At 47.7% G+C, this 122,500-nt stretch overlaps 2 protein-coding genes across 3 annotated transcripts in view; both read right to left on the bottom strand.

Annotated features, from left to right (window-relative positions):
• Positions 1-23,184: 23,184 nt before the first annotated feature.
• On the bottom strand, positions 23,185-82,801 carry LOC116974651 (arylsulfatase H-like). The gene is made up of 11 exons (XM_033023354.1): positions 82,572-82,801; positions 68,340-68,404; positions 67,339-67,488; positions 61,503-61,624; positions 59,089-59,211; positions 55,821-56,247; positions 50,421-50,557; positions 43,901-44,038; positions 38,701-38,863; positions 27,451-27,572; positions 23,185-23,922 (listed from the first exon to the last, which is right to left on the bottom strand). The coding sequence occupies exons 2-11, from the start codon at positions 68,360-68,362 to the stop codon at positions 23,558-23,560; spliced, it is 1,770 nt and encodes a 589-aa protein (XP_032879245.1). The 5' UTR covers positions 68,363-68,404; positions 82,572-82,801; the 3' UTR covers positions 23,185-23,557.
• An 8,295-nt stretch (positions 82,802-91,096) lies between these two features.
• The window catches only part of gyg2 (glycogenin 2), a 117,194-nt gene continuing 85,790 nt past the window's right edge, over positions 91,097-122,500 (bottom strand). The window contains exons 9-15 of one of the 2 annotated variants that reach the window (XM_033023352.1): positions 118,679-118,732; positions 116,125-116,211; positions 112,294-112,335; positions 108,666-108,704; positions 106,375-106,419; positions 94,023-94,061; positions 91,097-91,465 (exon numbers count right to left, since the gene is read on the bottom strand). In XM_033023352.1, the coding sequence (XP_032879243.1) occupies positions 91,307-91,465; positions 94,023-94,061; positions 106,375-106,419; positions 108,666-108,704; positions 112,294-112,335; positions 116,125-116,211; positions 118,679-118,732 (465 nt within the window). In that variant the 3' untranslated portion in view covers positions 91,097-91,306. Of the gene's footprint in view, positions 91,466-94,022; positions 94,062-106,374; positions 106,420-108,665; positions 108,705-112,293; positions 112,336-116,118; positions 116,212-118,678; positions 118,733-122,500 lie in introns of both variants that reach the window. The other variant, XM_033023353.1, reaches the window with a different exon arrangement.

Below are 122,500 nucleotides of genomic sequence, written 5' to 3'. Positions count from 1 at the left end.
CTCTGTCAAGGTCAAAGTTATTCCAAGTTGACAAACTTCTTCCAAGATGCAGGGCTGAACGCCACAGGAGTTCCTTCCACCCCGCGGCTATCAAACGATACACCCCCTCCCCCTTCTGTCGTGGGGTAGACTGAGGCTGACTCTACTCCCTCCCCCACCCCCCCCCCACACCCGCCCCCCACCCCCAACATTTACACATCCCCAATCCTTTGCACTCGTCACTTTTATCTTATGTTCCATATGCTTTGTGTTTTTATCACTGTTGCCAGATCAATTTCCCTCCTGGGATGAATAAAGTTCTATTGTATCGTATCGTATTGTATGAGCAACTGCATGCGCGGATATTTTCGGTTTATTACATCTGACTTTATCGGACAGATATTCTAACATTTGAAAGAATGACATGTGGTATTCAGTAGTTTGGTTTAGAGAGACAGCACGGAAACAGGCCCTTCGGCCCACCGACCAGCGATCTCCGCACATCAACACTACCCTGCACCCACTTGGGACATCTTTACATTCATACCCAGCCAATGAACCGACAAACGTGCACGTCTCTGGAGTGTGGGAGGAAGCCGAAGATCTCGGAGAAAACCCACGCAGGTCAAGGGGAGGACGTGCAAACTCCGTACAGACAGCACCCGTAGTCAGGATCGAACCCGGGTCTCCGGTGCTGTGAGGCAGCAACTCTACCGCTGTGCCACCGTGCCACACTTGAGAACGAACCTGTTCACAACTAAAGGAAGGAAGGCAGATTTGATTTAACGGGTGAGGCAGCATCGATGGAGAGAGGGAATTGGGTCGTGACCCTTCTTCATTACATTTTTTTTAAATTAAATTTCTTTATTTATATAGCACATTTTTAGTCAACTTGCATTGACCCCAAAGTGCTTCACATTATTACATCCACACACACAGGCAAAGGTGGGTGAAGTGTCTTGCCCAAGGACACAACGACAGTATGCACTCCAAGCGGGATTCGAACCAGCTACCTTCCGGTTGCCAGCCGAACACTTAGCCCATTGTGCCATCTGTCATCCTTAATGATGTCAGTCCCCTGGCATCAGTCTGAAGAAGGATCTCGACCCGAAACATCGTCAATTCCTTCTCTCCTCAGATGCTGCCTCACCCGCTGAGTTACTCCAGCATTTTGTGTTCACCTTCGATGTTACCAGCATCTGCAGTTCTTTCTTAGGCAAATTTGATTGCAACAAAACATTAAAGCTGGATGATCAAGTCACCGAAAAATGTGCAACCTCCATCGCGTGAGATATAAGGTCTGTATTGAATCTTAGCTTGTTGGGGATACAAGCCAACTGCTCTCACTGCAGTATGCCACGTCCCATTGGCTCTTGTTCCCTTTCCATTCAATAATAGCTCAATGGTGGGAGAGTCTAGGACCAGAGGTCATAGCCTCAGAATAAAAGGACGTACCTTCAGAAAGGACACCTAGAAGGAATTTCTTTAATCAGAGGGTGGTAAATACATCGCAGAGATGGCTGTGGAGGCCATCAATGGGTATTTTTAAGGTGGAGATTGGCAGTTTCTTGATTAGTAGGTATGTCAGGGGTTATGGGGAGAAGGCGGGAGAAAGACTGATAGTCTCGGCTTGTACTCGCTAGAATTTAGAAGATTGAGGGGGGATCTTATAGAAACGTACAAAATTCTTAAGGGGTTGGACAGGCTAGATGCAGGAAGATTATTCCCGATGTTGGGGAAGTCCAGAACAAGGGGTCACAGTTTAAGGATAAGGGGGAAAATCTTTTAGGACCAAGATGAAAAAAAAAAAAATTCACACAGAGAGTGGTGAATCTGTGGAATTCTCTGCCACAGAAGGTAGTTGAGGCCAGTTCATTGGCTATATTTAAGAATGAGTTAGATGTGGCCCTTGTGGCTAAAGGGATCAGGGGGTATGGAGAGAAGGCAGGTACAGGATACTGAGTTGGATGATCAGCCATGATCATATCGAAGGGCCGAATGGCCTACTCCTGCACCTATTTTCTATGTTTCTATATTTCTAATGGGGTTGAGAGGGACAGATAGATCAGCCAGGATTGAATGGCGGAGTAGACTTGATGGGTTCGAATGGCCTAATTCTGCTCCTAGAACGTATGAATATGAACTTTTTGAACCATGAGCAAAGTGTTAACACAGTGAAATTATTTGTCATACAAGCAGTCCAGTAGAGTATTAATGTACCCCTGAATCTTGATTAGCAAGTGTACAGTAATAGTCTACTGAGCCCGCATGCAAGAGGCACCATGTTTTAGCCATTTTAAAAGTCCGCACTCTGGTTCTTACGAGCTGTGCTTGTTCCAGGCAAGTCCCAGGCTGCTTCAGGCCTCCAGCCATCTCCACCCTTGGACTCCACATCCCTCTCCTCACCCGTCCACCCACCTTTGTCCCCAGATACAATAACACCAAGAATATCATTTAAAAAGACATTTGTACAGCTGTACAGATAGAGGAATACTAGACTAAGTGGGGCCACACGGGAGGCCATTCCCCAATGCAATATTCCACCACTCACCTGTTCCCCCAACACAATGGCAGGAGCGTTCTGTAGCCGGGGGAGGGGGACGGATTCAGATGTGGCCTGTCGGGGGCTGGTGAGGGGGTGCGTGGGGATGTGTGGGGGATGGGGGTGTGGAGGAGAGGGATGAGGAATGTGTGGGGGAGGAGGGTGTAGGTGAGGGGGGTGTGTGGGAGGGGGAATGTCTGGGGGCATTGGGGGGGCATGTGGGGAGGGGGGGCGTGTGGGGGAGTGGGGCATGTGGGGGAGGAGTTCTGTTTGGGGGAGGGAGCATGTGGTGGGGGGGGGGGGGGGGGGATGGGGAAGGATGTGTGTGGGCTCACCAGTTCCCGGCCCCAGCTCCGACCGCACTCACCAATCCAGGACCGGCTCTGGACTCACTCAGCGGCACCCATCCCCACGTGCTCACAGCCCCCACCCGTGAACACAGCCAGCCCCCGCCAGCGGAACACAGCCCACCCTCCGCTTCTTCAGCTTTATTCTCCAGTGGACGGGCGGCTTCTGGACGGGCGGCTTCTGGACGTGCTCACGGGTTCTGCCCGGCCTCCGGGGCTTTATTCTCCTCGCCCCGATGATTGACAGCGAGTGCCGGAAGGGGCGTCACCATCCCGGAGAATAACAGACCAATAACCTTTCTAATATTTCACCGATCGGAAAAACAAAACTTGTTGCGCTTGGAGCAGAGGAGAACGGTGAGTAAGGTGGCGAAACATCCTAGCGATATAGGGTACCGTTTTTGCGCAAATTTAAAAAAAACACAAACCGGAAGAGGACAAGATGAGAGTTTTAGTAATAGAATATAGAAGAGATATAGATAGAAGATGTAGATAGATGGGACAAGTGTGGGAAATTGGGACTCATTTAGAAAAAGCGTGGACGAGTCCATCTGTTCCTGTAAAGAAAAAATACACAAATTGCTGGAGTAATTCAGCGGGTCAGACAGCATTTCTGGAGAACACGAATAGGTGACGTTTCAGGCTGGGACCCTTCTTCAGACAGCTTCTGTGCTGTGTGATTCTACAACTGTGGAATTAGTCACTGAGAAGTAATCGGGGTGAATCCAAAACATAAGGGAAATAAAATGAGTGAAAGAATAGAATAGAATAGAATGCCATTTATTGTCATTTAAACATACAAGGTTCAAACAAAATTCCGTACCTGCAGTCATAACAACAACAAAACAAAACACACAATGAACACAATTCCACACAAACATCCATCACAGTGAATCTCCAAACACCTCCTCACTGTGATGGAAGGCAAAAGTCTTATCTCTTCCCTGTTCTCTGTTCTTTATTCTTCCCCCGCAGTAAAACTGCTGCATCGAGCTGATCGAGGCTCTTAATGTTAGAGCCCCTGGCGGGCAATGAGAAGTCCCGCGGTTGTTTAAGCCACACGGGGCGATGTTAGGCCCCACTCCGGGCCAATTTAAACCCCTCGATTCGGGCGGACAAAGTTGCCGTTGCGGGAGCTCCAAAAAGCGGTCTCCCACCAGGGACCTGCGAGCTCCCGATGTTACCGTCCACAGAAGCCTCCAAAGCTCCGAAGTTGGGACGCAGCCGCGCGCCACCACAGCGCTCCGAAGTCAGACAGCTCCGCGATGGTGAGTCCGCAGGCTCTGCGACTGGAGCCCTCAGGTCGATTCCAGTGGGAGGCCACTGGCTCCACGATGTTAGGCGCCAACGACAACGGAGACTCGACAGGGAAAAGGTCGCGTCCCCGTTCAGAGGAGAGATTAAAATGTTTAAATGAAAGCTTAGATTAATGAATACGTTTATTGGCCAAGTATTCACATACAAGGAATTTGCCTTGGTGCTCTGCCCACAAGTGACCACATGACATATAGTGACAGTTAGGAAAGACACATAAAATATTAAACATTAATAATAAAACATTGTTGATTAAACATGTGAATTAAATAAAATATCGGATTAAGAAGAGAAGCTGGTATTTTATGGTACAACCCTTAAAATATCCAACAATTATCAGTTAAGGTGTTGCAAATCCATGTTGGGAACAGTTAATTTTCAGTGCCAGAGTTGGCAACACTTAATTTGCTATCTTCCTTTGCTATCTTTAGTGCAGCCCCCTGGATATCATTCAGACCAGGAGTACGAGTTGAAAAAATCTGCTCAGGTTGTTTAGAGATACAGCGCGGAAACAGGCCCTTCGGCCCACCGAGTTCACACCGACCAGCGATCCCCGCACACTATCGCTGTCCAACACACATTAGGGACAATTTACACTGAAAACAAGACAATTTATCTTTCCATCTCCTCCATTGATGCTGACTGACCTGCTGAGTTAGTCCAGCACTTTGGGTTTCTCTTTCCCCTGACTCTCAGTCTGAAGAAGGGTCTCGAACCGAAACATCACCTATTCTTATTCTCCAGAGATGCTGCCTGGCCCTCTGGGTTAATCTAGCTTGTTGCGTCTATCTTGAAAGCGAATGGTATGTTAGCATTCATAGCAAAAGGATTTGAGTATAGGAGCAGGGAGGTTCAACTGCAGTTGTACAGGGTCTAGGTGAGACCACACCTGGAGTATTGTGTACAGTTTTGGTCTCCTAATCTGAGGAAAGACATTCTTGCCATAGAGGGAGTACAGAGAAGGTTCACCAGACTGATTCCTGGGATGTCAGGACTTTCATATGAAGAAAGACTGGATAGACTCGGTTTGTACTCGCTAGAATTTAGAAGATTGAGGGGGGATCTTATAGAAACTTACAAAATTCTTAAGGGGTTGGACAGTCTAGATGCAGGAAGATTGTTCCTGATGTTGGGGAAGTCCAGGACAAGGAGTCACAGTTAAAGGATAAGGGGGAAGTCTTTTAGGACCGAGATGAGAAAAACATTTTTCACACAGAGAGTGGTGAATCTCTGGAATTCTCTGCCACAGAAGGTAGTTAAGGCCAGTTCATTGGCTATATTTAAGAGGGAGTTAGATGTGGCCCTTGTGGCTGAAGGGATCAGGGGGTATGGAGAGAAGGCAGGTACAGGATACTGAGTTGGATGATCAGCCATGATCATATTGAATGGCGGTGCAGGCTCGAAGGGCCGAATGGCCTACTCCTGTACCTATTTTCTATGTTTCTATGTTTCTATCTTCGATTTAAACCAGCACCTGGAGTTCCTTCCTACACTTTGTGCTTTGCTTAAGATTCCAACATCTGTAGTTCCTCATGTTTCTCGTGGTTTCTGGTGCAAGGGTTTTCTCACTCTGGTGGGTCAATATGGCACCAATCCATTAACGCTGAGATCATAGTCCCTTGAGAACTATCTAAGCCAATGATGTTCTCACTATGGCTCAGACAGACTTTTGACTTGGCAGATTGAAGGTGGTGCTGGGAAACCAAGTCTATCATAAGGTCATAAGTGATAGGAGCAGAATTAGGCCATTCGGCCCATTAAGTCTACTCTGCCATTCAATCGGACATGTGGGTTGGGAGGTTAAATGGATGGGCGGTTGGAGGTTGGGCGGTCTCGATGCCTCCCGGATCAGCGCATAGAAGCCCGGGTCGACTCGCGGTCAACGGTCGATGAGAGGGTGGAGGAACACCGTGAGGGAGGGAGAAGGACAACGGAGGACCCTGCATGGGGGAACTGTTGTGGGGGAGCATGCAGGACAAAAGGGGGAGCCGGCGTGCTTTGTAACTTTATCAGCGCCGTAGGTGGCTGCTATTTGTATACATTGTGTAGGTAAGCAAAGAATCTCACTGTACCTAGTCACATGTGACAATAAAGTATGCCTATTCCTAATCATGGATGATCGATCCATCCATCCATCCATCCATCCATCCATCCATCCATCCATCCATCCATCCATCCATCCATCCATCCATCCATCCATCCATCCATCCATCCATCCATCCAGCCATCCATCTATCTCCCTATCTATTCTCCCCCTCCCAACTCCGTTCTCCCCATAACATCTGACATCCATACTAATCAAGAATCTATCTATCTCTGCCTTATAAATATCCATTGACTTGGCCTCCAAAGCCATCTGTAGCAAAGAATTCCACAGATTCACCACCCTCTAACTAAGTAAATTCCTTCTCATCTCCTTCCTAAAAGAATGTCCTTTAATTCTGAGGCTGTGTCCTCTGGTCCTAGACTCTCCCACTAGTGGAAACATTCTCTCCACATCCACTCTATCCAGGCCTTTCAATCAAGCCTTTCTCTTTCTTTCAATCAATTTTAGTTTAGTTTAGTTTATTGATACAGAATGGAAACAGGCCATTCGGCCCACCGGATCCGCGCTGACCAGCGATCCCTGCACATTAACACTATCCTACACCCACTAGGGACAATTTTTACATTTACCAAGCCAATTAACCTACAAACCTGCGCGTCTTTGGAGTGTGGGAGGAAACCAAAAATCCCGGAGAAAACCCACGCAGGTCACGGGGAGAACGTACAAACTCCGTACAGACAGCACCCGCAGTCAAAGTCAAAGTCAATTTTATTTGTTACATGCACACTGAAGGTGCAGTGAAATGAATTTGCCAGCAGCGATACAATTAAAAAGAACACACAATACATAATAAGATTTAACACAAACATCCACCACAGCATTCTTTACTGGGTTGGAAGGCAACAAAGTTCAGTCACTCCTCCTCCTTTGTTCACCCGTGGTCGGGGCCATAAACCCTCCGTAGGCGCCGCTAAGGACAGCCCGATGTACAGGCCCTCACGTCAGGATGATTGACACCCCGACGTCGGGACGGTCGAACACACTCCATGGCTTGGAGGTCCCGAATCAGCGCTGTCTTACCGGAGACCGCGGCTTCAGGATGTTATAGGCCGCAGGCTGGCGGTCGGAGCTCTTCCCTGGCGATCCCCGGCGAGGGATCCCAGGCTCCAGATGGTAAGTCCATGCCTGGGGCTAGAAGCTCCGCAGACCACGGCTACAGGATGTAACAGACCGCGGGCCAGCGATCGGAGCACTTCTCTCTAGCGACTCCCAGCAAGGGTTCACCCGCTCCCACGATGGAAAAGCCCACGCTGCGCCCGCTGCTGAAGCTGTGGTCCCAACTCCGGGAAAGGCCGCTCTAATCCAAGTTGTTAGGCCGCAAGGGAGGTGACATGGAAAAAGTCATCTCTTCTTCGAGGAGGGACCGAAAGCGGTTCCCCCCTTTCGCCCCCCTCACCACCCCCCCCCCCCCCCCCCCCACACAAGACATACCGAGAAACACTAAAACAGACATTTGGACACACTAAAAAAAAAAAAAAAAAAGTCGAACTAACGAACACGCTGCTGGCAGGGCAGCCGACTCGCAGCGCCCGGGTTTCCGACGCCGCATTCGCTGTAAAGCAGCAACTCTGCCGCTGCGCAATCGATCCATCGAGTCATCAACCATCGATCAATCGATCAGTCACTCAATCAATCAACATTTCATTAAATCTGCTAACTTTTGCGGGCTTGAACTTCAGGCGGGGTGGGAGATTGCAACCTTCACGTGGTCCGCCCTGCTTCGACTAATGCAATCAACTTGACGTGCACAAACGGAAGATCAAATATAACAAGTTGTCCAGCAACTTTAGGCTGTGCACGCCACACGAAAGAAGAAGAAGAAGATGAACTTCAGGCATAAGTTGAGCTGCAGAGTTGTTACGTGAGTACACTTTCTTTACCACACGATCTATTTACGTTTCCATCTTTAGGGGGATATGGACCTGGAGCCTTCTGAAACCAGAGGGCAAGGGTTTGTGAGAGGGAGATTTGTGAGATTTAATCCAAACTTGTGGGGCAACTTTTTCACTCAGAGGTGGTGGGTATGGAACGAGCTGCCAGAGGGGAAAGTCGAAGCAGGCACTAAAACGGCATTTAAAAGGCACTTGCGAAAGGTTTAGTGGGATATGGGCCAAATAGGGCTAGATTAGATGAGGCATCTCGGTCTGCATGGACGAGTTGTGCTGAAGGGCCTGCTTCTGTGATTTTTGACTGACTACTGAATGGCCTCCCTCAGGTGGGAGGCACCATCTTTCTACAGAAACTGCTGGCAAAAATAGACAAAATGTGCAGTGATTTCATTCTTCTGAGAAGGAAATGTCTCTGGGGCAATCCCCGCACACGAACACCAGGGACAGTTTTGCATTGATACCAAGCCAATTAACTTAACAAACCCGCACGTCTTTGGAGTGTGGGAGGTTTATCGAAGTTCTCGGAGAAAAACCCACGCAGGTCACGGGGTGAACGTACAAACTCCGTACGGGCAACACCAGCGGTCAGGATCGATCCCGGGTCTCTGGAGCTGTCGGGCAGTAACACTACCACTGCTCCACCACGCCGCTCTGACTACCAATTGTCTAACTACGAGCTCACAGTCGGGAACCTGCAGCTAGCTGCTGTCTGTAACCTCCACCACAATTAACCAGACTAATATCCCAGCAGGGTGACGCAGAGCGGCAAATTAAATTTAACTCGGGTGAGTCATTTAAAACACATATCTGAAAATTACTTTATAATTGCTTATGCAATAAATGTACTTTCGAGGGGTTTTGAACGAAAAGTCAAATGAGAAAATAATTGCATTACTGCTGGGTAATGCACAAAATGTAGGGTAGTGTTCGCGTTCGGGGATCGCTGGTCGGCGCGGGCTCAGTGGGCCATAGGGTCTGTTTCCGCACTATAATTCTAAACTAAACTAAAAAGCACACTGGATAGCCACCATATAACCATATAATAACCACATAACAATTTACAGCACGGAAACAGGCCATCTCGACCCTTCTAGTCCGTGCCGAACACGTATTCTCCCCTAGTCCCATATACCTGCGCTCAGACCATAACCATCCATTCCTTTCCCGTCCATATAACTATCCAATTTATTTTTAAATGATAAAAACGAACCTGCCTCCACCACCTTCACTGGAAGCTCATTCCACACAGCCACCACTCTCTGAGTAAAGAAGTTCCCCATCATGTTACCCCTAAACTTCTGTCCCTTAATTCTCAAGTCATGTCCCCTTGTTTGAATCTTCCCTACTCTCAATGGGAAAAGCTTATCCACGTCAACTCTGTCTATCCCTCTCATCATTTTAAAGACCTCTATCAAGTCCCCCCTTAACCTTCTGCGCTCCAAAGAATAAAGCCCTAACTTGTTCAACCTTTCTCTGTAACTTAGTTGCTGAAACCCAGGCAACATTCTAGTAAATCTCCTCTGTACTCTCTCTACCAAGTGGTCACAGGAATGGAAGGCAACCTCATCTCCATTACACAGCTCCATCTCTTCACCAGATAAAAGCTGTCCAGGGTCTGACCTCCCCAGAGGAGCGTGGATGGGTGAAGCTCAACAGACTTGGTACTGGAGTTGGGCGTTTCAATGCCAGCGTGTGGAGATGGGGGCTCCCTCCGCCAGAGCCCAGCCTGTGAATGCGGAGCAGAACAATAGACAGCCAACCATGTCATCTCTGGGTGCCCGCTCTACCACCCACCACATGGAGCTGTGTCAGGGCCTGGCAGACATTGACGCCAACAGAGACAACAACCAGGCTGCTCAACAACCGGCTTGAGATCGAACTATTCCTTTGGTTTATTTATGTTTCATTCGCAAGAAGAAGAAGAAGATTGCTGGGTGTAAAATTAAAATAAATTTGCATCGTGGAGGCACAGTGGCGCAGTGGTAGATTTGCTGCCTTACAGCGCCTGAGGCCCATGTTCGATCCAGACTACGGGTGCTGTCCATACAGAGCTTATTCGTTCTCCCTGTGACCTGCGTGGGTTTTCTCCGGGTGCTCCGGTTTTCTCCCACACTCCAAAGACATGCAGGGTTGTGGGTTAATTGGCTTGGCATCAATGTAAACATTGTCCCTAGTGTGTGCAGGATAGTGTTAGTATACGGGGATCACTGGTCGGCACGGACTCGGTGGGCTGAAGGGCCTGTTTCCACGCTGTATCTCGAAAACTAAAACTAGAAACAAAACCTGGCTTCTAAAGGAAACGTGCAGGGCTGGATTTTCATAGGCTGGTGGGTGCCTGGAACGCATGCCAGGAGTTTCATAGAGTCATAGAGTGATAGAGTGATACAGTGTGGAAACAGGCCCTTCGGCCCAACTCCCCCACACTGGCCAACAATGTCCCAGCTACCCTAGTCCCACTTGCCCGCGCTTGGTCCATATCCCTCCAAACCTGTCTTATCCATGTACCTGTCTAACTGTTTCTTAAACGTTGGGATAGACCCAGCCTCAACTACCTCCCCTGGCAGCTTGTTCCATACACCCACCACCCTTTGAGTGAAAAAGTTATCGCTCAGATTCCTATTAACTCTTTTCCCCTTCACCTTGAACCTATGTCCTCTGGTCCTCGATTCCCCTACTCTGGGCAAAAGCCTCTGTGTATCCACCCGATCTATTCCTCTCATTATTTTATATCATGGTGATGGTGGTGGAGGCAGATGCAACATGGCATTTAAGATGCTTTTACATAAGCTTGTGAAGCCAAGCATACCATACACTTTCTTTCCCAGGCTATCTATTATGTTGCTATTTTCAGAGAGCAAAGGATCTGGAATCCAAGATCCCTCTGTACATCAATAAGAATCTAATTTGTTTGTACTTTAGATGAGAGCATCACCAACATCTTGCCCTAATTCCTCACACATTTCCATCGTCAAACATCTTGTGGAAGTTTGGCATGTCCCCAATGATTCTTCACAGCTTGCTTTGGGAACAGCTCCATCCAAGATCGCAAGTAAATTGCAGAGGAATGCTGGTTGCAGCCCAGACCATCACTTAAACCAACCTCCCTTCCATTGACTCCATCTACACTTCAAGCTGCCTCGGCAAGGCCAGCAGCATAATCAAGGACCATAGAAACATAGAAACATAGAAAATAGGTGCAAGAGGAGGCCATTCGGCCCCTCGAGCCAGCACCGCCATTCATTGTGATCATGGCTGATCGTCCCCAATCAATAACCCGTGCCTGCCTTCTCCCCATATCCCTTGACTCCACTAGCCCCTAGAGCTCTATCTAACTCTCTCTTAAATCCATGCAGTGACTTGGCCTCCACTGCCCTCTGTGGCAGGGAATTCCATAAATTCACAACTCTCTGGGTGAAAATGTTTTTTTCTCACCTCTTAATGAGGTCTTAAATGACCTCCCCTTTATTCTAAGACCAGTCTCACCCCGGTCACTCCCTCTTCTCCCCTCTCCCGTCAGGCAAGAGGTACACAAGTGTAAAAACGCGCGCACACACATCTCCAGATTCTTCCCAGCTGTCATCAGGCCTCTCACCAACTAGAGGGTGGTCCTGACCTACCATCTACCTCATTGGTGACCTTTGAATTATCTTTAATGGGACTTTACTGGACTTTATCTAACACTAAATGTAATTCCCTTTACCCTGTGTCTGTGCTCTGTGGATGGCTTGGTTGTAAACATGTATAGTCTTTTTGCTGACTGGGTGACACGCTACAAAAAGCTTTTTCACTGTACCTCAGTAAACTGACAAGAATAAACAAAATTAAACTAACTAAACACACCCCTGTAACCTCTACCTAGTATAACCTCTACCTTGGAGTTACTCAGCGAGTCAGGCAGCGTCTCTGGAGCTAAAGGAATAGGTGACATTTCGGATCGACCCGATATGTCACATATTCCTTTTCTCCAGAGATGCTGCCCGACCCGCTGAGTTTCTCCAGCTTTTTGTGTCTATCTTCGGTTAAAACCAGCATCTGCAGTTGAATGAATGAATGAATGAATGAATGAATGAATGAATGAATGAATGAATGAATGAATGAATGAATGAATGAATGAATGACTGAATGAATGAATGAATGACTGAATGAATGAATGAATGAATGAATGAATGAATGAATCTCTTTATTGTCATTGCACATAGTACAACGAAATTTAAAAGTCAATCCCACGGTGTGATTCACAAGAGCAATTTTAAATATATAAGAAAAGGTAAAAATATATACATATTTAAAAAATTACAGATAAATAACAATAGCAGCTGAGGTAGAACCATTCAGTTGAATGTGAGTGTTATTTCTTATTCTGCATTGTTAAGTTCACGTGTGGCTATGGGGTAGAAGCAGTCTCTGAGTCTGTTTGTGCGAGTTTTGAAAGACCTGTACCGTCTGCCAGAGGGCAGCGGGTGGAACAGGTTGTGTCCAGGGTGGGAAGGGTCCTTCAGGATGTTGGCTGCCCTGCCAAGGCAGCGAGAGTTGAAGATGTCCTTCAGGGAGGGCAGTGGGCAGCCAGTGATTTTTTGTGCGGTGTTGATGACCCTTTGAAGGGCTCTCCTGTCCGCTGCAGAGCAGCTGGCATACCATGTGGTTATACAGTACGCCAGCACACTCTCGATGGAGCAGCGGTAGAAGGACACCAGCAGCTTCTCCTCCAGGTTGTTTTCCTGAGGATCCTCAGAAAGTAGAGTCGCTGCTGGGCCTTCTTGACTGCTGTGGTGGTGTTTGTAGTATTGTGTATTGTGTATTGTGGTGGAGGTTGTGTAGTTCCTTCCTACACAACCTCCACCTTGCCTCCAAGCCAGTGTAGTGATCTTACGGGATGACAGAGCAGTTAAGTGACGAATCACAGAGGGGATGTGATTGCCCTTCCCATTAAACACTGTAACTCCCCCTCCCATTCCCTCACTTGTCGGGTCGAGTCCTTTCTTCAGACTGACCTTTCTGTCCTGGGCCTCCTCCACTGTCAGAGTGAGTCCAAACGTAAATTGGAGGAACAGCACCTCATATTTCGCTTGGGCAACTTACAACCCAGCGGTATGAATCTTGATTTCTCTAACTCCAAATAACCCTTGCATTCCCTCTCCCTCCGCCCCTCCCTCACCCTTGTGGTACTAGTTTCAATGTCGTATAAGGGGGTGGTCATTTAAGACTGTGGTGAGAAAAAACTTTTTCACCCAGAGAGTTGTGAATTTGTGGAATTCCCTGCCGCAGAGGGCCGTGGAGGCCAAATCACTGGATGGATTTAAGAGAGAGTTAGATAGAGCTCTAGGGGCTAGTGGAGTCAAGGAATATGGGGAGAAGGCAGGCACGGGTTATTGATAGGGGACGATCAGCCATGATCACAATGAATGGTGGTGCTGGCTCGTAGGGCCGAATGGCCTCCTCCTGCACCTATTCTCTATGTTTCTATGTCATCCTGGTGAGTTTCATTGTCTGTAACTCATTTTCACCTAGTCCACAGCTAACAATGGCCAGTTTCCTTCATCATCATTACTTTTTAGCAAATCTTTCATTCATTTATTCTATATCTCTCTACATCACCATCTATATCTCTCGTTTCCATTTCCCCGACTCTATGTCCGAAGTCAGACTCTCGACCCGAAAAGTCACCTGCTCCTTTTCTCCAGAGATGCTGCCTGGCCCGCTGAGTTACTCCAGCGTTTTGTGTCTATCTTCACTTAAGCGATGACAGCAGCTTCAGAGCATTGACTCCGAGACATAGGTTCAAATCCCATGAGCACAGCGGGAGAGTATTAATTGAGTCTAAATAAGCCTGGAACAAAAATCCAACATCAGTAATGGAAACCATGAAACAAACTAATTGTCATTAAAAATATCCCATCTGGCTCACTGATGTTTACGAATAATGAAAGGCCTGGAGAGAGTGGATGTGGAGAGGATGTTTCCACTAGTGGGAGAATTCAGGACCAGAGGCCGTAGCATCAGAATTAAAGGACGTTCCTTAAAGGGCCTGTCCCATTGTACGAGGTAATTCAAGAGTTCTCCCGAGTTTTCGCCTGATTCGAACTCGGAGAATGTCCGTAGCGGGTCCGTAGGAGATCGTGGATGTCCCGTAGCGGCTCGTACGAGTAACGGTAGGTACTCGGGAAATCCGGTAAACTCGTGACGTTTTTTCAACACTGTGAAAAATGTCCACGAGTTAAAAAATACTTGTGATGAAAAAAATGGTTACTTTTTACTCGTACGAGCCGCTACGGGACATCCACGAACTCCGACGGTATCGCTACGGGCATTCTCCGAGTTTGAATCAGGGGAAAACTCGGGAGAACTCTTGAATTACCTCATACAGTGGGACAGGTCCTTTAGGACGGAGATGAGGAGGAAGTTCTTTAGTCATAGGGTGGTGAATCTGTAGAATTCAATGCCACAGAAGGCTGTGGAGGTCAAGTCAATGGGTATTTTTTAAGGCAGAGATAGATAGATTCTTGATTAGTATGGGTGTCAGGGGTTATGGGGAGAAGGCAGGAGAATGGGGTTGAGAGGGAGAGATAGATCAGCCATGATTGAATGGCAGAGTAAATTTGATGGGCCGAATGGCCTAATTCTGCTCCTATCACTAATGAACTTATGAACTTATGTTCACCAGGGAAGAAGATCTCTTGTCCTGACCCAATCTGTCCCATATGTAACTTTAAACCCACCACATTGACTGACTCTGAGCTACCCTCTGATGTGGCGTGTTAGTGATGGATAATAAATGTTTGTTTTAACCAGTGACGCCCACATCCCTTGTATGAATAAAATATATATTATAGAGCATGTGGTTTTGTTAACAATCATTGTGTATTTCTCACCATTGAATGAAAACTGTCTATTTTCCCACTGCGGCAATAGAATTGTTGCCATACAGCTCCAGGGACCCAGGTTCGATCCTGACTATGGGTGCTGCCTGTATGAAGTTTGTACGTTCTCCCCGTGACCTGCATGGGTTTCCTCCGGGTGCTTCAGTTTTCTCCCTCATATAACAATTATGGTGGTGGATGTTGGTGGATGTTAATTTGTGTTTATTGTGTTTTGTTATTATTACATGTATGGCTGCAGGCAACAGCATTTCGTTCAGACCGAAAGGTCTGAATGACAAATAAAGGATTCAAAAAAATTACAGCACGGAAACAGGCCATCTCGGCCCTACAAGTCCGTGCCGAACAACTTTTTTCCCTTAGTCCCACCTGCCTGCACTCATACCATAACCCTCCATTCCCTTCTCATCCATATGCCTATCCAATTTATTTTTAAATGATACCAACGAACCTGCCTCCACCACTTCCACTGGAAGCTCATTCCACACCGCTACCACTCTCTGAGTAAAGAAGTTCCCCCTCATGTTACCCCTAAACTTCTGTCCCTTAATTCTGAAGTCATGTCCTCTTGTTTGAATCTTCCCTATTCTCAAAGGGAAAAGCTTGTCCACATCAACTCTGTCTATCCCTCTCATCATTTTAAAGACCTCTATCAAGCCCCCCCTTAACCTTCTGCGCTCCAGAGAATAAAGACCTAACTTATTCAACCTTTCTCTTTAAAGTCTCTCTCTCACTCCAAAGTCGTACAGGTTTGTACGTTGATCGACTTCGGGTAAAAATTGTAAATTGTCCCTAGTGTGTAGGATAGTGTTCATGTACAGGGGGATCGCCGGACAGCACAGACTCGGTGGGCCGAAGGGCCTGTTTCCATGCTGTATCTCTAAAGTCTGAATTCGTAGGACAATCTCAGGACTCATGTTTCTTTGAAGACATCTTGGTTTGTACTTTAGATGAAACAACATAACATAACTATCACGAACATCTTTCCCTAATTCCTCACACATTTCCACCCTCAAACATCTTGAGGAAGTACGGAATGTCCCCAACAACTCTCACCAACTTCTACAGATGTGCCGGGGAAAGCCGTTAAATGAGATGCATCAAAGCATGGTTTGGGAACAGCTCCATCCAAGGCCACAAGAAACTGTAGAGAAGATAGACAATGACTGACTCTTATCCACCCTCTGAAGTGACCTGTTAGTGATGGCTGATATATGTTTGTTGTACCAGTCCCTTATATGAATAAAATATAAAAATATATACACCCTGCCGCATGTGGTTTTGTGAACAGTCATCTCATCAGGCATGGCCCCATTTAGTATTTCTCACCTCCTGAATGAAAACTGTTTCTTTTCCCACAGTGGCGCAGCGGTAGAGTTGCTGCTTATGCCCCTGTCCCACTTAGGAAACCTGAACGGAAACCTCTGGAGACTTTGTGCCCCACCCAAGGTTTCCGTGCGGTTCCCGGAGGTTGCAGGTGGTTGCCGGAGGTTGCAGGTAGTGGAAGCTGGTGGGAGACTGACAAAAACCTCCGGGAACTGCACGGAAACCTTGGGTGGGGCACAAAGTCTCCAGAGGTTTCCGTTCAGGTTTCCTAAGTGGGACAGGGGCATTACTGCGCCAGAGACCTCGGTTCGATCCTGACTACGGGTGCTGTCAGTACGGCGTTTGTACGTTCTCTTTCTGACTGAGTGGGCTTCCTCCGGGTCCTCCGGTTTCCTCCCACACTCCAAAAACGTACAGGTTTGTAGGTTAATCGACTTCGGTAAAAATTGTAAATTGTCCCTAGTATGTAGGATAGCGTTAGTGTACGTATGCTGGTGGCATGGACTTTGTGGGCCGAAGGGCCTGTTTCCAAGCTGAATCTCTAGTCTAAAGGGTCTGTCCCACTTGGACGACCTAATCCGCAAGTTCTGGCGAGTTTGCCCTCGACTCATACTCGCAGCATAGTCGACACGAGGTCGTAGGGGATCTTCGTAACTCTCCATCATGCTCAAGAGTGGTCTCCGCGTACGCGAGGTCTCAGCTAGGTCGCGGCGTTTTTTTCAATTTGTTAGAAAATGCCCTCGAGTAAGAAAAGGTCACCATAGAAAAAAATTGATACTTTTTTTACTCGTAGGTTTAGTTGTAGTAGGTCGGCATGTTAGTCGTAGGTAATCGAGGGTAGTCGAAGGTAGTCTTCATCATAGTCGAAGGGAGGTCGAAGGAGATCGAAGGAGGTCGTCTTCACTCTCCACTGTTCGGGTGTCCAATTTTCCCGAAGTTAGTTGTAGCTAGTCGTAGCTAGTCGAAGCTGGTCTTCAACCTAGTTGAAGAAGGTTGAAGGAGGTCTTCTACATAGTCGAAGGAGGTCTTCAACATGTCATTTTTTCAAACTCTTCTAAACTCACCAATTAGGTCGCTCAAGTGGGACAGCCCCTGTAGTGTACATGCATGGACTTTGTGGGCCGAAGGGCCTGTTTCCAAGCTGTATCTCTCGAGTCTAACTAAAATCTGAAGTATTAGGACAACCTCCAGACTCATGGCCAGATGTTTCTTTGTGGTCTTTCTGAACTCACTCTGCATATCAAATGTGAAGATCCAACAGATTCCTTGACCATCAATATCGATATTTACAATGACCCCATCATTGGATGGGGACCAGAAATGTGACCCAGAAAAAAACTTGCAATGTAGATAGAGTCATAGAGACTCAGCGGGTGAAGCAGCATCTATGGAGAGAAGGAATCGAGACCCTTCCTCAGGCCCGTTTGGCTCGACCCGAAACGTCACCTAATCCTTCTCTCCATAGATGCTGCCTCACCCGCTGAGTTTCTCCAGCATTTCTTGTCTACCTTCCATTGTTCCAGCATCTGCAGTTATTTCTTAAACAAAACAACGAGCCATAGAGATGTGGAGTTAGACAAAACTGCTGGAGAAACTCAGTGGGTGAGGCAGCATCTCTGGAGCGAAGGAATAGGTGCCGTTTCGGGTCGAGACCCTCCTACGACTACGCCATAGAGACGTAGTAATACAGCATGGAAACAGATCCTTCGGCCCAGCTTGCCTATGCCGACTAAGATGCCCCATCTATGCTGGTCCCACCTGCCCACATTTAGCCCATATATCACTCTAAACATTTCCTATCCATATAACTGTGCAAATGTCTTTTAAATATTGTTACATTATCTCCTTCAACTACCTCCTCTGCCAGCTCGTTCCACATACCCACAACCCTCTGTGAAAAAGTTTCCCCTCAAGTTCCTATTAGATCGTCCCCCTCTCACAGTGGGGTGGGTGCAGCAGGGTGGCACAGCGGGTTCGATCCTGACTACGGGTGCTGTCCGTACAGAGTTTGTACGCTCTCCCCGTGACCACAAGCTTTGTCTCCGGGCACTCCGGTTTCCTCCCACATTCCAAGATGAAAATATGCTATTAATGAGAAAGATTAATTTAGTTTACATTATTATTATTGTCACATGTACTGAGGTACAGTGAAAAGCTTTTTTTGTTAGCTTGCTATCCAGACAAAGAAAAAAACTCTCCATGTTTACAATCCACAGTAGAGAGAGATAAGGGGAAAAGGTACAACGGTTAGTGCAAGATAAAGTTCGATTAAAGATAGTTTCAAAGTCTCCAATAAGGTAGATGGGAGGCGAGGACTGCTCTCTATCTGGTTAGAGGATGGTAACAGCTGGGTAGAAACTGTCCCTGAATCTGGAGTTGCCCATTTTCAAATTTCTGTACCTCTTGCTTGATGGGAGAGGGGAGAAGAGGGAGGGACCAGGGTGCGACTCGTCCTTGATTATGCTGCTGGCCTTGCCGAGGCAACGCCAGGTGTAAACAGAGTCAATGGAAGGGAGGTTGGTTTGTGCGATGGTCTCGGCTATGACTGTCAGATGGCCGAGATACAACTATTCTTGCTGAAAAGAAATAGGTGACGTTTCAGGTTGGAACCTTTCTTCAGACTGAAACAATACAATTGAACTTTCTTTATCACAGGAGGGAAATTGATCTGCCAACAGTCATAAAACACAAAATACATGGAACATGAAATTGAAGTGACAGGTGGCGGAGAGGGGGGAGGAGAGTCAGTCTACCCCACGACAATAGACAATAGGTGCAGGAGTAGGTCATTTGGCCCTTCGAGCCAGCACCGCCATTCAATGTGATCATGGCTGATCATCCCCAATCAGTACCCTGACAGAAGAAGGGGAGGAGTTGTACAGTTTGATAGCCACAGGGAAGGAGGGTCTCCTGTGGAGTTCTGTACTGCCAGAGAACGCCACACTTTACTACTGTAAAGATAGCTTCATCATTATCAAACACTCCCCTGGCCTGTGTCCACCACATTTTGTCCTGCCTTTCCTCTCTCCCATCTATCTCTCCTCCATTCTCCCTACATTATCTGAAGATCCAGAGCCAGCAACATAATGGGGGACCCCTTCCACCCCGGCAATGGACTGTTCCAGCTGCTACGGTCAGGCAAACGCCTCCGCTGTCATGCTGCGAAAACAGAGAGGATGAGAAGGAGTTTGTTCCCGGAGGTCGTTAAGACTGTAAACTCTAATCTCACCAGAGACTAACCTACTGTACCAAACTACTGTTGTGTTGTGTCTTTTTTAAATTGCTGTTTTATTTCTCACCAATATGTAATTACTGATTCTGTTCGATTCTGTTTTGTGGTTTTTTTGCACAATCCGCGAGCATTGCCACTTTTCATTTCACATCTCGTATGCGTATGTGACAATATACTTGACTTGACTCGACTTGAGAAGGGTTTCCACCAGAGACGTCACCTATTCCTTTCCTCCACAGATGCTGGTTGACCCGCTGAGTTACTCCAGCATTTTGTCTCTCTCTTCGGAATAACCCAGCATCTGCAGTTCCTTCCGACACGTACAAAACCCCTTAACTAGTCCTCTTTTATTCTAGTATGCTCCCCTTCATTTGATATCCGTTATTTCACTGCCACAACACCAGGATAAATTGTTAATGAGTTGATGCCAGTGAAAATAAAGAAATCAATAAACAACACAAGAAATATCTCAAACAATGGATTTCATTTACTCATTGAAACCACAATTGCTAACTTTGGTAAATGATGTTGTGATAAGGAATCGATGACTTTCCATGTTGGGAATGCATGTTCCCAAAGGTACCATCGCAACGTAGATATCGCAGCAGTCACTGAAGAACAATGGAACTACCAAAACACAGCATGATAGCTCCACCAAGTGGCCACACTGCGTAACTCAACTATAAGAGTCAAATGTGTTTTATTGTCAGGTGAGTGTAGGAAGGAACTGCAGTTGCTGGTTTAAACCGAATATAGACACAAAATGTTGGAGTAACTACAGCGGGACATGCGGCATCTCTGGGGAGAATGAATGGGCGACGTTTTGGGTTGAGACCCTTCTTCAGTCAAGGAGGACCCACTCTAACTTCTACAGGTGCACAGTAGAGAGCATGCTGACCGGTTGCATCGTGGCTTGGTTCGGCAACTTGAGAGTAAAAGACTACAAAAAGTAGTAAACACTGCCCAGTCCATCATCGGCTCTGACCTCCCTTCCATCGAGGGGATCTATCACAGTCGCTGCCTCAAAAAGGCTGGCAGCATCATCAAGGACCCACACCAACCTGGCCACACACTCATCTCCCCGCTACCTTCAGGTAGAAGGTACAGGAACATGAAGACTACAACAACCAGGTTCAGGAATAGCTACTTCCCCACAGCCATCAGGCAGGCTATTAAACCTGGCTCGGACAAAACTCTGAACATTAATAACCCATTATCTGTTTATTTGCACTTTATCAGTTTATTTATTCATGTGTGTATATATTTATACAATGGTATATGGACACACTGATCTGTTTTGTAGTCAATGTCTACTATGTTCTGTTGTGCTGAAGCAAAGCAAGAATTTCATTGTCCTATCAGGGACACATGACAATAAACTCACTTGAACTTCAGTCTGAAGAAGTTTCTCCACCCGAAACGACACCCATTCCTTCTCTCCAGAGATGCTGCCTGTCCCGCTGTAGTTACTCCAGCTTCTTGTGTCTATCGTGTGTTTTATTGCCATATGTCCCAGATAGAACAGTGAAATTCTTCCTTGCAGCACAACAGAATATGTAAACATAGTACTCTGTAAACAATATTTACAGAGTCGGCTGTTCGATTAGGTTTATGGATTGGTAGAGAGGGCCCACTTGTTAAAACGCTCAATTGGGGAAAGGCCAACTTTGATGATATGAGAGAAGGTCTCGCTCAAGTTGATTGGAGCAGGTTATTTGAGTGGAAAGAAACAGCAGCCAAGTGGGATGGTTTTGTTTTTTTTAAAGTGTGCTGACAAGAGCTCAGGAAAAGCGCATGGATGCAGCCCAGACCATCACACAAACCGAACTCCCTTCTATTGATTCCATTTATACCTCACGCTGCCTCGGCAAGGCCAGCAGCATAATCAAGGATGAGTTGCACCCCTGCCACTCCTTCTTCCCCCCCCCCCCCCCCCTCCCTCTCCCATCAGGCAAAAGGTATAGAAGTATGAAAACGCACACCTCCAGATTCAGGGACAGTTTCTACCCAGCTGTTATCAGGCAACTGAATCATCCTACCACAACCCGTTTGCGTGCTCTAAACTAAACTAAATGTTGCATTTGTGCACACTAGCCTTATCCAAGTCTTATCCTGTCTGCAGAAGACTGAAGAATGCATAAGCAGTCTCTACTGTGGGAAGATTACATGAAAGGTTTGAATGCAATTAAATTATAAGCAGATTAATAAAAAAAAGTTAAATGTCTAGATGAATAAAATAAATTAAACAAAATCAAACAGAATCATAAAAACTTCAGAACAAACCATGAAGGAGAGTTTTATTTTCAGCTCATTTTAATTCATCTATTGAAATATTTCAATGTGGAAAAAATAATCTCAGACCAAATTTTTAAATGCATAAACTTTATAACTAATGCAGAACAGATTATGTTTCTCTTTAATGTTAAAAACTCCGGGCAAAAGGATTAAGGGTTGAAACATGAAGGCTGGGAGCTGGGAGGGAGAATGAGTTGAATTAGGAAATAAACAGGTGAAGTCAGATTCGTGTATTTACAGTAAATGTTATAGAATAAAGAACGGTCGGGCACAGGAACGGGCCCTTTGGCCACAATGTCTGTGCCGAACATGATGCCAAGTTAAACTGATCTCCTCCGCCTGTACAAGATCCATATCCCTCTATTCCACGCGCCTATCTAAAAGCCTCCTATATGCCACTATCATATCTGCCTCCACCCCCCCCCCCCCCCCCCCCCCCCCCCACTGGCAATACGATCCAGACCCCCACTACTCTGTGTAATGAAAACTTCCATTAAGCTTTCCCCCTCTCATCTTATCGCTGTGCCCTCTAGTGCTGGACATTTCCACCTTAGGGAAAAAGGCTCCGATCGTCCACCCTATCTGTGCCTCTCATAATTTTATACATTTGAATTAAGTCTTCCCTCAAACTCCGACATAGAAACATAGAAAATAGGTGCAGGAGTAGGCCATTCGGCCCTTCGAGCCTGCACCGCCATTCAATATGATCATGGCTGATCATCCAACTCAGTATCCTGTACCTGCCTTCTCTCCATACCCCCTGATCCCTTTAGCCACAAGGGCCACATCTAACTCCCTCTTAAATATAGCCAATGAACTGGCCTCAACTACCTTCTGTGGCAGAGAATTCCAGAGATTCACCACTCTCTGTGTGAAAAATGTTTTTCTCATCTCGGTCCTAAAAGACTTCCCCCTTATCCTTAAACTGTGACCCCTTGTTCTGGACTTCCCCAACATCGGGAACAATCTTCCTGCATCTAGCCTGTCCAACCCCTTAAGAATTTTCAGACAGTCCAGAGAAAACAATCCAAGTCTGTCCACCCTGTAGCTGATGCTCTGTAATCAAGGCATCATTTTGGTAAGCATTTTGATGTAGTATTATCTGAGGCCTTCAACGGGAAAGTTCATACAAGACTATTACATTTTAACGTTAACTAGGCCTTTAATTTAGGTCCACACCATCTATGCTTCACAATTTGATATATTTTTACTTTCACCCCCTCAACTTGCCATGTTCTGTCGACCCTATCTGTGCCAAATCCAATCGAGGAGTTTCAATAACAAGAACAGCAACATCTTTCATTTACCTAGCACCTTCATTGCATCCAAGGCACTCATGAAAGAGGAAATTGGTCCGAGCCATGCAGAATGCTTTAGGGCGAAAGTTTGGATGAAGAGGTAGATTCCATGGAGCCCGGTGATGGAGGGGAGAGAGAGAGAGAGGGGGAGAGAGAGTTAAAAGAAATGAAGAGGATTTGGAAAACATATTCAAGAGTTTAGAGTCCATCAACTGAAGGCTCAGCCACCAATCGCTGAGCAGGACAACAGAAAGGAACCCTCGGGATTTCACACAAATCCCACAATCGTACCTTATTCCCCGGACAGAAAACATGGAATGACAAAAACTAAATAAGGTGACCGGTGGCCAGTGTTATTTTTCAGGCGCTGGATTTTGACTGGAGTCTTCACTGCAGCCGCAGAATGGGAATGTACCGCAACAGGGCTGAAGCCAAGGTTTCCAGAGAGCGTTACTCCAGGACAACTGGAGAGGGACCGGAGTCAAGGTCTTCCGATGCCGTTCCACACCCATTCGGATCTGGTCTTGGATTTTGTGGAACAGAGGCTCCGTTTCGGGCGACAGTGGGGCAGCCTCGGAGGGGTCCTTCAAGAGGTCGAAGAGCATCGGCGGGTCGTGGTGAGAGACGTAATCGTCGTGGCAGCCCCAAATATTGGTCTGGTAGCAATTATCCGTGTCAGATCTGGGAGTAAACATAAGAGCTTTCCAAACGGAATCGCCTGAAGGAAAAAAAAAGAAAAAAGAAATTGTGAGGGAAGGAAATATAGTCTTGAAAACATTACAACACACAGGTGATACCCTGTGGTCTTGGTTTGTGGCATCTTGGTTTGGGAACAGCTCCATCCAAGACTGCAAGAAATTGCAGCGAATTGTGGACGCAGCCCAGACCATCACACTAATCACTAACCAACCTCCCTTCCTCTGACTCTATTTACACCTCACGCTGCCTCGGCAAGGCCAGCAGCATGAGTCGCTGCCTCAAAAAGGCTGGCAGTGTCATCAAGGACCCACATCATCCTGGCCACACACTCATCTCCCCGCTACCTTCAGGTAGAAGGTACAGGAGCCTGAAGTCAGCAACGTCCAGGTTCAGAAACAGCTACTTGCCCACAGCCATCAGGCTATTAAACTCAACTCAAACTAAACTCTGGACATTAATAGCCCCATTATCTGTTTATATGCACTTTATCAGTTTTATTTATTGATGTGTGTATATATTTATACAATGGTATATGGACACACTGATCTGTTCTGTATTCATGCCTTCTATATTCTGTTGTGCTGAAGCAAAGCAAGAATTTCATTGTCCTATCTGGGACACATGACAATAAACTCTCTTGAATCTTGAAGGACGAGTCTCACCCTGACCACTCCCTCTTCTTCCCTCTCCCTTCGGGCAAAAGGTATAAAAGTGTACACCCCCAAATTCATGGACAGTTTCTTCCCAGCTGTTATTAGGCAACTGAATCATCCTACCACAACCAGAGAGCAGTCCTGAACCATTATCTAACTCATTGGTGACCCTCGGACTCTTCTTGACTAGACTTAGCTGGCTTCACCTTGCACTGAACGTTATTCCCTTATCATGTATCTATACACTGTAAACGGCTCGATTGTAATCATGTATTGTCTTTCTGCGTATAGAGAAGATTTACGAGAGTGTTGCCAGGACTCGAGGGCCTGAGCAATTGGGAGAAGTTGAGCAGACTAGAAATGTATGCCTTGGAGCACGAGAAGCTGAAGAATGATCTTAGAGAGGTGTATAAAATCATGAGAGGAATAGATCGGGTGAATGCACAGTGTTTTACCCAGAGTAGGGGAACCAAGGAGCAGATGACATATGTTTAAGGTGGGGGGGGAAAGATTCAATATAAAGCTGAGAGGCAACTTTTTTTTGACCCCACACCAAGGATGGTGGGTATCTGGAACAAGCTGCCAGAGGAGGTAGTTGAGGCAGGTACTATCACAATGGTTAAAAAAAAACAATTGGACAGGTACATGATTAGGATAGGTTTGGAAGGATATGGGCAAAACAGAGGCAGGTAGGACTAGTGTAGATGGGGCCTGTTGGTAGGCATAGGCATGTTGGGCCGAAGGGCCTGTTTCCACGCTGTATGACTATGATTCTATAAATCCACACATCTTTGGATTGTGGGAAGAAACTGGAGCACCCGGAGGAAACCCGCGTGGTCACAGGGAGAACATGCAAATTCCATTCAGACAGCATCCAAGGTCAGTATCAAACCCGAGTCAATAGACAATAGACGCAGGAGTCGGCCATTTGGCCCTTCGAGCCAGCACCACCATTCAATGTGATCATGGCTGATCATCCCCAATCAGCACCCCGTTCCTGTCTTCTCCCCATATCCCCTGACTCCGCTATTTTTAAGAGCCCTATCTAGCTCTCTCTTGAAAGCATCCGGAGAACCTGCCTCCACCGCCCTCTGAGGCAAAGAATTCCACACTCACAACTCTCTGTGAGAAAAAGTGTTACCTCGTCTCTATTCTAAATGGCTAACTCCTTATTCTTAAACTGTGTGTGGACCCTAGTTCTGGACTCCCCCAACATCGGGAACATGTTTGCTGCCTCTACTGTGTCCAAGCCCTTAATAATCTTATATGGTTTCACGGTGAGGCAGTAGCTCTACCAGCTGGGCCACTCTTGAAAGGAAGTTTAAGCTTTAGAAAGAAAGCAGCCGAATTAAACAGGCTGTAGTCATCAGTTCCAACAGAAAGTGCCGACGCTGAACCTCTCCCAAGGAAATAAGACCGAGGGTGACACAAACTCTGTACAGAAAGTAGCCATGGTCAAGATCAAATCTGGGTCCCTGGCGCAGTAAGGCAATTCTCTTTGGATATTACCAATTTAGTATTGAGATACAGAGAGGAAACAGGGCCTCCTACCCACCGAGTCTGGACCGAACAGCGATCCCTGCACACCAACACTATCCTACACACACTAAGGGCAATTTAGAATTTCACCAAGCCAATCAACCAATCAACCTTTATTGTCATCTTGCAAAGCAACAGTTGTACATTGCAAAATGAGAAGACGTTTCCCAGGGAATACCGGAGCATCGCACATAAAACTTAAACATTTCACACATATTCACTGATTATCAGAACGGAACTCCCCTCCATGGACACAATCTACACACAGCGCTGTCAAAAAAGAGCAGAGAGAATCATCAGAGACACACTACATCCAGCTCACTCCCTGCTCAAACACAAAAACTGCACATACAACCTCAGGCACAGACGAGCGGACAGCATCGCCACAAACAGAACACGCTTTTTTAAGAGCTTCTTCCCTGCAACAATGAGACTCTTGGCCAAAACAAAACAAAATGAACTGATGTCCTGATATAGGGTTTGTGCAAGTTACAATGCTCTCACTTTCCCCTTTATATAGGGTTTTAGGCATTTTCTTTTTTTATTTCTAGAGTAGTATATGTTTTTATAGATTATGTGTCTTCTGTGTGTCTTTTTAATTTTTAATTTGACTTGACTTGACTCTCTGAATAACTGCACAAGAGTTCCTATGTGTGTAAGCACAAATGGCAAATAAAGTTTTTGACCTTTGACATAAATAAAAACAATCCAGACCCTGATAAAAACAATACTAATAGTTAAAAAGTGCAGGTAAAATACAGAAACATTAAAAATACAAGTAAAAACAGTCATAAATCGTCCAGGGCAACTGATTTAAGTGGCCAGTGCCAGAGTTGCTATTAAATTGTCAGTGCAAAAGCAGCAGAATCAGGTGGAGTGACAAACTCTGTACAGGAAGTAGCCATGGTCAGGATCAACCCTGGGTCCCTGGCGCAGTAAGGCAATTCTCTTTGGATATTACCAATTTAGTTTAAAGCTGTACGTCTACAAACATGTACGTCGTAAGAGTGTGGGAGGAAACTGAAGATCCCGGTGAAAATCCACCCGGGTCAAAGATTTAACGAGTACGCGCCCAGCGAGTACACGCCGTCCAATGATCGCCCCACATACGCTAGCACCATCCAACACACTAGGGACAATTCACAAATTTCACCAAGCCAATTAACCTACAAACCTGTACGTCTTTAGAGTGTGGGAGGAAACCGGAGCTACCGGGGGAAAACGCACGCAGGTCACGGGGAGAACGTACAAACTCCAGACAGCACCCATAGCCAGAACCAAACCAGTGTCTCTGGCGCTGTAGGGCAGTAACTCTACCAATGTGCCACCGTGCTGCCCAGTTGCCGGAAACTTACTGTCTTTTGGGTGCCATCGCACTGCGTTCAAAGCATTGCCACAGTAATGGAACAGGAACTCATGCTCAGACCTCTCTACATCACCCTTCAGTAACGACATCAAGTCTCGTCCATCAATTATCCTAGGGGGATACAAGAGCATATTTTAAATTTCAAGATCTCTGTTATTCGCTTAAATATATAACACTGCCCATGCAAGAAATGTGAACTCAGTTCCATGAATTAATTCGGCCCAGGTATAAATCTGAAGGAACGTCTCCATAGCCAGTATATACTTGTAAAGGGCCTGTCCCACTTAGGCAACTTTTTAGACGAGTGCAGGAGACTCTGCGCTCGCCTCATGATCGCCACATGGTCGCCACATGTTCGCTGGTGGGCTCTGGTGAGTCTCCTTCATGGTCGAGAGGAGTTCCCGCATTCAGGGAACTATTCGCGGCCTCAGTATGGTCGCCGCAAATCTTTCAACGTGTCGCCATGGAGAAAATCGATACTTTCGTAATTGTAGGTGCAGTTATAGAGGGGTCACCATGTTATTGTAGGTAGTCGAGGTAACCGTAGGTAGTTTTAGTTAATCTCCTTTGCTGACCAGGCATTTTCATTGGGGAAAAAAAAAACGTAAGCTCAATTTTTCAGAACCAAGGATAACCGATAATGTTAAATGCCCGCCAAACTTCACAGCTGTGTATCTCTGGCTTATTAAAAGTTATCTGGCTTCTCCACTCCTTCTCCCCCCTCTTTTAAAGGACTTACTGTGCTAGCCATCTTTAACCTTCCTGTTCATCGCGGTGTGTATCTGTATGACCTTGGCTTTGCACTGTGTGAATTTCAGACAGCGCTCCCCCGCTTTCCCTGGCCCCCGTCTTTGCGGTGTGTGTGTGCGCGCGTGTTCCGTTCTGACAGTCGCCGTTTCAGTTCACGGTTTTTCAGGCGAGTGCTGTGAGCTTGAAGGTCACAGGCAGTCCGCTGAAAAGTCACCTAAGATCGACACAAAATGGAATGGGTGACGTTTCGGGTCGAAAACCTTCTTCAGATCCATCTTGGTATCCGGAACGGCTCAGCGTCCAGCAGTGGCCCCTCTGGAGTCATGTACATCTATAGCAATGTCTATTTATCATAATAATCACAATCATACTTTATTAGCCAAGTGTGTTTTGCAACATACGAGGAATGTTATTTGTCATACCAATAAAAAGCACTAAAACACACAAAATACATTTTAACATAAACATCCACCACAGTGACTCCTCCACATTCCTCACTGTGATGGAAGGTGAAAAAAAGTTAAATCTCTTCCCTTCTTTGTTCTCCCGCGGTCGGAGGCCTCGATCCTTCCGTTGACGGGACGATCTTGGCTCCCGTAGTGGGTTGTCGGGCCCTCCGCGTCGGGGCGATCAAGCTTCTGCAATGAAGGGATGTCAGCTCCCCCGCACCTGGGCGATCGACACCGGGTCGAGGCTGGTCGAACCTTCTGCGACTTTGGAGCGTCCCGACTCAGTCTCTACCCGTGACTGCAAACTCCTCGATGGCGATATCTGCAGACCGAGGTTGGAGCGGGTAAGGGATCGGCCCCAATAGCCAGTCCACGGCCCCGCGGTGGGGCTCCAAGTCAGTCCCGAGCAAGGCCTCCAGCTCCACGATGTTAGGCCGCAGAGCGAGCGGAGATACGATCCAGAAAACAATCGCATCTCCGGCAAGGTGAGAGATTGAAAAAAAGTTTCCCCCCCCCCACATAAAACAAACCGGAGAACATTAACACAAACTTTTAAAGCACACTAAAAAAAAGGCGAAAAGACAGACAGACTGTTGGCGATGCTGCCATCGTGCAGCGCCCCCTGGTGGTAAACCCGTAGTAGTATAAATATTCTATTTGGACTTTAGACTTTAGAGATACAGAGTGGAAACAGGCCCTTTGGCCTACTGAATCCACGCCGACCAGTGATCACCCAAACACTAACCCCATCCTAAACACCAGAGAAAATTTACAATTTATACCAAATGCAATTAACCTACAAACCTGTATATCTTTGGAGTGTGGAAGGAAACTGGAGAACCTGGGCAAAACCCAAGCGGGCACACGGAGAATGTACAAACTCCGTACAGACAGCACCTATAGTTAGGATAGAACTCGGGTCTTTGGTGCTGTAAGGCAGAATACCAGAATTTATCAGAATGAAGCCTGGGTTAAGTTTAGAAGACAATTTAAGATGCTAGCCTTGTATTTCCTGGAACTCAAAAGGTTACACTTTGATCCAAACTGAATTGAAATGTTCATGTTGCTTTGAGAAGCTGGTGGTTTTGAGAAAATCTATTTCTGCTCTTTGGGGAATGCAGGATTTGGAGGCTTGGTCTAAAGATTATAGGCCTGTCCCACTTAGGCTATTTTTAGGCGACTGCCAGTGACTGTCATAGTCGTAGCAGATCGCTGAAAAACCAGCGACTGGACCTCCCTTCGACATAAAATTTGAAATAGAATCGTACTTTAAAACAAAACCGAAGTCAGCACCAGCGACAACCTACGTTAACCTGGCGACAACTACGACAGCACCTACATCAGGAGAAGCCAAGCTACGCTCATTGGCGTCAAACCCACTGTCGCCGACTGTCTCCGAAAAGTTTAGAACATTTCAAATCCAGCGGCGACCAGATAAACACTACGATTCTTTGGGCGACTGAGGAGACGACTCACGACCATACAGGCAATACCCCAGCGTCCAAGTGGCGACAGCCTAGTCGCCTAAAAAAATCTCCTAAGTGGGACAGGGGGATTAGACTCTCAGCCTTTCCCAAGATGGGAGACGCTTCCATGATGATAAGAGTGAAAGAAATTTGGAATTTTCTACTGCAAACTATGGCATGGCACTTTGTCACGAAGAGTGATACAGTGTGGGAACAGGCCCTTCGGCCCAACTTGCCCATACTGACCAACATGTCCCAGCTGCACTAGTCCCACCTGCCTGCGCTTGGTACATATCAAGACCAAGACCTGCACTTGGTCCATATCAAGACCTGGATATTATAGAAACGTATAAAATTATAAAAGGACTGGACAAGCTAGATGCAGGAAAAATGTTCCCAATGATGGACGAGTCCAGAGCCAGGGGCCACAGTCTTAGAATAAAGTAGAGGCCATTTAAAAATGATGAGAAAAAAAAAATTCACCCAGAGAGTTGTGAATTTGTGGATTCTCTGCCACTGAAGGCAGTGGAGGCCAATTCACAGGATGAATTTAAAAGAGAGTTAGATAGAGCTCTAAGGGCTAGTGGAATCAAGGGATATGGGGAGAAGGCAGGCACGGGTTACTGATTGTGGACGATCAGCCATGATCACAATGAATGGCGGTGCTGGCTCAAAAGGCCAAAAGGCCTCCTCCTGCACCTATTTTATAATAATAATAATAATGCACCTTACAGGACATAAAATCACAATACATTTATCAATATTAAAATCAAGTTGATTAAAAACAAAAAACAAAAAAAACAAAAAATACACAAAACATTTTAAGTCATTAAAATCAGGGTGAACATGGTGGAAGTTATGTCGGGTATGCTAATCTAAACAGGTGTGTTTTGAGTTGTGATTTGAATTGATCGATAGTGTCCAGGTGACGGATGGGAGGTGGGAGAGTGTTCCAGAGACGTGGGGCAGAGCAGCTGAAGGCTCTGGCACCCATGGTGCTGAGTCTAAATGTGGGGACAGTTAAAATTGCAGCTGAGGAGGACCGAAGTGACCGGGAAGGAGTGTATGGTAGCAGCAGGTCAGAGAGGTATTGGGGAGCAAGGTGGTGTAGGGCTTTGAAGGTCAGCAGTAAAATCTTGTAGTTAATCCGGTGGTGCACAGGGAGCCAGTGGAGCTGAGTGAGGATGGGTGTGATGTGGTCCGATGATCTGGTGTGGGTGATGATCCGGGCTGCAGAGTTCTGAATGCATTGGAGGCGATGAAGACGTTTATTGGAGGTGCAAGTGAGGAGGGCGTTGCAGTAATCGATGCGGGATGTGACCAGAGCGTGGATGAGGACTTTTGTATTGTCTTTGGAGAGGGAGGGGCGGAGTCTGGAGATGTTGCGGAGATGAATGTATGCAGAGCGTGTGATATTGCTGATGTGGGGGCCAAAGGAAGGTGTACTGTCCAGAATGACGCCGAGACCTTTGACATGGGAGGAGGTGGGTATGGGTGAGTCATCAACTGAAATGGTGAACGGGTGGGTTTTGGAGAGGGTGGACTTTGAGCCAATTAGCATGATTTCTGTTTTATTTCTATTGAGTTTTGGAAGGTTGAGTGACATCCAGTTGCTGATAGCTTGAAGACAGGTGGTGAGGGCAGTTGGGGGAAGGGAGGTGTTTGGTTTTGTGGAGAGGTAAAGTTGTGTGTCATCGGCGTAGCAGTGAAAATTGATTCCAAAATGACGGAGAATATTGCCAAGAGGTTGAATATAGATGATAAAAAGCAGTGGCCCCAGCACCGATCCCTGAGGAACACCATGGGTGACTGTGGCAGTTGTGGATGTGACTTTATTTCCCTGGATGAACTGTTTTCTGTCGTGTAGATAGGACCTGAACCAAAGTAGTGCATTGTTGTTGATGCCGGTGGCAGATAGACGTTCCAGAAGAATTGGGTGGGAGATGGTGTCAAAGGCTGCTGTGAGGTCGAGGAGGATCAGGATGGATAAGTGACCGGTGTCAGCTGCGAGAAGGAGATCATTTGTAATTTTAACCAAGGCTGTTTCGGTGCTGTGATTGTGGCGAAAACCGGACTGAAATGGTTCATAGAGGTTATTGTTTTGAAGGTGGACTTGAAGTTGTGTCGCTACTGTCCTTTCCAGAAGTTTAGTGATGAATGGGAGGTTGGAGATTGGGCGGTAGTTATTTGGATTGTTTGGATCAGGACCTGTTTTTTTTTAGAATCGGGGTGACAGAAGCTGTTTTGAGAGATGTAGGGACAGAAGCAGTTAATAGGGAGGAGTTAATTATGGACGTTATGATGGGTGAGATAGAGGGAAGACAGGATTTAACCAGGACAGTAGGGATGGGATCAAGCAAGCAGGAGGAGTTCTTGGACTTGGTGATGAGTTTAGTTATTTCTTCGACTGTTGGAAGCTGGAAAGTAGATAGGGTGGAGAGTGGGGAGTCCAGTGTGGAAGTCCAGGGTGGGCTGTTGTGAGCAGAAGCTGAGAAAGAGTTCAATTGGTGATGAATGCTGGTGATTTTGGTACTGAAGAAGTCCAAAAACGTATTACACTGAGCAGTGGAGGTGAGGTGATTCGAGGTTTCAGGAGGCTTAAGTAGTTTGTTGGCAGTGGAGAATAAAGTCCGAGTGTTATTTTGACTGTTGTTGATGATTTTGGAGTAGTAGGGGGATTTAGCAGCAGTCAGGGCATTTTTTATATGAGAGAAGATGGTCTCTATGCATTTGGTTGTGAATAGTTAGTCCAGTTTTCTTTGTAAGTCTCTCCAGACGCTGGCCCACCATTTTCATATGGCGGAGTTCAGGAGTGTACCACGGAGATGACCTGCTAAAAGAGACTGTACGGGTTTTCAGAGGAGCCAAGGAGTTGAATGAGTGGGATAAACAGTCATTGTAGTGATCAACCAGGTTAGAAATGCAGAGTGGGGGGGGAAGTAGGATGAAGAGAGTTACTGATTAGTCTGTTGAGTTCCACTTGATTAATGTTTTTCAGATTACTGAAGGATATGGTGCGCTTCAGATTGCGTTTAGGGAGTGGCAGATTAATATCAAAAAGGACAGTTTGATGGTCTGAAATGGGAAGCTCTGTAGATTTAAGATTGTATGGTGTCACTCCAGAGCAACAGACTAAATCTAAAATATGGCCTTTATTATGGGTTGGGAAATCGATGTACTGAGTGTGGCCAAAACTATCCAGAACAGAAATAAAATCTTTAGTAAAGGTGTCAGTATGTTTATCTAAATGAATATTGAAATCACCCATTAAAATGACATTGGGGGACATGGCACATAGGTCAGATAAAATAGCAGTGTGTTCGTTAATAAAAACTGTAGATGGCTTTGCAGGACGATAGATAGACACTATGAGGGTGGATGTACACCCATGTAGTTGAGCAGTCAGGATTTCGAACGAGGATGGCTCTGTGACTGAGACTGACGAGATCTTGAGATTCTCGCGATAGAGCAGTGCAAGACCCCCTCCTCTCCCGGAAGCGCGGGGTTTGCAGGTGTAAACAAACTCAGGAAGTATGGCTGGGTTGAGGTGGAGGTAATCATCAGGCTGTTGCCAAGTCTCAGCAAGACACAGAAAGTCAAGTTTTGAATCCGAAATGAAGTCCGAGATGAGAGGGGCTTTGTTGGAGAGAGATCTGACGTTGAAGAGTGCTAATTTGGATCCATTTGAGGGAACGGCAGGGTCAGCTAGCAGAGGAGCTAACACACTGTGGTCAGCAGCTCGACCCGTGTTGTGTGGTTTCCGAGGACCTGTGGACCAAAAGGAGCTGATGGAGTTGGAGTTATTGTATGGAGAAGCTCCTGCGGGATCCACGGTGGATGTATCTTGGTCGACGGAGAATGTCTCGATGGCTGAGGAGGCAGGAAGGAAGCCCGGAGCGGAATCGACGCTGGTGGAGTTCTGCTGTCAAATAGGATAGCCGTGGGGTGGCTGCGGTGAAAAGCAGGACAATCCAAAGCAGCATTTTGCATGTCCACATCTTGCTGTGGGCTCGTCTAAATCCGACAGCAGGCTGTGAGACGCCGGCTACCACAGCTGACTATCAGCAGCAGCAGGGTAAGCCAAACGTGATGCCAAAAAGAATCAACAAATGCCACAAGGGCAACGGCAGAGGATAATCAGTCCAACAAGTTCAAGAAAAACATTTGGTCGAACAATAATAATGCACACAGTTAGTAGGCTGTGTAAAACTAGCTAACAGACAAAACAAAACAAACAAAAAGTCCGGTGAGCTGCGGCAGTCAGCTACGCCAGCATTCACTCGACGGGAACCGGAATATTTTCTATGTTTCTATCTATAAAGCTTGCGGGGAATATAAAAACTGACTGCAAAAGTTCCTTTAGTAAAAAGGAAAAGATTAGTGAAGACAAATGTGGGTCCCTTACAGTCAGAGACAGGTGAATTTATATTGGGAAACAAGGAAATGGCAGAACAGTTAAACAAGTACTTTGGTTCTGTCTTCACTAACCATATAACCATATAACAATTACAGCACGGAAACAGGCCATCTCGGCCCTACAAGATGCACTAAGGAAGACACAAACAATCTCCCAGAAATACTAGGGGACCGAGGATCTAGTGGGATGGAGAAACTGAAGGGAATCCACATTAGTCGGGAAATGGGTTTAGGTAAACTGTTGGGACTGAAGGCAGATAAATCCCCAGGGCCTGATGGTCTGCATCCCAGAGTACTCAAGGAGGTGGCCCTAGGAATCATGGATGCATTGGTGATCATTTTCCAATGTTCTCTCGACTCTGGATCAGTTCCTGTGGACTGGAGGGTAGCCAATGTAACCCCACTTTTTAAGAAAGGAGGGAGAGAGAAAACGGGGAATTATAGACCAGTTAGCCTTACATCGGTAGTGGGGAAGATGCTGGAGTCGATTATTAAAGATGTTATAGCAGCGCATTTGGAAAGCAGTGATGGGATCAGTCAAAGTCAGCATGGATTTATAAAGGCAAAATCATGCTCGACTAATCTTCTGGAAATTTTTGAGGATGTAACAAGTAGAATGGATAAGGGAGAGTCAGTGGATGTGGTTTATCTGGACTTTCACAAAGCCTTTTGACAAGGTCCCACACAAGAGATTATTGTGCAAAATTAGAGAGCATGGTATTGCGGCTAGGGTATTGACATGGATTGAGAACTGGTTGGCAGACAGGAAGCAATGAGTAGGAATTAACAGGTCCTTTTCAGAATGGCAGGCAGTGACTAGTGGGGTGCCGCAAGGCTCGGTGCTGGGAACCCAGTTGTTTACAATATATATTAACGATTTAGACGAGGGAATTAAATGTAGCATCTCTAGATTAATGGATGGCACAAAGCTGGGTGGCAGTGTGAGCTGCAATGAGGATGCTATGAGGTTGCAGGGTGATTTGGATAGGTTGGGCGAGTGGGCAGAAGAATGGCAGATGCAGAAAGATGTGGATTAATGCGAGGTTATCCACTTTGGTGGCAAGAACAGGAAGACACATTATTATCTGAATGGTGGCAGATTAGGAGAAGGAGAGGAGCAACAATACATGGGTGTGCTTGTACATCAGTCACTGAAAGTAAGCAGGTAGGGAAGAAAGCTAATAGCATGTTGGCCTTCATTGCAAGGGGATTTGAATTTAGGAGCAAGGAGGTCCTACTGCAGTTGCACAATGCCCTGGTGAGATCGCACCTGGAGTATTCTGTGCAATTTTGGTCTCCTAATTTGAGGAAGGACATTATTGCTATTGAGGGAGTGCAGCGTAGGTTCACCGGGTTAATTCCCGGGATGGCGGGACTGACGTATGATGAAAGATTGGGTCGACTGGGCTTGTATTCACTGGAATTCAGAAGGATGAGAGGGTATCTAAGAGAAACATACAAAATTCTTACGGGATTGAACAGGATAGATGCAGGAAAATGTTCCTGATGTCGGGGGAGTCTAGAACCAGGGGTCACAGTTTAAGAATAAGGGGTAGGCCATTTGGCCCTTCGAAAAAGCACCGCCATTCAAAGTGATCATGGCTGATCATCCCCAATCAGTACCCTGTTCCTGCCTTCTCCCCATATCCCCTGACTCTTCTATTTTAAGAGCCCGATCTAGCTTTCTCTTGAAAGCATCCAGAGAACCTTCCCTCTGAAGCAGTGAATTCAACAGACTCACCACTCTCTGTGAGAAAAAGTGTTTCCTCGCCTCCGTTCTAAATGGCTTACTCCTTATTCTTAAACTGTGGCCCCTGGTTCTGGATTCCCCCAACATCAGAAACATGTTTCCTGCCTCTAGCGTGTCCAAGCCCTTAACAATCTTATATGTTTCAATGAGATACCCTCTCATCCTTCTAAACTCCAGAGTGTACAAGCCCATCCTTCTAAACTCCAGAGTGTACAAGCCCAGCTTCTCCATTCTCTCAGCATATGACAGTCCCGCCATCCCGGGAATTAACCTTGTAAACTGATTTTGGACTGAGATATGGAAAAACCTTTTCATCCAGAGAGTTGTGAACCCGTGGAATTCTCCGCCACAGAAGGCAGTAGAGGCCAATTCACTGGAGTTGTTCAAGAGAGAGTTAGATTTAGCTTTTACCGTTGGGTCCCATTCTCTCACGGGAGGCCTGGTCCCCCAACGCAATATTCCATCTTTCCACCAATTCCAATATTCCACCACTCACTCATAGCCCCCAACTGCACAGGCGCGACTGACAGGTTCCCGCTGGGACACCCCCCCCCCCCTTCCTCCCCTCACCCCCCCACTGTGCCCCTTACACCGCCCCTTGCCCCCCCCACCCAAGCTGACGGGCACGGCAAGTGGAAAAGGGATTTATTAAAGCTTAAAATGTGAATAACTTAAAATATAACAATTTAAACGTTAAAAAGGAGATTTATTCAGTCCATTTTTTCTTGTCGCGTCTCTTGTTGCGTTCTTCAGCTGGGGAGGGGGAGGGCTTCAGGCGGTGGCCAGTTTGGGGGGGGGGGGGCTTTCTGGAGGGCTAGTTTGGGTGTTGAGGGCCAAAGGGACTGGTTTCCAGAGGGCTAATGTGGACATCGTGGGCCGAATGGATTCTTGGGCTAGTCCTGCAGCTGGGGACGGGGAGGCTTCAGGTGGGGACCGGAGGGAGCGTTCTGTAGCTAGGGAGGGGGATAGCTTCAGGCAGGGGCCGGTGGGGGGAGCGCTGCCTTGGCCTGCTGCTGGGGGGGGGGGGGGGGGGGGGGGGGGGGGGGAGCGAGGGGGGGGGGGGGGGGATGCGTGGTGAAAAAGTCCCAGGTACACTAGTCCCACCTGCCAGCTTTTGGTTCATATCCCTTCAAATTTGTCCTATTCATGTACCTGTTTAAGCGTTAAAAACGAGATTTATTCAGTCCATTTTTTCTTGTCACGTCTCTTGTTGCGTTCTTCAGCCGGGGAGGGGGTCGGCTTCAGGCGGTGGCCAGTTTGGGGGGGGACTTCTTAAATGTCGCAATAGTGAAGAAACAAAGACAGCAACCAGTGGGAGTGTCTAGGACTAGAGGTCATCGCCTCAGAATTAAAGGGCGTTCTTTTAGGAAGGAGATGAGGAGGAATTTCTTTAGTCAGAGGGTGTCGAATGTGTGGAATTCATTGCCACAGAAGGCTGTGGAGACAAAGTCAGTGGATATATTTAAGGCAGAGATAGAAAGATTCTCGATTAGTACGGGTGTCAGAGGATATGCGGGAAAGGCAGGAGAATGGGGTTAGGAGGGAGAGATAGATCAGCCATGATTGAATGGCGAAGTAGATTTGATGGGCCGAATGGCCTTATTCTGTTCCCATCTCTTTTAATCTCATGAATCAGATAATGTGTTACATAAATACAATCAAGCCAAACACATTCAATAGGCTGAGCAAAGGAAAATGTACAGAGTGCAGAATACAGCTCTCATTATTATAGTGCAATACTTCTAGAGACAGAGTCCATTGTCCACAAAGGTGGTGAAGAATCTGACTGTATCAGAATCTAATTCTGTAGAATCAGAATTAATAGTTGACCCTGCATATATCACAGACAGCTCGTCAAAGGACTGTTCGGAAGCCTGAACGGGGGAAGATTAAGATAAGAGGGGAAATAGTTAGGGGACGTTTCGGGTCGGGACCTTTCTTCAGATCCCTCTCTGTCTCAAGAGGGCGTGGAGGCAGGTTCTCCGGATGCTTTCAAGAGAGAGCTAGATAGGGCTCTTAAAAATAGTGGAGTCAGGGGAGAAGGCAGGAACGGGGTACTGATTGGGGATGATCAGCCATGATCACATCGAATGGTGGTGCTGGCTCGAAGGTCCAAATGGCCTACTCCTGCACCTATTGTCTATTGTCCCGAAAGGTCACCGACATTCCCTCCACAGATGCCGCCTGACCTGCCGACTTCCACCAGCACTGCTTTGCTCAAAATTCCAGCATCTACAGTTCCTTGTGTCTCCTTATGAATGGACCTTAATCTGTATTGTTACAGATATTGTTGCATACACACATAGAAACATATGGACTTCTATAATGAAAAGGAATGGCAGCAGAAAGTGTGTTTGTCCACGTAGCAAATTGCAAGGTTATTAAGATGGATATTTTGAGTTATTCACCTGTCCTGTGGCAACGAGGCCCCAGCCAGGTTGACAACAGTGGGGTAAATGTCCATGAGGCTGGTGGGTTCATCGATCTTCCTCCCAGAAGACAACTGGCCTGGCCATCTTAATATTCCAGGGACACGGATACCACCTTCCCATCCAGCTAGTCCCTTTTTGCCTGACACAGAAAAGCATAAGTCCATGTCAAAGGAGCAGAATTAGGCCATTCATAGAAAAATAGAAACACGGAAAATAGGTGCAGGAGTAGGCCATTCGGCCCTTCGAGCCTGCATCGACATTCAATACGATCGTGGCTGATCATTCACAATCAATAAACCGTTCCTGCTTTCTCCCCATATCCCTTGATTCCGTTAGCCCCAAGTGCTATATCTAACTCTCTTTTGAATACATCCAGCGAATTGGCCTCCACTGCCTTCTGCGGCAGAGAATTCCACAGATTCACAACTCTCTGGATGAAAAGGTTTTTCCTCATCTCAGTCTTAAATGGCCCACCCCTTATTCTTAAACTGTGACCCCTGGTTCTGGACTCCCCCAACCTCGGGACAGTCGGCCCATCAAGTCTACTCCGCCATTCAATCGTGGCTGAGCTATCTTTCCCTCTCAACCCCATTCTCCTGCCTTCTCCCCATAACCCCCGAGACCCGTAGTAAACGAGAATCTATTGATCACCGCCTTAAAAATCAATCGATTTGGCCTTCCGTGGCAATGAATTCCACAGATTCATCACCCCAGCACAAGTACCACAATTAAGAATTCTCCTGCCATTATTCCATTTGATATCAACATTTATAATTAGGGTTAGAGATACACCATCTGAAGAAGGGCCTCGACTCGAGACGTCACCCATTCCTTCTCTCCAGAGATGCTGCCTGTCCCGCTGAGTTAAGGGCCTGCCCGACGAGCATGCGACTCCATGCGGAAAGCTCGGCCTAAAGGGCCGGTCCCACCAGCATGCGGCAAGCGCGACCTTACGCGGTCGCTTGAGCCGTACGGCCTCGCGGGGCCTGTCCCACTTTGATCGGCGGAGCCATATGGAGTTGTGCGGAGCTGGTCCCGAAAAAATGACAGTGTTTAAAAATTCCGCGCGGCAACGGCCTGCCGGCCCACAGCCGCCTCGACGACGTGTGACTCACTCGACCTTGGTCGCGCTTGCCGCATGCCACCCCAGTCTAATTAAATCATGTTCATCAGTTATAGGAGCAGAATAAGGCCATTCAGCCCATCAGGTCTACTCCACCTATTAGATTAGATTAGATTAGATTATTTAATGACCACACAGTCAAGCTGGTGGAATTCAGGTTCGGTACAGGATAGGTTACAAGGTAGGCTGATTCCCGTCAAACATAACATAGAACACAACATCATACAATATACAGTACATGCATGGGGAGGATATGTGCTGTTGTCATAGTGTGTTCAGAATTCGGATTGCGTGTGGGTAAAAACTGTTTTTAAATCGAGATGTCTTGGCGGACAGTGAGCTGTAGCGCCTTCCTGATGGCAGCAGGTGGAAGATGTGGTGAGCTGGGTGGGAGGGATCAGAGATGATTTTCTTCACCCTTGACACAGACCGTTTGTGATGGAGTGATTCTATTGATGGAAGGGGAGTGCTGATGATTTTGGATGCTTTGTTAACTATGCGTTGTAATTTATTACGGGAGTGAGTGTCTAAACTGCTGAACCAGACTGTAATTGATGAAGTGAGCATGCTTTGGATGATGGCTGTGTAGAATTTGATTAGGAGGTGTTTCTTTACTCTAAACTTCTTGAGCTGGCGGAGGAAGAAGAGTCTTTGGTTGTTTTTTTTGTAGATGTGATTTGAATTGATTTTCCATTCAACCCTGGACTATCTTTAATCGGACTTTACCTTGCACTAAACGCTATTCCCTTTATCTTGTAACTGTACACTGTGGACGGCTCGAGCTTCATAAGGTCATAAGTAATAGGAGCTGAATTAGGCCATCAAGTCTACTCCGCCATTCAATCAAGGCTGATCAATCTTTCCCTCCTAACCCCATTCTCCTGCCTTCTCCCCATAGTCCCCGAGACTCGCACTAATCAAGAATCCATCAATCTCCGCCTTGAAAATATCCATTGACTTGGCCTCCACAGCCTTCTGTGGCAATGAATTCCACAGATTCACCACCCTCTGACTAAAGAAATTCCTCCTCATCTCCTAACGTCTGAGGCTATGACCACTAGTCCTAGACTCTCCCACTACCGGAAACATCCTCTACACATACACTCTATCCAGGCTTTTCATTATTCAGTCAGTTTCAATGAGGTTTCTTAGTTTAATTCCCAGCTTTCTCACCATTATTTCCCATTTTCCCTGGCATGGAACATTAGGTCTAAACAGACCTAGCGATGACTCAGGGACACTTGGATCCCATGTGGTGCCTACGTCAACCAGTCTCAGACTCACTCACCTTGCATTGCAACATAAGACGTCAAAATGTGTTCATAAGATCATGCAACAGGATGAGAATTAGACCATCCGGTCTACTCCGCCATTCAATCATGGTCTGCCTGTTTGATCAATCTCTCCCGCCAAACCCCATTCTCCTGCCTTCTCCTCGTAACCTTTGACACCCGTATCGGCAACATACCCATAATCAAGAATCGGGATAGTCCCTGGCTGGACTACCTCCTCTGCCAGCTTGTTCCATATACCTTGTGTGAAAAAGTTACTTCTCAGATTTCCATAACATCTTTTCCCCTTCACCTCAAACCTGTATCCACTGGTTCTCGAATCCCCTACTCTGGGCAAGAGACTGTGCATCTACCCAATCTATTCCTCTCATGATTTTATACACCTCTATAAGATCTCCCCTCATCCTTCAGCGCTCCAAGGAATGGAGTCCCAGCCTACTCAACCTCTCCCTATAAAACTCAGACCCTCTAGTCCCGGCAACATCCTCGTAAAGTTTCTTTGTACCCTTTCCAGCTTGACAACATCTTTCCTATAACATGGTGCCCGGAACTGAACACAATACTCGAGATGTGACCTCAACAACATCTTATACAACTGCAATATGACCTCACAACTTCTGTACTCAATACCCTTACTCAATACTCAGTACATGACCCAATGTTATTTATTCCAGTTGCTTCCTGGCTGAATAGCATTTTTCGAAGGTCTCTGGCAGTAGAGGTAAAATATTTAAAGGCCATTGGCAAGGGCGAGGTGAAGCAGGCAAGAGCTGCCAAAATGCCCTCAGAATTGGAGGGCGGCACGGCAACAAAGCAGTAGAGTTGCTACTGAACAGCGCCAAAGACCTGGGTTCTATCCTGACTACGGGTGCTGTCAGTATGGAGTTTGTACGTTCTTCCTGAGACCGCGTGGGTTTTCTCCAGGTTTCCACTCACTCCAAAGATGTGCATGTTTGTAGGTTAATTGGTTTCCTACAAGGGAATTAACCATATAACCATATAACAATTACAGCAGGGAAACAGGCCATCTTGGCCCTTCTAGTCCGTGCCGAACACTTACTCTCACCTAGTCCCATCTACCTGCACTCAGACCATAAGCCTCCATTCCTTTCCTGTCCATATACCTATCCAATTTATTTTTAAGTGATAAAATCGAACCTCCCTCCATCACTTCCACTGGAAGCTCATTCCACACAGCTACCACTCTCTGAGTAAAGAAGTTCCCCCTCATGTTGCCCCTAAACTTCTGTCCCTTAATTTTCAAATCATGTCCTCTTGTTTGAATCTTCCCTACTCTCAATGGAAAAAGCTTATCCACGTCAACTCTGTCTATCCCTCTCATCATTTTAAAGACCTCTATCAAGTCCCCCCTTAACCTTCTGCGCTCCAAAATGGAATTGGGTGATTAATTGGCTGATGGGCCGAATGGTCCAATTCTGCTCCGAAAGTTTAGTTCAGAGGTACAGCGTGGAAACAAGGGCTTCGGCCCACCGAGTCCGTACCAACCAGTGATGCCCGCACACTAACACTATCCTACACACACACACAAGGGACAATTTACATTTATACCTCATCAATTGGCCCTCAAACCTGTATGTCTTTGGAGTGTGGGAACAAACTCCATACAGACAACTATCCGTAGTCAGGATCGAACCTGGCCCTCTGGCATCGTAAGGCAGTAGCTGTAATGCTACGCCACCGTGCCGCCCTAACATAAGAACTTTAGAGACCCTTCTTCAGACTTAAAGACACAAAATGTTGCAAGGCCTTATCCTTCCATATCTCTAGTCTCCCTCTCCCCCGACTCTGTCTGAAGAAGGATCTCGACCTGAAACATCATCCATTCCTTCTCTCCAGAGATGTTGCCTGTCCTGATGAATTACTCCAGCACTTTGTATCTACCCTGTTTTTTTTTTTTGGGGGGGGGGGGGGTTGTAAATATGCAAGATTATAGCCAATAGCTCATTTCCACCTTTAGTCCCTTTGGCAGCAAAAATAAACAATTTTACAAGACACACAACCAACTCAATTCACACAGACATCCATCAAAGTGAATCTCCTTCTCACTTTCTCACTGCGATGGAAGGCAAAGTCGTGTCTCTCCCCTGCTCTCCATCCTCTCCTGTTCTGCTAAACCCTTCAAACAATGGGCTATCTTACAAGGTGAATCATTCTTACTTTCCTGCTAGGAAAAAGGTTTGCTGGCATAGTAATGTGCAGAGACGGATTCAAAATTCAGATTCCAGGAATGCATATGATGAGCGTTTGACAGCACTGGGCCTCTACTCACTGGAGTTTAGAAGGTTGAGGGGGGGGACCTCATTGAAACTTACAGAATAATGAAACGCATAGATAGAGTGGATGTGGAAAAGATGTTTCCACTGGTTGGAGCATCTAGGACCAGAGGTCATAGCCTCAGAATTAAAGGGCGCTCTTTTAGAATGGAGGCGAGGAGGAACTTCTTTAGTCAGAGAGTAGATAATCTATGGAACTCATTGCCACAGAGGGCTGTGGAGGCCAAGTCAGTGGATATTTTTAAGGCAGAGACAGACAAATTCTTGATTAGAACGGGTGCCAAGGTTTATGGGGAGAAGGGAGGAAAATGGGATGAGATACAAGATACAAGTGCCAGTTGGCACAGATCAACGATGATGGAATGGACGGAGTACTCGATGGGCCAAATGGCCTAATTCTACTTCCATAACTTGTGAAAACCAAGGATGCTGTGAGCATTGGCTTGCGTATTCCAACAAGCAGTTACCTCTGTATATTCCATTCCAACCTCCATCTACCTCTCCGTTCATTCCAACAGTGTCCCGACTGCCACCATGATCAGAGGCAAAATAGATCAGGGTTTTATTCGCAAGGCCAAGATTGTCGATGGCATTCACTATCTGACCTGGAAGAGACATGGAAAAAAAACAAGAGTTTAGAGATACAGTGCAGAAACAGGCCACTCGGCCCACCCGCGTATGCACTGTCCAGTGATCGCCCCATATACTAGCACTATCCAACACACTCATTAGATTCAGATTCAATTTTAATTGTCATTGTCAGTGTACAGTACAGAGACAACAAAATGCATTTAGCATCTCCCTGGAAGAGCGACATAGCAAATGATTTAAATAAATAATAATAAGTGATAATGCGTGTCCGGGGGGTGGGGGGGTGATTGGCAGTCACCGAGGTACGTTGTTGAGTAGAGTGACAGCCGCCGGGAAGAAGCTGTTCCTGGACCTGCTGGTTCGGCAACGGAGAGACCTGTAGCGCCTCCCGGATGGTAGGAGGGTAAACAGTCCATGGTTGGGGTGAGAGCAGTCCTTGGCGATGCTGAGCGCCCTCCGTGGACAACGCTTGCTTTGGACAGACTCAATGGAGGGGAGCGAGGAACCGGTGATGCGTTGGGCAATTTTCACCACCCTCTGCAATGCCTTCCGGTCGGAGACAGAGCAGTTGCCATACCATACTGTGATGCAGTTGGTAAGGATGCTCTCGATGGTGCAGCGGTAGAAGTTCACCAGGATCTGAGGAGACAGATGGACCTTCTTCAGTCTCCTCAGGAAGAAGAGACGCTGGTGAGCCTTCTTGATCAGAGTTGAGGTATTGTGGGTCCAAGAGAGGTCATCGGAGATGTTGACTCCCAGGAACCTGAAGCTAGAAACACGTTCCACCTCCGTCCCGTTAATGTGGATGGGGGTGTGCGTGCCGCCCCTGGACTTCCTGAAGTCTACAATGAGCTCCTTGGTCTTCTTGGAGTTAAGGGCCAGGTTGTTGTCAGCGCACCATGCTGCTAAGTGCTGGACCTCCTCCCTGTAGGCAGACTCATCGTTGTTGCTGATGAGGCCAATCACCGTTGTATCATCTGCATACTTGATGATGGTGTTAGTACCATGTACAGGTGTGCGGTCATAGGTGAAGAGGGAGTAGAGGAGGGGGCTCAGCACACAGCCATGTGGAACGCCAGGGTGAGGGTTGAAGAGGTGTGCTTGTCTAACCTAACAGACTGGGGTCTGTTGGTTAGAAAGTCCAGTATCTAGTTGCAGAGGGAGGGGTCGATGCCCAGGTTACCGAGTTTGGTGATCAGCTTTGATGGTATAATGGTGTTGAATGCTGAGCTGTAATCGATGAACAGCATTCTTACGTAAGTGTCTCTGTTGTCGAGGTGGGAGAGGGCGGAGTGAAGTGCCGTTGAGATGGCATCCTCCGTACTCCTGTTCTTGCGGTAGGCAAACTGATAGGGATCCAGTGTGGGGGGTAGGCAGCTTTTGAGGTGTGCCAGGACCAGCCTCTCGAAGCACTTGGTGATGATGGGGGTAAGTGCAACTGGGCGGAAGTCGTTGAGGCTTGCCGCAGTGGAGTGTTTTGGCACTGGCACGATGGAGGTGGTTTTAAGGCACGTGGGGACAACTGCTTGGGCAAGTGACAGGTTGAAGATGTCAGTCCAGACGTCTGTCAGCTGCGCAGCACAGGCCCTGAGCACGCGCCCGGGGATGCCGTCAGGGCCAGCAGCTTTACGTGCATTAGTCCTACTCAGTGCCACGAATACGTCGTAGGGGGTGAGTGTGAGGGGTTGGTGATCGGCAGGTAGCACAGCCTTGATGGCTGTCTCTAGATTGTCCCTGTCGAAGCGGCCATAGAAGTGGTTAAGCTCCTCTAGGAAGGAGGCGTCGCTGGATGTGGGGTGGTGTTGGAGGGTCTGTAGTCCGTGATGGCCTGGATGCCTTGCCACATGCGTCGGGGGTCGGAGTTGTTGTTGAAGTGCTCCTGAATCCTGAGCTTATGGCAGTGCTTGGCCTTCTTGATGCCCCTCTTCAGGTTAGCCCTGGCTGAACTGTAGGCTCGAGCATCGCCTGACCTGAAAGCGGTGTCCCGTGCTTTCAGGAGTAGCCTGACCTCGCTGTTCATCCATGGCTTCTGATTCGGGAATATGGTCACCTGTTTGAGGGAGGTGACACTATTGATGGTGGAGTTTATAAAGTCCAGAACAGAGGATGTGTAGGAATCAATGTCCGTGTGGGAGTCAAGGGTGGCCTGGGCTGCAAACGCCTTCCAGTCAGTGTTTCCAAAACACTGCTGAAGTGTGGAGTCCGCTTCCTCTGACCAGACTTTAACTGTCCTCACAGTTGGTTTAACCCGTCTGATGAGTGGGGAGTACTTAGGGAGTACAAAGCCAATGAACCTACAAACCTGTACGTCTTTGGAGTGTGGGAGGAAACTGGAGATCTTAGAGAAAGCCCACGCAGGTCACGGGGAGAACGTACAAGCTCTGTACTGACAGCACCCGTAGTTGGGATCGAACCCGGGTCTCTGGCGCTGTAAAGGGCCTGTTCCACTAGGCAATATTTTGGCTGACTGCCGGTGACTGTCATAGTCGTAGCAGGTTGCCGACAAACCGGTGATTGGAGTAATGGGCCTGTCCCACTTAGGCGATTTCCTTAGGCAACTGCGACAATGGAATTCACCGAAGTCAGCACCGGCAACAACCTGCGTCATCCTGGCGACAACCTACGCCAGGAGAAGACAAGCTATGACAAGCCCACGGTCGCCGACTGTCGGCGAAACGTTTTGAACATTTCAAAATCCAGCGGCGACCAGAAAGATGCTACAACTCTTTGGGCGACTGAGGAGACGACTCACGACCGTACAGGCGACACCCTAGCGATCGTGGAGCAACAGCCTAGTCGCCGACGGTCGCCTAAGAAAATCGCCTAAGTGGGACAGGCCCTTAAGGAAGCAACTCTACCGCTGCACCACTGTGCCGTCCCTCAGTGAGTTGGATAGTGCTGTATCTTGTGGGAGATTCTGTGCTTGGAATTTGCAAACGTAATTAAAATTTAAGGTTTGTGCAACTTCAGCAATCCGTAGCTTTCATTCAGAACCTGTTGAGGATTCTGCAGGGGCAGCAATGCCTTTGTAGCTTTCACCGATTCAAGAAAGAGTTAGTATCAAGACAGTAGGTCTGCAGGTACTATCGCAACGTTTAAGAAACATTTAGACATGCACATGGAAAGATTAGGTTTGGAGGGATATGGACCAAATGCTGGCAGGTGGGACTAGTGGCATGTTGGTCGGTGTGGGCAAGTTGGGGCGAAGGGGCGATTTTCACGCTTGTGATAGCAAGTACTCTATGACAGTAAGTGCACAATCATGCATATTATAAGAAACATTGAAAATAGGCCAATCGGCCCTTCGAGCCAGCACCGCCATTCACTATGATCATGACTGATCATCCAAAATCAGTACTCCCCGTTCCTGCTTTCTCCCCATATGCATTGATTCCGTTAGCCCCAAGACCCATATCTAACTCTCTTGAATACATGAGCACCCAGGCATCATTACCTTGGAGCTCCTGAGGCTATCCTACTTTTGGGATCTATGCATTAGATGCACAGAGTCTTTTACCCAGAGTAGGGGAATCGAGGACCAGAGGACATAGGTTCAAGGTGAAGGGGAAAAGATTTAATAGGAATTCGAGGGGGTAACTATTTCACACAGAGGGTGGTGGGTGTATGGAACAAGCTGCCAGAGGAGGTAGTTGAGGCTAGGACTATCCCATCGTTTAAGAAACAGTTGGACAGGTACATGGATAGGACAGGTTTGGAGGGTTATGGACCAAGCACAGACATGTAGGACTAATGCAGCTGGGACATTGTTGACCAGTGTGGGTATGCTGGGCCGAATGGCCTCTTTCCACACTGTATCACTCTATGACTATCACTATGTAGCCAAAACCTATTACCTTTCTGATGAAAGATCCCGACCCAAAACGTCACCTATTCACTGGAGTTTAGATAGATGAGGGGCTATCTTATAGAAACATATAAAATTGTAACAGGACTTGACAAGCTAGATGCAGGAAAAATGTTCCCAATGTTGGATGAGTCCAGAACCAGGGGTCACAGTCTTAGAATAAAGTGGAGGTCATTTAAGACTGAGGTGAGAAAAAACTTTTTCACCCAGAGAGTTGTGAATTTATGGAATTGCCTGCCACAGATGGCAGTGGAGGCCAAATCACTGGATGGATTTAAGAGAGAGTTAGATAGAGCTCTAGGGTTAGTGGAGTCAAAGGATATGGGGAGAAAGCAGGCACGGGTTATTGATAGGGGACGATCAGCCATGATCACAATGAATGGCAGTGCTGGCTCGAAGGGCCGAATGGCCTCCTCCTGCACCTATTTTCTATGTTTCTATTCCTTTCCTCCAGAGATACTCCTGTCCTGGTGAGCTACTCCAGCATGTTATGGCTACTTCCTATCACCTTTAGTTGCTCAGCAATTTTAAAGGCCAACCTTATTGGTTCTGGATTGACATGTTGCATAGAGTATCGAACAAAGAACACAACAACAACAAAAAGGAACAGGTCTTTTTGTCCACAAAGTCTGTGCTGAGCATGATGCCAAGACCAACTCTTATCTGCCTCGACTCAACCCATATCCCTCCATTCTCTGCACATCCACACGTCCGAGACGCCACTATCGTATCTGCCTCCACCACCATCACTAGATATCCAGACACTGACCAATTTCTATGCAAAGAACCTGCCCTGCACACCTCCTTTAACCTTTGCCCCTTTCATCTGAAAACTGTGTCCTCTGGCATTTGGTATTTACATCCTGGGAAGAAAAAAAAGTTCTGACCGTCTATCTACGCCAGTGATTCCCAACCTGGGGCAAATTTCGGGGGGGGGGTGGGGGGGCACAGAAACATTTGGGGATTTGGGGGGCCACAGGTTCAATGAATGGGGCCACAGAGCTACCACCCTGTAGCCTCCTAAATTTCACTTCTAATAAATTTAAATCTATGTAGTTGAAATATTTTTGATGTTTGTGGAATAAAATAAAAGAGAATATATGTGCAATTAATAGACTCTGATATTTTTATGGAAGGTATTATAATATTGAAGTTTTCTCAGCTAATAATGTCGGGGGGGGGGGGGGCACAGAAAAATTAAAAGATCCCAAGGGGGCCATGAGCTAAAAAAGGTTAGGGACCACTGATCTACGCCATGTTGGCTATACCTCAAAAGGAATTAATTAATCAAATTACAACCACCTTGTAGTTTTATGGCCTTTATTACTGACGTCAGCATTTTATTCCAGCGTTATTTGTTTCCAAGAATTCAAATTTCCTAACAGAATGTGTACATGGATAGGACAGGTTAGGATGCATGTGGGCCAAACGCAGGCAGGTGGGACTAGTGTAGCGGGGATATGTCGGCTGGTGTGCGCAAGTTGAGCTGAAGGGCCCGTTTCCACACTGTATCACTCTATGATATTTTTGGAGGATATGGGAAATTTAAGAAAGATTTACGAGATATGGAACAAATGAGGGCAGGCGGGACTAGCTAGTTAGGGCATCTTAGTCGGCACGGGCAAGTTGGGACGAAGGGCCCGTTTCCACGCTGTATGACTGGTGTAGATAGACACAAAAAGCTGGAGTAACTCAGCGGGTCTGACGGCATCTCTGGAGATACAGAATAGGTGACGTTTTGAGTCGAAACCCTTCTTAACCATATAACCATATAACAATTACAGCACGGAAACAGGCCATCTCGGCCCTTCTAGTCCGTGCCGAACACTTACTCTCACCTCGTCCCATCTACCTGCACTCAGACCATAACCCTCCATTCCTTTCCCGTCCATATACCTATCCAATTTATTTTTAAGTGATAAAATCGAACCTGCCTCCATCACTTCCACTGGAAGCTCATTCCACACAGCTACCACTCTCTGAGTAAAGAAGTTCCCCCTCATGTTACCCCTAAACGTCTGTCCCTTAATTCTCAAATCATGTCCTCTTGTTTGAATCTTCCCTACTCTCAATGGAAAAAGCTTATCCACGTCAACTCTGTCTATCCCTCTCATCATTTTAAAGACCTCTATCAAGTCCCCCCTTAACCTTCTGCGCTCCAAAGAATAAAGACCTAACTTGTTCAACCTTTCTCTGTAACTTAGTTGCTGAAACCCCGGCAACATTCTAGTAAATCTCCTCTGTACTCTCTCTATTTTGTTCTTCTTCAGACATCTGTCCCAACATTCAAGAAACAATTCGACAAGTTTGGAGGAATATGGTCCAAATGTGGGCAGGTGGGACCAGAGTAGCTGGGACCTGTTGGCCAGTGTGGGCAAGTTGGGCTGAAGGGCCTGGTTCCATGCTATATCACTCTATGACTCGACTGTGTGGGGGGATGTGAACTCGCGTCAGACCGACTGAATATTGGTCCAGGAACTTGGTAACTCTGCCACAGCATCCCCTTCTCATTATATTTTCAGATAACTTACCTACGTGCCAATCCATCTCCTCCACATTGTCTCCATAGCAACCATGATTGCTCTTCCCAATAAATGGCTTGGCAGTAAAGAAGGGAGAATGGACATGGAGCAGGGACACAAAAAGAAGAAATGGCTTCTTCCGGTTTCTAAAATTGGAAAGGTATGACTAGTGTTAGAAATAACCGTGTCTCAGCCTGGATGCAAATGGAACAGTTGGCTATCCTGTACTATCGACCAAAACATTTAATGTGGCACGGTGGCCCAGCGGTAGAGCTGCTGCCTTACAGCACTGGGGACCCAGTGTTCGATCCTGACCTCGGGTGCTGCCTGTGCGGAGTTTGCACGTTCTCCCTGTGACCTGCGTGCATTTCAATAGATAGAGAATAGGCAGTAGGTGCAGGAGGAGGCCATTCGGCCCTTAAGCAAGCACCGCCATTCAATGTGATCACTGGTTCCTCTGGGTGCTCCAGTTTACATAGAAACATAGATAGAAAATAGGTGCAGGAGGAGGCCATTCGGCCCTTCGAGCCAGCACCGCCATTCAATGTGATCACTGTTTCCTCTGGGTGCTCCGGTTTACAGGTTAATTGGCTTCTGTAAATTGCCCCTAGTGTGTAGGATGCAAAACAGACAATGCAGAACTAGAGTGCAGGGGATCGCTGGTCGGCACGGACTCAGTGGACCGAAGGGCCTATTTCCACGCTGTATCTCTAAACTCACCACTTCTTTCATAGATACTCATAATTGACTTCTGCTCCTCCTGCACCTATTTTCTATCTATGTTTCTATGTAAACTGGAGCACCCAGAGGAACCAGTGATCACATTGAATGGCGGTGCTCGCTTAAGGGCCGAATAGCCTCCTCCTGCACCTACTTCTGTAAATTCTTCCTCGTGTGTGGGCTATAACCAGTGTATTGGTGATTGATGGTCAGTGCGGACTCGGTGGGCCGAAGGGCCTGTTTCCATGCAGTATTTCTTAAATTAAAACTAAATTCCCCCCCCCCCCCCCCCCCCCCGATGATAAAGTTCACTTTTACCTCATTCCGAAATCCACAAGCATCTGGTCAGCTTGTTCATGACACACACACAGAGCTGATTTTCACCGCTTCTTACCATCGCGGAGCCTGGGATCCCTTGCCGGGGATCGCCAGAAGAAGTGCTCTGACCGCTGGCCCGTGGCCTTTAACGTCGTGAAGCCGCGGTCTCCGGCAAGAAGCGGCCGATTCGGGAACTCAAAGCCGCGGAGTGCGCTCTGATCCGTCCCCACGCCGTATGTTTCAATCATCCCGACGTGAGGGCTTGTACATCGGGGCTGTCCGCAGCAGCGACTGCGCAGGGTTCAAGGCCCCGACCACGGGTGAACAAAGGAGGAAGGTTGACTGAACTTTATCGCCTTCCATCACAGCGAGGAATGTTGATTCCACTGTGGTGGATGTTTATGTTAAACTCGATCATGTATTGTGTTCTCTTTTCACTTGTATGGCTGTACGGTAACTCAAATATCCCTGTACCTTCATTGATGGACGTGACAATCAATGTGAAGTTGAACTTGAACTATTTGCAATTTCAAGACTTTCCGATATAAAACATCAAACAGTGTAGCCCAGGAACAGGCCCTTCGGCCCACAATGTCCATGCCGAACACAATGACAAATTAAACTAATCTCCCCTGCCTGCACATGGTCCATATCCCTCCATTTCTTGCATATCCATGTGCCTATCTAAAAGCCTCTTAAATACCTCTATCCTGTCTGCCTCCACCACAGCCCCCGCCAGCAGGTTCCAGGCACCCCCCCCCCACTCACCTTAACATTATGTCCTCTAGCCCGTGACATTTCCACCCTGGGGGGAAAAAGGTTCTTATTGTCAAAAGACACAAAATGCTGGAGTAACTCAATGGGTCAGCCAGCAGCTCTGGTGAAAAAGGATGGGTGACGTTTCGGGTCGGGACAGAGTCAGTCTGAAGAAGGTCTTGACCTGAAACATAGAAAATAGGTGCAGGAGTAGGCCATTTGGCCCTTTGAGCCTGCACCGCCATTCAATATGATCATGGCTGATCATCCAACTCAGTATCCTGTACCTGCCTTCTCTCCATACCCCCTGATCCCTTTAGCCACAAGGGCCACATCTAACTCCCTCTTAAATATAGCCAATGAACTGGCCTCAACTACATTCTGTGGCAGAGAATTCCAGAGATTCACCACTCTCTGTGTGAAAAATGTTTTTCTCATCTTGTTCCTAAAAGATTTCCCCCTTATAGGCTGTGGGCCGAGCATCAAAAATGTGTCTAGAAATAGGATTTTGTGACCCAAGTCACCAAACTACATGAAATTTTCACATATTGTGTAAAAAAATGTATATTAATCACCCCTGAACCTCGATATGAAGAAGACTTGCACATTTTTATTAAATTAGAGATAAACCGGAAAAATATCGGGAATGTTTTAGTCCAATCAAAGCACGTTTAACATTGAGTTGTCTGCCAGTTGGCCAATCACGCGCTTTGTTTCAGGCTAGCACACAAAATGGCTGAGGGGGCTTCACAGATGCCTGTTATACTGGAGATTCCGATGTGTTGTTCTGTGGAATAAATGTCGTGGAAACTTGCAGCAGGTAATTGTATTTAGTGGGAAAAGCATTAAAAAGGCTGAAGAAAGTGCTGCGAAGTGGATTAAAGTGCAAGAAAGCCTTCAAAGTCCCTGCTGATGTGCTGGAACACAAAGAAGGCCCCCATGAATCAACTCTAACTGAAAGGTAAGATTAAAGTCTGAATTTATGAAAATCTATCTGTATGGAGTTTAATTAATTTAATATAATGTGAATAAATTCATTCATTCATTCATTCCTTATTCATTCATTCACTCACTCACTCATTCATTCATTCATGAAATTGAGGGCCTAAACTATAACCCAGTCAATTAAACATTGTCACTAATGCCAGCCTGGAGAGGGAAAGATAGATCAGCCATAATTGAATGGCAGAATAGACTCGATGGTGGAGTAGACTCCGATTGCTGAATTCTGCTGTGCTCTGCGAGCAGGGGCGGCGATCACCATGACGACCCGGGTGCCGATTTGTGCAGCCAGGGAGCCACTGTGCCTACACACCCCCTCCACACCTCCACCCCCCTCTCCCCCCCCCACTCCGCTCTTAACCCCCACACACCAGCCCCTCCCCCACCAGCCTCTCCCCCCACACCAGCCCCTACCACACCCACCACCCTCCCCTCCCACACCAACCCCGCACCAAACCTCCCTCCCCCATCCCACATACACCCCCTCCGCTACCACACAATCCCCCCTCCACTACCCTCACAACACCCTCCCTGCCCCTCTCACAGCCACCCCCCCTCACCACCCCCTCCCCCCACACCACCCACACACACCACCCCTCCCCCCTGCACACCCTCCTTTCCTGCATCCTTCCCTCCCCTGCAACCCCCCATTCCCCTACACACACCCTCTCCTAGACCCCCCATCCCCTACAACCCCGCCTCCCCTGCACTCCCCTACCCTGCACCCCCCTCCCCTCTCCTTCACCCTCCCCTCCACTATACCTGCCCCTCCCCCACACTACACCATAACACACTCCCCACACACACACCCCTACCCCCTCCCGCACAACCCCCCTACTCCCACCGCCCCCTCCCCCCCCCGAGTCCAGAGGTCCACAAGCCGTGAGTGACTGAACTGTGAGTCCACCAGCCGTGGCTGAGTGAACTGTGAGTCCACCAGCCATGGCTGAGTGAACTGTGAGTCCACCAGCTGTGAGTGACTGAACTGTGAATCCACCAGCCATGAGTGACTGAACTGTGAGTCTAAGAATCCATTTGGCCCACAATATACCGGAGGAGGCGCTGTCCTGAACGGCTGCCTGTCCTGCAGCTGTCCGTTTTTTCCCCTTCTTTTTTATTATTTTTAGTTCGTTAAATGTATAGTCAGGGGGTCTAAATCTTTTATGTGTGGGGGGTGGTGGGGGGGAAGGGGGAAACTGCTTTTCTAAGTCCCTACCTGGTCGGAGGGGTTGCCTTCCTCCGAGCAGCGTCTTCGACCTGTCCTCGCGGCCTACCAGCGGGTCCTGGAGCGACGTTTCCCTGAGGGGACCTGGCCAGAACATCGGCTTTGGCGGCGGCGCAGAACGTCGGCGTTGGCGTTGGCGGCGCAGAACATCGGCTTTGGCGGCAGTGCAGCGCTGGAGCGCTATTGCGGAGCGGGCGATGCCTTTCCTGGGTCGCCGCGCTGGAACTCCGGTATGCTGGGACCGCCGAGGAAAACATCGTGGAGCCGCGGTTCTGCGGAGCGGCCAGCTGCGACGTTTGAACTAACATCTCGCCGAGATCACCAGTGTGCGGAGCTCCGTCTGGCGTGGTCTGTTGGCTTGGAAGCCGCAGGCTCCGGTGGGAAGGCGGCCGTTCCTGGCACCCCAAGCTGCTGGGGGTTCTCCCGACGCCGGAGTACCATCACCCGGCGAGAACATCGGGCGCCGTGGCGGCGACTGTGGAGGCCTCAAGAGGCCCGACTATGGGTGGTCAAGAGGATGGGGACTGGACTTTGTGCCTTCCCCCACAGTGGGAATCACTGTGGGGGGATGTTTTGGTGTTGAATTTCTTTATGAATACTGTGTTGTATTTTTATTAGTGTGCTGCATGGACATCAGAATTTCTCCTGAATAAGGGGATTAATAAAGTATTTATCTATCTATCTATCTATCTATCTATCTATCTATCTATCTATCTAATATCCAAACTAGCCCTTTGGAAACCAGTCCCTTCGGCCCACAACACCCATACTAGTGTTCCAGAAAGCCACCCTCCAGGCCACCAATATTGGAATTGGTGGAGAGGTGGAATATTGTGTTGGGGACCTGCCCTCCCGTGTGAGAATGGGACCCAATGGGTCCCACTTAGTCTAGTACAATGTAATGGCTCGATTGTGATCATGTATTGTCGTTCCGCTGACTACTTTGCACGCTACAAAAGACTTTTCACTGTACCTTGTTCCTGCAGCCATCAAGCTATTGTGTGTATATATACACACACTGAACTTTTTTCTTACTTTTCTCTCCTGTCATGTACTACGTTTACATATTCTGTCGTGCCGTAGCAAGTAAGAATTTCATTGTCCTATCTGAGACACATAACAATAAAACACTATTGACTCTTGACACTTGGTACATGTGACAATAAACTAATCCTTCCTTCTCCCCCCCCACCCCCCATCAGTCTGAAAAAGGGTTTCGGCCTGAAACGTCGCCTATTTCCTTCGCTCCATAGATGCTGCTGCACCCGCTGAGTTTCTCCAGCAATTTTGTGTACCTTCGATCTTCCAGCATCTGCAGTTCCTTTTTGGACAACTAATCTGAGCTGATGGCTTCTGCACTAGTGAACTGATGAAGTTACAGTTCCTACCTTTCGATGAATCCCAGAGCTTCCTCGGTCATTCTCGCTGGGAGTGTTTCTGGGTTTGAAGGCTGCTGAACAACTTGATGGTTCCTCATGACCAGACAATTCCAGTGCCTGAGGAAACCAAAGAGACTGTACCAAGATCCGAAGAGCAAGCACGAACACACTGTGGGCCAGACGATCCACTTCCATCCCACGCTAATAAGGCCGGTCCGCCTCAGAACAAACAGTGTCAGAAGTCCCGCGAAGATCACTTCAGCGGCCAGATAGACGTTGACCTGAATGTCAAAAAAAATGGCACTTTGGTTGGTTCCCGGCTTGCAATCATCTACATTGGTGAAAGGCGTGCCATAGAAGTAATCAAAGCCGTGACTCAGTGGATGATGACAGTGATCAGTCCTAGTTTCACAGTTCACACCGAGGTGCCATTTTCCTGTTGAGAAACATAGAAAATCGGTTCTAACCTTCAAGCCAGCATCGCCATTCAATTTTATCACGGCTGATCATCCTAAATCAGTAACCTGTTCCTGCTTTCTCCCCACATCCCTTGATTCCGTTAGCCCCAAGAGCTCGATCTAACGCTCCCTTGAAAAATCCAGTGAGTTGACCTTCTGTGGCAGAGAATTCCACAGATTCACAACTCTCTGGATGAAAAAGTTTTTTCTTCATCCCAGTCCTAAATGGCCTGCCCCTTATTCTTAAACTGTGACCCCTGGTTCTGGACTCGCCCAACATCGGGGGGGAAATTCCTGCATCTAGCTTGTCCAATTCCTTAAGAATTTTATATTTTTCAAAATGATAAGAACAAATGTATCTAAGAAGTAATGAACATAGAACAAAACAGTGTGTAGGAAGGAACTGCAGATGCTGGTTTGCATCGAAGATAAACACAAAGTGCTGGAGTAACTCAGCGGGACAGCATCTCTGGAGAGAAGGAATGGGTGACCTTTCGGGTTAATAGACAATAGGTGCAGGGGGAGGCCATTCGGCCCTTCGAGCCAGCACCGCCATTCTCTGTGATCATGGCTGATCATCCACAATCTTAAAGAGATTGGGTTCAGGTACACAAGCCTGAATTCATCTGTATTTCTATGTTTTATTGATGCGTCCAAGGCATTTGATAGGATTAATCATGAACAATTGTTTGTAAAATTGCTAAATAGAGGTGCCCCTAAATTCTTAGTGAGAATTTTAGTGTTCTGGTATGCCCATCAAACGTTTCAGGTTAAATGGGACAATGTTGTATCTGCTCCATTCTGTGTTAGTAACGGAGTGCGGCAAGGAGGAATTTTGTCTCCTATTTTATTTAATGTCTATATGGACGAATTGTCAAATCAGTTAAATAGGCTAAAAACTGGCTGTCTTGTGGGCAACACTATTGTTAATCATCTGATGTATGCAGACGACCTGGTCCTGCTCTGTCCATATAGTGCTGGGCTGCAGCAGATGCTGAAGGTGTTCTCTCAGTATGGCCTTGATTATGACATTAAGTATAATGCTAAGAAAAGCCGCATAATGATAGTTAGAAGCGCTGAGGGCAGGAAATCAACTTTTCCGACCTTTTATTTGTCAGACAGTCCTCTTGCTGTGCGTGAGGAAATTAAATACTTAGGTCATGTCATATCTGATAACTGGATGGATGACAAAGACCTCTACCGACAGCGCTGTAAAATTTATCTTCAAGCCAACATGCTTATAAGGAAGTTTTATATGTGCTCTGACTCTGTGAAGTGTTCCCTGTTCAGAACCTACATCACACCGTTATATACTGCTCAATTGTGGTCTAATTATAAGAAAAAGAGTATGCAGAGGCTCAAGGTAGCATACAATGATGCAATGAGGTTGCTACTTCGTGTCCCTAGGTGGCATAGTGCCAGTCAATTGTTTGTGTCCACTAGAGTGCCAACCTGCGATGCACTCTTAAGACAGCTGGTGTTTAGTTTTATGTGTCGCCTGGACAAATCAGAGAACCACATAATTGAAGCCCTAGTCAGCCCTCTGAAAAGCTGCTATAGATTCACTTCTAGGCTAAGACGACATTGGTGCAATAGCTTATATATATTTTAGGCTAATATGCAATTTTTTAATGTATCTTTGTAATTCTTTGTACTGTTTGATGTGTTATATGGACCTGTGTCTGAAATAAAGCTTTAATAATAATAATAAAAATAATAATAATACCCTGTTCCTGCCTTCTCCTCATATCCCCTGACTCTGCTATATTTTAGAGCTCTATCTAACTCTCTCTTGAAAGCATTCAGAGAATTGGCCTCCACTGCCTTCTGTGTACAAACTCCATACAGACAGCACCCGTAGTAGGGATCGAACCCAGGTCTCTGGCGCTGCACTCGCTGTAAGGCAGCAACTCTACCGCTGCGCCACCGTGACCGCCCAGTTTGTATGTTCTCCCTGTGACCACGTGGGTTTTTGCCAGGATCTCCGGTTTCCTCCCACATCCCAAAGACGTACAGGTTTGTAGGTTAATTGACTTGGCATCATTGTAAATTGTATTAGATTGGGACGACAGATGGCACAATGGGCTAAGTGTTCGGCTGGCAACCGGAAGGTAGCCGGTTCGAATCCCGCTTGGAGTGCATACTGTCGTAGTGTCCTTGGGCAAGACACTTCACCCACCTTTGCCTGTGTGTGAATGTGTGTGAGTGATTGGTGGTGGTCGGAGGGGCCGTAGGCGCAGATTGGCAGCCACGCTTCCTTCAGTCTGCCCCAGGGCAGCTGTGGCTATAGAAGTAGCTTACCACCACCGAGTGTGACTGAGGAGTGAATGAATAATGCTATGTAAAGCGCCTTGAGTATTAGAAAGGCGCTATATAAATCCCATCCATTATTATTATTATTATTATTATTGTGTGGGAGAGTGTTAGTGTGCATAGTCAGCGCGGACTCGGTGGGCCGAAGGGCCCGTTTCCGCTTGCATCTCTAAACTAAACTAAAAAAACTAAAGAGCACATATTGCAATTGACAGTAGTGTCTACGTCCCATGAATAAGCAAATGAAATGTGTAGGAAGGAACTGCAGATGCTGGTTTACTCCGAAGACAGACACAAAAAGCTGGAGCAACTCATCGGGTCAGGCAGCATCTCTGGAGGAAAGGAATAGGTGACGTTTCGGGTCGTGACCCATCTTCAGACTGAGAGTCAGGGGGAAAGGGAAACGAGGGACACAGACGGTGATATTGAGAGATATAGAGTAAATGAAAAAAAGATATGCAAAAATAGTTATGATGATAAAGGAAACAGGCCATTGTTATACATACCTATAATGCCAGTGTTGTATCCTTGTTTCTGCAATATTGCTGCAAATGTTGTTTCATTCTTCGGAAGCCCACCAGAACTGCCAGTGAACATTAGGACACGGACTCTGTAACCATTGTCCATACCTTGAATAAAAATGCAAATAAATAAGATTAACAGCTTAATTGTTTTGTGGCTACAAGTCCATTTGTCCTGCTCGCTAGCTGAGCATCACTTCCCCTGACGTCTATAGTGTAGTTAGGCTTAGAGATACAGGGCGAAAAAAGGCCCCGTTTGTTTCAATGAAGTCCCTCCCCCCCCTCATTCTTTAAACTCCAGCGAGTACAGGCCCAGTGCTGACAAACACTCATCATAGGTTTACCCACTCATTCCTGGGATCATTCTCGTAAACCTTCCTGGGACCCTCTCCAGAGCCAGCACATCCTTCCTCAGATATGGGGCTCCAAAGTTGCTCGCAATGTTCCAGGTGCGGCCTGACCAGCGTGACGAAGACAAGTGCGTCCACGAGTGTAGAAGGTCCCGGTGAGCCGCGGCCGTACCCCGAGGGCAGGCCTGGCCCGCCCGCCGTGGAGCCGGGAGAGGGAGGGAAGTCGTCGAGCCTCCGAAGACTGGGAACTCGAGGGGAGGGTGGAGGGAGTCGGCAGCGGTGGCAGACGCTGGTACAAGGGACAGTAGGAAGAACCGGGATGGTCTTGCCTTCCGCGCTTTCAATAGACAATAGAAAATAGGTGCAGGAGTAGGCCATTCGGCCCTTCGAGCCTGCACCACCATTCAATATGATCATGGCTGATCATCCAAATCAGTATCCTGTACCTGCCTTCTCTCCATACCCCCTGATCCCTTTAGCCACAAGGGCCACATCTAACTCCCTCTTAAATATAGCCAATGAACTAGCCTCAACTACTTTCTGTGGAAGAGAATTCCATAGATTCACCACTCTCTGTGTGAATTTTTTTTTTCTCTTCTCGATCCTTAAAGACTTCCCCCTTATCCTTAAACTGTGACCCCTTGTTCTGGACTTCCCCAACATCGGGAACAATCTTCCTGCATCTAGCCTGTCCAGCCCCTTAAGAATTTTGTAAGTTTCTATAAGATCCCCCCCTCAATCTTCTAAATTCCAGCGAGTACAAGCCGAGTCTATCCAGTCTTTCTTCATGTGAAAGTCCTGACATCCCAGGAATCAGTCTGGTGAACCTTCTCTGTACTCCCTCTATGGCAAGAATGTCTTTCCTCAGATTAGGAGACCAAAACTGTACTCAATATCATGGCTGATTATCCCCAATCAGTACCCCGTTCCTGCCTTCTCCCCATATCCCCTGACTCCGCTATCTTTAAGAGCCCTATCTAGCTCTCTCTTGAAAGCATCCAGAGAACCTGCGTCCACCTGAGGCAGAGAATTCCACAGACCTGAGACCTTTCATGGTCAGCTGCGGGAGGCACCCACCCTCTGGGGCACGAAGGTTGAAGAGGGCCGGGCAAGGAGAGGACGAAGGTTCGCGGGACCACCGGAATGGAGGGGGCGACTGCAACAGGCCTTGATCACCCGCTGCGGCTGGGACTGTAATCTGGCGCCAAAGCCTGGCGACTCGTGCACCCAGGCTCAGTAGACTGTTTCAATGCATTATGTACCTAACCGGGCATTGTACTTATGCAAGGCAGATAATCTTACTGATCTGAATGCAAAGAAGAATGGAAAAGGGCTCTCTTTGTACCTTGTTACACCCGACCGTTGGACCGTATCATTAATGAATGCATCAGTTTGTGCAAACGAGATGAACACAGAACACTGTATCTTGGTACACACAACAATTATAAACTAACTTGGGCAGCACAGTGGTATAGCGGTAGATTTGCAGCATTATAGCACCAGAGACCCAGGTTAGATCCTGACAACAGGTGCTGTTCGCTGAGGGGAGAGAGAGAGGAGGGGGGGGGGGGAGAGAGAGGAGGGGGGGGGAGAGAGAGAGGAGGGCGGGGGGGGGGGAGAGAGAGGGGGGAGGGGAGATGGAATACTTGACTCAACAGCCTAATTCTGAGCTGTAATATTCGATGTAGTTCCTTACAGTAATCCAATTAAGAACGGCAGAAGGGTCTTGACCCGAAACGTCACCCATTCCTTCTCTCCAGAGATGCTGCCTGTCCTGCTGAGCTACTCCAGCTTCTTGTGTCTGTCTAAGAAGTGCAGATGCTGATTAATGCACAAAGGGGCAGAAAGAGCTGGTGCAACTCAGCAGGCCAAGCTACATCTCTGCAGAGCATGGATGTGAAATCTTGGCTCAGGGCCCTTCTTCAGACCCATCTCGGAGAACATGGAAAGGTGAAGTTTCAGGTTGACTTGCGACACTTCTTCAGACCCAGGTGGAGAGGCGACGTTTCGGGTCGAGACCCTTCTTCAGACCTGCATATGTTCCCTTACCGGATCGAATAGGGTATCTGCCCGTCATGAAGGCGGCCCTACTGGGCGTGCAGAGTGGAGCTGCTGCCAAATGATGGGTTAGCATCAGTCCTTCCTCAGCAAGATGATCAATATTGGGAGTTCTGTCGGAAAAATAACAATGGTTACTGGACTTAGTGGGACCCATTGGGTCCCAGCTTCACACGGGAGGGCTGGTCCCCTAACGCAATATTCCACCTCTCCACCAATTCTGGGGGGGGGGGGGGGGGGGGGGGGGGTTCTGGTGTGTTAGTATGGGTGTTGTGGGCAGGTTTCAAGAGGGCTAGTATGGACATTGTGGGCCGAATGGATTCTTGGGCTGGCAGCTCAGTCACTCAAGCCTGTTGTGCTGGCAGCTCATTCACTCACAGCGGGTGGGCTGCCAGTTGACTTACGGCTATTCCTTGAAATTCCATTTCAAGCAGGCTGCAAGGCCACCAGATTCAAGTGCAGTTTCATACCACTTCAAGCAAGTTTCCTTCAGATTAATGTTATATTTTCCAAGTTATTAAATTAACTTGAAACAGCGCCATCACTTGCCGGCCGCGCCTGTGCACTTAGGGGGAGGGGGATCTCTGGCGTCACAACGGGAACCCGTCAGTCGCGTGTGTGTGCGTGTGCGTGCGCGCGTATGTGCGTGTCTGCGTGCGCGTTTGTGTGCGTACACACATACAGATACACAAGCCGCATACATACTTGTATATATATACACCCATATGCATGCACGCACGCACACAAGCATACATATATACAGTTTAAGAACAATGATCCAAATTCTATGTACAATGAGTATATCACACTGTGTCAATAAACTAAAACTGAACCATCAGCACAGCCCTTCCCCATTCTCATACCTCTGGAAAATAATTGTTTTGCACTCCTGCTTAAACTGAGTAATGTTTGTGCTTTGCTTGAAAGCCTGACTATTTACTTCAGGCTCACTATGTGCAAAGTACAAAAAGCCAAACAACAGAGAATAGGAGAGAGGTGCCAAACTCGAGTGACAGGCAACTGGAAGCTGGGAGTCACTCGCAGACTGAATGGAGGTGTTCGGAGAAATAGTCACTCAAATGGGCGGCATGATGGCACAACACTAGAGACCCAGCTTCGATCCCGGCTACGAGTGCTGAGTATACGATCCCCCCCGTGATCCCTCAGCACCAACTCCCCCTCCCATTCCCAATCTGACCTTTCTGTCTGGGGCCTCCTTCATGGCCAGAGTGAGGCCCAGTGCAAATTGGGGGAACAGCACCTCATATTTCACTTGGGTAGTTTACACCCCAGCGGTATGAATATTGACTTCTCTAATTTCTGATAGACCTTGCTTTCTCCCTCCTTCCCCTTCCCAGCTCTCCCACAAGACTACTGTCTCCGCCTCTGCCTTTCTTTCCCCTCCCGACATCAGACTGAAGAAGGGTCTCAACCCGAAACCTCGCTCCATAGATGCTGCCTCACCCGCTGAGTTTATTTTTTCTACCCCCGTGAACAGCGTGGGTTTTTCTCCGGGATCTCCGGTTTCCTCCCACGCTCCAAGGGCGTACAGGATTGTAGGTGAATTGGCATTGGTACAATGGTAAATGTCCCTAGCACGTGTAGGAGAGGGTTAGTGTGCGGGGATCGTTGGTCGGCGCGGACTCGGTGCGACGAAGGGCCTGTTTCCGCGCTGTATATCTAAACAAAGCTAAATCTGCATTTACTTCCTCCAATGTAGGGGAGCCCTCAATGTGAGCACCAAATACATCACAATAAAGTAGCAGACAGGTCAGCAGAATGAATAGTGCCACTTCCTCACAGCCTCAGCAACCTGGGTTCAACTCTGACCTCCCTATGTGGAGTTTCCACGCTCTCTCTGATATACGGACAGGGTCGGTTGAGAGGTCATAAGGTCATGTGACAGGAGCAGAATTAGGCCATTTGGCCCATCAAGTCTATTCCGCCATTCAATCATGGCTCATCTATCTCTCCCTCACATCCCCATTCTCCTGCCTTCTCCCCATAACCCCTGACACACGCACTAATCAAGAATCTGTCTAGCTCTGCCTAAAAATTATCCACTGACTTGACCTCCACAGCCCTCTGTGGCAAAGAATTCCACAGATTCACCACCCTCTTTGATGAAATATCTGGAATTCCCTGCCACAGAAGGTAGTTGAGACCAGTTCATTGTGCTATATTTAAGAGGGAGTTAGATGTGATCCTCGTGGCTAAAGGGATCAGGGGGTATGGAGAGAAGGCAGGTACAGGATACTGAGTTGGATGATCAGCCATGATCATATTGAATGGCGGTGCAGGCTCGAAGGGCCGAATGGCCTACTCCTGCACCTATTTTCTATGTTTCTATGAAAGGAATTCCTCATCATCATTTCCTTCCTGGAGGAACGACCTTTAATTCTCAGGCTATGACCTCTGGCCCTGGACTCTCCCACTGGTGGAAATGGCCACCAGGGGGCGCCGAACGATTGGCAGCCCGGCCAATAGTCTGTTTGCTTTCTCGTCTTTTTGTTTTTTTTTTGTTTTTTTATAAGTTTGTGTAAATGTTTTCTGGTTTGTTTTATGTGGGAGGAGGCGGAGGGGTGGGTGGGTCTGAAGCAGCCAATCCCTTGCCCCGATCACCCCGCGCGGGGTAGCTGACATAGAAACATAGAAAATAGGTGCAGAAGTAGGCCATTCGGCCCTTCAAGCCAGCACCGTAATTCAATATGATCATGGCTGATCATCCAACTCAGTATCCCATCCCTGCCTTCTCTCCATACCCCCTGATCCCTTTAGCCACAAGGGCCACATCTAACTCCCACTTAAATATAGCCAATGAACTGGCCTCAACTACCTTCTGTGGCAGAGAATTCCACAGATTCACCACTCACTGTGTGAAAAAAAAAAATTCTCATCTAGGTCCTAAAAGATTTCCCCCTTATCCTTAAACTGTGACCCCTTGTTCTGGACTTCCCCAACATCGGGAACAATCTTCCTACATCTAGCCTGTCCAACCCTTTAATAATTTTGTAAGTTTCTATAAGATCCCCCCTCAATCTTCTAAATTTTAGCGAGTACAAGCCGAATCTTTCTTCATATGAAAGTCCTGACATCCCAGGAATCCCATGGTCTGGTTAACCTTCTCTGTACTCCCTCTATGGCAAGAATGTCTTTGGCAAGGGAGATGGAGAGGGGGGAGGAGAGAGGGGTGGGGGAGGGGAAGAGAGAGGGGAGGGGGAGAGAGGTGTGGGGAAGGGGGAAGGGAGGAGGGAGATGGGGTAGGGGAGAGAGGTGGAAGAGTGGGGAAGGAGAAGTTCCTATAAGATCCCCTCAATCTTCTAAATTCTAGAGAGTACAAGCCGAGTCTATCCACATCCCCCAAATCCTATCCACATCCCCCAAATGCAGGTTCACCCTGATGCGGAGGCCCAAGCGCCACCGGCTACGGGAGTCAGATCATCCCGTCAACTGAGGGCTCAAGGCCCCCAACCCCGGGAGAGCAAAGGGAAGAGATTGAACTTTTTTTCACCTTCCATCACAGTGAGGAATGTGGGAGGAGTCACTGTGGTGGATGTTTATGTTAAAATATGTTTTGTGTGTTCTGTTGCTTTTTATTGTGTGATTCACTTGGCAAATGAAATTCCTCGTATGTACAACACGTACTTGGCTCAAAGTATTATTGTGATTGTGATTGTGATAGTGATCCTCTCCACATCCACTCAATCCTGGCCTTTCACAATTTAGTACATTTCAATAGACAATAGGTGCAGGAGGAGGCCATTCGGCCCTTCGAGCCTGCACCGCCATTCAATATGATCATGGCTGATCATCCCCAATCAGTACCCCGTTCCTGCCTTCTCCCCATATCCCCCGACTCCACTATTTTTAAGAGCCCTATCTAGCTCTCTCTTGAAAGTATCCAGAGAACCTGCCTCCACTGCCCTCTGTGAGGCAGAGAATTCCGCAGACTCACCACTCTCTGTGAGAAAAAGTGTTTCCTCGTCTCCGTTCTAAATGGCTTACTCCTTATTCTTAAACTGTGTGGCCCCTGGTTCTGGACTCCCCCCAACATCGGGGGCATGTTTCCTGCCTCTAGCATGTCCAAGCCCTTAACAATCTTAGAAGTTTCAATGAGATCCCCTCTCATCCTTCTAAACTCCAGCGAGTACAGGCCCAGTGCCCAGTACAGAAATAGACATAGAACTAGTCTTGTATGCCTGCTTGGTCAGCATGGACAAAAGGGTCTATATCTGTACTGTATAGCTCTGACTCTAATTAGTTTATTAGGATATCAGTTTAAGATGAGAGAAGAAATATTTAATAGGTAGGGAATTGAAGAATGCAGGTGAACAGAGGGATCTGGGAATAACTGTGCACAGTTCCCTGAAAGTGGAATCTCATGTAGATAGGGTGGTAAAGAAAGCTTTTGGTGTGCTGGCCTTTATAAATCAGAGCATTGAGTATAGAAGTTAGGATGTAATGTTAAAATTGTACAAGGCATTGGTGAGGCCAATTCTGGAGTATGGGGTACAATTTTGGTCGCCTAATTATAGGAAGGATGTCAACAAAATAGAGAGAGTACAGAGGAGATTTACTAGAATGTTGCCTGGGTTTCAGCAACTAAGTTACAGAGAAAGGTTGAACAAGTTAGGTCTTTATTCTTTGGAGCACAGAAGGTTAAGGGGGGACTTGATAGAGGTCTTTAAAATGATGAGAGGGATAGACAGAGTTGACGTGGATAAGCTTTTCCCACTGAGAGTAGGGAAGATTCAAACAAGGGGACATGACTTGAGAATTAAGGGACAGAAGTTTAGGGGTAACATGAGGGGGAACTTCTTTACTCAGAGAGTGGTGGCTGTGTGGAATGAGCTTGCAGGGAAGGTGGTGGAGGCAGGTTCGTTTTTATCATTTAAAAATAAATAGGATAGTTATATGGACGGGAAAGGAATGGAGGGTTATGGTCTGAGCGCAGGTATATGGGACTAGGGGAGAATACGTGTTCGGCACGGACTAGAAGGGTCGAGATGGCCTGTTTCCGTGCTGTAATTGTTATATGGTTATATGGTTAAGGGGCAACCTATTCACACAGACTGTGGTGAGAACATGGAATGAGCTGTCAGAGCATGTAAGATAACAATCTTAGTTTAGATTAGGGATATAGCATGGAAACAGGCCCTTTGGCCCACCGCTGTCTAGGCATAAGCTCAGGGGCGACCGTGCCTTTGCGGTTGCAGCTCCTAGACTGTGGAACAGCATCCCCCTTCCCATCAGAACTGCCCCCTCCATCGACTCCTTTAAGTCAAGACTAAAAACTTATCTATACTCCCAAGCCTTTCCTGACGTCCACTGAGCGAGGGCTATATGTATATATGTATGTAGTTTGTTTGTTTATACTATTCTTATAACAAATGTAAAGCACTTTGGCCAACGAGAGTTGTTTTTTAAATGAGCTATATAAATAAATGTGACTTGACTTGTGACTTGACCTAGACCGCACCGACCAGTGATCCCCGCACACATGCACTATCCTTCACACTAGGGACAATTTACAATCTTTACCATAGCCAATTAACCTGCAAACCCTTACGTCTTTGGAGTGTGGGAGGAAACTGGAGCACTTGGGGAAAACCCACGCAGGTCACGGGGAGAATGTACAAACTCCGTACAGCCAGCATCCATGGTCAGGATCGAACCTGGGCCTCAGGCACAGTGAGGCAGCAACTCTACCGCTGCACCACCCCGAATTGTCACAATGTCCTACAATCACAAACCAAGGCTTCCCTGCTCCCTCAGCTCCAGGCCATAACCCAACGGACAGGAAATAAGATTGTCCCCAAGTCATTACCTTATGGTATTGTTTCCATAGCAGCCAATATCCCCAATGCCGAGGTCATCTGCCATTATGAGAACAATGTTGGGTTGATAGTCAGTCTCTGTACATGTTGTACAGATCATTCGCGTAGAACTGTAACACAGAATAATGGCCACATATCTCCTGCACATAGAGGAGAGAAAGTAAGTTGAATACCTAGTGAACGGTAATACATTTCATTACAAATATGTCTTTGGTTTAGTTTAGAGATACAGCGTTGAAACAGGCCCTTCGGCCCACTGAGCCCGCACTGATCAGCGATCCACGCACACTAACACTATCCTACACACATTAGGAACAATTTGCATTTCACACCAAGCCAATTAACCTACAAACCTGCACATCTTTGGAGTGCGGGAGGATCTCGGAGAAAACCCACGCAGGTCACGGGGAGAACGTACAAACTCCGTACAGGCAAGCATTCATAGTGAGGATCGAACCCGGGTCTCTGGCGCTGTAAAGCAGCAACTCTATCGCTGCGCCACCGTGCCGCCCTTTAAGACCACAGGTCATTCTGTGATAATGCCATAACGAGTTATTAAAAATCTTGTCATAAAACAATTGTGTCATTGCGAGAAGGTAGGTAGGAGAATGGGGTTGAGAGAGAAAGATAGATCAGCCATGTAGAGTAGGCAGAGTAGACTTAGTGTTTAAGAAGGAACTGCAGATGCTGGAAAATCGAAGGTGCACAAAAATGCTGGAGAAACTCAGCGGGTGCAGCAGCTTCTATGGAGCGAAGGATCGCTCCATAGATGCTGCTGCACCCGCTGAGTTTCTGCAGCATTTTTGTGTACCTCCGGCAGAGTAGACTTGATGGGACAAATGACCCAATTCTGATCCCATAACTTATGAACTTTTGAAAGCTACTTAATGCAGCCGCAGTTTTAAACACGAGCACAAAACAAATTCCTGTGATACACGGGACTTGAAAATCATTTACCGCACAAAATCTGATCAAAGTATGTCACACTTACTTAAATATTGTAGATAAATCCATGGATCTGTCCCTCCTGGAGAAACACTGTCTTATTCCAGTTTTCTAAAGTAAAAAGTGATAGTTTAATCAATCTATGCCCACTAAATAAAGATGTATGTACAGACAGGCAGACAAAACCAGTCCTGGGTAACTAGCACTAGTTCTATGTCGTACACACTAGGAATAATTTATAGAGACCAATGAACTTACAAACCGGCAAGGCTATGGAATGTGGGAGGAAGCAGGAGCACACAGAGTAAATCCACGTGGTCACGGGGAGAACATACAAACTCCGTACAGACAGCACCAGTAGTCAGGATCGAACCCAGGTCACTGGCGCTGTAAGGCAGCAATTCTACCGCTACGCCACAAAACAGTTAGATTCACAGATAATTAAGAAAAGGGGAGAAGGGGAAGTGACCGGGCTGAGACACAAACTTAATTATGCTAGCGGCGTTGCCGAGGCAGCGGGAAGTATAGATTGAATTGAATTTCCTTTAATGTAATTCAAACAAGTTTGAACGAAATTTCGTGCCATGCAGTCATGACAGAAAAAAAACAAAAAACACAATGAACACAATACGAATCAATGGAAGGGAAATGGTCCAGGACTCGTCCGCAATTCTCTGCAATTTCTTGAATGGAACCTTTCCCAAGCTGTGCTATGTGGCATGCCTTTAAAATGCTTTCTACATGCGGATGAATTGAATTGAATTGAATTCCTTTATTGTCATTCAGACCTGTCGGTCTGACATGTATAGATAGATGTGTGTGGATGAGAGTGTGTTTAGTTTAGTTTATTGTCACGTGTATCGAGGTACAGTGAAAAGCTTTTGCTGCGTGCTATCCAATCAGCGGAAAGACAATACATGATTACAATCGAGCCATTTACAGTGTACAGGTACACGATAGGGGGATAACATTTAGTGCAAGGTAAAGCCAGCAAAGTCAGATCAAGGATAGTCTGGGGGTCGCCCTGAACAAGACATCCAAAGTTGAACAAGACATCCCAATTAAAGGGCATGAATTCAAACATTTAGTCGTACATATTCAACATGTGGTTCATTTCTTAAATTATTTGCCTGGCATTCTGCCAGCTCTTTAGAGAACACTGTTCCGTCATCTGTGTAAAGCCCCAGTGTTTCTCCTTGACTCAAATAAACTAGCCTTGGTGGTGTAGCTTGTAGAGCTGCTGCCCCACAGCGCCAGTGAACTGGGTTCAATCCTGACATCAAGTGTTTTAGGCTTTAGAGACACGGCGTGGAAACGGGCTCTTTGACCCACCGAGTCCGCGCCGACCAGCGATCACCCTGTACACTGACGGAGCTTGTACGTTCTCCCCATTAACAATGCGCAGGAGCGCCCAGGAGAGGAAAATACTACAAGAAGTAGTAAACACTGCCCAGTCCATCATCGGCTCTGACCTCACTTCCATCGAGGGGATCTATCGCAGTCGCTGCCTCAAAAAGGCTGGCAGCATCATCAAGGACCCACATCATCCTGGCCACACACTCATCTCCCCGCTACCTTCAGGTAGAAGGTACAGGAGCCTGAAGACTGCAACGACCAGGTTCAGGAATAGCTACTTCCCCACAGCCATCAGGCTATTGAACTCATCTCAAACTAAACTCTGAACATTAATAGCCCATTATCTGTTTATTTGCATTTTTATGTTTTATTTATTCATGTGTGTATATATTTATACAATGGTATATGGACACACTGATCTGTTCTGTATTCATGCCTACTATGTTCTGTTGTGCTGAAGCAAAGCAAGAATTCCATTGTCCTATCTGGGACACATGACAATAAACTCTCTTGAATCTTGAATCATACTTTATTAGCCAAGTATGTTTTGCAAATACGAGGAATTTCATTTGCCAAGTCACTCATACAAATAAAAAGCAACGGAACACACAAAATACATTTTAACATAAACATCCACCACAGTGACTCCTCCACATTCCTCACTTCTTCCCATCTTTGTTCTCCCGCGGTCGGGGGCCTTGAGCCTTCCGTTAACAGGGCGATCTTGACTCCCGTAGCCGGCGGCGTTTGGCCCTCCACGTTGGGGCGTTCAGCTCCTGCATCGGGGGGGAATCTCAGTGCCGACCAGGTTGGGGCTTGTCGAACCTTCTGTGCCGTTGGGGCTCCCGTCGTCTACGGCCTCTCCCGAGACTGCGAACTCTCGATGGTAAAGTCCGCGGTCAGAGCCATCCCAGGCAAAGGATCAGCTCCACCGAGCGAGGCCTCCAGCTCCACGATGTTAGGCCGCAGAGCGACCGGAGATACGATCCGGAAAACAACCGCTTCTCCGGCAAGGATAAGAGATTGAAATAAGTTTCCCCCGACCCCCAAATAAAACTAACCAGAGAACATTCGCACAAACTTTTAAAACACACTAAAAATAAAAAAATATGAAAAACAGACAGACTGTTGGCGAGGCTGCCAATCGAACGCGTGGCTTTTCACCGGGTTTCCTCCCACACTCCAAAGACGTAAAGGTTTATAGGTTATGTTTAAGAAGGAACTGCAGATGCTGGAGAAACTCAGCGGGCGAGGCTCTCAGCTCCATAGATGCTGCCTCACCTGCTGAGTTTCTCCAGCATTTTTGTCTACCTAAGGATTATAGGTTAATTGGCTATGAATCTCAGCCTAAATTTCCTCCCTTATCCTTAAGTGGCCCTCCCCTCTCTCATGTTCCCATCATTTTTTAATGCATGAATACAATCTGTTTAATCCCTACTTGTTAAACACGTTTCATGCCCGTCCTAATTGCCCGCTCAAGTTCTTGGGTGCTTTAGTTTAGTTCAGAGATGCAGCGTGGAACCAGGCCCTTTGGCACACCGAGCTCACACCGACCAGCGATCCCCGCACATTAACACTACCCTACACCCACTTGGAACAATTTTACATTTACACCAAGCCAATTAACCTACAAACATGTACGGAAATTTGGAGTGTGGGAAGAAACCAAAGATCTCAGAGACAACCCACGCAGGTCACGGGGAGAACGTACAAACTCTGTACAGACAGCACCCGTAGTAAGAATCAAACCCGGGTCTCTGGCGCTGCAAGGTGGTAGTTCTACTGCTACGCTACTGTGCCGACCTTTCCGTAAAGTCGTGAAAGGCCCTGTCTGGTTTCATCTTACTAAATCTTACATATGTTTTCATTTTGACCAAATTTCCAATCTCTCCGGCGTTCCAGGATTCTTTCCCTCACCTCCAGTTTCCATCCAACTTACTGCAACTTGCTGCTCAAGAACGCTGAACAGTTATCCTGTAACAGCTGCTTCCAATTTTCTTTCCCTCGCTCCTGACTAATAACATTGTAATTTAACCTTCCTCCATCTACCACTTTCCCCCCCAAGATCCAGACTTATTGGGTGCGGCACGGTGGCATAGCAGTCGGGGTGCTGCCTCACAGCGCCAGAGACCCGGGTTCGATCCTGACCATGGCTGTTGTCTGTACGGAGTTGGCACCTTCTCCCCTTGAGTTTTTGCCGGATGCTCCGGTTTCCTCCCACAATCCAGAGGACAAATTTGTTGGTTAATCTGCTTATGTGAATAGTAAATTGTCCCTAGTGTGTGCAGGGTAGTGTTAGTGTATGAGATGATCGCAGGTTGGCATAGAGTGTAAAGGGCCTGTCCCACTTGCATGCGATTGCATGCGTCTAGCGCGACCAAACGTGGTCGCTTGAGGCGTACGGGGCCGGTCCCACTTCGAAGCGCGGAGGCGTACGGAGTTGTGCAGGGCTGGTCCCGACATCGCGCGGGGCTTCAAAAATCGTGATGACGTCACCACCCGACGTCGTGCGACGCCCAAATTCAGTCGACCCGCCTCCTGCCCAGCTGATTGGTGAGTATGACGTAAATTACGTCACGCGCGAACTCCGCTTCCGTCTGGTCGCGCCAAACGCATGCAGTCGCTTAAGGTAGTGTTAATCTCATTAAAGTCATCCTTATTAATGACTATCTTAAACCTTGAGGAAGTTTCGTAGAAGATTCAATACCAAAGTCCATATTTCGTGCAGAACTTTGCTACATGTTCTAAGTATAAGCAGAGAGAGCTAATCATTAGAAAAATACACTATTACATATTTACTGTATTGAACTTGCACTTGGAGTCATAGTGTCATAAAACTATACAGCATGGAAACATGCCCTACAATCCTACTTATCTGTACTGACCAAGTTAGCATTCTGGGCTAGTCTCATTTGCCTGCATTTAGCCCAGATCCCACTAAACCATTCACATCTATTTATCTACCGAAATGTCCATTGAAAGCCATAATAGTATCTGCTTCTACAGCTCATTCCAGATACGGACCACCCTCTGTGTGAAAAGTTGCCCTGAGGTCACTCTTAAACATCCCACCCTCACCCTATTCTCACTAGTGGTAGAATTTTATTTTACCGTCTGCTTCCAAGAGTGTAAGATACAAGGAACTGCAGATCCTGGTTTACAAAAGAAGACACAAAGTGCTGGAGTAACTCAGCAGGCCAGGCAGCATCTCTGGAGAACATGGATAGGTGGCAATAGACAATAGGTGCAGGAGTAGGCCATTCGGCCCTTCGAGCCAACACCGCCATTCAATGTGATCATGGCTGATCATCCACAATCAGTACCCCGTTCCTGCCTTCTCCCCATACCCCCTGACTCCGTTATCTTTAAGAGCCCTATCTAGCTCTCTCTTGAAAGCATCCAGAGAACCGGCCTCCACCCCCCTCTGACTCCACAGAATTCCACAGACTCACAACTCTCTGTGGGGTGGGAGATTGCAACCTTCACGTGGTCCGCCCTATTTCGATGAATGCAATCAACCCGGCTGGCAAAATCAAATAAGATCAAATAGAACAAGTTGTCCGATAACTTTAGGCTGTGCACAATGTGAATGTAAATCTTGAATCAGCACTGTAAAATGGTTATGTGAAGGGAAAATGGAGGTCAGGTGAACTGGGTTGAAACTTAAAATGTCTGCTCACCAAAGTTGCTGACTATGTGGCTGCAGGCCTCAGGAAGTTGTGATCCTGAGAAATACACATTATCCTGCTGATGCTGCATATTCGCAACTTTGATCTTCCCCGCACTCGTCTGATTGAGGTGGCTGAGTTTCAGAAGGCTGAAGAATATGCAACCCACTGGCTCCCGAATGTCTGAGAAATGTCCCTGTCTTAGCTCTAGGATTGTTCCAATAATTAACATCTCCCATTGTGTACTCCCTGTCTTAGCTCTAGGATTGTTCCAATAATTAACATCTCCCATTGTGTATGTGCCTGTTATCAGGACCATTGTACATCTCCCATTGTGTATGTGCCTGTTATCAGGACCATTGTACATCTCCCATTGTGTATGTGCCTGTTATCATAACCATTGTACCTCTCCCATTGTGTACAGGTCTGTCGATTGTTTGGGTAATGTGGGAGGGGGGCTAAACGGTGGCATTAATGTATATAAAGCATTGCAATTAAGGGCAGTCAGCTAGACTCTTTGCTAGGTTGTAACCTGTGTGAAGACTCCTGCTCAATAAACGTACGTTTAAAGCAAACCTGGTGCCTGATCGATTATTGTCGAAACAACCGATGTGAGAGAAAAAAGTGAATCAACATTTGGTGGCAGCGGTGGGATGTCAACCAGCGACTGATCGAGCCGGCGAGTGAATCCACTGGGCGACGGGATCGATGTGAAGGAGGTACCGCCAAGTGAGTAGATTTAGTTAAATCTCCTCTTGGTCCTTCCTCGTATCCCGGCGTAGCAGGGTAATTCGCTGACTTGCGTCAGTTGGTGGGACGACATCCGAACGTTCCGGTTGTGGGCACTGGGATAGGGCCGTCTCGAGGATTATCCTAGTCTGATCGAGCGGATAAAAAACACCCCGTAGAGGGGGACCGTAGACGGTATATAAGAGGAGTGCACTGTGTATAGGAAGTTAACTAGTATTGAGACGTTAACTGAGACCAAGGTACCCCCATATCTCACCGAAAGTCCACTTCAAAGTGACTGAGTGAGATACGGTGGAACCAAGGACTCTAGGTTAACCCTGAAAGAGTTAACAAGTATTGAGTGTTAACCGAGACCAAGGTACTCCCATATCTCACAGAAAGTCCGCTTTAGAGTGGCCGAGTGAGATACGGTGGAACCAAGGACTCACGGTTAACCCTGAAATTTTGGTTGGGATATTTGTGTGACCGTCTCGAGGATTATCCTAGTCTGATCGAGCGGATAAAAAAACCCCGTAGAGGGGGACCGTAGACGGTATATAAGAGGAGTGCACTGTGTATAGGAAGTTAACTGGTATTGAGACGTTAACCGAGACCAAGGTACCTCCGTATCTCACTGAAAGTCCGCCTTAGACTGGTTGTTAAGAGAGGAAATCCTCCACGCGAAGGTCAGGAATTGAAGTGACCAAGTGAGATACGGCGGAACCAAGGACTCTAGGTTAACCCTGAAAGAGTTAACAAGTATTGAGTGTTAGCCGAGACCAAGGTACCCCGTACCTCACAGAAAGTCCGCTTTAAAGTGGCCGAGTGAGATACGGCGGAACCAAGGACTCACGGTTAACCCTGAACTATTGGTGTGTAATAGCATAAGTGTATATTGAATCGTCGGATTAAAAAGTATTGAGTGTTAACCGAGACCAAGGTACCTCCGTATCTCACAGAAAGTCCGCCTTAGACTGGTTGTTAAGAGAGGAAATCCTCCATGCGAAGGTCAGGAATTGAAGTGACCGAGTGAGATACGGCAGAACCAAGGACTCGCGGTTAACCCTGAAATATTGTGTGTGATATTATAAGTTTAAAAATGGGTAATGGTATGGACACCAGTAGTCACCCAGACCGGCCATTACATCAGCTATGTTTCTTGCATCCAGAAATGGAGGAGACCTTTAGGCGTATGTCGGGAGGACTCATTCATAAACTGGGGAAGGATGAATGGCCTGAAGGGGGTTCCAATGATATGGGTGTGTTGTCAAGGGCTCAAAGTGTGATATGGAAAACGGATAGAAAATATATATATAAAAAGGCCATTCAGTTGTGGATCGATCATTGTAACAAAGAAAAGGCACGGTCTTTAACGGCCAGTTGGCAGAATAATGCCTTGAAACTAGGAATACCCCTGACCGAGGGGGGTCAGGAGAAGTCAGTGACAGTATTAAAACAAGAATGCAGGCATGCAAAGGAAAGTAAGGATCGTCAGCAGAGAGAGAGACAAAATAAGGCCAAGGTAGATAAAGACTTACGTAAGTCGGTGGCTGGCATAGATTTGGGAGGTGACGACGAGGAGGAGGTAGAGGATTATCCTTGGGGAGTCCGTGGAGCACCCCCGTTGAACCAGCCTGCCCCCGTTGCCAGTCCTGTGTCCGCAAATGTGCGGCTCACACGACAGGAGATTCCCCGGTCCAAATCGGTAACAGGTTGGCTGACGAAGCGGCTAAGTGTGCTTCACGCGATAGATTTAAAGTGGTGGGTAGTATGATGAGGCAGGTGAAAAGCCTTTATATGGGCTCGTCTGAATCTGAGAAACCTATGCCAACCATAAATGATGTATTGCTCTTACAGGGGGACGCCTCTGCTAATGTTATAATGGAATGGGAGCAGCTGGGCTGTCGGAAGGCTGACTCTGGACTGTGGCTCACGCCGGCCGGACAGACCTGTATGACAGACCAGTTAGCGACCTGGGTCGTTGATTGCCTACATCTAGCCACTCACTGTGGGGCCACCCTGCTAGTAGACGCTCTCTTACAGGCATGGTGGCATCCTCGACTTAAGGTTTTGGCAGCACAAACTAGCGCACGGTGCCTCACCTGTGCGACACACAACCCAGGTAAAGGAGTTGTCTGCCAGACAGGTCGTACTCCATTACCTACTGCTCCGTTTGAAACCTTACAGATGGATTTTATTGATTTGCCTAAGTGTCAGTGTTATAAACATGTACTTGTTATTGTTGATGTGTTTTCTAGGTGGATTGAAGCCTTTCCCACCACTGATTGTACTGCCTCTACGGTGGTGTCTATTTTATTACGGCAGTTTGTTCCTCGATTTGGGGTTCCAAACACCATCAGTTCAGATAACGGCCCTCACTTTATTGCCGCTATCAATAAAGAATTGTGCCGACAGCTGGGAGTAACTCAGCGGCTGCATTGTGCTTATCGCCCACAGGCTGCAGGAATGGTGGAACGCTTGAACCAGACCCTGAAGACCAAGCTTGCCAAGCTGGTGGACCAATCAGGCTCCACATGGGTTAAAATGTTGCCTGTTGCTTTGTTCCAGATCAGAGTCCTTCCAGCAGGGAAGACAAGGTTGTCTCCTGCAGAGATCATCTATGGCCGACCTCTGCGCACCCCCTGGACAGACATTATCCCGGCCACAATGACATTGCATCACATGACGGAGGAGATGGTCTCTTACGTCCTTGCCCTTACAAGGGCCCTGCGTGAGATTCATGGGGAGGTCAAGGCCGCTTATGTGGGCGACATAGATTTTCCCGTTAATGGACGGATCACCCCGGGCTCTTATGTGTTGATTAAGAATTGGGTTCGTAAAGACACCCTTTCTCCTCGATGGTTGGGCCCCTTCCAGGTTCTCCTCACCACCCCCACCGCAGTAAAGGTAGAAGGACGATCGGCATGGGTGCATTTGCACCATTGCAAAGTGATTGGTGACACCAAGCAAAGGGGGGAGGTCAAGGTCAGGGAGGGGGATCCAGTCCACGGGAAGCAGGGCACGAATTAATTTTGCCATGAAATTGCACGTTCTTTTCTTTTTCCCTCCCTTATCTTCACAGATACGAAATAAATCGCTGAGATGAGGGTCTTTGTGGCATTCATATTAGTGGTGACCACTGCAGGGTTAATCGGTGTTGGCTGGAAATGGACAAAGCCTGAACATGGACGGAACGAACGAGGAAAGAGAGGGGAACGAGAAGACTCCAATTTATTCATCCAGGCACACAACGAGCTATTCGGGAAGGGGCAGGTGGTTTGTTATCCACAAATGACATCAGTTACCTCCCTGTTTACCCCATCCCCTGCATGGGGCAGAACCAAACGATTGGTGAAGTGCCAGGGAAAAGAAATGGTCCCTGTCAAGCCCATCAGCATCGACTATGATATGCTTCTTGCTCCACCGGCCAACTGCTTACCGCTACCTAAGAACAATAACCACTCCTACGACAATTGCTATAATGGATCTAGGATGGCGTCAAGAGCACCAGCTAGGCCATCGTGAGCAGGAGAAACTGTTACCATTCCCCAACGACAGCGACAACGATGAAGTGAGTGAGGAAGGAGAATTGGGGGACAAGGGTCGGACGGTCCAAGAAGCCTTGGCCAGGGAACTAGAAGGTTACGAGATTCGGCGAATGGGACTTTTAAATGGACTGTGAGTGTTGCCATAAAAATGGCAAAAGGGGGGAATGTGAATGTAAATCTTGAATCAGCACTGTAAAATGGTTATGTGAAGGGAAAATGGAGGTCAGGTGAACTGGGTTGAAACTTAAAATGTCTGCTCACCAAAGTTGCTGACTATGTGGCTGCAGGCCTCAGGAAGTTGTGATCCTGAGAAATACACATTATCCTGCTGATGCTGCATATTCGCAACTTTGATCTTCCCCGCACTCGTCTGATTGAGGTGGCTGAGTTTCAGAAGGCTGAAGAATATGCAACCCACTGGCTCCCGAATGTCTGAGAAATGTCCCTGTCTTAGCTCTAGGATTGTTCCAATAATTAACATCTCCCATTGTGTACTCCCTGTCTTAGCTCTAGGATTGTTCCAATAATTAACATCTCCCATTGTGTATGTGCCTGTTATCAGGACCATTGTACATCTCCCATTGTGTATGTGCCTGTTATCATGACCATTGTACATCTCCCATTGTGTATGTGCCTGTTATCATAACCATTGTACCTCTCCCATTGTGTACAGGTCTGTCGATTGTTTGGGTAATGTGGGAGGGGGGCTAAACGGTGGCATTAATGTATATAAAGCATTGCAATTAAGGGCAGTCAGCTAGACTCTTTGCTAGGTTGTAACCTGTGTGAAGACTCCTGCTCAATAAACGTACGTTTAAAGCAAACCTGGTGCCTGATCGATTATTGTCGAAACAACCGATGTGAGAGAAAAAAGTGAATCAACAACACCATACGCAAGAAGAAGAAGACAACTCTGAAAAAGTTTTTCCTCGTCTCTCTTCTAAATGGCTTACCCCTTATTCTTAAACAGTGCCCCCTAGTTCTGGACTCCCCCAACATCAGGAACATGTTTCCTGCCTCTAGCGTGTCCAAACCCTACGGTCAGGCAAGCGCCTCCGCTGTCACGCTGCGAAAACAGAGATGATGAGACGGAGTTTCTTCCCACAGGCCGTCAGGACTGTAAACTCTGATCTCACCAGGGCGTAATCACTTGTGTCTTTTTATTTAATGTAAATACTGGTTCTGTTCTGTTGTTCTGCACAATCCCGCAGGCATTGACACCTTCATTTCACTGTACATCTTGTATGTGTATGTGACAAATAACGTTGACTTGACACTAAACACTGATGCTACACACACGGGACATTTTTACATTATACATTTATACTAAGCCAATTAACCTACAAACCGTCTTTGGAGTGTGGGAAGAAACTGAAGATCTCGGAGAAAACCCACACAGGTCACGGAGAAAACCGCTGGGCCACCCGGAATGACTAGCTTGTCAGGGTACAGCCCACTTCCAATACAATTCCACTTCAGAAGCACAATGGTACCGCTTGCAAAGCTTCTGTCTCACAACTCCAGTCTGGGGCTGTCCGTGTGGAGTTCGCACGTTCTCACTGTGACCGCATGGGGGTTCCAATTTCCCTTCACATTTTATGGATGTGCTTGTTGGTAGCTTACGTGAGCACTGATAATCTCCAGTGTAAGTTTGAGTAGAGTCTGGGAATCGTGATCAGTTGGCACAGTGGCGTAGCGGTAGAGTTGCTGCCTCTTCATGCCAGGGACCAGAGTTCGATCCGGACCTCGGGTGCTGTCTGTGTGGAGTTTGCACGTTCTCCCTGTGACCGCGTGGGTTTTCTCTCACATTCCAAGGACATGCAGGTCTACAGGTTAATTGGCTTCTGTAAATTCCCCCATAGTGGTGCAACACTGGGATAACAATGAACAAGTGTACCGTGATCATTCGTCAACATGGACTTGGTGGGCCGAAGGGCCTGTATATCTAAAACTAAAGAAGGTGAGTAAAAGGTGATGTAGGATTAGTGTTGCATTGGTATAGGTGAGTATCTGATAGCCAGCATGGACTTAGGGAATCCAATGTTTGCGCGGCTTGGGTCTATGACTTTCATAGAAACATAGAAAATAGGTGCAGGAGGAGGAGGCCATTCGGCCCTTCGAGCCAGCACCGCCATTCATTGTGATCATGGCTGATTGTCCATTATCAATAACCCGTGCCTGCCTTCTCCCCATATTCCTTGATTCCACTAGCCCCGAGAGCTCTATCTAACTCTCTCTTAAATCCATCCAGTGACTTGGCCTCCACTGCCCTCTGTGGCAGGGAATTCCACAAATTCACAACTCTCTGGGTGAAAAAGTTTTTTCTCACCTCAGTCTTAAATGGCCTCCCCTTTATTCTAAGACTGTGTGGGCCCTGGTTCTGGACTCGCCCAACATTGGGAACATTTTCCTGCATCTAGCTTGTCCAGTCCTTTTATAATTTTATATGTTTCTATAAGATTGCCCCTCATCCTTCTAAACTCCAGTGAATACAAGCCTAGTCTTTTCAATCTTTCCAGAATCATTTATTGTCAACTGCGCAGGTAATAGAAACCTGATTGAGCCCAGTGAATGCAGACGCGAGGGATTAAAACTGCCTTCGCAACATCTGGTCAACACAGGCAATCCGCCTCTGGCCTCTTCGACAGTCACATGTACATGTTTAATAGCGCAACACAGAGGGAGCGGGAGCATGAAAAAACAGCAGTGCTCTGGCATAAACAACAATGAAATACAGAGCAGAGTCCCATTAAATATGAAGGTCATAAGTGATAGGAGTAGAATTAGGCCATTCGGCCCATCAAGTCTACTCCGCCATTCAATCATGGCTGATCTATCTCTCCCCCCCCAAACCCCATTCTCCAGCCCTCTCCCCGCAACCTCCGACACCTGTCCCAATATTCCTCCATAACCTTCAAATATTCTAACATCTAAATCTGAATTTGAAATCGTCTAACGTCTATTTTTTCCAGGGACGGCACAGTGGCGCAGTTGGTAGAGCTGCTGCCACACGACCCCAGGTTCGATCCCAACCTGGGGCGCTGTGCGTGTGGAGTTTGCATGCTTTCCTCTGGGTTCCTCTCACAGCACAAAAACGTGCGGCTTTGGAGGTCAATTATCCTCTGTACAATTGCCCCTTGTGTGCAGGTAGCAGATGCAATAGGACACAGTATTTGTGTGTGTGTGTGTGTGTGTGTGTGTGTGTGTGTGTGTGCGTGCGTGTGTGTGTGGGGGGGGAGACACACAGTGCTGGAATTGCTCAGCAGGTCAGGTAGCTTAAAGTCAGAAATCTTATCACTTGTTGTTCCATCACTGATGGTAGCCTTTGTATTTTATCAACATCAAAGTTACTGTTGCAGTCTTTGCTTCATCAATCACCCTGCGACTCACAATGACAGGGGGGGCACCAGTGTACATGGGTCTATTTGGTCAGATGATTGCATGGGGAGAGAAGGGTATCATATTAACCCGTCCTCTGCATTTTCTGTCTTCCACACTCCACAAGTGTACGGGTTGGCACAGACTCAGTCCGCTCTGTATCTCTAACTAAGCTGCAAGTTATCAATGTCTTCTCCCCATCTTCCCCCCCGACACTCACACATTGACAGACATATACACACTCACTCAGACACACACACACACACACTCTTGTGCACACACACCCTCATGCGTGTTCACATATACACACCCACATTCATGCATTCACCCTCAAGCGCGCACACACGCACTCTTATCCACTCTCGCTCTCTCTCCCATCTACTCACTCATCTACACCCCCACACTCATATGTACACACACTCATATGTACACACACACTCATATGTACACACACACTCATATGTACACACACATATACCCCCTCATCCACCCACACATACCCACAAACACAGAGCCTCAGACACACACTCATGCGCACACACACACCCCCACACCCTCCCCCTCAGCCACATATACGCATACCCACGCACAGCCTCATATACATACCTATGCACAGAACCTTGTGCACACACATTCTCGTCCAAATACACACACTCTCGTGCACACATACCCCCTCTGAAGAAGGGTTTCGGCCTGAAACGTTGCCTATTTCCTTCGCTCCATAGATGCTGCTGCACCCGCTGAGTTTCTCCAGCTGTTTTGTGTACCCCCCTCTGGTGCTGGCCGCTTTGGTTCATTTCTGCGCAAACACCTCATAAGTGATTATCTCGCACACAGAGCCACACACACACACACACACACACAGAGCCACACACAGAGCCACACACACACACAGAGCCACACACACACACACACACACACACACACACAGAGCCACACACACAGAGCCACATACACACAGAGCCACACACACACACACACACAGAGCCACACACACACACACAGAGCCTCACACACACACAGAGCCACATACACACAGAGCCACACACACACACACACACAGAGCCACACACACACACAGAGCCACACAGAGCCACACAGAGCCACACACACACACACACAGAGCCACACACACACACACACACAGAGCCACACACACACACAGAGCCTCACACACACACAGAGCCACATACACACACACACAGAGCCACATACACACACACACAGAGCCACACACACAGAGACACACAGACACACATTTTTATGCAAAAAACCAACACACCTCGAGGATAAACTCGCCGACACAAGGAAGAAGCACAGCACTAAACATGAGTCAGCGCCACAGACAGAGCCGCGGCCAAGTCCAGTCCAGAATCACACAGAGTGCCTGCCTGACTGCCACCCTCCTCCCCTCGCTACTGCTGCTAGCTGCCCCACTTCGTTCACTGAACCCGCCGGCGAATGGACCCAGAGATGTCCCACACAAGCCCCCCGCTTCTCCCCACCACCCCCAATCACTTTCAAATTGTTGGGCTTAAACCCACCGTGGGGGGAAAGTCCAACATCAGCGGGGCGAACATTCAACGCACGATCACTCACCCACTCGCTCTTTCTGCAGCCGCTGCTCGAATGCAATGGAAGAGGGCAAGGGAAATGTCCAAGATTGAAGCGGTGCTTGGTTGGGGGTCTGGGGTGGGGGGAAGCTGAGGACCGGCGAGAGAGGAGGTTCACTCCACATCAACCTCTGGGGCTGGTCTACAGAGGGAAGTGTGTGTGTGTGTGTCTCTGCTTCCCCGCCTCCTAATATCCCACAGCTCCAACCAGCACCTCCCATCTCAATAAAACAAGGCGGTGATTGTATCGAGCACCTCCCATTACTATTCCACTGGGCAGCGATTGAGTCTAAAACCACCTCCTTTCTCTAGCACTCCACTCGCCACATCTTCCCATCTCCCCCTATGTCTGCCTTCCGCAAAGACCGCTCCCTCCGCAACTCCCTTGTCAATTCTTCCCTTCCCTCTCTACCACCCCCTCCCCGGGCACTTTCCGTTGCAACCGCAAGAAATGCAACACCTGTCCCTTCACCTCCCCCCTCGACTCCATTCAAGGGCCCAAGCTGTCGCTCCAGGTGCGACAAAGGTTCACCTGTATCTCCTCCAACCTCATCTACTGCATCCGCTGCTCTAGATGTCAGCTGATTTACATCGGGGAGACTAAGCGGAGGTTGGGCGATCGTTTCGCCGAACACCTCCGCTCAGTCCGCAATAACCTACCTGAACTCCCGGTGGCTCAGCACTTCAACTCCCCCTCCCATTCCCAATCCGACCTCTCAGTCCTGGGTCTCCTCCATTGCCAGAGTGAGCAACACCGGAAATTGGAGGAACAGCACCTCATATTCCGCCTGGGTTGCTTGCGTCCGGATGGCATGAACGTTGAATTCTCCCAGTTTTGCTAGCCCTTGCTGTCTCCTCCCCTTCCTCAACCCTCGAGCTGTCTCCTCCCATCCCCCCACCCTCGGGCTCCTCCTCCTCCCCTTTTTCCTTCCTTCTCCCCCCCATCAGTCTGAAGAAGGGTTTCGGCCCGAAACGTTGCCTATTTCCTTTGCTCCATAGATGCTGCTGCACCCGCTGAGTTTCCCCAGCATTTTGTGTACCTCCTTTCTCTAGTAAACTAGACAGTGGTAGTTCTAGCATCTCCTATCTCTAGTGCACTGGGAAATGATTGGGTCCAGCACCTTCCTCATTAGATCATGAGATAGGGGCAGAAGCAATTCAGCCCATCAAGTCTACTCAAGTTCAAATTAGTTTATTGTCATGTGTCCCTGCTTTGCTTCAGCACAACAGAACATAGTAGGCATTGACTACAAAACAGATCAGTGTGTCCATATACCATTGTATATGTATATACACACATGAATAAATAAAATGATAAAGTGCAAATAAACAGATAATGGGCTATTAATAATCAGAGTTTTGACCAAGCCAAGTTTAATAGCCTGATGGCTGTGGGGGAGTAGCTATTCCTGAACCTGGTCGTCACAGTCTTCAGGTTCCTGTACCTTCTACCTGAAGGTAGCAGGGAGATGAGTGTGTGGCCAGGATGGTGTGGGTCCTTGATGATACTGCCAGCCTTTTTGAGGCAGCGACTGCGATAGATCCCCTCGGTGGAAGAGAGGTCAGAGCCGATGATGGACTGGGCAGTGTTTACTACTCCACCATTCAATCATGGCTGATCCATCTCTCTCCCTCCTAACCCCATTCTCCTGCCTTCTCCCCAAAACCCCAGACACCCGTACTAATCACAAATCTACCTATCTCTGCCTTAAGGGGTAAGCCATTTAGAACGAAGATGAGGAAATACTTTTTCACAAAGAGAGTTGTGAGTCTGTGGAATTTTCTGCCTCAGAGGGCGGTGGAGGCCGGTTTTCTGGATACTTTCAGGAGAGAGCAGGATAGAGCTCTTAAAAATAGTGGAGTCAGGGGATATGGGGAGAAGGCAGGAACGGGGTACTGATTGGGGATGATCAGCCATGATCACATTGAATGGCGTTGCTGGCTCGAAAGGCCGAATGGCCTACTCCTGCACCTGTTGTCTATTGTCTATTAAAAATATCTATTGACTTGGCCTCCACAGCCTCCTGTGGCAAATAATTCCACAGATTCAACACACTCAGACTAAAGAAATTCCTCCTCATCACCTTCCCAAAAGAATGTCCTTTAATTCTGAGGCTATGACCTCTGGTCCTAGACTCTCCCACTAGTGGAAAAACCTCTCAACATCCATGTGTTTAAGAAGGAACTGCAGATGCTGAAAAATCGAAGGTAGCCAAAAATGCTGGAGAAACTCAGCGGGTGCAGCAGCATCTATGGAGCGAAGGAAATAGGCAACGTTTCGGGCCGAAACCCGGAAGGGTTTCGGCCCGAAACGTTGCCTATTTCCTATAGTGGAGATTGTTCAACTCTTTGCATGGAGCGAAGGAAATAGACAACGTTGCCTATTTCCTTCACTCCATAGATGCTGCTGCACCCGCTGAGTTTCTCCAGCATTTTTGGCTACTCTCAACATCCATTCTGTCCAAGCCTTTCACTATTCTGTACGTTTCAATTGGGTCCCTCCTAATCCTTCTAAACTACAGCAAGTACAGGCCCAGTGGCGACAAACGCTCATCGTATGCTCATCGAACACTGGGCAGTGATTGCGCCCGATCACACCTCCAATCTCTAGTTCCCTTGTCAGTGACTGTGCAGATACAAGAAAGGACACCGAGTGCTGGAGTAACTCAGCGGGTCATGCAGTTGCTGCCTCACAGCACCAGAGACCCGGGTTTGATCCTGACCTCGGGTGCTGTCTGTACGGAGTTTGCACGTTCTCTCCATGACCTGCGTGGGCTTTCTCCAGGTGTTCCAGTTCCCTCCCACACGACCGGTTAGTAGGTTAATTGGCTGCTGTTAATTGTAAATTGTCTCCAGTGCGTGTAGGATAGCGTGCGAGGTAATCGCTGCGTGGTGCCGACTTGGTGGGCTGAAGGGTCTGTTTCCATGCTGTATCTCGCGAACCAGCGTGAACCAGCGTAGGTTCACGAGATTGATCCCTGGGATGGCGGGACTGTCATATGAGGAAAGATTGAAAAGACTAGGCTTGTATTCACTGGAGTTTAGAGGGATGAGGGGGATCTTATAGAAACATATAAAATTATAAAAGGACTGGACAAGTTAGATGCAGGAAAATGCTCCCAATGTTGGGCGAGTCCAGAACCAGGGGCCACAGTATTAGAATAAAGGGGAGGTCATTTAAGACTGAGGTGAGAAAAAACATTTTCACCCAGAGAGTTGTGAATTTATGGAATTCCCTGCCACAGAGGCCAGTGGAGGCCAAGTCACTGGATGGATTTAAGAGAGAGTTGGATAGAGGTTTAGGGGGCTAGTGGAATCAAGGGATATGGGGAGAAGGCAGGCACGGGTTATTGATAGGGGACGATCAGCCATGATCACAATGAATGGCGGTGCTGGCTTGAAGGGCCGAATGGCCTCCTCCTGCACCTATTTTCTATGTTTCTATGTTGCTATATGATCACCCGCCAGCCTCCCACACTCCCAAGAACAATCGAACAAGGCAGGAATCTTCAGCACAACACACCAAGTGCTAGAGGTACTCAGTGGGTGAGGCAGCATCTGTTGAGGGGATGGACAGACGACATTTTGGGTTGGGGACCCTCCTGCAGACTCCCTCGTCTCCCCTCTCCCATCGGGTGAAAGGCATAGAATGTGAAAACGCACACCTCCAGATTCAAGGGCAGTTTCTTCCCAGCTGTTATCGGGCAATTACAGAGTTAGATAGAGTTCTAGGGTCTAGTGGAATCAAGGGATATGGGGAGAAGGCAGGCACGGGTTATTGATAGGGGACGATCAGCCATGATCACAATGAATGGCGGTGCTGGCTCGAAGGGCCGAATGGCCTCCTCCTGCACCTATTTTCTATGTTTCTATGTTTCTATATCTTAAATTCTAAAAAAAATCAATCAGGGGTAGCAACAAATGACTTCAGTCAGGGAGGTGCCTCGGTAGGCCCATTGTTGGCGAGAGAAGGTGTGATCTCAAGAGGGGTACAATCTGACGAACTGTATAACTGGTAGAACAAATACAGTGGCGGAATTGGGGGGTGGGGGGCGGTTGGGGGGGGAAGAGGGTGGAAGAGAGTGAAATTACTTAAAATTGGAGAATTCAATGTTCATACTGTAAATTGTAATTGACAATGAAAGAGTCCCCCTGGTCCTCACCTTTCACCCGCCAGCCTCCGTATCCAACACATGATCCAACGACATTTCCTTCACCTCCAGCGGGATCTCACCACCAGCCACATCTTCCCGTCTCCAGCCCTTTCCACTTTTGCAGGGACCGTTCCCTCCGCAACTCCTTGGCCCACTCATCCTTTCCCACCCGAACCACCCCCTCCCCAGGTACTTTCCCCTGCAACCGCTGGAGTTGCAACACCTGTCCTTAACACCTGTTATAAAGGGCGGCAGCGTGACTGTGTGGGTTTTCTCCGAGATCTTTTGTTTCCTCCCACACTCCAAAGACATACAGGTTTGTAGGTTAATTGGCTTGGTATAAAAGTAAATTGTTCCTAGTGTGTGCAGGGTAGCGTTAGTGTGCGGGGATTGCTGGTCAGTGTGGATTCAGTGGACCGAAGAGCCTGTTTCCGAGCTGGATCTCCAAAGTAAAATAAAAAACCTCTTCCCTCGACTCCATCCAGGGACCCCAACAGTCCTTTCAAGTGAGACCAAGGTTCACATGTTCCTCCTGTAACTTCATCTACTGCATCCGGTGTTCCCGATTTCAGGAATGACATTCTTGCTATTGAGGGAGTGCAGCATAGGTTCACGAGGTTAATTCCCAGGATGGCGGGACTGTCATATGTTGAAAGAATGGAGTGACTGGGCTTGTATATACTGGAATTTAGGATGAGAGGGAGTCTCATGGAAACATAAGATTATTAAGGGATTGGACACGCTAGAGGCAGGAAACATGTTCCCGATGTTGGGGAAGTCCAGAACCAGGGGCCACCGTTTAAGAATAAGGGGTAGGCCATTTAGAGCGGAGATGAGGAAAAACCTTTTCACCTAGACAGTTGTGAGTCTGTGGAATTCTCTGCCTCAGAAGGCAGTGGAGGCCAATTCTCTAGATGCTTTCAAGAGAGAGTTAGAGAGGGCTCTTAAAGATAGTGGAGTCAAGTGATATGGGGAGTAGGTAGGAACGGGGGCAGGTACTGATTGTGGATGATCAGCCATGATCACAGTGCATGGCGGTGCTGACTGGAAGGACCGAATGGCCTACTCCTGCACCTATTGTCGAGACCAAACGTAGACACGGCGACCATTTCATTGAACATTTACGCCAAGGCCCAGTTGCCAATATTTCAACTTTTCTTCCCGTACTAACCTTTCTGTCCTGGGCCTCCTCCATTGCCAGAGTGAGGCTACACGCAAATTGGAGGAACAGCGTCTCAACGTTTCCGCTCGGGCAGCATACAAGCAGCGGAATGAACATCATTCTAATGTGAAATCTTTAGTATCGTTCGAACCGCTGAGTTTCTCCAGCAGTTTGCCTTTTGATTCTGAGCTCACAATGGGAGCACTGTGGCAATCCAGGAAGCTGTAGTTCTGAACCAAACACATGAACCTTGAATTCAGCTGACTGAAACAAACTCTGGAATAAACATTGAAATCGGGAAGTGTAACTACCAGCTGTGGTTGAGAAGCCGACTGTTTCACTAAAATGTAACCAGACCTGCAGGCATAAGTTTCGATCAAATGCTGAACACACCAGCGATTCCTACCTCTTACGACTGGATGTTTCAAAATTAATGCCCCACGGTTAATATGAATTTGTTTATAGATTACCTCAGCTGCAACCAGACCTCTACAGGTGTACGGTAGTAGATGGCCAGCTTACAACCCATCAGAATGAATATTGAAGGCAGACAAAAATGCTGGAGTAACTCAGCAGGTGAGGCAGCATCTATGGAACGAAGGAATAGGTGACGTTTCGGGTCAAGACCCTTCTTCAGATTGATGTGGAGGTGGGGGAGGGGATGGGAAGAAGAAAGGAAGAGGCGGAGACAGTGGGCTGTGGGAGAGCTGGGAAGGGGAGGGGAAGGAGGGAGAAAGCAGGGACTACCTGAAATTGGAGAAGTCATGAATATTGATTTCTGTAACCAGATAACCCTTGCATCCCCTCTATCTCCGTCCCTCCCGCACCTTAGTTTCACTGCCGTCCTCCTGAATTTGTATCACTCGTTATCACCTTCCCCACAGCCAACAATGGGCCAATGTGGGCTCCACCTTTCCTTGGTCATCGTTGCTGGCTTTGATTTGTCCTTTTGCATAGCGTTCATTAATTTGTTCTACGTACCATTTCACGTCTCTGGTTTCCCTCTCCCCCGACTCTCAGTCTGAAGAAGAGTCTCGACCCGAAACGTCACCCATTCCTTCTCTCCAGAGATGCTGCCCGTCCCGCTGAGTTACTCCAGCTTTTTGTGACTTATCTTTGGCAGAGCTGACTGGTCGCATCACGGCCCAGTTTGGCAACTGCCGCACGGTGGCGCAGCGTTGGTGTTGTTGCTTTACAGCGCCAGACACCCGGGTTCGATCCCGACTACGGGTGCTTGTCGGTACGGAGTTCGTACGTTTCTCCCCGTGACCAGCTTGGGTTTTCTTCGAGATTTTCGGGTTTCCCCCCCACACCCCAAAGACGTACGGGTTTGTTGGTTAATCCTAGTGTGTGTAGGATAGTGGAAAGGGCCTGTCCCACTGTACGAGCTCATTCAAGAGTTCTCCCGAGTTTCCCCTGACTCAAACTCGGAGAGTTACGGTAATAGCCGCTCGTAGGTACTCGGGGCTCTCGTGGACATTTTTCAACGTTGAAAAATCTTCAAGAGTCTTCACGAGTTTACCGCGTTTCTCGAGTACCTGCCGTTAGCGTTACGAGCCGCTAAGAGACGTCCCCGAGCAGAAAATGGTCTCCGGTCATCTTGGACTCCATGCCACTGGATCCTGACCCAGATCTGTCAAGGGCCGTGGGGTGGCTGTCTGTGCACCAGTCTCCCCACGTTAAACAAAGTCACGCACAGGAGTCCATAAGAGGACAGTCATACACGTTTCGAGTGACTGCCGATAATGAGGGGCAATTTACACATACACTGGGCCAATTAACCTACATACCTGCATGTCTTTGTAGTGTGGGAGAAAACGCACGTGGTCAGGGGGAGAACGTACAAACTCCGTACAGACAGCACCCATAGTCAGGATCGAACCCGGGTCTCCGGCGCTGCAGGTGCTGTAAGGCTGCAACTCCACCACCGCATTGTACACCTGGTGTATAATATCTTCCCTGTTGTGGAATTCATTGCCACAGACGGCTGCGGAGGCCAAGTCATTGGGCGTTGTTGAGGCAAAGATGTACGATTAACAAGGGTGTCAGGGGTAATGGGGAGAAATGAGAGGGTCGAGAGGCAGGCACGGAAATCGCTATCAAAACATGGTGGGGACCGGGGGACAAAATTTCTTGTCAGCCGCGCGCGCATGCTCACACTCACACACACACATGCGCGAGGCTTCAGCCGTGGGCCCTATGGATGGTAATTAGTGACGGGTGGCAGCAGTCGCCGAAAAAATCGCGCAAGGCCCACAGCCAGCTTGGAGAAGCAGCGCTAAATGCAGCTCAACTCTGCCTGTATCGCCGGGTTAACCTACAGCCCTGCCTGGACTGATGGGACACCAGTCCGGAGCCGTGGAGCTAACGCTGCTTCTCCACGCTGGCTGTAAACCTGGGCCCTCGTTGGCAGGCAGAGTTGAGCTGGGTTTAGCGCTGGCTGTGGGCCTGGGGGCACCGCACCCGTCTGACTCCCGACGTCTCTGGCCACCCCTGGGCGTGGGGGGGGGGGTGGGGGGGAGACGGGGGCACTCGGGTGGGGACGGTCCAGTGGCGGTGAGGCAGCGATTGCAGCGCAGGAGACCCGGGATCGATCCTGGCCGCGGATGAGGCGCAGGTCTGTGTCCAGGGCTGCCGAGTGTTTTTCGCTTGACCTGGGCATGCAATTCAAGCTCCACTCTGATCTTTGCCCCACCAGGACGACTCCCTCCTCCAATCACCGCGCTCTATCCTCAGTCCCACCCCCCCCCCCCCCCCACCTCCGCCTCTGACCGACACCTCCCTCCTCCAATCATCGCGCTGAATCGTCATGTCCCGCCCCCATTGCCTGCTGACCGACGTCTCTCTCGTCCAATCGGCGTCCTCGATCAGCAGTCCCACCCCCATGGTCCCGCGGAAAGCGGAGATTTCATCGGGTTTTAAAATCCGGATTACAAAAAAATGGGGGGGGGGGGGGGGTCATCCCCCACCTCTCAAAACCGGGCGGGGAACATGTCCCCCCTGACCCCCCCTGGGATTTCCGCCCCTGTCGAGAGGGAAAGATAGATGTCAACTAGATGGGCCGAATGGCCTAATTCTGCTCCTCTAACTAATGAACTCATGAACTTTGGTAACAAAACCATTGGTTATTTAATATTTCAGAGCACATCAACCCCCCACATTGGAGAACACCACGTCTTGGAAAATACAATCAACTGATCTATAAAGATTTCTTTTTAATACCACTAATGAATGTAAAAAAAAAAAAAAATTTCACCCGGAACAAAAATCTATTTACAGTGTAATACCAAACGGGCAACATTAAATTTGCCACAAATAAGCTGCCATTCACAGTAATATATATATATACGCAAAAAAACCCATCACAACACTTTCGCTGAAGAGCGCTCATTGACATCTGACGCACTACTTCAGAAACTGGTCCAACTTCCTCTGAATGTTGACGAAAGCGTCCCGGCCCATATAGTCAACGTTTCCTTCTTCCCACCGGCGTCGGTCTTGCGCCTCGGTGGAGTCCGCGGGGGCCACTTCGAGGGAGAGGTCCGACAACACATCTGCTATATCCTTCGGTGGTGAGGGGGGGGGGGGGGGGGGGGGGGGGGGGGGAGAGAGAGAGAGAGAGAGAGAGAGAGAGAAAAAAAAGAAAATGTGTGAGAAAAAACATTTTACCAAACTGAAGCAGAGACGTGGAGAGGATGAAAGGCAAGGGAGGAACGGGGGGGGGGGGTGGGGGGCGGGGGGGGGGGGGAATCAGATCACCCAGGGGGTCAACGAGAGTAGACATACACACACACACGCACACTTCAAACTTTAATGCAGGAAGGAACTGCAGGTGCAGGTTTACACCGAAGGAAGGGAAAAGGTGACGTTTCGGGTTTCAGAGCTCCACACTCCAAAAACCCACACAGGTTTAGAAACATAGAAAATAGGTGCAGGAGTAGGCCATTCGGCCCTTCGAGCCTGCACCGCCATTCGATATGATCATGGCTGATCATCCAACTCAGTATCCTGTACCTGCCGTCTCTCCATACCCCCTGATCCCTTTAGCCACAAGGGCCACATCTAACTCCCTCTTAAATATAGCCAATGAACTGGCCTCAACTACCTTCTGCGGCAGAGAATTCCAGAGATTCACCACTCTCTGTGTGAAAAAAGTTTTCCTCATCTCGGTCCTAAAAGACTTCCCCCTTACCCTTAAACTGTGACCCCTTGTTCTGGACTTCCCCAACATCGGGAACAATCTTCCTGCATCTAGCCTGGCCAACCCCTTAAGAATTTTGTAAGTTTCTATAAGATCCCCCCTCAATCTTCTAAATTTTAGCGAGTACAAGCAGAGTCTATCCAGTCTTTCTTCATATGAAAGTCCTGCCATCCCAGGACAAAGCAGGAACGGGGTACTGATTTTGGATGATCAGCCATGATCATATGGAATGGCGGGTGCTGGCTTGAAGGGCCCACTCCTGCACCTATTTTCTATGTTTCTAAAAGGTTAGGCAGGCTGGGACTTTTCTCTGTTCTAATGCAGATGGCTGGTGGGGGTAACCCTTATAGAAGTGTAAAGGATCATGAGGGGAATAGATACGTTGAATGCACTTTTTACCCAGAGTAGGTGAATCAAGAGCTACTGGAAATAGGTTTAAGGTGGGTGGGGGGGGGGGGGGGAAAGATTTTACTAGGGACTCATGCGGCAAGCATTCCACACAGAGGGTGGGCATGCGTTACGAGCTGCAAGAGGAAGTGGTTGAGGCACGTACTGTAACAAGATTTAAAAGACATTTTTTTCAAATTCTTTACAAAAAAAAAGTCACAAATTGCTGCAGTAACTCAGAGTGTCTGCAGTAACTTGGGATGTCGTTAAGTCAGAAAGAGTACGGACAAGATTTACGAGAATATTGCAATGACTCTAGGGCCTGAGCTACAGGGAGAGAGGTTGAGCAGGTTGAACAGGCTGGGACTCGGAGGAGGATGAGGGGTGATCGTATAGAGATGTACAAAATCATGAGAGGAATAGATCGGGTAGACACACAGAGTTTTTTTCCCAGAGAAGGGGAAATCGAAAACCAGAGGACATCGGTTGAAGGGGGATCAAATTTAATAGGAACATGAATGGTGACTTATTTTTTACATAAAGGGTGGTTGGGTGTATGGAACGAGCTGCCGGAGGAGGTAGTTGAGAGGCAGGGACTATCACAACAATTAAGAAACATTTGGACAGGTACATGGTTAGGATGGATTTTGTGGGATATGGGCCAAATGGGGGCAGGTGGGACCAGTGTAGATGGGGCATGTTGGTCAGTGTGGGCAAGCTGGGCCAAAGTGCCTGTCGCCACACTGTGTGATGACTTGGACAGGCACGTGGATAGGAAAGGTTTAGGGAGATGTGGGCCTGGCATGGGGAAATAGGACCAGCTTTCACGGTACATCTTGTTCAGCGAGGGCGAGTTGGGCTGAAGCCCTCTTTCCGTGCTGAGAGACTCCATTATCCTATGAAAGTAAGCATGCAGGTACAGCAGGCAGTGAAGAAAGTGAATGGCATGTTGGCCTTTATAACAAGAGGAGTCGAATACAGGAGCAAAGAGGTCCTTCTGCAGTTGTACAGAGCCCTAGTGAGACCACACCTGGAGTATTGTGTGCAGTTTTGGTCCCCTAATTTGAGGAAGGACATTCTTGCTATTGAGGGAGTGCAGCGTAGGTTTACAAGGTTAATTCCTGGGATGGCGGGACTGTCATATGCTGAGAGAATGGAGCAGCTGGGCTTGTACACTCTGGAGTTTAGAAGGATGAGGGGGAACTCATTGAAACATATAAGATTGTTAAGGCTTTGGACACGCTAGAGGCAGGAAACATGTTCCCGATGTTGGGGGGGGTCCAGAACCAGGGGCCACAGTTTAAGAATAAGGGGTAAGCCATTTAGAACGGAGATGAGGAAACACTTTTTCCTTACAGAGAGTGGTGAGTCTGTGGAATTCTCTGCCTCAGAGGGCGGTGGAGGCAGGTACTCTGGATGCTTTCAAGAGAGAGCTTCAGTGTTTCTGGAAAGGCAAGTAGGACTACAGGAAGATATCTAAACTACAGGAAGATATCTAAATTGATAAGGTCAACATTGCAAAGGCACACTTACCTGCGTAGTCTGATCAGATGAGGAAGAGCTTTCCTTTTCCTGCAGGAAAGATTGTGCAAGTGTAAATATACCAATAAACAAGCTTGCCCGATGATTGATCGAGTTCCATTGTCACTGCTTTGTGGTTTAAGTTAGTTCAGTTTAGAGACACAGCACGGAAACAGGCCTTTCGGGCCCACGACAACCAGCGATCCCCGCACACTAAAGGGCCTGTCCCACTTAGGCGATTTTTTAGGCAACTATTCGCCGGTGGTCACCGGGAGTCGTCTCCTCAGTCGCGCAAAAAGTGGAAGCGTCTTTCTGGTCGCCGCTGAATTTTCACCATGTTGAAAAATGTTTTGGCGACAGTGGGTCTGACGCCAATGAGCGCAGCTCGACTTCTCCCGACGTAGGTGCCGTCGTAGGTTGTCGCCAGGATGGCGTAGGTTGTCACCGTATTTTTGGCGACCTGCTACGACTATGGCAGTTGCCTTTAAAAAAATCGGCAAGTAGAACAGGCCCATAACACCTACGCATGTGATGGGAAAAACATGCAAACTCCGTACAGACAAGCACCAGTCGTCAGGATCGAACCCCAGTCTCTGGCGCTATAAGGCAGTAGCTCTACCGCTGCGCCACCGAGCCGCACATTATTCATTATATATGAATTATTCATGAATTATTCATGCCTAATTATTCATTTTGCCCATTACAACCAGAGGTGGCGCTGGGCCTGTGAATGTTTTGAGGATAGATTGTCCATTATCAGTTTGGCCCAAGCACATGCGGTCTAGTTACGTCTAGTTTAGAGATACAGCACAGAAACAGGCCCTTCGGCCCCCACCAAACAAAGAAATGAGCATGGAAACAGGCCCTGCGCCCCAACTTGCCCACAATGGCCAACATGTCCCATCTACAGGTAGACACAAAATGCTGGAGTAACTCAGTGTCTTTGTGTCTACCTTCAGCCCATCAAGTCCATGCCGACCATTGATCACCCGTTCACACACTATTTCTATGCTCACCCTATCTACACTCAAGGGGCAATTAACATAGGCGGATTAACCTACAAAACCGCATGTCGTCCAGATGTGGGAGGAAACCGGAGCAGCCGGAGGAAGCCCAGGCGGTCACGGGGAGAGCGTGGAAACTCCACACAGACAGCACCAGAGGTCAGGATGGAACCCGGGCCTGTGGTGCTGTGAGGCAGCAGCTCTATCAGCTGCTCCACTGTTTGAACATAATCCCAGACTAAAGGGTTAACTGGAAAGATGCACCATCCCGTACAGGGCAGTGGAGACCAATTCACTGGATGTTTTCAAGAGAGAGTCAGATTTGGCTCTTAGGGCTAACAGAATCAAGGGATATGGGGAGAAAGCAGGAACGGGGTACTGATTTTGGATGATCAGCCATGATCATATTGATTGGCAGTGCTGGCTCGGAGGGCCGAATGGCCTACTCCTGCAACTATTTTCTATGTTTCCATGTTTAAACCAGAGTCGTGTTTCCCATTGCTTGGGGATAGCAATGCAATCCATTTAACAGCTTCTGTTTAAATAAAGAGAGAGAAAACCGAAGCACATTTAGAACCAGTGTTTCCTTTTAAAAAAAAAAGACATTGCAGTCACCCTAAAGGGCCTGTCCCACGAGCATGCGACTCCATGCGGCAAGCACGACCTAACGTGGTCGCTTGAGCCGTACGGCCTCGCGGGGGCCGGTCCCACTTCGATCGCCGGAGCCGTATGGAGTTGTGCGGAGCTGGTCCCGACATCGCGCAGGGCTCCGAAAAACTGACCGCGTTCAGAAATCCCGCGCGACAACGGCCTGTCGGCCCGCAGCCGCATTGAGGCCTACGCAGCGTCTCGACGCCGTACGCCTAGCGTGTGGCGTTGAGCGATGACGTCACCGCCCGGCGTGTCGTTGCGTGATGACGTCATCGCCCGACGCCGTGCGATGTCCAAATTCAGTCGGCCCGCCTCCTGCCCAGCTGATTGGTGAGTATGATGTCAGGACCAGCCCCGCACAACTCCAGACGGCTCCGCGGTTGGAAGTGGGACCGGCCCCGCGAGGCCGTACGCCTCAAGCCACCACGTTTGGTCGCGCTAGACGCATGCATACGCATGCTGGTGGGAAAGGCCCTTAACCACTTCAAAATGGGATAGGGAGACCAGATGAGCTTCTAATGCATTCCCTTCCACGGGAAAGGTACAAGACCTGCACGGATTTTGTACGTTCTCCCCGTGACCTGCCTGGGACTTCCTTCGGGATCTCCGGTTTTCTCCCAGACCGTGCAGGTCCGTCAGTTAATCGACTTGGTACGATTGTAAATTGTCCCCTAGTGCGAGTAGGATAGTGTAAGTGTGCGGGGATCGCTGGTCGGCGCGGGCTTGGCGGGCTGAGGGGCCTGTTTCCGCTCTAAAGTAAATTGAAGTGTAGTCAGAGAATCACACAGCATGGAAACAAGTCGTTTAAGAAGGAACTGCAGATGCTGGAAAATCGAAGGTAGACGAAAATGCTGGAGAAACTCAGCGGGTGCAGCAGCATCTATGGATCGAAGGAAATAGGCAACGTTTCGGCCCGAAACGTTGCCTATTTCCTTCGCTCCATAGATGCTGCTGCACCCGCTGAGTTTCTCCAGCATTTTTGTCTACCATGGAAACAAGCCCATCAGCACAACTTGCCCAGGTGGACCAAGATGCCCCATCTACACTAGTCCCACCTGCCCGCATTTGATCCATAACCCTCTAAACTTTTCCTGTCCGTGTATCTGTCCAAATATCTTTTAAATATTGTTGAAGTACCAGCCTCAGATTTCACCACTGGCAGCTTGTTCCATATACCACTGCCCTCTGTGTGGAAAAAAGTTGTCCCTCAGGCTTATAGTGAGGCCACATGCAAATTGGAGGAACACCTCATATTTAGCTTGGGTAGCTTACAGCTCAGCCGTATAAATATTTACTTTTCTAATTTCAAATTTCCCAACTCTCAATCCCCCCCCCCCCCCCCCCCCCCCTCCATCACCCACCCTAAATATCCTACTAGTTCCACAGTTCGCATCCTCGTATCCCTTCGTTATCACCCCTTTCCCAGCCAACAATGCACCATTATGGGCTCCACCTTGGTCATCTGTTGCCGGCCCTGCTTTGTTCTGGCCTTTACCTACCTCCAGTTCCCCCCACCCCATCTGAAAGAAGGTCCCGACCCGAAAAGCCACCAGTCCTTTTTCTCCAGAGATCACAAGGTCATAAGTAATAGGAGCAAAATTGGGCCATTCGGCTCATCAAGTCTACTCTGCCATTCAATCATGGCTGATCTATCTCTCTCTCTCTCCTAAAACCCCATTCTCCTGCCTTCTCCCCATAACCCCTGACACCCGTACAAATCAAGGATCTGTCAATCTTAAAATTATCCACGAACTTGGCCTCCGTAGCAATGAATTCTGCAGATTCACCACCCTCTGACTGAAGAAATTCCTCCTCATCTCCTTCCTAGTGGTACACCCTTTTAATCTGAAGCTGTGACCTCTGGTCCTAGACTCTCCCACCAGTGGAAGCATCCTCTCCACATCCACTCTATCCACGCCTTTCACCGTTCGGTAAGTTTCAAGTCAAGTCAAGTTTATTCGTCACATACACATGCGAGATGTGCAGTGAAATGAAAAGTGGCAATGCTCGCGGACTTTGTGCAAAAAAACAAACAAACACCAAACTACAAACAGTATGGAACAGAATCACATATTCTTTTACATATTACCTATTGTGGGCGGAAGGAAAAAGGAAAAAATTAAAATAAAAAAAAAAATAAATAAAAAAAAAAAAACTAAAATGCTTCAGAAAAGTTAGTGTTCAAAAGGGAACTGCAGATGCTGGAATATCGAAGGTACACAAAATTGCTGGGGAAACTCAGCGGGTGCAGCAGCATCTATGGAGCGAAGGAAATAGGCGAGGTTTCGGGCCGAAACGTTGCCTATTTCCTTCGCTCCATAGATGCTGCTGCACCCGCTGAGTTTCCCCAGCAATTTTGTGTACCTTCAGTAAAGTTAGTCCCTGGTGGGATAGGAGTTTACAGTCTTAACGGCCTCTGGGAAGAAACTCCTTCTCAACCTCTCCGTTCTCACAGCATGGCAACGGAGGCGTTTGCCTGACCGTAGCAGCTGGAACAGTCCGTTGCTGGGGTGGAAGGGGTCTCCCATGGGATCCTCCCTCGTCCTTCTAAACGGGCCCAGTGACGTCAAGTGTCGACCCGGTCATTTATTCTCATCGGCATTCATCACGCTCAGGATGGGGATAAAATGTGCCATGCAGCACTTTGCAATGGAATGCATTTCACTCAGACAGAACACCACTAGCTCCATGACTGCAGTCTGTGGAAGAGTCCCGACCCAAGTCATTACCTGTCCACCTTCTCTGGAGCTGCTGCCTGACTGGCCGGGTTATTCCAGCACTTTTATCACTCTGTAGAAGTTTCAGTTCTACCAATTGGTACGGTGGTGCAGTGGTAGATTTGCTGCCTTACAGCACCAGAGACCCGAGTTCCATCCCGACTACGGGTGCCTGTCCCTATAAAGTTTGCACATTCTCCCTATTACAGCGTGGGTTTTGTGTCCGGGAGCTCTGGTTTCCTGCCGCATTTCGAATACATGCAGGTTTGTAGGTCATTAAAAGTAGGCATGCAGGTGCAGCAGGCAGTGAAAAAGGCGAATGGTATGTTAGCATTCATAGCAAAAGGATTTGAGTACAGGAGCAGGGAGGTTCTACTGCAGTTGTACAGGGTCTTGGTGAGACCACACCTGGAGTATTGCGTACAGTTTTGGCCTCCTAATCTGAGGAAGGACATTCTTGCCATAGAGGGAGTACAGAGAAGGCTCACCAGACTGATTCCTGGGATGTCAGGACTTCCATATGAAGAAAGACTGGATAGACTTGGCTTGTACTCGCTAGAATTTAGAAGATTGAGGGGGGATCTTATAGAAACTTACAAAATTCTTAAGGGGTTGGACAGGCTAGATGCAGGAAGATTGTTCCCGATGTTGGGGAAGTCCAGGACAAGGGGTCACAGCTTAAGGATAAGGGGGAAATCCTTTAAGACCGAGATGAGAAAAACATTTTTCACACAGAGTGGTGAATCTGTGGAATTCTCTGCCACAGAGGGTAGTTGAGGGCAGATCATTGGCTATATTTAAGAGGGAGTTAGATGTGGCCCTTGTGGCTAAAGGGATCAGGGGGTATGGAGAGAAGGCAGGTACGGGATACTGAGTTGGATGATTAGCCATGATCATATTGAATGGCGGTGCAGGCTCGAAGGGCCGAATGGCCTACTCCTGCACCTATTTTCTATGTATCTATGTATCTATACTATTGCTCTGCCCACAGGCTTATTAGAGAGCTCTCTCTCTCTCTCTCTCCCTGGCAGACTAGTAGTCTGCGTGTAGTGATGAAAGCACCTTGTGTTTCCTCCACAGAGTTGCTAATAAAAGACCATGAATTCTAAACACTTTGTGTGAGCCTGATCAATTCCAACATCACACATTTGAAAGAGGTGCAGGTTTGTAGGTTAATTGGCTTCTGTAAATTGTCCCCAGTGTGTAGGCAGAGAATTCCACAGACTCACCACTCTCTGTGAGAAAAAGTGTTTCCTCATCTCCGTTCTAAATGGCTTACCCCTTATTCTTAAACTGTGGCCCCTGGTTCTGGACTCCCCCAACATCGGGAACATGTTTCCTGCCTCTAGCGTGTCCAAACCCTTAACAATCTTATAGGTTTCAATAAGATGCCCTCTCATCCTTCTAAACTCCAGAGTGTACAAGCCCAGCTGCTCCATTCTCTCAGCATATAACAGTCCCGCCATCCCGGGAATTCCCTAGTGTGAAGGATAAAACTAGTGCACAGGTGATCATTGGTCGGCAGGGACTAGATGGGCGAAGGGCCTGTTTCCATGCTGTATTTCTAAACTAAACTGTCACAAATGAAGTTCTAGGCAGTAGATTCTAAACAATGTGTAAACACAAGGGACAACACAGTGGCGCAGCGGTAGAGTTTCTGCCTGGTGCCGGAGGCCCAGGTTCGATCCTGACTACGGGTGCTGGCTGTACGGAGTTTGTACGTTCTCCCCGTGACCTGCGTGGGTTTTTATTCTGCAAAAATCCTCCCGCATTTTGAATACATGCAGGTTTGTCGGTTAATCATCCCTAGTGTGTAGGATGGGATCGATAGCATAGAACTAGTGTACGGGTGATCAATGGTCAGCACGGACTCGATGGGCCGAAGGGCCAGTTTCCACGCTGCATCTCTAAACTAAACCAAACCAAATTTAGGAAAAAGCAAACCTCTGGTAGAGGTGTGAATGGCCTCGAGGGGAGCTGGGAAGCAAATGTCCGCAAGGCCACCTTCGGACAAAATGCTTGGGTCACTCGGGGCAAGGCCGGAAGCCCTAAAGAGTGTTCGGCGGACAGCCTGACTCAGCCAGAATTGGCCCACCTGGCAACTGTCTGGTCACTGGCAAGCCCACCGTAAACCTGAAGGGGCCAACGGTGATGCAACTCAAAACACCACCACCACCTCCTGTACCAAGCCAAATTATCTTGTTGTGCAGGAAGGAACTGCAGATGTCAGTTTACACTGAAGATAGGCGCAAAATGCTGGAGTAACTCAGCGGGACAGGCAGCATCTCTGGAGAGAAGGAATGGGTGATGTTTCGGGTCAGTTCTGAGGAAGGGTCTCGACGCGAAACGTCACCCATTCCTTCTCCCCAGAGATGCTGCCTGTCCCGCTGAGTTACTCAGCATTTTGTCTAAATCACCTTGGGTCCTCACAGATACTTACTTCCAATATTGATGCCAATGAATGGTGGGATCTCATCTCTTCTTTCTAGCATGAAAACATTAAGATTTTTATCAACATCTGTCCCCAGTTACAGCTTGTGGAGAAAGCAAGTGCCAGTACTGTCTGACCTGGAGTGGGAAACGCTGGAAACAAGAAGGGCAAGGAACATGTTGTACAAGATTCACAAGGGGATCGTGGGCATAACTGCAGATAGATACATAACGTACTCAACAGAAAGGAGAACAAGAAAGAGAAATGATATTCAAATTGAAATCCCATTCGCCAGGACAGATATTTATAAGAACTCTGGGCCTGTCCCACTTACGCGATCTTGGCTCGCAAATTACGCCACCTCGTGGTCGCTTGAGGCGCACGGGCACCGCATGGCCATGCAGGGCCTGTCCCACTAAGAAGCGCGGAGTTGTGCGGGGCTGGTCCCGACATCGCGCGGGGCTCCGAAATTCTGACAGTGGCCGAGATCTTCGCGCGCCAACGGCCTGTCGGCACGCAGGCGCATCGCGGTCGTACGCAGCGTCTTGACGGCGTACGCCTAGCGTCTGCCGTTGCGTGATGACATCACCCCCCGACGCTGTGCGACACCCAAATTCAGTCGGCCCGTCTCCTGCCCAGCTGATTGGTAAGCATGACATAAATGACATCACGCGCGTACTTAGCGCGAACTTAGCGCAAACTCTGCTTCCGGTTGGTCGCGCCAAACGCACGCAATCGCATGCAAGTGGGACAGGCCCTTAATTCTTTGTAAGAACCTTAAGGGAATGGAATCAACTAGACAACAATATAGTCAAATCACCTTCACTAGACAGTTTTAAGGGGGCACTAACAGCACGTTAGAATGCACAACACATCCAAGTTGGCGATATGCAGAGTACTGCCCTGCCGACTACAAATTTTGAAGATTCAGAAGATTCTGGACTGTAGGTAAAAACCAGAAACAGGTTACTGATTTTGGATGATCAACCATGATCATATTGAATGGTGGTGCTGGCTGAAAGGAATGAATGGCCTACTACTGCACCTATCTTCTATGTTTCTAGCTATCTATGTGTCCATGCTAATTGAGGGGCAACACAACAATTTTACATGAGAATATTAACTTGCTTCTATGAGTTTCCACTAGCCAGAGAGTCTTGGACTAGAGGCCGTAACCTCAGAAATAAAGGACGTACCTTCGGGAAGGAGATGAGGAGGAATTTCTTTAGCCAGAGGCTGGTGAAGCTGTGGAATTCACTGCCACAGGTGGCTGTGGAGGCCAAGTCAATGGATAGGTTTTAAGGCGGAGAATTACAGATTCTTGATTAATAAGGGCGTCAGGAATTACGGGGTGAAGGCAGGAGACTGAGATTGAGAGGGAAAGATAGATCAGCCATGATTTATTGAAGAGGGTGTTAGATGTGGCCCTTGTGGTTAAAGGGATCAGGGGGTACGGAGAGAAGGCAGGTACAGGATACTGAGTTGGATGATCAGCCATGATCATATTGAATGGCGGTGCAGGCTCGAAGGGCCGAATGGCCTACTCCTGCACCTATTTTCTATGTTTCTATGATTGAATGGCTGCGCAGGCTTGATGGGCCAATGGCCTATTCTGCTCCTAGAACTTATCAATTCTCCAGGATGGTCCTTGGATCACTATGGATTGCAAACATTGACAGAAGGAACAGCCGATGCTGGATTATAATATTAATAAAAGACATTGTGGAGTAACTCAGCAGACCAGGCAGCATCTCTGGAGAACACGGATAGGTGACCAAATCCATGGGTCACCAAAATAGGTCTCAAATAGGAAAATAGGTCTCGGGGCCAATTGATAGTGATCCAGAAGAAATAACAATGGAAAATTATACACAATTCGGCTTTGGAGTAAATCTTCTTAGTTACAAACATATTGAGAGTGGTGGGTGTCATCAACAAAGCCAATTGAATTGGTCAGCAGAGAAGCCTAGCTCTCTGACCGGCTGAAAGATGGCAGATGGAGTTTAATGCTGATAAGTGTGAGGTGCTACATCTTGGCAGGACACATCAAAATAGGACGTACATGGTAAATGGTAGCGAATTGAGGAATGCAGTTGAACAGAGGGATCTAGGAATAACTGTGCATAGTTCCCTGAAGGTGGAATCTCACATAGATAGGGTGGTAAAGAAAGCTTTTGGTGTGCTGGCCTTTATAAATCAGAGCATTGAGTATAGAAGTTGGGATGTAATGTTAAAATTGTACAAGGCATTGGTGAGACCAATTCTGGAGTATGGTGTACAATTTTGTTCGCCTAATTATAGGAAGGATGTCAACAAAATAGAGAGAGTACAGAAGAGATTTACTAGAATGTTGCCTGGGTCTCAGCAACTAAGTTACAGAGAGAAAGGTTGAACAAGTTAGGTCTTTATTCTTTGGAGCGCAGAAGGTTAAGGGGGGACTTGATAGAGGTCTTTAAAATTATGAGAGAGATAGACAGAGTTGACGTGGATAAGCTTTTTCCATTGAGAGTAGGGAAGATTCAAACAAGAGGACATGATTGGAGAATTAAGGGACAAAAGTTTAGGGGGAACATGAGGGGGAACTCTGGAATTCTCTGCCACAGAAGGGTTGAGGCCAGTTCATTGGCTATATTTAAGAGGGAGTTAGATGTGGCCCTTGTGGCTAAAGGGGTCAGGGGGTATAGAGAGAAGGCAGGTACAGGATACTGAGTTGGATGATCAACCATGATCATATTGAATGGCCTACTCCTGCACCTATTTTCGATGTTTCTATGTCTATGTTTCTATGAACTTCTTTAGTCAGACAGTGGTAGCTGTGTGGAATAAGCTTCCAGTGGAAGTGGTGGAGGCAGGTTTGATTTTAGCATTTAAAAATAAATTGGATAGGTATATGGACGGGAAAGGAATGGAGGGTTATGGTCTGAGTGCAGGTAGATGGGACTAGGTGAGAGTAAGTGTTCGGCATGGACTAGAAGGGCCGAGATGGCCTGTTTCCGTGCTGTAATTGTTATATGGTTATATGGTAATGGTGGAAGTGTGGATGAGCAGAGCAACACATTCAACCAGAAATTTTATTTCTGGTCTATTTACAGGAACATTATGACAACTGTTGCACTGCCCTGAAGAGATGTCACTAATAAAAATAATGTACATACAAGTACACCCAGAGAGTTGTAAGTCTGTGGAATTCTCTGCCTCAGAAGGCAGTGGAGGCCAATTCTCTGGATGCTTTCAAGAGAGAGTTAGACAGAGCTCTTAAAAATAGCGAAGTCAAGGGATATGGGGAGAAGGCAGGAACGGGGTACTGATTGTGGATGATCAGCCATGATCACAGTGAATAGCGGTACAGGCACACAGGGCCGAATGGTCTACTCCAGCACCTATTGTCTATTAGTATCAAAGCAAAACAATGTTACTTTCATCCAAGAAGCACCCTTCACTTTAGGTTGAGAGATTCAGCGCGGAAACAGTCCTTGGGGCCCTCCGTGTCCGTGCCGTACACTGGCACTATCCTACACACGGGAGACAATTTACAAATTCTACCAAATTAACCTGCAAACCTGCAAGTCTTTGGAGTGTGGGAGGAAACCGGAGAACCTCGTGAGTTTGCGTTTGGCCCCTATTTCTCCCAACCCGTCCTATCCATAAATCACCTAGATAAAGCCAAGCAGGTGAACGTACGTACTCCGCTCAGACACGTACCCAAGGTCAGGATCAAACCCAGTGCTCTGGCACTGTGAGGCAGCAACTCCACCACAACCAGAGAGCAGTGCTGGACTACCATTGGAGACCCTCGGACTATCTTTGATTGGGCGTTGCTGGCTTTACCTTGCACTAAACGTTATTCCCTTATTATCATGTATCTATACACTGTAAATGGCTCGATTGCAATCACGTATTCTTGGTTCTTCTTGGTTTCTTGGTCCTCCAAAATATTCCAAATGGAATTTAAACTGGAGGTGGTGAAGGGAGGGCTTAAGCCATTAAGGGTTATTGGGAAGAAAGAGCTACTTTAAATTTAGTTGCATCTGGTTGGGTAACTATAGTAGGGTGGAGATTATTCCATGCTTTAATTGTGCGGGGGAAGAACGAATTGCTGTAACACATCTGTCTTTGTAGCTGGGATCACAAATTGGATCGAATGACCTCGTCTGCTCCTAATTGGTTTGGGTTTGGTTCCTTCTGACTGGTTAGCGCGCAGCACTGTACTTCGGTACACGTAACAATAAACTATTTTCACCGCTGCGCCACCGTGTCGCCCCGCTCAAGCCCACTGCAGTCGCGGAAAGGAGTCAAGGTGCCCGTGGATATTGCGTGCTCCCCTCTCCAGGGGCACCCAGGGGTGGGCATAAGCCCGGAAGAGGGCCAGGCATTTGGTCTGGCTCAGCCAGGACCCGAACACTTGCCAACGGGCTGGTTACTGGAAAGGCCGTGTCGCAACCACCTTCACGGAGACCCGGGCAGCGTTGACGGAACCAAGATTACCATCACCACCACCACCACCTCCTGCATCAAGCCGAATGACCTTGGACCCTCAGTGAGATGTCGGATTAGGTTAGTGTTTTAAGTTTAGAGATACAGCGCAGTAACAGGTCCTATGGCCCACCGAGTCCACGCCGACCAGCGATCCCCCGCACATTAACACACACACACACATACACACATATATAACCATATAACCATATAACAATTACAGCACGGAAACAGGCCATCTCGGCCCTACAAGTCCGTGCCGAACAATTATTTTCCCTTAGTCCCACCTGCCTGCACTCATACCATAACCCTCCATTCCCTTCTCATCCATATGCCTATCCAATTTATTTTTAAATGATACCAACGAACCTGCCTCCACCACTTCCACTGGAAGCTCATTCCACACAGCTACCACTCTCTGAGTAAAGAAGTTCCCCCTCATGTTACCCCTAAACTTCTGTCCCTTAATTCTGAAGTCATGTCCTCTTGTTTGAATCTTCCCTATTCTCAAAGGGAAAAGCTTATCCACGTCAACTCTGTTCACCCCTCTCATCATTTTAAAGACCTCTATCAAGTCCCCCCTTAATCTTCTGCGCTCCAGAGAATAAAGACCTAACTTATTCAACCTTTCTCTATAACTTAGTTGTTGAAACCCAGGCAGCATTCTAGTAAATCTCCTCTGTACTCTCTCTATTTTGTTGACATCCTTCCTATAATTGGGCGACCAAAATTGTACACCATACTCCAGATTTGGTCTCACCAATGCCTTGTACAGTTTTAACATTACATCCCAGCTTCTATACTCAATGCTCTGATTTATAAAGGCTAGCATACCAAATACCAGGGACATACACACACCAGGGACAATTCCTTACATGTATACCAAGCCAGTTAACCTCCAAACCTGTCCCCCTTTGCAGTGCGGGAGGAAACCGAAGATCTCGGAGAAAACCCACGCAGGTCACGGGGAGAACATACACACTCCGTACAGACAGCACCTGTAGTCAGGATCCAACCCGTGTCTCCGGCGCTGTAAGGCAGCAAGTCTACCGCTGCGCCACCGTGCCACCCCCTAAAGAGATACTTACTTCTTCTTCCAATGGCTTCTTCTTGAGGGACGCGATCTCTTCTTTCTAATGCAAAAACATTAAGATTTCCATTCATGCCTGTAAATCGCTTACAACACAAGTAAGTAAGTTTATTGGCCAAGTATTCACATACAAGGAATTTGCCTTGGTGCTCCGCCCACAAGTAACAACATGACGTACAGTGACAGTTACGAATGGCTCAGAAAACACTAAACATTAATAATAATAAAACATTAATGATAAAACACCATTGATAAAGCATGTGAACCAACAAAATACCAGGTCAAAGGGAGGCTACAGATTTCTGGCTGTTGAGTAGATTGCTACAAACTCAGCGGGTCAGTCAGCATCTGTGGAAGGGACATGTGGGTGATGTTTCAGGTCAGGAGCCTTCTTCAGCCAGATACTACATCATTTAAAGTAGACACGAAGTACTGATGTAACTCAGCAGATCAGGCAGCGTCTCTGAAGAGGAAGGATGGGCGACCCTTCTTCAGACTGAAAGTAGAGGCCATCATTTTGGTGAACGCCTACGCTCAGTCCACCTGGGCCTATGCAATCTCCCGGTTGCCAAACAATATTAACCCTTCCCTTCCCATTCCCATACTGACATGACCGTCCTGGGCCTCCTCCATTGTCACAGCGAGGCCACACGCATATTGGAGGAACAGCACCTCATATTTCGCTTGGGCAGCTTACACCCCAGCGGTATGAACATTGACTTCACCAATTCCGGTCAAGTCAAGTCAAGTCACTTTTATTTATATAGCACATTTAAAAAACAACTCTCGTTGGCCAAAGTGCTTTACATTTGTATAAGAATAGTATAAACATACAAACTACATACATGTAGCCCTCGCTCAGAGGACGTCAAGAAAGGCTTGGGAGTAAAGATGAGTTTTAAGTCTCGACTTAAAGGAGTCGATGGAGGGGGCAGTTCTGATGGGAAGGGGGATGCTGTTCCACAGTCTAGGAGCTGCAACCGCAAAGGCACGGTCACCCCTAAGCTTAAGCCTAGACCGCGGGATATTCAGCAGCCCCAGGTCGGCCGATCTGAGGGACCCGGAGGTGGTGTGGTGGGTGAGCAGACTTTTAATGTAGGTGGGGGCAAGCCAATTGGAATCCAAGTAAATCCTGCATTCCCTCTATCTCGTCCCCTCCTCCACCCAAGTACTCCCATTAGTTTCACTGTTCGCATCCCATCCTTATCACCTCTTCCCCAGCCAACAATGGCACATTATGGGCTCCACTCTTCCCTCGTCATCTATTGCCAACCCTTATTTATTCTAGCCTTTTCCCTACCCCCAGTTCCCCCTCTACATCCTCCCTCCTCTCCTCCCCCCCCCCCCCCCCCCCCCCCTCCCCACACTCTATTTTCAGTCAGAAGGGTTCCAACCCAAAACGTCACCCGTCCTACCGGATGCTACCTGACCTGCTGAGTTAGCCCAGCATTTTGTATCTGTCTGTGGTATACAGCAGCATCTGCAGTTCCTTCCCACACATCATTGAAACTTACTGAATAGTGAAAGGCCTGGATAGAGTGGATGTGGAGAGGAAGATTCCATTAGTGGGAGAGTCTAGGACCAGAGGTCATAGCCTCAGTATTAAAGGATGTTTCTTTAGGAAGAGGAGGAGGAATTTATTTAGTCACAGGGTGGCGAATCTGTGGAATTCATTGCCACAGAAGGCTGTGGAGGCCATGTCAATGGATATTTTTAAGACAGAGATAAATTCTTGCTTAGTAAGGGTGTCAGGGGTTATGGGGAGAAGGCAGGAGAAATGGGGCTGAGAGGGAGAGACAGATCAGCCATGATTGAATGTCAGAGTAGACTTGATGGGCTGAAGGGCCTAATTCTGTTCCTATTGCTTGTGAATTGTTGTGGGGATTTGCATTCTAGACCAGAATCGACCTACACATCTTGCCTTTATAAGTTAATTCAAAATAAATAGCCATTCTACCCCTCCAGAACCAGGGGCCACAGTCTTAGAATAAAGGGGAGGCCATTCAAGACCGAGGTGAGAAAAATCATTTTCACCCAGAGAGTTGTGAATTTGTGGAATTCCCTGCCACAGAGGGCATTGGAGGCCAAAACACTGGATGGATTTAAGAGAGAGTTAGATAGAGCTCTAGGGGCTAGTGGAGTCAAGGGATATGGGGAGAAGGCAGGCACGGGTTATTGATTGGGGACGATCAGCCATGATCACAATGAATGGCGGTGCTGGTTCGAAGGGCCGAATGGCCTCCTCCTGCACCTACTTTCTATGTCTATACCTAAAGATTAAATACTTACTTTAGAAGTCTCATCTTCAGAGCTAGTCAGATCTCTTTTCTAGAGAAGAAAAATGGAAGCAAGAGCCATATTAACATTCCAAAGCCAGCTAATTATAAAGTAATATAGTATCACACGACGTGGAAACAGGCCCTTCGGCCCAACTTGCCCACGCTGACCAACATGCCCCACCTACACTAATCCCATCTGCCTGTGCTTGGCCCACATCCTTCTAAATCTGTCCTATCCATGCATCTGTCTCAATGTTCCTTAAACGTTGTGCCTCAACTACCTCCTCTGGTAGCTCGAAATGTGTAGGAAGGAACTGCAGATGCCTGTTTAAATCGAAGATGGACACAGACTGCTGGAGTTACTCACAGGGTTAGACAGCAACTCTGGAAGACAAGGGACAGGTCTGAAGAAGGGTCTCGAACCGAAACGTCACCCATTCCTTTTCTCCAGAGATGCTGTCTGACCCGCTGAGTTACTCCAGCATTTTGTGCCTATCCTCTGGCAGCTCGGTCCTTATACCCACCACATTGTGCGGTAAATGTTGCTGCTCTGAATAGATCTCTTATTAAATCTTGCCCCTTTCACCTTAAACCTGTGTCCCCTGGTTCATTAATCCTCCTACTGGGTAAAAGAAAAAAGACTGTGCACCTACCCTATTAGAAACATAGAAACATAGAAAATAGGTGCAGGAGTAGGCCGTTCGGCCCTTCGAGCCTGCACCGCCATTCAATATGATCATGGCTGATCATCCAACTCAGTATCCTGTACCTGCCTTCTCTCCATACCCCCTGATCCCTTTAGCCACAAGGGCAATATCTAACCCTCTTAAATATAGCCAACGAACTGGCCTCAACTACCTTCTGTGGCAGAGAATTCCAGAGATTCACCACTCTCTGTGTGAAAAATGTTTTCCTCATCTCGGTCCTAAAAGATTTCCCCCTTATCCTTAAACTGTGACCCCTTGTTCTGGACTTCCCCAACATCGGAAACAATCTTCCTGCATCTAGCCTGTCAAACCCCTTAAGAATTTTGTAAGTTTCTAGAAGATCCCCCCTCAATCTTCTAAATTCTAGCGAGTACAAACAGAGTCTATCCAGTCTTTCTTCGTATGAATGTCCTGACATCCCAGGAATCAGACTGGTGAACCTTCTCTGTACTCCCTCTATGGCAAGAATGTCTTTCCTCAGATTAGGAGACCAAAACTGTACGCAATACTCCAGGTGTGGTCTCACCAAGACCCTGTACAACTGCAGTAGAACCTCCCTGCTCCTACACTCAAATCCTTTTGCTATGAATGCTAACATACCATTCGCCTTCTTCACTGCCTGCTGCACCTGCATGCCTACTTTCAATGACTGGTGTACCATGACACCCAGGTCTCGTTGCATCTCCCCCTTTCCTAATTGGCCACCATTCAGATAATTCCCCTCATGACCTTATACAGTATAAGATCATCCCTGAACCCCTAGCACTACAAGGAATAAAGTCTTAGCCTGCCCAACCTCGCCCTGTAGCTCAGACCCTCCACAACATCCCTGTTGGGGTAGCTAGATAAAAAATGCTGGAGAAACTCCGCGGGCGTGGTAGCTTCTATGGAGAGAAGGGAAATTAGCGAGGTTTCGGGTCGAGACCCTTCTTCAGACTGATCTCGGGGGTGAGGGAGGGGAAAGAAAGGAAGTAGGCGGAGATAGTAGGACTTGTGGGAGAACTGGGAAGGGGGAGGGGAAGGAGGGAGAAAGCAAGGGCTGTCTAAAATCAGAGAAGTCAATGTTCATACCGCTGGGGTGTAAGCTACCCAAGCGAAATATGAGGTGCTGTTCCTCCAATTTGTGCTGGGCCTCACTCTAGCAATGGAAGAGGCCCAGGACAGAAAGGTCAGATTGGGAATGGGAGGGGGAGTTGAGGTGCTGAGCAACCGGGAGATTAGGTTGGTTAAGACGGACTGAGTGGAAGTGTTCAGCAAAGCGATCGCCGAGCCTGCACTTGGTCTCACCGATGTACAGAAGTTGACACCTGCATGCAGTAGGTGAGGTTGGAGGAGGTGCAGGTGAACCTCTGCCTCACCTGGAAAGACTGCTTGGTCTTTGGATGGAGTCGAGGAGGGAGGCAAAGGGGCAGGTGTTGCATTTCCTGCGGTTGCAAGGGGAAACTACCCGGGGAGGGGGTGGTTTCAAGTCAAGTCAAGTTTATTCGTCACATACCCATACGAGATGTGCAGTGAAATGAAAGTGGCAATGCTCGCGGGATTTGTGCAAAAAGGCAAACAACCAAACAAACTATAAACACAATCATAAACACACACATATTCTTTTACATATTAAATATTGGAAGGAAAAACGTAGTAAAGTTAGTCCCTGGTGAGATGGGAGTTTACAGTCCGAATGGCCTCTGGGAAGAAACTCCGTCTCATCCTCTCCATTCTCACCGCATGGCAACGGAGGCATTTGCCTGACCGTAGCAGCTGGAACAGTCCATTGCAGGGGTGGAAGGGGTCTCCCATGATTTTATTTGCTCTGGAGTTGCGCCTCCTGATGTATAGTTCCTGCAGGGGGGCAAGTGAAGTTCCCATAGTGCGTTCGGCCGAACGCACTACTCTCTGCAGAGCCTTCTTGTCCTGGGCAGAGCAATTCCCAAACCAGATGGTAATATTTCCGGACAAGATGCTTTCCACAGCCGCTGAGTAGAAGGTTTGGGTGAGAAGGGACAAATTGACCAGGGAGTTATGGAGGGAAGCAGAAAGCAGAAAGGGGAGGAGATGGAAAGGTGTGACCAGTATTGGGATCCCGTTGGAGGTGGCAAAAATGTCGGAGGATTATATGTTGTATGCGATGGCTGATGGGGTGGAAGGTGAGGACAAGGGATACAAGAGGGACCCCTGGTGAGAGCCTCATCTATAATGGAAGAGGGGAACCCCCGTTCCCTAAAGAATAAGGACATCTCCGATGCCCTGGTTTGGAATACCTCATCCTGGGTGCAGATGCAGTGGAGACAGAGGAATTGGGAAGAGGGGATAGAGTCCCTACAGGAAGCAGGGTCGGAAGAAGTGTAGTCAAGATAGCTATGGCTTTCTCCAGCATCTGCAGTTCTTTCTTAAACTCTTAATTCTTGTTGTGGAGGAAACTTTGTGCCTTCCCTCACAGTGGGAACCATTGTGGGGGATGGTTTTTAATGTTTAATGTTAAATTCCTGTATAATGTTATGTTGTATTATTATTAATGTGCTGCAATGGCAACTCGAATTTCACTACACCAATTGTGACAATAAATGAACCTTTGAACTTTAGCAGAACTATTATAATACTTCAATAAGATGGCTCACCTTAACCATCCCAATCAAAATCGGGCAACATTTAAACATCAACAAATCTTTTCCAGCATTCTCTGCCCAACTTCATCAGTCTGAAGAAGTGTCCCGACCCAAAACGTTGTACGTCCTTTCCTTCCACAGTAGTAACTGTGCCACCATGCGGCCATAATTGTTTAGTCCTAATACAACTAACCTTAGTTGACACCGGCCACAGACATATTTACACAAAAGCTAAGAGCAACTCATTGCTTTGGGGGATGTGCAGTGTAGACCTGAATCAACACAAAGTTCATTCAAAATAAATAGCCCGTTGTAAAGATTAAATGCTTACTTCTTTAGTTGGCTCATCTTCAAAGGCAGCCATACCTTTTAGCTGGAGAAAAAATGCAAGCAGAAACTGTGTTAATATTTCAGAGCAAGCTAATTATAACTTATGTGGTAAAAAATAAATAAATTTCTGCTCAGCTCTTTCCTAAAAGCACGTCCTTTAATTTTGAGGTTATGACCTCTAGTCCTAGACTCTCCCACTAGTGGAAACACCCTCCCCACATCCACTCTATCCAAGCCTTTCACTATTCTGTATGTTTCAATGAAACCAAGAAAGTAATATCAATTATTCCCTCATTCATTTCTTCTCCCCCCCCAAACCCCCCGCCACCCCAACCCCCCCCAAACCCCAACCCCCCCCAAACCCCAACCCCCCCCACCATAACCCCCCGCCACCCCAAACCCCCCCCAAACCCCCCCCAAACCCCAACCCCCCCAAACCCCAACCCCCCCCACCATAACCCCCCCCACCCCCCCAGACCACAACCGCCCCCCAAAACCCCCCTCCACCCCAACCCCCCCCAAACCCTCCACCCAACCGCCCACCCAAACCCCAACCCCCCCCAAACCCTCCACCCAATCCCCCCACCCAAACCCCCCTCCACCCCACCCCCCCAACCCCCCCCAAACCCCAACCCCCCCCCCCAAACCCCCCCTCCACCTCAACCCCCCCCCCCCTGTGACCCCTCTCAACCTAACTTTCCACTAACTACAGGGATTTCTGTGAATAACTAACATGGACAGGATGACCCAGTCTTAAGAAGATAGAATGATAAAAGCACCAAGTTACGAGTTTTCATTATAGGATCAGAATTAGGCCATTCGGCCCATCGAGTCTATTCCGCCATTCAATCGTGGCTGTTCTCTGCCACCTAATCCCATTTTCCTGCCTTCTCCCCATTACCCTTGACACCCATTCTGATCAAGAACTTGTCTGTCTCTGCCTTAAAAATATCCACTGACTTGGCCTCCACAGCCCTCTGTGGTGATGAGTTTCACAGATTAACTGCCCTGTGACTACAGAAGTTCCTCCTCACCTCTTTTTTTTTTTCTTTTTTTAAGTGCGCCCTTTAATTCTGAGGCTGTGACTTCTGGTCCTAGACTCTCCCCGCCAGTGGAAACATCCTCTCCACACCCACTCTATCTATGCCTTTCATTATTCTGTAAGTTTCAGATAGAATGACAGTACCTTCTAAATAAGTTAGCAAATCGGTCGTGTTTTTATATGGTGAATTGCAGGTCGGGTCGGGGGGAGTTCCCCCCCCCCCCCCCGCCACGGGTACCATGTAATCCCGTGCTACCTGCTCCGGGGTTGGATAGTTGGCGACTAAACTGTCTTCCCCCACCTGGTTTTCCAGGTGAGGAGGGGGCTGTGGACCCCCAGCAGGACCAAAAACAAGACCTGTCAAAGGGAGGATGAGCTCCTAGCGAGCCAACGGACATCCACACTTCAGTAGAAGTTGCGATCACTGTCCTACACGGCATTGTAAGGCACCGTGCCCGTTGATGTTTTCAACGAAGATGAAGATGCAGGAAGATGTTCCCGATGTTGGGGAAGTCCAGGACAAGGGGTCACAGTTTAAGGATAAAGGGGAAATCCTTTAGGACCGAGATGAGAAAAAGTCTGATACAACTGGGACCTGACCTCCAATACACTTCCATCAGATCACTCCTGCGCTCCAAGGAGTAAAGTCCTAGCCTGATCAAACTCTCACAGTAGCTCAACCTCCTCAAGTTCATAAGCTTCCCAGTGACAGGAGCAGAATTAGGCCATGGCTGATCGATCTCTCCCTCCAAACCCCATTAGAAACATAGAAAATAGGTGCAGGTGGAGGCCATTCGGCCCTTCGACCCTGCACCGCCATTCATTGTGATCATGGCTGATCGTCCCCAATCAATAACCCGTGCCTGCCTTCTCCCCATATCCCTTGACTCCACTAGCCCCTAGAGCTCTATCTAACTCTCTCTTAAATCCATCCAGTGATTTGGCCTCCACTGCCCTCTGTGGCAGGGAATTCCACAAATTCACAAATCAATGAGTGGAAAAAAAAGATTCTCACCTCAGTCTTAAATGACCTCCCCTTTATTCTAAGACTGTGGCCCCTGGTTCTGGACTCGCCCAACATTGGGAACATTTTTCCTGCATCTAGCTTGTCCAGTAATTTTATAATGTTATATGTTTCTATAAGATCCCCCTCATCCTTCTAAACTCCAGTGAATACAAGCCATTTTCCAGTCTTCTCACCATAACACTTGACACCCATGCTAATCAAGAATCTATCTATCTCTGCGTTAGAAATATCCATGGAAGGACTCCACAGCCTCCTGTGGCAAAGAATTCCACAGATTCACCAACCTCTGACTAAAGAAATTCCTCATCTCCTTCCTAAAGGAATGTCCTTTAATTCTGAGGCTATGACGTCAAGTCCTAGATTCTCCCACTAGTGGAAACATCCACTCACTCCTGGCCTTTCACTGTTCTTCCTGGCAGCATCCTCGCAAATCCTCTCTGCTCTTTTCCAGCTTAATGGCGCCCTATCTACAGCAGGGTGGCCAAAACTGAGAGTATTCCAAGGGTGGCCTCATCGACATTCTGTTCAACTGCAACATAGCGCCCCAGCGTCTATGCACAAGAGGCTGGCCTATTCTGAGGAAAGACATTCTTGCCATGGAGGGAGTACAGAGAAGGTCCACCAGACTGATTCCTGGGATGGCAGGACTTTCATCTGAAGAAAGACTGGATAGACTCGGCTTGTACTCGCTGAAATTTGAGAGATTGAGGGGGGATCTTATAGAAACTTACAAAATTCTTAAGGGGTTGGACAGGCTAGATGCAGGAAGATTGTTCCTGATGCTGGGGAAGTCCAGGACAAGGGGTCACAGTTTAAGGATAACGGGGAAGTCTTTCAGGACCAAGATGAGAATTTTTTTTTTCACACAGAGGGTGGTGAATCTGTGGAATTCTCTGCCACAGAAAGTAGTTGAGGCCAGTTCATTGGCTATATTTAAGAGGGAGTTAGATGTGGCTCTTGTGGCTAAAGGGATCAGTGGGTATGGAGAGAAGGCAGGTACAGGATACTGAGTTGGATGATCAGCCATGATCATATTGAATGGCGGTGCAGGCTCGAAGGGCCGAATGGCCTACTCCTGCACCTATTGTCTATGTTTCTGTGTTTCGATGAAGGCCAACACACCAAAGGTCTTCTTTGACCCCACCCAGTGACACCAGCTTAATGACCTCCTTCCAATAGCAGGGTGAGCAAAACTGAATGAATCAAATTCAAAAGGTACTCTGTTCAATATAATTAAACATAGAGGACTCATGAAAACGCAGTGTTAAGGGCCTGTCCCACGAGCATGCGACTGCATGTGGCAAGCGCGACCAAACCGGAAGCGGGGCCGCGCAAAGGTCGAGTGATCCCGTACGAGTTGACGTGAAGTTCGAGCGAAGTCCGCGGGAAGTTCGCGCTAGGTGTACGCCATCAAGACGCTGTGTACGGCGTCGAGACGCTGCGCACGCCCGTCGAGGCGGTGCGTATGGCCACAATGTGGCTGCGGGCCGGCAGGCCGTTGCCGCGCTGAATTTTTGAACACGGTCAGTTTTTCGGAGCCCCGCGCGATGTCGGGACCAGCTCCGCACAACTCCATACGGCTCCGGCGATATAAGTGTGACCGGCCCCGCGAGGCCGTACGGCTCAAGCGACCACGTTAGGTCGCGCTTGCAGCATGCAGTCGCATGCTGGTAGGACAGGCCCTTTAGTTTACAACAAGGTCAACCAGTTTGGTCGAGAGGTTTGATTTACGATGCGATTTGCAGTTCGATATTCACATGTACCATCTTCAAAGACGACGTACTGGGCTCTTTGACATACGGCTCAGGTGGCCTTCTTCCTTTATCTGAATATTTACGTGCAATTATTTGCTGTTGAAAAGAAAAGAAAAATGACCTGTAAGTGGCACACTTCACTCAGTTTCTATTATGTATCTTTACCGTCGCCACATGAGGAAAAACACTTTCCAATTGAAACGAAAGGTACATAAAAATCAATTCAACTGAAATCTCATCACAAACACTATAGCAAATACGTTTTCTGGTAGTGAGCCAATCTTCATCAGATGAAATAGCACATTTTTTTGCTGATTGAGAATAACAGTGGAAATGAAATCTAACCTAAATGACAATGAGAGATGACATTCTTCCTGTGACCACATGGGTCCCCCCCCCCCCCCCCCCCCCCCCCCCTCCCCCCTCCCCCCTCCTCAGGTGATTTAAAAGGGAAGAACAGTGACAACAACTGAGTCCCAGGTTCGATTCCGACCTCGGGTGTTCTCTGTGTGGAGTTTGCACGATCTCCCCAGGGCTCCCGTAGGTTTCCTCCAGCTTCCTCCCTCAAACGCTCATCATATGCTAACCCACTCCTTCTGCAGTTGTACAGAGCCCTAGTGAGACCACACCTGGAGGAATGTGTGCAGTTTTGGTCCCCTAATTTGAGGAAGGACATTCTTGCTATTGAGAGAGTGCAGCGTAGGTTTACAAGGTTAATTCCCAGGATGGCGGGACTGTCTTATGCCGAGAGATTGGAGCAGCTGGGCTTGTACAGTCTGGAGTTTAGAAGGATGAGAGGGTATCTTATTGAAACATATAAGATTGTTAAGGGCTTGGACACGCTAGAGGCAGGAAACATGTTCCCGATATTGGGGGAGTCCAGAACCAGGGGCCACAGTCTAAGAATAAGGAGTAAGCCATTTAGAACGGAGACGAGGAGAAACTTTTTCTCACAGAGAATGCTGATTCTGTGGAATTCTCTGCCTCAGAGGGCGATGGAGGCAGGTTCTCTCGATGCTTTCAAGAGAGAGCTAGATAGGGCTCTTAAAAATAGCGGAGTCAGGGGATATGGGGAGAAGGCAGGGACTGGGTACTGATTGGGGATGATCAGCCATGATCATAGAAACATAGAAAATAGGTGCAGGAGTAGGCCATTCGGCCCTTCGAGCCTGCACCGCCATTCAATATGATCATGGCTGATCATCCAACTCAGTATCCTGTGCCTGCCTTCTCTCCATACCCCCTGATCCCTTTAGCCACAAGGGCCACATCTAACTCCCTCTTAAATATAGCCAATGAACTGGCCTCAACTACCTTCTGTGGCAGAGAATTCCAGAGATTCACCACTCTCTGTTTTTCAAATGTTCTCATCTCGGTCCTAAAAGATTTCCCCCTTATCCTTAAACTGTGACCCCTTGTTCTGGACTTCCCCAACATCGGGAACAATCTTCCTGCATCTAGCCTGTCCAACCCCTTAAGAATTTTGTAAGTTTCTATAAGATCCCCCCTCAGTCTTCTAAATTCTAGCGAGTACAAGCCGAGTCTATCCAGTCTTTCTTCATATGAAAGCCCTGACATCCCAGGAATCAGTCTGGTGAACCTTCTCTGTACTCCCTCTGTGGCAAGAATGTCTTTCCTCAGATCACATTGAATGGCGGTGCTGGCTCGAAGGGCCGAATGGCCTACTCCTGCACCTATTGTCCATTGTCACTCATTCCTGGGATCATTCTCGTCAACCTCCTCTGGACCCTCCCCAGAGCCAGCACATCCTTCCTTCCTCGGTTTATGATGCCCAAAATTGCTCACAGTACTCCAAGTGTGGCCTGACCAGCGCCTCGGCGTTAAATCTCTGTTTTTTGTATTGTCACCCTCTTGAAATGAATGCTAGCATTGCGTTTGCCTTCTTTATATCACCGCTTCGACTAGCAGATTAACCTTTTGGGAGTCCTGCACCAGCACTCCCAAGTCCCTTTGACTCTGCGGGCCGAACATCATAAGAGACACCCATTCCTTCCCTCCAGAGATGCTGCCTGTCCCGCTGAGTTACTCCAGCTTTTTGTGTTTTATCTTCGTTGTAAATCAGCATCTGCACTTCCTTCCTGCACGCTCCTTGCCATACAGCCCAGAAACAGGCCCTCCTGTCCGCATAGACGGTTGCACCAATGAGTTATACCTAGGTCTCCTATGTCAGAAGGTCATGAGTGATGGGAGTAGAATTAGGCCATTCGGCCCATCAAGTCTACTCCACCATTCAATCGTGGCTGATCGGTCTTTCCCTCCTAACCCCATTTCCCCCATAACCCAACACCCGTACTAATCAGAAGGGCCCCGTATCCAATCAGTATATTTTTCAAAGAAAACCTTACCAGCCATGTTTGCAACTCCTGTACACACAGTGTAACTCACAAACTTTGGAGGGGGGGTGTTGGGAGGGGGGGGGGGGGATCACACCATTGTGATGACAGTACTGTGTCAGACCCAACGCAAAAATGCCATCATTGCTCAACACATCTACATTAAATAAATCACCTTATCCCCTTCTAGCGGGCTACTCGATACTTACTCCTTTGGTCACAGAAGAGGCGTCATCTTTTCTTTTCCATATTTTACTTCTGGTCTAAAAGGAAAAATGTGCAAAGATAAGAAATCCACCAACATCCTCGTTCTCGACATAAGATACGGCTGTACCAGCAAGTGGGGCAATGCCAGTCCATTCAATGTAATTGATCTTAAGACGGCAATGTCGTGCTCGGGCAATCTCCCTCGGTCTGCTGCCAGACCTTTAGCCAGTCTGCAGCTGGAGATAGGTGTAGGGATGAACTGCTGATGCTGGTCTAAACCAAAGATAGACACTAAATGCTTGGGGTAACTCTGCGGGGCAGGCAGCAGCATCTCAGGAGAGAAGGAACGGGTGACGTTTCGGGTCGCGACCCTTTCTGCAGACTGACCCAAGTCTGAAGAAGGGTCTCGATCCGAAACGTCCCCCATTCCTTCTCTCCTGAGATGCCGCCTGTCCAGCTCAGTTATGCCCCTGTCCCACTTAGGAAACCTGAACGGAAACCTCTGGAGACTTTGCGCCCCACCCAAGGTTTCCGTGTGGTTCCCGGAGGTTGCAGGTGGTTGCCGGAGGTTGCAGGCAGTGGAAGCAGGTAGGGAGACCGACAAAAACCTCCGGGAACCTCCAGGAACCGCACGGAAACATTGGGTGGGGCGCAAAGTCTCCAGAGGTTTCCGTTCAGGTTTCCTAAGTGGGACAGGGGCATTACTCCAGCACTTGTGTCTATCTGCAGTAGGTGATAATGTGCCCAAGACTTCACCCAAGTTCCGAAGCCCCTTGGTAGAAAGGATTTGTGTGTGTGGTACCAAGGCACATAAATGAGGCTGGTTTGGCCTGAACTCATTAAATGAATGAATGTATAAGTTTATGGGCCAAGAATGTTCACATACAAGGAATTTGCCCTGGTGCTCTGCTCGCAAGTAACGCCCCAGAATTAAAGGGCGCTCTTTTAGAAAAGAGGTGAGGAGGAACTTGTTTAGTCAGAGTGTAGTTAATCTGCGGAACACTTTGCCACGGAGGGCTGTGGAGGCCAAGTCAGTGGATATTTCTTAAGGCAGAGATAGACAAATTCTTGATTGGAACGGGTGTCTATTGTGGGGCGTATCACTGATGGGGATGAGTCAGAATATAGAAGAGAGATCGAGCAACTGTCCATATGGTGCCAGCGCAATAACCTGGCCCTCAATACCAGCAAAACCAAGGAACTGATTGTGGACTTTGGAAGGAGTAGGAGGGGGACCCACAGCCCCATTTATATCAACGGGTCGATGGTTAAAAGGGTCAAGAGCTTCAAATTCCTGGGCGTGCATATCTCTGAAGATCTTTCCTGGTCCGAGAACACTAACGCAATTATCAAAAAAGCTCATCAGCGCCTCTACTTCCTGAGAAGATTACGGAGAGTCGGTTTGTCCAGGAAGACTCTCTCTAACTTCTACAGGTGCACAGTAGAGAGCATGCTGACCGGTTGCATCGTGGCTTGGTTCGGCAACTTGAGCGCCCTGGAAGGGAAAAGACTACAAAAAGTAGTAAACACTGCCCAGTCCATCATCGGCTCTGACCTTCCTTCCATTGAGGGGATCTATCGCAGTCGTTGCCTCAAAAAGGCTGGCAGTATCATCAAAGACCCACACCATCCTGGCCACACACTCATCTCCCTGCAACCTTCAGGTAGAAGGTACAGGAGCCTGAAGACTGCAACAACCAGGTTCAGGAATAGCTACTTCCCCACAGCCATCAGGCTATTAAACCTGGCTCGGACAAAACTCTGAACATTAATAACCCATTATCTGTTTATTTGCACTTTATCAGTTTATTTATTCATGTTTGTATATATTTATATCATGGTATATGGACACATTTATCTGTTTTGTAGTAAATGCCTACTATTTTCTGTGCGCTTAAGCAAAGCAAGAATTTCATTGTCCTATACAGGGACACATGACAATAAACTCACTTGAACTTGAACTTGTCAAGGGTTATGGGGAGAAGGCAGGAGAATGGGATTAGGAGGCTGAGATCAGCCATGATTGAATGGCGGAGTGGGCTAGATGGGCCGAATGGCCTAATTCTACCGCTATAACTTGTGAACGTGAACCCCAATGATATATTGGCAATGACACAATATTTTTTTATGTGCTTGTTAACATGTAGGTAGATTATTATTGCCTATAGAGTTAGTTATTGTCCTTACCATAAGTGTGTATAAGCAGTGTAGATAGCTTTGGGTGGAAAAAAATGCTGGAGAAACTCAGCGGGTGAGGCAGCATCTATGGAGCGAAGGAAATAGGCAACGTTTTGGCCCGAAACCCTTCTTCAGACTGAAGAAGGGTTTCAGCCCGAAACGTTGCCTATTTCCTTCGCTCCTTAGATGCTGCTGCACCCGCTGAGTTTCTCCAGCATTTTTGTCTACCTATGAACTTATGAAGTTCACCCTTCAGTTTTGTTTTTAGTCCAGTTTAGAGATACAGTGTGGAAACAGGCCCTTCGGCCCACCAAGTTTACCCCGACCAATGTTATCCTACTGTAGTTCAATGTTGATAAGTTCATAGGTAATAGGAGCAGAATTAGAACATTTGACCCATCAAGTCTACTCTGCCATTCAATCACGCCTGATTTATCTTCTAACCCCATTCTCCTGCCTTCTCCCCAGAGTTTGTGGCCAGGGTGAAAGGGGTCAGAGATGATCTTGCCCGCTCATTTCCTGGCCAGTGCAGTGCACACTTATTTATGAACAACTAATGATAAACAGATACCAGAACCAAGCACAGTCAGTCAATGAGAAAAAAAATAAAAAATCAACAAATTTACCCCCTGGGTAGGCGTTTTCCCCAGGTTGGGAGCCCTTGGTTGAAGGAAACAGCATATCCTTCCACCATCTCTCAGGAAGTACTTACAATCAATGAAATATCGGTAATACCTTTCGGAATGACTTAATCGTGTTAGAAATTACTGAACTCTAAAATCCAAAGTGACAGGAAGAAAAGGAAAAACATCCATTTGCCCCCAAAAAATTATTTCGAGGGGTCTTGATAAGGATGTGTGTATGAAGGGAGTTGTTCTTGTGATGGTGGGGGGGGGAGGGGATCTAGAGTAGATGTCATTAATTAAAATACACAAGGGATCTCTGGAAAAAGAGAGAAAGAGAAAGAGAAGGAGAGAAGACACTTTTTCCCAGTAGATTTAGTGTCTTTGTCATTAATCATTAGTTATAGGAGCAGAATTAGGCCATTCAGCCCATCAAGTCTACTCCACCATTCAATCATGGCTGATCGATCTCTCCCTCCTAACCCGTACTAATCAAGAATCTATCTATCTCTGCCTTAAAGATCTTCCCCTCTGTGCTACCTATTGTACTTGAGTTTGACATTATTTGTTTATGTATATTATTTGATCTGATCGCATGCAAAACAAAGCTTCGCACCTTTGTACTCATGACAATAATAAACCTCAGCCTACTGAGTTTCTCTGTCCACTGATGCAGTGACATGCTCGATATTTTAAGTACCCTTTTAAAAATGTGATAGCACTATTCTGTATCTCAGTTTAGTCCCCCCCCCCCCCCCCCAAATCTCTCCTCTGTCCCCATTTGTCTTCTATTTGCACAGCCTCCAGACAGATCATGTCATTAACACGTCTTAACCAAATCTCCCAGCCAGCACCAATGCTATTTGCATAACAAGCTCCCCAGGTCTCCACCTGACATCCCTACACAGATAGCCTGTATTTCCAGAGGAATTAGGATGCTTTCACTATTATTGTCTATTTTTGCAGCATGATTAGTTGGCATTGAAACTGGACAATATATCTAACCCACTGAATACAGATTAA

Source organism: Amblyraja radiata, chromosome 6 (assembly GCF_010909765.2).
Source record: "Amblyraja radiata isolate CabotCenter1 chromosome 6, sAmbRad1.1.pri, whole genome shotgun sequence".
Taxonomy (NCBI): domain Eukaryota; kingdom Metazoa; phylum Chordata; class Chondrichthyes; order Rajiformes; family Rajidae; genus Amblyraja; species Amblyraja radiata.
The sequence above is the reverse complement of the archived record's forward strand: the minus strand, read 5'-3'. Positions and strand labels throughout refer to the sequence as shown.

Bases quoted from the DNA above. Each gene is read 5' to 3' on its own strand.
- LOC116974651 (XM_033023354.1), bottom strand. From the start codon at position 68,362: ATGGATTTATCTACAATATTTAA. The intron at 67,489-68,339 runs GTAAGTGTGACA...CTCTATGTGCAG, and splicing joins GATTTATCTACAATATTTAA to GAGATATGTGGCCATTATTC. The intron at 61,625-67,338 runs GTAATGACTTGG...TTTTTCCGACAG, and splicing joins TATGGAAACAATACCATAAG to AACTCCCAATATTGATCATC.